Raw genomic sequence first — 144,179 nt, 5'->3', positions numbered from 1 at the left:
TTTTGGCCATATCCCAGTCTAATTCTGTCACTAAATCCATACCGGTCACCCAGCGCCTAAATACTAGGCCTCAAATTTATATCCCGCTAAATCTCTCGTTACCGCTGTCCTGTTGTAGCTGGGAAAGTTATTTAGTGTCCGTCAAAGCACATTTTTTGTTCTGGGTTGAAGTACAATTCCCAATTTAGCAATTTCATAATTTAGTGGTTTCTGCTATATCAGAGCTATTTGAAATCTATCCCTAAAAGGGTATATAATATTCAAGGTGCACATTGGGTCATTCAGAATAACTTCACACACACCCGCTACTGTGTATTTCCAAGTCTAATTCTGTCACTAAACCCATACCTGTCACCCAGCGCCTAAATACTAGGCCTCAAATTTATATCCTGCTAAATCTCTCGTTACCGCTGTACTGTTGTTGCTTGGAAAGATATTTAGTGTCCGTCAAAGCACATTTTTTGTTCTGGGTTGAAGTACAATTCCCAATTTAGCAATTTCATAATTTAGTGGTTTCTGCTATATCAGAGCTATTTGAAATCTATCCCTAAAAGGGTAGATCATATTGAAGGTGCACATAGGGTCATTCAGAATAACTTCACACACACGCTTCTGTGCATTTCCAAGTCTAATTCTGTCACTAAATCCATACCGGTCACCCAGCGCCTAAATACTAGGCCTCAAATTTATATCCCGCTGAATTTGAATACAATACATTGGGCCAAATAATATATTTGTTGTTGTGGTGAACCATAACAATGAGAAAAACATCTAGTAAGGGACGCGGACGTGGACATGGTCGTGGTGGTGTTAGTGGACCCTCTGGTGCTGGGAGAGGACGTGGCCGTTCTGCCACATCCACACGTCCTAGTGTACCAACTACCTCAGGTCCCAGTAGCCGCCAGAATTTACAGCGATATATGGTGGGGCCCAATGCCGTTCTAAGGATGGTAAGGCCTGAGCAGGTACAGGCATTAGTCAATTGGGTGGCCGACAGTGGATCCAGCACGTTCACATTATCTCCCACCCAGTCTTCTGCAGAAAGCGCACAGATGGCGCCTGAAAACCAACCCCATCAGTCTGTCACATCACCCCCATGCATACCAGGGAAACTGTCTCAGCCTCAAGTTATGCAGCAGTCTCTTATGCTGTTTGAAGACTCCGCTGGCAGGGTTTCCCAAGGGCATCCACCTAGCCCTTCCCCAGCGGTGAAAGACATAGAATGCACTGACGCACAACCACTTATGTTTCCTGATGATGAGGACATGGGAATACCACCTCAGCATGTCTCTGATGATGACGAAACACAGGTGCCAACTGCTGCGTCTTTCTGCAGTGTGCAGACTGAACAGGAGGTCAGGGATCAAGACTGGGTGGAAGACGATGCAGGGGACGATGAGGTCCTAGACCCCACATGGAATGAAGGTCGTGCCACTGACTTTCACAGTTCGGAGGAAGAGGCAGTGGTGAGACCGAGCCAACAGCGTAGCAAAAGAGGGAGCAGTGGGCAAAAGCAGAACACCCGCCGCCAAGAGACTCCGCCTGCTACTGACCGCCGCCATCTGGGACCGAGCACCCCAAAGGCAGCTTCAAGGAGTTCCCTGGCATGGCACTTCTTCAAACAATGTGCTGACGACAAGACCCGAGTGGTTTGCACGCTGTGCCATCAGAGCCTGAAGCGAGGCATTAACGTTCTGAACCTGAGCACAACCTGCATGACCAGGCACCTGCATGCAAAGCATGAACTGCAGTGGAGTAAACACCTTAAAACCAAGGAAGTCACTCAGGCTCCCCCTGCTACCTCTTCTGCTGCTGCCGCCTCGGCCTATTCTGCTGCTGCCGCCTCGGCCTCTTCCTCCGCCTCTGGAGGAACGTTGGCACCTGCCGCCCAGCAAACAGGGGATGTACCACCAACACCACCACCACCACCTCCGTCACCAAGCGTCTCAACCATGTCACACGCCAGCGTTCAGCTCTCCATCTCACAAACATTTGATAGAAAGCGTAAATTCCCACCTAGCCACCCTCGATCCCTGGCCCTGAATGCCAGCATTTCTAAACTACTGGCCTATGAAATGCTGTCATTTAGGCTGGTGGACACAGACAGCTTCAAACAGCTCATGTCGCTTGCTGTCCCACAGTATGTTGTTCCCAGCCGGCACTACTTCTCCAAGAGAGCCGTGCCTTCCCTGCACAACCAAGTATCCGATAAAATCAAGTGTGCACTGCGCAACGCCATCTGTAGCAAGGTCCACCTAACCACAGATACGTGGACCAGTAAGCACGGCCAGGGACGCTATATCTCCCTAACTGCACACTGGGTAAATGTAGTGGCAGCTGGGCCCCAGGCGGAGAGCTGTTTGGCGCACGTCCTTCCGCCGCCAAGGATCGCAGGGCAACATTCTTTGCCTCCTGTTGCCACCTCCTCCTTCTCGGCTTCCTCCTCCTCTTCTTCCACCTGCTCATCCAGTCAGCCACACACCTTCACCACCAACTTCAGCACAGCCCGGGGTAAACGTCAGCAGGCCATTCTGAAACTCATATGTTTGGGGGACAGGCCCCACACCGCACAGGAGTTGTGGCGGGGTATTGAACAACAGACCGACGAGTGGTTGCTGCCGGTGAGCCTCAAGCCCGGCCTGGTGGTGTGTGATAATGGGCGAAATCTCGTTGCAGCTCTGGGACTAGCCAATTTGACGCACATCCCTTGCTTGGCGCATGTGCTGAATTTGGTGGTGCAGAAGTTCATTCACAACTACCCCGACATGTCAGAGCTGCTGCATAAAGTGCGGGCCGTCTGTTCGCGCTTCCGGCGTTCACATCCTGCCGCTGCTCGCCTGTCTGCGCTACAGCGTAACTTCGGCCTTCCCGCTCACCGCCTCATATGCGACGTGCCCACCAGGTGGAACTCCACCTTGCACATGCTGGACAGACTGTGCGAGCAGCAGCAGGCCATAGTGGAGTTTCAGCTGCAGCACGCACGGGTCAGTCGCACTACAGAACAGCACCACTTCACCACCAATGACTGGGCCTCCATGCGAGACCTGTGTGCCCTGTTGCGCTGTTTCGAGTACTCCACCAACATGGCCAGTGGCGATGACACCGTTATCAGCGTTACAATACCACTTCTATGTCTCCTTGAGAAAACACTTAGGGCGATGATGGAACAGGAGGTGGCCCAGGAGGAGGAGGAGGAGGATGAGGAAGAGGGGTCATTTTTAGCACTTTCAGGCCAGTCTCTTCGAAGTGACTCAGAGGGAGGTTTTTTGCAACAGCAGAGGCCAGGTACAAATGTGGCCAGCCAGGGCCCACTACTGGAGGACGAGGAGGACGAGGATGAGGAGGAGGTGGAGGAGGATGAGGATGAAGCATGGTCACAGCGGGGTGGCACCCAACGCAGCTCGGGTCCATCACTGGTGCGTGGCTGGGGGGAAAGGCAGGACGATGACGATACGCCTCCCACAGAGGACAGCTTGTCCTTACCCCTGGGCAGCCTGGCACACATGAGCGACTACATGCTGCAGTGCCTGCGCAACGACAGCAGAGTTGCCCACATTTTAACCTGTGCGGACTACTGGGTTGCCACCCTGCTGGATCCACGCTACAAAGACAATGTGCCCACCTTACTTCCTGCACTGGAGCGTGATAGGAAGATGCGCGAGTACAAGCGCACGTTGGTAGACGCGCTACTGAGAGCATTCCCAAATGTCACAGGGGAACAAGTGGAAGCCCAAGGCCAAGGCAGAGGAGGAGCAAGAGGTCGCCAAGGCAGCTGTGTCACGGCCAGCTCCTCTGAGGGCAGGGTTAGCATGGCAGAGATGTGGAAAACTTTTGTCAACACGCCACAGCTAACTGCACCACCACCTGATACGCAACGTGTTAGCAGGAGGCAACATTTCACTAACATGGTGGAACAGTACGTGTGCACACCCCTCCACGTACTGACTGATGGTTCGGCCCCATTCAACTTCTGGGTCTCTAAATTGTCCACGTGGCCAGAGCTAGCCTTTTATGCCTTGGAGGTGCTGGCCTGCCCGGCAGCCAGCGTTTTGTCTGAACGTGTATTCAGCACGGCAGGGGGCGTCATTACAGACAAACGCAGCCGCCTGTCTACAGCCAATGTGGACAAGCTGACGTTCATAAAAATGAACCAGGCATGGATCCCACAGGACCTGTCCGTCCCTTGTCCAGATTAGACATTAACTACCTCCCCATAACCATATATTATTGGACTCCAGGGCACTTCCTCATTCAATCCTATTTTTATTTTCATTTTACCATTATATTGCGATGCTACCCAAAGTTGAATGAACCTCTCCTCTGCCTGTGTGCTAGGCCTAAATATATGCCAATGGACTGTTGCAGTGGTGGCTGACATGAAGCCTGATTCTCTGCTATGACATGCAGACTAATTCTCTGCTGACATGAAGCCAGATTGTCTGTTACGGGACCTCTCTCCTCTGCCTGGGTGCTGGGCCTAAATTTATGACAATGGACTGTTGCAGTGGTGGCTGACGTGAAGCCTGATTCTCTGCTATGACATGCAGACTGATTCTCTGCTGACATGAAGCCAGATCGTCTGTTACGGGACCTCTCTGCTCTGCCTGTGTGCTAGGCCTAAATATATGCCAATGGACTGTTGCAGTGGTGGGTGACGTGAAGCCTCATTCTCTGCTATGACATGCAGACTGATTCTCTGCTGACATGAAGCCAGATTGTCTGTTACGGGACCTCTCTGCTCTGCCTGTGTGCTAGGCCTAAATATATGCCAATGGACTGTTGCAGTGGTGGGTGACGTGAAGCCTCATTCTCTGCTATGACATGCAGACTGATTCTCTGCTGTCATGAAGCCAGATTGTCTGTTACGGGACCTCTCTGCTCTGCCTGTGTGCTAGGCCTAAATATATGCCAATGGACTGTTGCAGTGGTGGGTGACGTGAAGCCTCATTCTCTGCTATGACATGCAGACTGATTCTCTGCTGACATGAAGCCAGATTGTCTGTTACGGGACCTCTCTGCTCTGCCTGTGTGCTAGGCCTAAATATATGCCAATGGACTGTTGCAGTGGTGGGTGACGTGAAGCCTCATTCTCTGCTATGACATGCAGACTGATTCTCTGCTGTCATGAAGCCAGATTGTCTGTTACGGGACCTCTCTGCTCTGCCTGTGTGCTAGGCCTAAATATATGCCAATGGACTGTTGCAGTGGTGGGTGACGTGAAGCCTCATTCTCTGCTATGACATGCAGACTAATTCTCTGCTGACATGAAGACAGATTCTCTGTTACGGGACCTCTCTCCTCTGCCTGTGTGTGTGCTGGGCCTAAATATATGCCAATGGACTGTTGCAGTGGTGGCTGACGTGAAGCCTCATTCTCTGCTATGACATGCAGACTGATTCTCTGCTGACATGAAGCCAGATTCTCTGTTACGGGACCTCTCTCCTCTGCCTGTGTGTGTGCTGGGCCTAAATATATGCCAATGGACTGTTGCAGTGGTGGCTGACGTGAAGCCTCATTCTCTGCTATGACATGCAGACTGATTCTCTGCTGACATGAAGCCAGATTCTCTGTTACGGGACCTCTCTCCTCTGCCTGTGTGCTAGGCCTAAATATATGCCAATGGACTGTTGCAGTGGTGGCTGACGTGAAGCCTCATTCTCTGCTATGACATGCAGACTAATTCTCTGCTGACATGAAGACAGATTCTCTGTTACGGGACCTCTCTCCTCTGCCTGGGTGCCGGGGCCTAAATATCTGAGAATGGACTGTTCCAGTGGTGGGTGACGGGAAGCCAGATTCTCTGCTATGGAACCTCTCTCCAATTGATTTTGGTTAATTTTTATTTATTTAATTTTTATTTTAATTAATTTCCCTATCCACATTTGTTTGCAGGGGATTTACCTACATGTTGCTGCCTTTTGCAGCCCTCTAGCCCTTTCCTGGGCTGTTTTACAGCCGTTTTAGTGCCGAAAAGTTCGGGTCCCCATTGACTTCAATGGGGTTCGGGTTCGGGACGAAGTTCGGATCGGGTTCGGATCCCGAACCCGAACATTTCCGGGATGTTCGGCCGAACTTCTCGAACCCGAACATCCAGGTGTTCGCTCAACTCTAGTTACCAGTTGCCAGGAATCTGTGGAAATAAAAAAAATTCGATCAGAACTCTTTTAAAAAGTAAATGCATTATGAACATAATACCTAGTGTTAAAAACTAGTGTTAAAAACACGTGTTAAAAACATTAATAATCATTAATAATAAACAATAATTCAAACATTAAACTACGAACATAACTTCAGACCACCCCACAACCCAAAAAAAAGGGCCACTACTACAACAAGCTCAGTTACACATACTGCATTCACTTCATTTCCATGCTGAAAGTCAGAGCAACGCAGTTAGGGAACTACTCGATTAATGCATGATTATGGCAAACACAAAAGTACAGTTCAGTTATGAGTGTTATTTGAAAAAAGATTATCAATAAAATAACAAAAAAGGAAAGTTCATCATACATTTGCACGTCTAACAACACCCATGTTAATCATGACAGAAGCACTATACATTAAAGTTTCACAAATAACACATTGCTTACCTCAGCGTGACGATTAGCCTTTCCTCTGGAGAAATGCAGCGCCTCATGGTCGTGTCCTGAAAGGTGAGGACACCACGGAGAGACGACAGCAGGATATCAAATGTCGACATGGACATCCGACAGTAGGCAAAGAACATTTCAGGGTGCAGACGAAGATCATTGTACAGGATATGAAAGTGTCCTTTCGTGCACCGTTGAGAGACAATGGGATGGACCCAAAATATTCTTCTTCTCCTCGGCTCCTCGTACAACGGAATGGACTGATGTCCCCATCGCCGAGCAATAAGCCAGTGCAGTAGACCCTCATCAGAGTCTTCTTCCATGTTGAAAGCACAAAATTTGCTGGTAGCAAAGCCGATCAAACCAACCACAACCAAAATACTGGAAAGACTGGAGAAAATGGCCACCAAACACTCAGATTACCAGCATATATACCTGTATCCTGGGAGGAGATTGCAAAAATGACACAATTTCCTGCTTCCGTGTTTTTTTGCGGTCCGCAAAACAACGGAAGACATAAGGACACCCAACGGACACAATTTGCGGCAAGATGGAACGGATGCGGAAGCACAACGGAAACCAACTAGGAAACAACGGATCCGCAATTTGCGGACCGCAAAAAACAAACGGTCGTGTGCATGTAGCCTTATCCTCCTCATACGAAGCTGGGGGTGGTGAAGAGGGTTGGTGTGAGGCTCCGGCCTCCTCAGCCTCCATCACTTGACCCACATCAGGTGGGGTAGAAGCAATTTTGTCGCGGATCTCTCTGATCCTATCAGAATTCCACCTTTTCAGATCGGACCATTTCTTCAGGATGGCCAACCTCTTGTGCTGGCCATCATAATTCCTCCACAACTCATACCCAATGCTCCTAACTATGCGTCGCTTGTCAGTGTGGGACCGGAAATCAGGCAGATCTGTTATGCTTACCCTCAGGCTTCTATTATGACAGTCCATTTTGCATGCAATCTACGAATTCCATTATATTCAGTTTTAAACAGAACCTATAACAGAATACCCTAATGCAAGTGCGAACCCACCCTTACTCAGAAACCATGTGTTACCTATATGTAACAGAGTTATGTGTGTATAAAAAACATTATCCTCCATTATCCTCCATAAGGGACATTTGCTGTCATTTAGTTAAATTCCTTTTTTTGGCGGGGTGGGAGAAAAAAGTAAAAAAAAAAAAAAAAGAAGAGTTATAGGAGACCTCAGTGTGTCATACAGGTCAATGTATGCACTTTTGATTTGAGTAAAATGAATTCGAGCCTAAATCAAATTTTTTGATCAACATTTTTTGAGCCAGAACGATTTTCAAGAAGCTTGCTCATTCTTCGATGATATCCATTTACATTTCTAGAATTCATGACTAGGCATGACTGAATCAACTTCGGATGAAACATCTGAAGTCAATTCGCATAAAACTTTGTTCTAATACTGTACAGCAGCTCCGTACAGTATTAAAATGTATTGGCTTTGATGACTTTCATAATAACTTCAGAAATTCATTTATACTGAAAAAAAAACATTTCCCGGATGGGTTCAGTTCAAAATGGTACCTTGGAACCGAACCCGAGTTCGGGAAAAGTTTTTTTCCAGTATAAATCAATCTCTGAAGTTATTATGCGAAGTCTCGCAAGACTCTGTGAAGTAAAAACTTCGGCTCACCAGATAACATTCTAGAACTGTACAGTATTAAAACAAAGGTTTATGCGAATCGACTTCGGATGTTTGATCCGAAGTTGATTCGCTCATCCCTATTCATGACAATAAATGATAATGTAGGTTTATATAGGAACAATCTCAGCAATGACAAATGATGCAATAATTGATTATTGCTTGATAATTACATTTGATTACACTTCTCTATATGTGATCGCTTTTGCTTGATTTTACAATTTTAGCACATTATCTACTCGACGGGCTTTAACTTTTTTTTTTTTCACTTCACTGCTAGATTCACATCTAAACTGCTTTCTTTCTTCTTTACTAAGGGCTCATGCACACAAATGTATTTTCTCTCCGCTTACATTCCTTTTTTTTCGAGGATTGTATGCAGAACCATTCCCTTCAATGGGTCTGCAAAAAACAACAGAAGGTACTCCGTGTGCATTGCGTTTCCGTATTTCCATTCCACAAAAAAATAGTGCATGTCCTATTATTATCCACAAATCACGGTCCGAGGCCCCATTCAAGTCAATGGGTCCACAAAAAATATGGAACGCGCAAGGAACACATCCGTATGTCATCCGTATTTAATCCATATTTTGCGGATCTATACTGTAGAAATTCTATGCCCAACCCATATTGCTCATGTGTTTGGTGATTAATAAGTTACTGTTTCTGTTTCCAATCCGCAAAAAATGGATTGCAAATTTAAACCATACGGATATGTTTTGTGGAATAACGGAATGGAAGAGGACTTAAATCGGAGGAAAAAAACTCAGATACGGCGCAACGGATACATGAAAAACGGACCGCAAAACAACAACGGTCGTGTGCATGAGCCCTTATTCTTATTAAGGTGTGCTACAGAGGATACTGTAGGAGAGCTAATGTTTTTTCAGCACAGAGTCAATTAAGAAATAAATCTAAATGCAGAGCGGAAAACTCCTAAAAATGTCACCTGCAAGACATATGTATAAAGACACAGAGACACATTTATTAATACTAGCGGTTTAGACCCCGGTCTTAATAAAGCCCCATAGCTGGCGGATGATCTTCCAAAGTTATGAAGAGGTGCAAGCCTGTCCATAACTTTGGCGCATCCAGCAGGATTTCTAAATGTAAGACAGATTCCTAGCTTCCTTACTTTTAAACCATTTTCTAAACCTAAAACAGGCATAGAAAATGATGAATGAGACGGGCATGCTGGCCCATCCCCATCCCCACCCACACCACTCCCACAATTTTAGACCTGGTGTTGCATTGACTGTTGCACTGCCATCTGCATCTGAAATGCGCCAAATATTGTGGGAGTGGCATATGACATCATAGTAGGTAAGTCACTTGTCGCATTATGAAGCACTATTATGTCATGGTGATTGGGCGGGCACCTCTCCGATGCAATCCCTTTCACTGCAGGGGCCTGGGAGTCCCTGATAGCCGGCCCCCTGATGTATCCTCCGGTTTGGCTTTAAAGCCGATGACAGCGTATTAACCCCTTCTATTCTGTGGTCAGCGCTGACCGCGGCATAGAAGGGGTTTGCGGCTGGTGAGGGAGCCCATTGGGTCCTTGGGCTGCTGTGGTGGGGACCCGATGGGTAACAAGGCAGCCCGATTCCAAGCACAGGCTCCCCAATGCCTTGCATGGCATCGGGACCTGCCTTCTACGGGGGAAGGCTGGGTCTCCTAGGCAACCTGTTAGTGTATTGCTCTGTGTAACACATTAACAGGCAATGCATTACAATAGAGATGTTTTGTAATGCATTGCATAGGGGATCAGACCCTTAAAAGTTGAAGTCCCAGAGTGGGACAGAAATAAAGTTTTTTTTTTAAAAAGCAAAAAAAAAATTTATTTTTAATAAATAAATAAAAAGTTTCAAGTAACATAGTAACATAGTACATAAGGCCGAAAAAAGACATTTGTCCATCTAGTTCGGCCTGTCATCCTGCCAGTTGATCCAGAGGAAGATAAAAAAAAGACTGTGAGGTAGAAGTCAATTTTCCTCACTTTAGGGGAATAAAAAATTATTTCCCGACTACAATCAGGCAATCAGAATAACTCCCTAAGTAAAAAAAGAAAAAAAAAAAAGAAAACGCACCTTTACCCTGATTTTATAATAACAAATTGAAAAAAGGAAAAAACACACATATTAGGTATCACCGAGTCCGCAGTGACCAGCTCTATAAATATATCACATGATCCACCCTGTCCGATAAACACTGTAAAAAAATAAATTAAAAAAAGCCATTTTTGTCACCTTACATCACAAAAAGTGCAACACCAAGCGATCAAAAATGGTACCAATAAAATCGTCACCTTATCCCGAACAAAAATGAGCCCCTACATAAGAAATCGCTCAATAAATAAATAAACTATAGCTCTCAGTACATGGAGATAATAAAACATATTTTTTTTGTTTCAAATATGATATTATTGTGTTAAAGTGAAATAAATAAAAAAGTAGACATATTAGTAATTTCCACATCCGTAACAATCTGCTCTATAAAAATATAACATGACCAGTAGGCCCTCGCCCCTAATGTTTTAGAGGGTCAGCTCAGCAGCAGGCCCTTGCATATAATGTTTTAGAGCATCAGCTCACCAGCAGGCACTCGCATATAACGATTTAGAGCATCAGCTCACCAGCAGGCCCTCACCCCTAATGTTTTAGAGGGTCAGCTTATCAGCAGGCCCTTGCATATAATGTTTTACAGGGTCAGATCACAAGGAGGCCCGCAACTAAAATATTTTACTGGGTCAGCTCACCTGCAGGACGGCAACTCAAATCTTTTACAAGGCCAGCTCACCTGCAACTCATGCTGCCTTGCTTTGAAGTAGTAGCTGTAGCCGTTTATCAGGCTCCCTCTCTGGCATGAAAACCTGATTCCCCATTACCCATGATCACCATGGTAGGTGCAGAAAAGAACATCGAAAGTTGATAGGGAAGACATCCAACTGGATCGTCGCAGTCACGGGGTCGCCCAGAGGTTATCTAGAGTCACCAATGCTGCAGCAGGGCCTCTCCTGTATATTGTTTCCTCATCCAAAATACCACAGTGACATTCCCTGTAATTTTTTATTACTCATTCCAATAACAGGGCATCTTAAGAGTCCTTTATTTTTATTTATCTTTCTTGGAATTTTGTGCTTTAATAACTTGACCCACCCTCTCTGGGTGGTTCACAATTATGGAAAAAAGTGGCAAGGCAACAACAGCCAATAAGATTTCAGCCATTGACCTCCCTTGGATGTGGTATCCCTTTCTCAAGCTCCCTCTCCGGGATCAAACCCTGATTTCCCGTTACCCGTGATCACCATGGTAGGCGCAGAAAAGAACATCAAAAGCTGATAGGGCAGACATCGAAATAGATCGCCACCATCACGGGGATGTGCAATCGCCCAGAGGTTATCTAGAGTCACCAATGCAGAGGCAGGCCCTCGCCCCTATTGTTTTAGATGGTCAGATCAGCAGGTCCTTGCTCCAAATGTTTTTGAGGGTCACCAGCAGGCCATCAATCATAATTTTTCAAGGGTGTGTATGATGCCCTCCTTTATGTGTAACAAAGGGTGTTTTGGAGTGCCAGTTCCTTGTAATTTTTGGCACCTCTTTCACTTAGTGCACAGGCATTATGAGTGTAGGAGTCCCACTACCTGAACAATTGTACCACAATGTGAATGAGGCCCTCCTTTATGTGACATACAGGTTATATCGGAGTGCTTTTTGCTTGTAATTTTATGAAGCACTTGCACTTTATATACAATTGAATATACTGGAAAAATTGTTTCTGTTTTTCCTGTAAAATTGATTTTATGTTTTTTTTTGTGTATTTTTGTCAGTAAAAGTGGTGTACAACTCAGACAACATGGTTCCCAGCAGCGACCTAGGAATCCAAGATGCATCCATCGTCCCCATGGTGTTCCCGATCCATTTCGGTGGTGTTTCTGTCACTTTACGACCTTTTCCAATGGACTAAGCACCCTCCCCTCTTCAGAGCAGGGGGTGCCTGGTTGTCTCCCATTGACTTCCATTATACTCGGGTGCTCGGCTGAGCACACGAATATAGCAATGTGTTCGAGCCGAACACCCAAATACTTTGGTGCTCGACCATCACTACTAAGGATCTTTGAGCCACAATCTGTGTCAGAAATACGTCTAACATAGACATATTTCTATATAATAAACACCTAATTGTATTATTATTTGGGGGTAGGGCTAATATCTTTATATTATATAGATTCCAGTAGAAAATGATCCTTGGGAAACACAGTCCTCATCCTTGACCACCAGGACCAGGTAGAGCTCTGTCAGTACATAGCGGCCTCCCCTCTCTGCCACTCTGCTCCACTGTGTACTGGTGCTTATTCTGACATTAGGGCTGGGTTCACATTCTATTTTTGCCATCCATTTAATGCATAGAAGAAATGTATGCGTTAACAGATGTCTCAGACAGTTCAATGGTAGAAAAAAAGTTTACTTTAACATATGCATTTTTTTATGGACTCTGCAGGATACAAAAAGGTAGAGTGCTGCAGATTTGTATACACAAAACCGATAGGAAATAAAAAAAATTCTAGGCTCCAGCAGGGCACATTTTTTGAGAGTTTGCCTTTAAGACACATAAAAATGGCCCCTGATTAAAATATATATTTTTGTGGGAATTTTTGCCAATGATCCCCCTCTGTTATGTCACTGTCATTGTTGTGGGACTATTTGTGTACTTCTAGTAAGTGTTTGCTGGCTGCAAATATGACCTGAATGTTTTTCAGGTTCGCCTGCCATTTAAGTGAATGAAGCCCGCCGCAAACGCGGGGGTTCGTGACCATTTTATCGCGAACGCACGTTCGCAAATCATCCTGGCCGATGTTCGTCCATCACTATTAATAACCCCTGGACTGGTGTTGCATCCGCTGAAGTTATATAGAGGCTTCGGCATCTACATAATGCCAGTTTCCTTGCTGGTGTAGATTTAGAAAATTTTCTATGCCTGAATCAGGTGTAAAAAATTATAAATAAGATGGGCCTGCCTGCCAGCCTCCTTTTTTTGACCTGATGTGAGCGGGGAAAAGTCGCAGATTGTGGCACAGAAAACTGGCATATATCAGTTGTGTATCAAATAACCCTCAATATTTTTAACATTCAATGTGTCATTGTAACTTGAAACCAGACTCAACAAACTGCTACATGACTGAAATGTGACTGAAAAATCCAGCAAATTAACACAGCCATTTCACTGGTAACACCTATATAAGCGGCCTATTAGCTCCTCTCCACAGTACAGTGGTTGTACTACATGTTCTTTACAGCTCTTTACCTATACCAGCTACTCCTTTGGACACCAGGTGAAGGCAGCTCTAATTTATTTTTCTGGTATTCTATGGGCTGTTTTACACGAGCGGATGCCGTGCGTGACATCCGCTCCGTGAAAGAGTGCCAAGACCCGATGCGGACTGCAGAGGCACGGAGCATTAACATGACTGATAATGCTCCGTGCCTCTCTGTGATCTCTTTACTACGAAATCACAGTGACAACTGTGATTTTGTAGTAAAAAGATCACAGAGTGATCTAATATCATATCATTAAGGACCACTGTATATGCCATCATACATTTACACTCACTCTCAGTGCCCCAAAACCCACTACCCCTAAAGAGGGAGTCTAGTTCATTTTAACAGTGATTCTCTGCTTAAAGGGGTTATCCCATGACTAATGTGAAAATGAAAATCAGACATCATATAGTACATAGTACATATGGTACAAAGCTAGAACCAGCCCTGTGCTTTACATGGATCCAGAGATCTCCCCATTTATAGCTCTGCTAGATTTATTACAAGCTAACAGTTCGAGGGGAGTGTCTTTTCTGACTCACCTCAGAGGGTGTGTCCTCTCCTTATCACTGAGCATGTGCGGTCTTCTCAGTGAGCAGGACAAAGAAATAAGACAAAGCACAAAAAGCAGGTGATGCTATACAGATACATTTTATTGAAAACCTCAATACTTATGCAACAATTTTAATGACATGCAAATACAAAAGTATTCAGATCCAGGTGCTGGTTCGAAAACTATAGAATATTTTTTTGAGACAACTCCAATATCAAAATCAAAGTCACGGAGAGACTAGAATACGGATACGGATACTGTTAACCAAACCGGATACTGTCAACCCATCATTAAGCCAGACATCATCTTCAACTTTTAATACCCCTTATTTTGAGTTCCCCTTTTCTTGTGCAACCCTTGAGCCACCAAACATAATAAAGTTTTAAACTTGCATTCTCTTGATCTTTGTTTCTTCTTGTTTTTCTTTTTGCAATACATTTATTCTTTGATATCTGCAAATTTATTTTCAATCTTCTTTAGTTGTTTCAGAGACTACAGTGCTTGCTACTTCAATTTGTCTAAGAAACACATTTTAATTTGCTGTTCACAGCTACTGAAAGTATAAAGATTCTTCACTTAAATCCAGGCACATATGACCTAGAATTAAAAGTGTGAACAGTAACATTGTCACTTTGTTTAGTGCTTACAGGAAATTACCTTTTACAGTGTTACAGATTTTGTGCAAATGTTCTATTTTCCAGTAAACATGCTTTAACCACTTCAGCCCCCCTAGCTTAAACACCCTTAATGACCAGACCACTTTTTACAATTCTGCGCTACACTACTTTCACGGTTTATTGCTCGGTCATACAACTTGCCGACCAAATTTTGCCTCCTTTTCTTCTCACTAATAGAGTTTTCATTTGGTTGTATTTCATTGCTGCTGACATTTTTACTTTTTTTTATATTAATCAAAATTGACCGAAATTTTTGAAAAAAAAGACATTTTTCACTTTCTGTTGTAACATTTTTCAATTAAAACTGCATTTCTATATAATGTTTTCTCTAAATGTATTGTTCTACATGTCTTTGATAAAAAAAATGCAATAAGTGTACATTTATTGGTTTGGGTAAAAGTTATAGCGTTTACAAACTATGGTGCAAAAATGTGAATTTACGCACTTTCTGAGCACCTGTCATGTTTCATGAGGTTCTACAATGCCCAGACAGTAGAAACACCCCACAAATGACCCTATTTCGGAAAGTAGACACCCTAAGGTATTCGCTGATGGGCATAGTGAGTTCATGGAAGTTTTTATATTTATTTTCTTACAAAGTCTCATATTCCACTAACTTGTGACTAACTTGTGACAAAAAATTTAATTTTACATTAACTCACTATACCCCTCACGGAATACCTTGGGGTGTCTTCTTTCTAAAATGTGGTCACTTGTGGGGTATTTATGCTGCCCGGGCATTTTAGGGGCCCTAAAGCGTGAGAAGTAGTTTGGAATCCAAATGCGTAAAAATGCCCTGTGAAATCCTGAAAGTACTCAATATATTTATTAATAATCTTGTAGAAGGCTTGCATAGTAAAATATCAATTTTCGCAGATGATACAAAACTGTGTAAAGTAATTTACACTGATAATGACAGTATACTACTACAGAGGGATCTGGATAGATTGGAGGTTTGGGCAGATAAGTGGCAGATGAGGTTTAACACTGATAAATGTAAAGTTATGCACATGGGAAGGAATAATGCAAGTCACCCGTACATAATAAATGGTAAAACACTCAGTAACACTGACATGGAAAAGGATCTAGGAATTTTAATAAACAGCAAACTAAGCTGCAAAAAACAGTGTCAAGCAGCTGCTGTCAAGGCAAATAAGATAATGGGTTGCATCAGAAGGGGCATAGATTCCCGTGATAGGAACATAGTCCTACCACTTTACAAATCGCTAGTCAGACCACACATGGAGTACTGTGTACAGTTCTGGGCTCCTGTAAACAAGGCAGACATAGCAGAGCTGGAGAAGGTCCAGAGAAGGGCATCTAAAGTAATAACTGGAATGGGGCAACTACAGTACCCTGAAAGATTATTAAAATTAGGGCTATTCACTTTAGAAAAAAAGACGACTGAGGGGAGATCTAATTAAAATGTATAAATATATCAGGAGTCAGTACAGAGATCTATCCCATCAGCTATTTATCCCCAGGACTGTGACTCTGACAAGGGGACATCTTCTGCATCTGGAGGAAAGAAGGTTTATACACAAACATAGAAAAGGATTCTTTACAGTAAGAGCAGTGAGACTATGGAACTCTCTGTCTGAGGAGGTGGTGATGGTGAGTACAATAAAGAAATTCAAGAGGGGCCTGGATGTATTTCTGGAGTGTAATAATATTACAGGCTATAGCTACTAGAGAGAGGTCGTTGATCCAGGGAGTTATTCTGATTGCCTGATTGGAGTCGGTAAGGAATTTTTTATTCCCCTAAAGTGGGGAAAATTGTCTTCTACCTCACAGGTTTATTTTTATTTTTTGCCTTCCTCTGAATCAACTTGCAGGATAACAGGCCGAACTGGATGGACAAATGTCTTTTTTCGGCCTTATGTACTATGTTACTATGTTACTCATTGGAATTTGGGCCCCTTTGCGCATCTTGGCTGCAAAAAAGTGTCACACATGTGGTATCGCCGTACTCATGAGAAGTAGGGCAATGTGTTTTGGGGTGTATTTTTACATATACTCATGCTGGGTGAGAGCAATATCTCTGTAAATTGACAACTTTGTATAAAACAAATTAAAAAGTTGTCATTTACAGAGATATTTCTCACACACAATATGGGTATATGTAAAAATACACCCCAAAACACATTGCCCTACTTAAACTGAATAAGGCAATACCATATGTCTGACACTTTTTTGCAGCCTAGGTGCGCAAAGGGGCCCAAATTCCAATGAGTACCTTTTAGGAGGGCATTTTTAGGCATTTGGATTCCAGACTTCTTCTCACACTTTAGGGCCCCTAAAATGCCAGGGCAGTATAAATACCCCACATTTGACCCTATTTTGGAAAGAAGACACCCCAAGGTATTCCGTGAGGGGCATGGCGAGTTCCTAGAATTTTTTATTTTTTTTGGCACAATTCTGTCACTGCGGTGGGGCGAACTGAACTCAAGTGTGTGCAGAAGATCAGGCCTGATAGGGCGAACACTGCATTTTTTGTAGAGCCTATAGAACATGTCCTATTCTTGTCCGCAATTGCGGTGCTTGGTGCTACTTATTACAGAGCTGCCTGTGTCCTCTGGTGGTCGATCCAAGCAAAAGGGACCACCAGAGGACCAGGTAGCAAAATAGCGTCTGATATACCCTTCAGGGGTTAAAAAAAATCGCATCTACATCCTGCCAGCGAACGATCACCGCTGGCAGGCTGTAGATTTACTCGTTTACCTTCACTTCCTGTGAACGCGCACTCCTGTGTGCGCGCGTTCATAGGAAATCTCACCTATCGCGAGAGGATGCATCCGCGCATCCAGGAGGAACAACAGGGCTGCCGCCAGGACGCAATCCTGTGTGCGACGGTCCTGAGAAGGTTAAGGTGAGCATTTATTTATATGCAAATCAAAATGAACCTGGTATTTTATTTATAAATTTCTAACGTTTAAGAAAACACCAATTAATTAATTAATACTGCAAACAGTACAGTGATTGTGTTAAAGGGAACCTGTCACCAGTTTTATGGTGTCCTAACTAAGGGCAACATAAATAAGTAACTGATTCTCTTAGCAAAATGCTGGGTCACTTTCTTTTATTGACCCAGTCAATCTGCCAACATCTTATATTGAAAAGCTCCAGCTGATAATGATGAGTCATGAATATTTGTTAGCTTCTGACTCTCCCCGTCTACCTGCTGATTGACAGTTATTTTCCATATGAATCAGTAGCAGGTTGGCAGGGAGTGGCTATAGCTGTTAATTAAATATACGCTGGACTCACTGACATCACGCTGGACTCAAATCAGCTCATTAGCATGTGGCATCTTTGTGTGTATATTATGAGATAACCATCTGTAACACCAGTAAGTGAATACATCTAAGGCAATTATTAGTAGTTAATGATTGTATATAATTAGTTAGATTATAATCAAATATCCACATGACAGGTTCCCTTTAAGGCTAAAGTCACACTGTTCATTCTTCCTTTTGGAAAGTTCCAAGTTTTTGTCTTGTGAACATTAACAGCAGTCAAACACACAAGCACACAAAAAGCAGATCTGTTGTTTAACAGGACATTAAAATGAAAGTACCTTTTTGTAAAAAAAAAAAGATCCTGGTGAAAACTTGTCAAACTGTTACTTTTAACCATGACAGAAGTCCATTGATAATTGTTTGATAGCATTTATATTAATTGCATTATTTCTTGCACTCTATTATGATTAATTCAAATGGTGTGGTTGTGCCAAGCTTTCTGCTGTGCAGCCAAGGACTACTATGATAAGGATTACTTTAACAAGTCTAATCTTTGATTCCTTTACATTGACAACCGCCTAAGGCCGCTTTCACATGTCAGTATTTGGTCAGTATTTTGCTTCAATATTAATAAGCCAACATATAGTGTACCAAAAGAGGCCACGGCAGCATCTTCAGTGAATTCATTATTGGACAAGCGTCACAGAATGTGTGCCATAAAACCAGACAGCAACTTTTCGGCTATGTGGTAGCCTTTATCAAGTTTTAATAAAGGCTACCATGTAGCCAAAACATTGCTGTCTGGTTTTATGGCACACATTCTGTGAAGCTTGTCCAATAAAGAATTCACTGAAGATGTTGCCATGGCCTCTTTTTGTACACTATAGAGTGGAGAGGGTGTCAGCAGTAAGTTTGTGTTGACGTTAGGGGTGGGCGGTATAGGCGATATAGGCGATATGAATTTGGGCCACGATATGGATTTTCGCCATATCGCCTATATCGCCGGACCGCGATATGATCGCACGCACCATGTTCTCCTGAGCCGGCCGGCACAGCGGAGGGAGGAGGAGGAGGAGGGAATCCCTCCCCACTGTGCGGGCTGCCGCTGAACACCAATGAGGACAGAGTAGGAGGAGGAGGGGAGGGACTGTGGCCACTGCGCTACCAATGAATGTGCCGGCCATATCCCACAGGGTCCCCCTCCTCCCCCCCATCATTGGTGGCAGTTTGCAGTTCTGATCGGAGCCCCAGCAGTGTAATGCTGGGGCTCCGATCGGTTACCATGGCAGCCAGGAGTCACGCTGCTGAATTCCTGGCTGCCATGGTATGTTAGTGAGCAGAGAGCAGCGCATTATACTCACGTGCGCTGTGGCCGCCGGTCGCTCCTTCTTCTGTCTGTGCGGCGGATAGCTAATGCTTACAGCATTAGCAATGCGCCGCACAGACCTATGAGAAGAAGGAGCGACCGGTGGCCACAGCGCACGTGAGTATAATGCGCTGCTCTCTGCTCACTAACATACCATGGCAGCCAGGACTTCAGCAACGTGACTCCTGGCTGCCATGGTAACCGATCGGAGCCCCAGCATTACACTGCTGGGGCTCCGATCGGAACTGCAAACTGCCACCAATGATGGGGGGGGGGAGGGGGACCCTGTGGCCACTGCCACCAATGATTAATACTGGGGAGGGTGGTTTGCGTTACCAGAAGGGACATATCAGAGGGTGGGGGAGAAAATCAGAGGCTGGGGAAGGGGGGCAGCTCAGAGGCTGGGGAAGGGGGGCAGCTCAGAGGCTGGGGAAGGGGGGCAGCTCAGAGGCTGGGGAAGGGGGGCAGATCAGAGGCTGGGGAAGGGGGGCAGATCAGAGGCTGGGGAAGGGGGGCAGATCAGAGGCTGGGGAGAAGATCAGAGGCTGGGGAAGGGGGGCAGATCAGAGGCTGGGGAGAAGATCAGAGGCTGGGGAAGGGGGCAGATCAGAGGCTGGGGAGAAGATCAGAGGCTGGGGAAGGGGGGCAGATCAGAGGCTGGGGAGAAGATCAGAGGCTGGGGAAGGGGGGTCAGATCAGAGGCTGGGGGGGCAGATCAGAGGCTGGGGGGGCAGATCAGAGGCTGGGGGGGCAGATCAGAGGCTGGGGGGGCAGATAAGAGGCTGGGGGAGCACATGAGAGGCTGGCGCCATGGTCAGCTCCCTGCTGTTGTGTGCACTATGCACAGGGCAGCAGGGAGAGTGTAAAGTCCTATTCACCCTAATAGAGCTCTAGAGTTCTACCCCTTAAGGAGGCCAATAGTTAATAAATAAAAAGTAAAAAAAAAAAAAAATTTAACACCCCCCCCCAATATAGAAAACAATATATCACAATATATATCGCATATCGCACATGCTTAAAATTATATCGCAATATAGATTTTAGGCCATATCGCCCACCCCTAGTTGACGTCACTGATTATTTTGCCCTTCCTCTGATCCTTCAGAACAATAACCCCCCAAAAAACGGATCCTATCTCTTAACCATCTGCCTTCACTCAGTCAGCATTTGGTCAGTAATCCATCAGTATTTCTAAAGCCCCAAAAAAACTGGAGTGGATCAAAAACAGAGATGACACGTGAAAGGAATATTTGCATGTCTTCTGTGTTTTGTACCTACTCCTGCTGTTGGCTACCGAATCATAAGCCAATTCTGATAGGACCATGCAGGCCTTACAGCTGCCACATAGAAAGTATCTGTTGTGCATCAAATTTTTCCTTCCTTCTGACAGATCAGAAGAAGGGTCAAATAAATGGTGATGTCAACCAGGCCAAAAATAGTGGCCCAGTCATGAAGTAGGGAGGGTGGGAACAGCATGAGAAGTCCACAAAGTAGAACAATAATATAGTGGTGAGGTGGCGGCAGCATAAGGAGACCACAGAGTGGTAGTGACTAGAGTTGAGCGAACACCTGGATGTTCGGGTTCGAGAAGTTCGGCCGAACATCCCGGAAATGTTCGGGTTCGGGATCCGAACCCGATCCGAACTTCGTCCCGAACCCGAACCCCATTGAAGTCAATGGGGACCCGAACTTTTCGGCACTAAAACGGCTGTAAAACAGCCCAGGAAAGGGCTAGAGGGCTGCAAAAGGCAGCAACATGTAGGTAAATCCCCTGCAAACAAATGTGGATAGGGAAATTAATTAAAATAAAAATTAAATAAATAAAAATTAACCAAAATCAATTGGAGAGAGGTTCCATAGCAGAGAATCTGGCTTCCCGTCACCCACCACTGGAACAGTCCATTCTCAGATATTTAGGCCCCGGCACCCAGGCAGAGGAGAGAGGTCCCGTAACAGAGAATCTGTCTTCATGTCAGCAGAGAATTAGTCTGCATGTCATAGCAGAGAATGAGGCTTCACGTCAGCCACCACTGCAACAGTCCATTGGCATATATTTAGGCCCAGCACACACACAGGCAGAGGAGAGAGGTCCCGTAACAGAGGATCTGGCTTCATGTCAGCAGAGAATCAGTCTGCATGTCATAGCAGAGAATCAGGCTTCACGTCAGCCACCACTGCAACAGTCCATTGGCATATATTTAGGCCCAGCACACACACAGGCAGAGGAGAGAGGTCCCGTAACAGAGAATCTGTCTTCATGTCAGCAGAGAATTAGTCTGCATGTCATAGCAGAGAATGAGGCTTCACGTCACCCACCACTGCAACAGTCCATTGGCATATATTTAGGCCTAGCACACAGGCAGAGCAGAGAGGTCCCGTAACAGACAATCTGGCTTCATGACAGCAGAGAATCAGTCTGCATGTCATAGCAGAGAATGAGGCTTCACGTCACCCACCACTGCAACAGTCCATTGGCATATATTTAGGCCTAGCACACAGGCAGAGGAGAGAGGTCCCGTAACAGAGAATCTGTCTTCATGTCAGCAGAGAATCAGTCTGCATGTCATAGCAGAGAATGAGGCTTCACGTCAGCCACCACTGCAACAGTCCATTGGCATATATTTAGGCCCAGCACCCAGGCAGAGGAGGGAGGTCCCGTAACAGAGAATCTGTCTTCATGTCAGCAGAGAATTAGTCTGCATGTCATAGCAGAGAATGAGGCTTCACGTCAGCCACCACTGCAACAGTCCATTGGCATATATTTAGGCCCAGCACACACACAGGCAGAGGAGAGAGGTCCCGTAACAGAGAATCTGGCTTCATGTCAGCAGAGAATCAGTCTGCATGTCATAGCAGAGAATGAGGCTTCACGTCAGCCACCACTGCAACAGTCCATTGGCATATATTTAGGCCCAGCACACACACAGGCAGAGGAGAGAGGTCCCGTAACAGAGAATCTGTCTTCATGTCAGCAGAGAATTAGTCTGCATGTCATAGCAGAGAATGAGGCTTCACGTCACCCACCACTGCAACAGTCCATTGGCATATATTTAGGCCTAGCACACAGGCAGAGCAGAGAGGTCCCGTAACAGACAATCTGGCTTCATGACAGCAGAGAATCAGTCTGCATGTCATAGCAGAGAATGAGGCTTCACGTCACCCACCACTGCAACAGTCCATTGGCATATATTTAGGCCTAGCACACAGGCAGAGCAGAGAGGTCCCGTAACAGACAATCTGGCTTCATGTCAGCAGAGAATCAGTCTGCATGTCATAGCAGAGAATGAGGCTTCACGTCACCCACCACTGCAACAGTCCATTGGCATATATTTAGGCCTAGCACACAGGCAGAGCAGAGAGGTCCCGTAACAGACAATCTGGCTTCATGACAGCAGAGAATCAGTCTGCATGTCATAGCAGAGAATGAGGCTTCACGTCACCCACCACTGCAACAGTCCATTGGCATATATTTAGGCCTAGCACACAGGCAGAGCAGAGAGGTCCCGTAACAGACAATCTGGCTTCATGTCAGCAGAGAATCAGTCTGCATGTCATAGCAGAGAATGAGGCTTCACGTCACCCACCACTGCAACAGTCCATTGGCATATATTTAGGCCTAGCACACAGGCAGAGCAGAGAGGTCCCGTAACAGACGATCTGGCTTCATGTCAGCAGAGAATCAGTCTGCATGTCATAGCAGAGAATCAGGCTTCACGTCAGCCACCACTGCAACAGTCCATTGTCATAAATTTAGGCCCAGCACCCAGGCAGAGGAGAGAGGTCCCGTAACAGACAATCTGGCTTCATGTCAGCAGAGAATTAGTCTGCATGTCATAGCAGAGAATCAGGCTTCATGTCAGCCACCACTGCAACAGTCCATTGGCATATATTTAGGCCTAGCACACAGGCAGAGGAGAGGTTCATTCAACTTTGGGTAGCCTCGCAATATAATGGTAAAATGAAAATAAAAATAGGATTGAATGAGGAAGTGCCCTGGAGTCCAATAATATATGGTTATGGGGAGGTAGTTAATGTCTAATCTGGACAAGGGACGGACAGGTCCTGTGGGATCCATGCCTGGTTCATTTTTATGAACGTCAGCTTGTCCACATTGGCTGTAGACAGGCGGCTGCGTTTGTCTGTAATGACGCCCCCTGCCGTGCTGAATACACGTTCAGACAAAACGCTGGCTGCCGGGCAGGCCAGCACCTCCAAGGCATAAAAGGCTAGCTCTGGCCACGTGGACAATTTAGAGACCCAGAAGTTGAATGGGGCCGAACCATCAGTCAGTACGTGGAGGGGTGTGCACACGTACTGTTCCACCATGTTAGTGAAATGTTGCCTCCTGCTAACACGTTGCGTATCAGGTGGTGGTGCAGTTAGCTGTGGCGTGTTGACAAAAGTTTTCCACATCTCTGCCATGCTAACCCTGCCCTCAGAGGAGCTGGCCGTGACACAGCTGCCTTGGCGACCTCTTGCTCCTCCTCTGCCTTGGCCTTGGGCTTCCACTTGTTCCCCTGTGACATTTGGGAATGCTCTCAGTAGCGCGTCTACCAACGTGCGCTTGTACTCGCGCATCTTCCTATCACGCTCCAGTGCAGGAAGTAAGGTGGGCACATTGTCTTTGTAGCGTGGATCCAGCAGGGTGGCAACCCAGTAGTCCGCACAGGTTAAAATGTGGGCAACTCTGCTGTCGTTGCGCAGGCACTGCAGCATGTAGTCGCTCATGTGTGCCAGGCTGCCCAGGGGTAAGGACAAGCTGTCCTCTGTGGGAGGCGTATCGTCATCGTCCTGCCTTTCCCCCCAGCCACGCACCAGTGATGGACCCGAGCTGCGTTGGGTGCCACCCCGCTGTGACCATGCTTCATCCTCATCCTCCTCCACCTCCTCCTCATCCTCGTCCTCCTCGTCCTCCAGTAGTGGGCCCTGGCTGGCCACATTTGTACCTGGCCTCTGCTGTTGCAAAAAACCTCCCTCTGAGTCACTTCGAAGAGACTGGCCTGAAAGTGCTAAAAATGACCCCTCTTCCTCATCCTCCTCCTCCTCCTCCTGGGCCACCTCCTGTTCCATCATCGCCCTAAGTGTTTTCTCAAGGAGACATAGAAGTGGTATTGTAACGCTGATAACGGTGTCATCGCCACTGGCCATGTTGGTGGAGTACTCGAAACAGCGCAACAGGGCACACAGGTCTCGCATGGAGGCCCAGTCATTGGTGGTGAAGTGGTGCTGTTCTGTAGTGCGACTGACCCGTGCGTGCTGCAGCTGAAACTCCACTATGGCCTGCTGCTGCTCGCACAGTCTGTCCAGCATGTGCAAGGTGGAGTTCCACCTGGTGGGCACGTCGCATATGAGGCGGTGAGCGGGAAGGCCGAAGTTACGCTGTAGCGCAGACAGGCGAGCAGCGGCAGGATGTGAACGCCGGAAGCGCGAACAGACGGCCCGCACTTTATGCAGCAGCTCTGACATGTCGGGGTAGTTGTGAATGAACTTCTGCACCACCAAATTCAGCACATGCGCCAAGCAAGGGATGTGCGTCAAATTGGCTAGTCCCAGAGCTGCAACGAGATTTCGCCCATTATCACACACCACCAGGCCGGGCTTGAGGCTCACCGGCAGCAACCACTCGTCGGTCTGTTGTTCAATACCCCGCCACAACTCCTGTGCGGTGTGGGGCCTGTCCCCCAAACATATGAGTTTCAGAATGGCCTGCTGACGTTTACCCCGGGCTGTGCTGAAGTTGGTGGTGAAGGTGTGTGGCTGACTGGATGAGCAGGTGGAAGAAGAGGAGGAGGAAGCCGAGAAGGAGGAGGTGGCAACAGGAGGCAAAGAATGTTGCCCTGCGATCCTTGGCGGCGGCAGGACGTGCGCCAAACAGCTCTCCGCCTGGGGCCCAGCTGCCACTACATTTACCCAGTGTGCAGTTAGGGAGATATAGCGTCCCTGGCCGTGCTTACTGGTCCACGTATCTGTGGTTAGGTGGACCTTGCTACAGATGGCGTTGCGCAGTGCACACTTGATTTTATCGGATACTTGGTTGTGCAGGGAAGGCACGGCTCTCTTGGAGAAGTAGTGCCGGCTGGGAACAACATACTGTGGGACAGCAAGCGACATGAGCTGTTTGAAGCTGTCTGTGTCCACCAGCCTAAATGACAGCATTTCATAGGCCAGTAGTTTAGAAATGCTGGCATTCAGGGCCAGGGATCGAGGGTGGCTAGGTGGGAATTTACGCTTTCTATCAAATGTTTGTGAGATGGAGAGCTGAACGCTGGCGTGTGACATGGTTGAGACGCTTGGTGACGGAGGTGGTGGTGGTGGTGTTGGTGGTACATCCCCTGTTTGCTGGGCGGCAGGTGCCAACGTTCCTCCAGAGGCGGAGGAAGAGGCCGAGGCGGCAGCAGCAGAATAGGCCGAGGCGGCAGCAGCAGAAGAGGTAGCAGGGGGAGCCTGAGTGACTTCCTTGGTTTTAAGGTGTTTACTCCACTGCAGTTCATGCTTTGCATGCAGATGCCTGGTCATGCAGGTTGTGCTCAGGTTCAGAACGTTAATGCCTCGCTTCAGGCTCTGATGGCACAGCGTGCAAACCACTCGGGTCTTGTCGTCAGCACATTGTTTGAAGAAGTGCCATGCCAGGGAACTCCTTGAAGCTGCCTTTGGGGTGCTCGGTCCCAGATGGCGGCGGTCAGTAGCAGGCGGAGTCTCTTGGCGGCGGGTGTTCTGCTTTTGCCCACTGCTCCCTCTTTTGCTACGCTGTTGGCTCGGTCTCACCACTGCCTCTTCCTCCGAACTGTGAAAGTCAGTGGCACGACCTTCATTCCATGTGGGGTCTAGGACCTCATCGTCCCCTGCATCGTCTTCCACCCAGTCTTGATCCCTGACCTCCTGTTCAGTCTGCACACTGCAGAAAGACGCAGCAGTTGGCACCTGTGTTTCGTCATCATCAGAGACATGCTGAGGTGGTATTCCCATGTCCTCATCATCAGGAAACATAAGTGGTTGTGCGTCAGTGCATTCTATGTCTTTCACCGCTGGGGAAGGGCTAGGTGGATGCCCTTGGGAAACCCTGCCAGCGGAGTCTTCAAACAGCATAAGAGACTGCTGCATAACTTGAGGCTGAGACAGTTTCCCTGGTATGCATGGGGGTGATGTGACAGACTGATGGGGTTGGTTTTCAGGCGCCATCTGTGCGCTTTCTGCAGAAGACTGGGTGGGAGATAATGTGAACGTGCTGGATCCACTGTCGGCCACCCAATTGACTAATGCCTGTACCTGCTCAGGCCTTACCATCCTTAGAACGGCATTGGGCCCCACCATATATCGCTGTAAATTCTGGCGGCTACTGGGACCTGAGGTAGTTGGTACACTAGGACGTGTGGATGTGGCAGAACGGCCACGTCCTCTCCCAGCACCAGAGGGTCCACTAACACCACCACGACCATGTCCACGTCCGCGTCCCTTACTAGATGTTTTTCTCATTGTTATGGTTCACCACAACAACAAATATATTATTTGGCCCAATGTATTGTATTCAAATTCAGCGGGATATAAATTTGAGGCCTAGTATTTAGGCGCTGGGTGACCGGTATGGATTTAGTGACAGAATTAGACTTGGAAATGCACAGAAGCGTGTGTGTGAAGTTATTCTGAATGACCCAATGTGCACCTTGAATATTATATACCCTTTTTGGGATAGATTTCAAATAGCTCTGATATAGCAGGAACCACTAAATTATGAAATTGCTAAATTGGGAATTGTACTTCAACCCAGAACAAAAAATGTGCTTTGACGGGCACTAAATAACTTTCCCAGCTACAACAGTACAGCGGTAACGAGAGATTTAGAGGGATTTAAATTTGAGGCCTAGTATTTAGGCGCTGGGTGACAGGTATGGGTTTAGTGACAGAATTAGACTTGGAAATACACAGTAGCGGGTGTGTGTGAAGTTATTCTGAATGACCCAATGTGCACCTTGAATATTATATACCCTTTTTGGGATAGATTTCAAATAGCTCTGATATAGCAGGAACCACTAAATTATGAAATTGCTAAATTGAGAATTGTACTTCAACCCAGAACAAAAAATGTGCTTTGACGGACACTAAATATCTTGCCCAGCAACAACAGTACAGCGGTGGGTAACGAGAGATTTAGAGGGATTTAAATTTGAGGCCTAGTATTTAGGCGCTGGGTCACCGGTATGGATTTAGTGACAGAATTAGACTTGGAAATGCACAGAAGCGTGTGTGTGAAGTTATTCTGAATGACCCTATGTGCACCTTCAATATTATATACCCTTTTAGGGATAGATTTCAAATAGCTCTGATATAGCAGAAACCACTAAATTATGAAATTGCTAAATTGGGAATTGTACTTCAACCCAGAACAAAAAATGTGCTTTGACGGACACTAAATATCTTGCCCAGCAACAACAGTACAGCGGTGGGTAACGAGAGATTTAGAGGGATTTAAATTTGAGGCCTAGTATTTAGGCGCTGGGTCACCGGTATGGATTTAGTGACAGAATTAGACTTGGAAATGCACAGAAGCGTGTGTGTGAAGTTATTCTGAATGACCCTATGTGCACCTTCAATATTATATACCCTTTTAGGGATAGATTTCAAATAGCTCTGATATAGCAGAAACCACTAAATTATGAAATTGCTAAATTGGGAATTGTACTTCAACCCAGAACAAAAAATGTGCTTTGACGGACACTAAATATCTTGCCCAGCAACAACAGTACAGCGGTGGGTAACGAGAGATTTAGAGGGATTTAAATTTGAGGCCTAGTATTTAGGCGCTGGGTGACAGGTATGGGTTTAGTGACAGAATTAGACTTGGAAATACACAGTAGCGGGTGTGTGTGAAGTTATTCTGAATGACCCAATGTGCACCTTCAATATTATATACCCTTTTAGGGATAGATTTCAAATAGCTCTGATATAGCAGGAACCACTAAATTATGAAATTGCTAAATTGGGAATTGTACTTCAACCCAGAACAAAAAATGTGCTTTGACGGACACTAAATATCTTGCCCAGCAACAACAGTACAGTGGTGGGTAACGAGAGATTTAGAGGGATTTAAATTTGAGGCCTAGTATTTAGGCGCTGGGTCACCGGTATGGATTTAGTGACAGAATTAGACTTGGAAATGCACAGAAGCGTGTGTGTGAAGTTATTCTGAATGACCCTATGTGCACCTTCAATATTATATACCCTTTTAGGGATAGATTTCAAATAGCTCTGATATAGCAGAAACCACTAAATTATGAAATTGCTAAATTGGGAATTGTACTTCAACCCAGAACAAAAAATGTGCTTTGACGGACACTAAATATCTTGCCCAGCAACAACAGTACAGCGGTGGGTAACGAGAGATTTAGAGGGATTTAAATTTGAGGCCTAGTATTTAGGCGCTGGGTCACCGGTATGGATTTAGTGACAGAATTAGACTTGGAAATGCACAGAAGCGTGTGTGTGAAGTTATTCTGAATGACCCAATGTGCACCTTCAATATTATATACCCTTTTTGGGATAGATTTCAAATAGCTCTGATATAGCAGGAACCACTAAATTATGAAATTGCTAAATTGGGAATTGTACTTCAACCCAGAACAAAAAATGTGCTTTGACGGACACTAAATATCTTGCCCAGCAACAACAGTACAGCGGTGGGTAACGAGAGATTTAGAGGGATTTAAATTTGAGGCCTAGTATTTAGGCGCTGGGTCACCGGTATGGATTTAGTGACAGAATTAGACTTGGAAATGCACAGAAGCGTGTGTGTGAAGTTATTCTGAATGACCCTATGTGCACCTTCAATATTATATACCCTTTTAGGGATAGATTTCAAATAGCTCTGATATAGCAGAAACCACTAAATTATGAAATTGCTAAATTGGGAATTGTACTTCAACCCAGAACAAAAAATGTGCTTTGACGGACACTAAATATCTTGCCCAGCAACAACAGTACAGCGGTGGGTAACGAGAGATTTAGAGGGATTTAAATTTGAGGCCTAGTATTTAGGCGCTGGGTGACAGGTATGGGTTTAGTGACAGAATTAGACTTGGAAATACACAGTAGCGGGTGTGTGTGAAGTTATTCTGAATGACCCAATGTGCACCTTCAATATTATATACCCTTTTTGGGATAGATTTCAAATAGCTCTGATATAGCAGGAACCACTAAATTATGAAATTGCTAAATTGGGAATTGTACTTCAACCCAGAACAAAAAATGTGCTTTGACGGACACTAAATATCTTGCCCAGCAACAACAGTACAGCGGTGGGTAACGAGAGATTTAGAGGGATTTAAATTTGAGGCCTAGTATTTAGGCGCTGGGTCACCGGTATGGATTTAGTGACAGAATTAGACTTGGAAATGCACAGAAGCGTGTGTGTGAAGTTATTCTGAATGACCCTATGTGCACCTTCAATATTATATACCCTTTTAGGGATAGATTTCAAATAGCTCTGATATAGCAGAAACCACTAAATTATGAAATTGCTAAATTGGGAATTGTACTTCAACCCAGAACAAAAAATGTGCTTTGACGGACACTAAATATCTTGCCCAGCAACAACAGTACAGCGGTGGGTAACGAGAGATTTAGAGGGATTTAAATTTGAGGCCTAGTATTTAGGCGCTGGGTGACAGGTATGGGTTTAGTGACAGAATTAGACTTGGAAATACACAGTAGCGGGTGTGTGTGAAGTTATTCTGAATGACCCAATGTGCACCTTCAATATTATATACCCTTTTTGGGATAGATTTCAAATAGCTCTGATATAGCAGGAACCACTAAATTATGAAATTGCTAAATTGGGAATTGTACTTCAACCCAGAACAAAAAATGTGCTTTGACGGACACTAAATATCTTGCCCAGCAACAACAGTACAGCGGTGGGTAACGAGAGATTTAGAGGGATTTAAATTTGAGGCCTAGTATTTAGGCGCTGGGTCACCGGTATGGATTTAGTGACAGAATTAGACTTGGAAATGCACAGAAGCGTGTGTGTGAAGTTATTCTGAATGACCCTATGTGCACCTTCAATATTATATACCCTTTTAGGGATAGATTTCAAATAGCTCTGATATAGCAGAAACCACTAAATTATGAAATTGCTAAATTGGGAATTGTACTTCAACCCAGAACAAAAAATGTGCTTTGACGGACACTAAATATCTTGCCCAGCAACAACAGTACAGCGGTGGGTAACGAGAGATTTAGAGGGATTTAAATTTGAGGCCTAGTATTTAGGCGCTGGGTCACCGGTATGGATTTAGTGACAGAATTAGACTTGGAAATGCACAGAAGCGTGTGTGTGAAGTTATTCTGAATGACCCTATGTGCACCTTCAATATTATATACCCTTTTAGGGATAGATTTCAAATAGCTCTGATATAGCAGAAACCACTAAATTATGAAATTGCTAAATTGGGAATTGTACTTCAACCCAGAACAAAAAATGTGCTTTGACGGACACTAAATATCTTGCCCAGCAACAACAGTACAGTGGTGGGTAACGAGAGATTTAGAGGGATTTAAATTTGAGGCCTAGTATTTAGGCGCTGGGTCACCGGTATGGATTTAGTGACAGAATTAGACTTGGAAATGCACAGAAGCGTGTGTGTGAAGTTATTCTGAATGACCCTATGTGCACCTTCAATATTATATACCCTTTTAGGGATAGATTTCAAATAGCTCTGATATAGCAGAAACCACTAAATTATGAAATTGCTAAATTGGGAATTGTACTTCAACCCAGAACAAAAAATGTGCTTTGACGGACACTAAATATCTTGCCCAGCAACAACAGTACAGCGGTGGGTAACGAGAGATTTAGAGGGATTTAAATTTGAGGCCTAGTATTTAGGCGCTGGGTGACAGGTATGGGTTTAGTGACAGAATTAGACTTGGAAATACACAGTAGCGGGTGTGTGTGAAGTTATTCTGAATGACCCAATGTGCACCTTCAATATTATATACCCTTTTTGGGATAGATTTCAAATAGCTCTGATATAGCAGGAACCACTAAATTATGAAATTGCTAAATTGGGAATTGTATTTCAACCCAGAACAAGAAATGTGCTTGAACGGACACTAAATAACTCGCCCAGCTACAGCACTAGGGACAGATTTAGCTGGATATAAATTTGAGGCCTAGTATTTAGGCGCTGGGTGACCGGTATGGATTTAGTGACAGAATTAGACTGGGATATGGCCAAAAAATGAACAGACTATTGCTGGTTAAATGCACTTGGTGTGACAGCTTCACCCTGATGTAGGCTTTAGCCAAAAAACAACCACACCATTGAGGGTTAAATGCACTTGGTGACAGGCGCAGCTTGCCCCTGATTTTGTATATGGCCAAAAAATGAACAGACTATTGCTGGTTAAATGCACTTGGTGTGACAGCTTCACCCTGATGTAGGCTTTAGCCAAAAAACAACCACACCATTGAGGGTTAAATGCACTTGGTGACAGGCGCAGCTTGCCCCTGATTTTGTATATGGCCAAAAAATGAACAGACTATTGCTGGTTAAATGCACTTGGTGTGACAGCTTCACCCTGATGTAGGCTTTAGCCAAAAAACAACCACACCATTGAGGGTTAAATGCACTTGGTGACAGGCGCAGCTTGCCCCTGATTTTGTATATGGCCAAAAAATGAACAGACTATTGCTGGTTAAATGCACTTGGTGTGACAGCTTCACCCTGATGTAGGCTTTAGCCAAAAAACAACCACACCATTGAGGGTTAAATGCACTTGGTCGCAGCTTGTGCTGGCGCACCACAAGACACAAAATGGCCGCCGATCACCCCAGAAAAATGAGACTGACAAACGGTCTGTGCAGCCTAAAAACAGTGAGCAATTGAGGATCAGCAGCTCAATGATCCACAGCTGCAGATCGATCAGTTAATCAAGTCCTTTGGAGGAGTTAATCTGCCTAATCTCGCCCTACTGTCGCAGCCGCAACCTCTCCCTACGCTAATCAGAGCAGAGTGACGGGCGGCGCTATGTGACTCCAGCTTAAATAGAGGCTGGGTCACATGGTGCTCTGGCCAATCACAGCCATGCCAATAGTAGGCATGGCTGTGATGGCCTCTTGGGGCAAGTAGTATGACGCTTGTTGATTGGCTGCTTTGCAGCCTTTCAAAAAGCGCCAAGAAAGCGTCACAAAAGCGCGAAGAAAGCGACGAACACCGAACCCGAACCCGGACTTTTACGAAAATGTCCGGGTTCGGGTCCGTGTCACGGACACCCCAAAATTCGGTACGAACCCGAACTATACAGTTCGAGTTCGCTCATCCCTAGTAGTGACATAATGTTGAGGTGGCAGCAGCATGAGCAGACCACAGAGTGGCCTAGTGACATAATGTTGAGGTGGCAGCATCATGAGGAGACCACAGAGTGGCCCATTGACATAGTGACATACTGTTAGATAAAATAATGAAATTAAAAGGAAATTAATACACCCCAGAAAAAGCTGTAGCTTTTGAAAATAAAACGCCAAATAAAACATACCTTTTTTTCTACTAATACACCCCAAAAAAGGCTGTAGTACAATGTAACTACACTGTAGAACAGCAAATAATGCGTACTTTTTATACTATTAAAACACTCAAAACAAGTGTGTAGTGCAAAATAACTGCACTGCAGAATGGCAAATAAGACGTACTTTTTATACGTTTACAGCACCCCAAACAAAGTGTGTAGTACAATGTAACTGAACTGCAGAACGGCAAATAAGCAATACTTTTTTTTTACACTTATACACCCCCCAAAAAAAGCTGTAGAACAAGGTAACTGCACAACAAAATGGTTAATGACTTATGTATATTTCCTATAAATATGCCCTGCAACACATCACCTCCACCCCAATAACAAACAAGGTTTGCTGAAATTACAGAGTTATCATCTAGAGTAAACCTAAAAGGAGGTATAATAGCAATTTGGATCCCCAATAAGTGCAGCAAGGTGTAATAGAATTACTCCTATTACCCAGGCTGTACACTCTCCTAACATCTCTCCCTGCACTAAGTACACTGGAAAATGGCAGATTTCAAAATGGCTGATGGTATTTAAAGGGCTTTGATATCGCAGGGGCTGCTGATTGACTGCATGCATGGCATTGTGGGTCATCCCTCGTTCCCAGAGTTCTTTGCTCCATGTCCTAACATGTGTAGCAGCCATTTTAGGAAAAAATTCGATTCGTTACCATTAAACGTTAGGAAATTTGGATTCGGTGTGAATCAAATTTTTCCTGAAATTCTGATCGAATTCCACTTTGTCAACTTCTATTCACTCATCTCTAATAGCTATATAATATCAGGTAACCAGAAAAAAAGACATCACTAAGGTCATAAAACAATAAATAAAAAGAAAATAATAATAATAATAATAATAATAATAATAATAATTTTACACTAATGTATATATTATGTTAAGAAAATATTGATAAGGACAGCTCTCCGGCCACAGCAGTGCAATCTGTATTAGGGGCTGTAAAACACATCACATGCCAGTGCTGTCATTATCATACACATTGGCCTGTCATGGGTGAGTGCCTCAGCCCATCTCAGCCCCCTTTATTGACGAATAACATTCCCCTCCTACACCGTGTACTGCAGAGAAATGATCCAAAGACAGCCACACTTCCTGCTCTTGCTCTCCACACAGGCAGGGGGCTTTGTTCCACACAGGGCACAGAGCTTTGTTATTTCAGAAAAAGGAGTGGGAGCAGAGCTTTGCTGATGCATGTGAAATCAACAGACAGGGAAGACGCCATGTGACCTGAGCAAAAGGAACACCCAAACAGCCTCAGAGGAGATCAGAAGAGTGAGTAAAAATCATATAAGAGCATTTCTGAGTGCATGTGAAGCAAAGCTGATACCAATAAACAATTTTAGTATGTGCTGCATTACAGTAAGATATTGGTTTATTGATTTTTAATGCACAAATGTGTCCATAGCCTTTAAATACAAATTGAAAAAACATTGCAGAGGCAATACTGTATATGTAAAATTCTGCAGGAAAAAGTAGATAGATCTGACACTCAAATAAAAACAAATTTCTTTCATTGACTCACAACCTAGTAGAAAAATATTGACACCACTGTCGCTTACGCATTTTGGGCATACAAGCCCTGTAAAATTCAACATCTGTAACACCCCAGAGTGGTGTTACCACTCCTGCACCCAGCTACTGTCTTTATTGGGCTAACACAATGTCATCTATGTATTCTGTTCCAGGTTCACCACAATGTGCATCTATAATATTATGTAAACTGTTATAAATGTAATTAACCTGCTGGTGGCAGGTGGCAGCAAATATTGCAGATCTGACCTTAGACAGAATGGAACTCACTATTCCATTTTCCCCCCTTTTAGGCAACAGTGGGCGAGTCCTGCCTGCTACCAGAAGGAGGTGGGGCAGTTCTAGATGATTCCGGTTCAGACTCCATGTTGGAGCTGACAGGAGACTAATCTATTTCTTGGTTAAAACTAAGTCAGATTAAAGAGTGGAGCACGGCATAAAGAAGTAATCAAAGTTAATAAGCTAGCTTGTCAGTACAGCAGAGAGAAAGAGATAAAGCAGAGTTGAGTTTGCCTGCCAGTTTATCCTAAAGCCTGCTGGAACCAAGACAAAGCCTGAAAACTGTTTGGAGAAACGTTTATTAAAGTAAAGCTGCCATTGACCTTAATCTCAAGGTCTAGACTCAAGTTATTCTTTCAAATCCCTCAATTATTCCTACTATTTATTGCTTCAGAGCCAAAGCCTGGGGTCCAGCAGTTTCCAGGTAGGAGCACCGTGACACACATAAAGAGAAATTTAGGCCGCACTACACCACACGGCATCCCTACTACATCTGGGACGCGATATAATGGGCCCTGGGGGGAGACGGCCCGTTGCACATGTATCGAGTGGAAAAGGCAAATATTGTTGTAGATACAATGGTATATTTTAAACCATTATTTTATATATATATTATATATATTTTTATTTTTTGTGAGCTAGTGACAGATCTCATAGAAGTGACAGGCAAGGAAGAGGTGGATAGTGCCGTCCACACCCCTATTCCACCATAGGTGAGACCAGCTGGAGGTGCTTGGGCTGGCATAAAGCACCTCCCAGGGTGTCAGTCTAGGGGAAGGAGATTCATTGTGCAACAGGGTTCTGCTGGAGGCTCTGTATTAGTAGTCTCAGCCGGGCTGGCTGAGGGACCACGGGGCTAGGTGCTAGCCGGAGCATTGGGGGACGCTGTGACGCCTGGGCACAAGGATCACGAGGCTGGAGTCTACTATTGGGCCACACTCCCCCATAAAAGTACTGGATGTGAGACCGTGTGTGAACAGGGCTCGGTATGGTGGTCACTAGTAGCGACCAGATGATAGGCATACCTGACGTGACGAGAGCTGAGTGGGGAGACAGCAGCCTAGTGTCTGAGACCCATACCCAGGCAGGGGTAGATGACCTGACACGTCAGTACAGTTGCAATCCTGAAGATTTTTCTCTCTCCACATGGTCCCTAGATATGATAGAGAAGGGACTAGCTGTCTTCACAGAGTCCCCGAAGAAGACTGCAGTAGACACAAAGTGCTTAAAGGGACCCTGGGTGGAACCCCCACAGGGTGGCCAAAAGAGAATGGTGATACTCCTACATCGGCTGCAACATAGCAGAGTGAAGAGCATCTGGAACAGGAGGTCCTCTCCTTGGCTCGATCCCTTGAAGAAGCGCTTGAGGAGCGAGATGAATGTGAGAGGCTTAGCAAGCAACTCAGAGTAGGGATGGAAAATTGTTGAAGAAGTCTAAGCCAGAGCCTGTAAAGAATGGTTTGGGAGATGGTGGCGCCGTGGTGCCAACCGAGGCAGAGAAGACAGAAGATCTTTCTGCTGTTGATGGGGCTGATATGAATGCAGAGGCTAAGAGACTTGTGGCAATTAGTAGCCAGGACCTGGTCATGTAAGATGTTCCCTCTGCCGTCAGTGCCTTACAGAAAGCCAGCGGACTGCTGGCGAACAAATACCGGGAGACAGATGACCAGCATGCAGATGGTGTCTACTACTGTGAGATAGATCTCTTAGAGCCTAAACGATTGGGGAACAATATCCAGAGTGAACCTCTGGAAGGTTTTCCAAAAGGCAACGAGTCTGGTGAAGATCCTGGTGTCACTAGTGCCTCCAACCTTGATGAGAAGGAGGAGTTAAGAAGGCAAGGATATGATGCCATGTCCATGAAGGATGAAAAGGTTAATAAAGTAAATGGAGAGTCCAATAAAATAGAGGCCGATGAAGCTAAGACCGAGGTCTTGAAATGGGAGAAATCCTTGGATTTTCCAGAGACCAAGGTTAGAGCGGAAGGAGCTGTAAGCCGTGTACCAGGGTGGGCTCCCCAGGATAGAGCAAAATCACAGACAAGGAAAGCAACACTGACACCAGATTTATATGCAGGAACAGAAACTTTACTTTAACAATAGTAATAACGCAACAATATAAGTATACACAGACCAAGTTATATCCCAGGCCCCCAGTCACTGTCCCTGTAAGAGGGACAGGCCTAGCCCGGTGGCGCACACAGCAGAGCCTGCAAGTCATGCTGTGCCGCTGAAGAAGACACACCTAGCCGGTGCCAGACACAGCAGAGCCTGCAAGTCAAATTTTGCGCCACAGAACAGTTCTGTACGGCCTAGCAAAACATATAACCCTAACTAGCTAACTACTTTAGGCCTAGGCTTAGTCTCTGTTACTTCAGGCGCCACTCAATATGTTAATGAATAACCAGGTGTACTGACCTGCGTCCATTCTGAGCCCGAGGATGCCGCTTACTCCGGATGGCCACCACCCTCTCAGCAACCTTGCGGCCTTGTTTGGTAGTCAGACTTCTGCCCACACACTGTAAATGGTCTTCCTGGAACAATCTCCCTTTCAAAGTGCTGGATACAAGTAAGAGACAACAATTAGTCTCCTTCCTCTGCATGCCGTTCACTTCTGGACACCCGGAAGCCAAGATGGAATCGGATTCAGTCTCTCACAGAACATTGCTTCCACCATGTCAGAGCATCTCACACACTTCCTGGTTCACTCAGAAAACAGCCTGCATGAGTCACCACCTGCTTTACAGATGCAAATCCCAGAGTGTGCTGGTTGTAGCTTTAAAACATTGGCCTCTAGTGCCCGGAATGCCAAATGACAGTTTCAATACAATTTAGGCACAGACATTATACAGGAAGAGCTGTTTCACAATCTCACAGAGCGACTGCCGAAGAAGGAAAAGCCAATGAAGACTCAGAAGACTCTGAAGATGGCCCCAAACCAGTAGAAACCACTGCTGAGAATAATGGGAAAGTGGTCCAGATGCGTGTAAAGGAGCGAGTCATAAGAAACCTGCTCTGCTGAAGGAGCCCCACAAGGCAAAAGAGAAAGGGTTGGGGCGCGACCACACTGGGACCAGTTCAGTCAAGAGTTGCTGCAGTCCAAGAATGGACATAAGGGGCCTGTGCAGAAGCCAGGAAATATAAAAAGAGGGTACCTGCTCATGAGATGGGCAAGAAAATCCCAGAGGCCTTGTCAGCTCTGTAATAAACTTGTGAGGGTGAAAAACTAAGCAGTGTTGTCCGGGGTCTGGCAGAATAAGGGCTACACTGTAGGCCAGGTCGATGCCCGGTCACGAGCATCTGGACTTGATGTTTGTGTTCACCCCTACGGGCTTGAACAATGTTATATGTGAGATACACTAACCATGCTACATCCGTAGTGACAGATATCACAGAGGTGAGAGGCAAGGAAGGGGTGGATAGTGCCGTCCACACTCCTATTCCACCACAGGTGAGACCAGCTGGAGGTGCTCGGGCTGGCATTTAGCAGGGTCCTGCTGGCAGGGTCCTGCTGGAGGCTCTGTATTAGTAGTCTTAGCTGGGCTGGCTGGGGGACCACGGGGCTAGGTGCTAGCCGGAGCATTGGGGGATGCCGTGACGCCTGGGCGCAAGGATCATGAGGCTGGAGTCGGAGAGACTACTGGGCCACACTCCCCCATAAAGATACTGGATGTGAGACCGTGTGTGAACAGGGTTCTGTACAGCTTGGCAGCTGTGTTACACTGGGCTGGGAAGGCTGATTGTAATTACCGTGTACAAACGGTGCTTTAACCACCTCAGCCCCCCTAGCTTAAACACCCTTAATGACCAGACCACTTTTTACAATTCTGCACTACACTACATTCACCGTTTATTTTACCTCCTTTTCTTCTCACTAATAGAGCTTTCATTTGGTGGTATTTCATTGCTGCTGACATTTTAACTTTTTTTATTATTAATCAAAATTTAACAAAATGTTTGCAAAAAAATTCAATTTTTCACTTTCAGTTGTAATTATTTTTTTTTTAAACGACATCTATATATAAATTTTTCTCTAAATTTATTGTTCTACATGTCTTTGATAAAAAAATGTTTGGGTAAAAAAATGGTTTGGGTAAAAGTTATAGCGTTTACAAACTATGGTACAACAATGTGAATTTCCGCTTTTTGAAGCAGCTCTGACTTTCTGAGCTCCTGTCTTGTTTCCTGAGGTTCTACAATGCTCAGACAGTAGAAAACCCCCACAAATTACCCCATTTCGGAAAGTAGACACCCTAAGGTATTCGCTGATGGGCAAATAGAACTTTTTATTTTTTGTCACAAGTTAGCAGAAAATTATGATTTTTTTTTTCCTTACAAAGTCTCATATTCCACTAACTTGTGACAAAAATTAAAAACTTCCATGAACTCACTATCCCCATCACTAAATACCTTGGGTGTCTTCTTTCCAAAATGGGGTCACTTGTGGGGTAGTTATACTGCCCTGGCTTTTTAGGGGCCCTAATGTGTGAGAAGTAGTTTGAAATCAGAATGTGTAAAAAATGCCCTGTGAAATTCTAAAGGTGCTTTATTTTTTGTCAAAAGTTAGTGGAATATAAGACTTTGTAAAAAAAAAAAAAAAAAAAATCATCATTTTCCGCTAACTTGTGACAAAAAAAAATAAAATCTAGGAACTCGCCATGCCCCTCACAGAATACCCTGGGGTGTCTTCTTTCCAAAATGGGGTCACTTGTGGGGTAGTTATACTGCCCTGGCTTTTTAGGGGCCCTAGTGCGTGAGAAGTAGTTTGAAATCAAAATGTGTAGAAAAATGCCCTGTGAAATCCTAAAGGTGCTCTTTGGAATGTGGGCCCCTTTGCCCACCTAGGCTGCAAAAAAGTGTCACACATGTGGTATCGCCGTACTCAGGAGAAGTTGGGCAATGTGTTTTGGGGTGTCATTTTACATATACCCATGCTGGGTGAGAGAAAGGACCTGCTGAGATCATTTCAGTAATTGTCTTGTTAACGAGCACAAGACTGGAGATCATTATGGCAGGCTGATTGGGTTAAAATAGCAGACTTGACCTGTTAAAAGGAGGGTGATGCTTGAAATCATTGTTCTTCCATTTTTAACCATGGTGACCTGCAAAGAAACACGTGCAGCCATCATTGCGTTGCATAGAAATCGTCTCCTAAAGAGAATTCAGCTGCGGGATCGGAGTGCCACCAGTGCAGAGCTTGCTCGGGAATGGCAGCAGGCAGGTGTGAGCGCATCTGCACGCACAGTAAGGCGAAGACTTTTGGAAGATGGCCTGGTGTCAAGAAGGGCAGCAAAGAAGCCACTTCTCTCCAAAAAAAACATCAAGGGCAGATTAATCTTCTGCAGAAAATATGGTGAATGAACTGCTGAGGACTGGGGCAAAGTCATATTCTCCGATGAAGCCTCTTTCCGATTGTTTGGGGCATCAGGAAAAAGGCTTGTCCGGAGAAGAAAAGGTGATCGCTACCATCAGTCCTGTGTCATGCCAACAGTAAAGCATCCTGAGACCATTCATGTGTGGGGTTGCTTCTCATCCAAGGGAGTGGGCTCACTCACAATTTTGCCCAAAAACACAGCCATGAATAAAGAATGGTACCAAAACACCCTCCAACAGCAACTTCTTCCAACAATCCAACAACAGTTTGGTGAAGAACAATGCATTTTCCAGCACTATGGAGCAAAAGTGATAACTAAGTGGCTCGGGGACCAAAACGTTGACATTTTGGATTCATGGCCTGGAAACTCCCCAGATCTTAATCCCATTGAGAACTTGTGGTCAATCCTCAAGAGGTGGGTGGACAAACAAAAACCCACTAATTCTGACAAACTCGAAGAAGTGATTATGAAAAATGGGTTGCTATCAGTCAGGAATTGGCCCAGAAGTTGATTGAGAGCATGCCCAGTTGAATTGCAGAGGTCCTGAAAAAGAAGGGCCAACACTGCAAATACTGACTCTTTGCATAAATGTCATGTAATTGTCGATAAAAGCCTTTGAAACGTATGAAGTATGTGTAATTATATTTCACTACATCACAGAAACAACTGAAACAAAGATCTAAAAGCAGTTTAGCAGCAAACTTTGTGAAAACTAATATTTGTGTAATTCTCAAAACTTTTGTCCACGACTGTACATTAAGAGGTGGCAGCCTGGTGGTTCCCCTGCAGTGGAGTTTAGAAGCTTGTGGTAAAAGAAGAAGGTGGGGGGCATGATTTAGATAACATCCTTAGGAGAAGCCCTAAAGCAAATCTCTATAATGAGCCAGTGGGTCTATACCCTCTCTTGTAATATCAATACACTAACTGAACTTTGTTATGGGCGCTGCCTGAACTGTTACAGAGAAGGGAGAAGTGCTTCATGGGTTTGGTTGGATACATCAGAATAAATTGCTACATACAAGATGTAAAGCAACTAGTGTGATTAGTTTGTATGGTGAAAGTAGGTCAGGAGAGTCCAAGATGAAGAAAAAAATATATAAAAAATGGCAAAGATGTACATAAGGTAAACAACTACATACTCGAGCATATCTGTTAAAAAACACAGTAATCTCGAAAAACCCATTTAACCTTTGCAATCCATTAAAAGAATGTTGTTCTGTTTAGGCCTGAATAATGGCTAGGTTATCAATTCTGAAAAAAAGCATCTTGAAAATGTATTGAAGAGTGAGTTACGTAAAATGGAAACTATGGTGAAAACTTATTTTTCAAATATCTGCTTATTTGTTGAAACATGCTGTTGGAAAAACAAATTTGCACAAATGACAGATAGGGCAATCTTCTTCTCATCCAGAAAGAGCATAGGAAAGAGGAGATGGTTTGTTTGTAACCGCTAATGCTTGGAGGAGGAGCTCACCATGACTCAATATTTACAGCTAGAAAACTTTTCATCTGAGACCAAGGCAATTGAGATGAAGAAACAATAAAGTAGAGAGTACACAATGATGCTATCCTGTCCTCTAGCACTCTTATTAGACTGTTTCTTCACCTTTAGCAACCTTTTCTACAGACCCCACTGTGTGGCCAGATCTATGGTATTTTCATACTTAACTGATCCCTGTCACTGGGTTTGGGCTCTTTTTCTGCCCTGCCAGCTCTGCAATGCCCTGGTCTCCTTATGTCAACATCCAGTTTACACTAGTTACACAGTTACTGGCCGTAGCGGTGATGTATTACCAATATGTCACAGGAAATTATGTAAAATGAACCACTGCCTGCTCATCAGAGGAGATGAGAGTTGCATTTATACGTAGCAATCATCCCCTCTGTATGGGGACTAGTGATCACTGCTAAGAATCATTGTTTCTGGTCAGCAGAACCCTAGTTTCACAGGATGATCTGCTGCCCAGAAATGATGATTTTGGTCACAATAGCAATAATGCTTTTACCTGATGAGTGTTTTCTCGTTCATTGGGTGATCACTCTTACCTTTACACAAGCTACTTATCAGGAACAAGTGTTCCTAAGATTTCCCCTTCCCAATAATTGTTTTTCCGTTTAAAAGGACATCCTAAAACATTTTATGTGAAAATGGCTTAATGTAGATTAATGTACCATAATGTGCCTAAACCGCAATCAATTGCCTTGAAACTCTGCACAACTTTAGTTCCCAGCTTCCCAAACCTATCCTGGAAGTTTCATGGATTTTAGCTACCCACAAGGCAAATGAGTGACATTAAGCTTGTTTTTTGGGGAGCTTAATGTGGCTTAATGTACAAAAGACAACTCAGATGTTAACCAGTTTCCCCCAAACTTCTCATCCTACTAGACTCTCTCTCTATGCCAACATGTTCTGAAGATTTAGGGTCATTTGAAAAAAACATACCAAAAGTTATTCACATTAAAATAGTTTATTCCTTTTTGAAAACATTTAGCTTAATGTAAAATGAGCTTAAAGGGACACTGACAGGGCCAATAAGCATATTGAGGTATATATATGGCACTACAGGTCTTATAATGGGTATTACAATCATATAAGTATCCCCCCTGTCCACATTATACATACAGTAAACTTTAAGTTTTATAACCTGCTCCAACGGTCTTCAATCTGCCCAAGGGGCGGCGTTTCACCTCTCTTGCGCCCAGCCAGCCTCCCCCAACTGCCGCTTTGAAGCGCCGCCCAGCTCATGAATATTCAGTTTGCTGGGCGGCTTCTGCGGTCCCCACTCTGAAGCGCTTCGCTTAACAGTGCCCGGCGCATGCGCCGGATCTTGTGAAGTCCGGTACAGTAAGCGCCGCCCAGCTCATCAATATTCACTTCGCTGGGCGGCGCTTACTGTCCCCGACGTCACAAGATCCGGCGCATGCGCAGGGCACTGTTCAGCGCAGCGCTTCAGAGCGGGGACCGCAGAAGCCGCCCAGCAAACTGAATATTCATGAGCTGTGCGGCGCTTCAAAGCGGCAGTTGGGGAGGCTGGCTGGGCGCAAGAGAGGTGAAACGCCGCCCCTTGGGCAGATTGAAGACCGTTGGAGCAGGTTATAAAACTTAAAGTTTACTGTATGTATAATGTGGACAGGGGGGACACTTATATGATTGTAATACCCATTATAAGACCTGTAGTGCCATATATATACCTCAATATGCTTATTGGCCCTGTCAGTGTCCCTTTAATGTAACTTAATGTGCCTAAACCTCAATCAATTGCCTTGAAACTCTGCACAACCTAAGTTCCCAGCTTCCCAAACCTATCCTGGAAGTTTCATGGATTTTGGCTACCCACAATGCAAATGAGTGACATTAAGCTTGTTTTTTGGTGAGCTTAATGTGGCTTAACGTACATAAAACAACTTAGATGTTAACCGATTTCTCCCAAACTTCACATAATATAATCTATTAAACTTCCAGGATAGGTGTGGGAAGCTGGGAACTTAGGTTGTGCAAAGTTTCAAGGCAATTGATTTAGGTTTAGGCACATTATGGTACATTAAGCAACATTAAGTCATTTTCACATTAAATGTTTTTGGATGTCCCGTTTAAAGCAGCCATAAGGGTGTGTTCACACACACCGACATCTCTGTAGAAAATGCTTCTCATTGTTTTGTCAGTGTGACTTGTGGAAACTGAAGTGAGTGTACAAATGCTGCAAGCAAACTGCAAAACCTGATCAAAAATCCTAGGAACAGCCTGAGATTTCTCCTGTGGATTCTGTGGCAAATACACATAGATTTCTGTGGTGTATTTTAACAGTGTAAACATACCTTTAACAACTTTTATCTTTAAAAAAACACATGTATACTGTGCACCGAAGAAATAAATGATTTATTCACAAATGCAACATGTCAGGCCCCTAAATCAAGGACAAGTTCATTGGCAATCGGAAATAATGTGTTTGTCTAACCTATACTTATCGCTGTGGGCACGGTCCATACCTATGGATCACCGAACAATATGTAATGGAGGAATGATTCCCCTTGCAGCCATGCAAATCATCACACTTCACCAGAATTTCAGCTAATTTTTAGCCTGGGATTAAACCTTTTTTGTATTTTTTTATTTATTTTTTATGTTATCTAGCCTCTGTCCACAGTAGTAGACTGAATTTCCATCCACTACCACTCTGCAGTGCAGCTGTAGCTGGCAGGAAAGTTTTGATATGCCTATATCTATCTATGCTTATTTAGTATAATAGCCAAAAGTAGATGTTTATGAAATGTTATATTTACTGTTTTTATCAATACCACACAACATATGGATGATCTTTCTCCCTGTGACAGTATATTTAAATTAGTCGAAATGCACATATATTTAAAAGTACGGAAAAAAAAGCTATTGAATATTTTATTTTTATGTCGCTGAATTATCAAAGGCAAATTTCCATTTATTCCTTTGCACTTTAAGCATTCAGTTTATAAGGACAGCATTTTCCTCCTCTCCACATAGCCTAAAGGAGCAGAGCCATCATGCTTGATACATGTTGACTATTTTCATTGCAATCAGCCAGAGCTATTTCATGTTGGCTTTAGGGTAATGAATTTATTGTTTGTATTGATTTGTTTTATTATGAAATAATGAATCTTAATATATAAAACTGGTTCTTTGGGGCACTGTGAAATTAGGTTTTTCATCTTTACTTGTTTTGCACCAATCTGCTGAGCCTCTACTAAATAACCTACTTATCCTCTGTTCTGCTCTACCAGGACTATACATACTTAAGAATCCTCTTCTAAAGCTCTCAGGTTTGGAAAACTTAACTGCAATGTATAAAAGAACAGATTTTGTAAGTTTGATGTAGAGTATGTTGAAGTGACTTTTTCTTAAATAATGAAGCCAGGAGGATCTGAGCCTAAATATTTAAAACACTAGGGTTGAGCAAACCGTACTAGGAGAGCGTTCGTACCGAACTTTAGGATTTTTGGGCCCCGGACCCGAACCCAAACATTTGAGTAAAAGTTTGGGTTTGGTGTTCGGTTAATTAATGGCGCTTTTTGAAAAGCTGCAAAGCAGCCAATCAACAAGCGTTTAACTCGTGTGTCCTTAAAAACCATCACAGCCATTCCGACTAAAGTCATGGCTGTGATTGGCCAGTGCAGCATGTGACCTAGCCTCTATATAAGCTGGAGTCACGTAGCGCTGCATGTCACTCTGCTCTGATTAGTGTAGGGATAGGATGCTGCTGCTGTGAGGGAGAGAATAGGACAGAATCTTTATTCGGAAGTGCTTGTTAACTCAGCGATCTACCTAGATTTTGTTTTCTGGGTGCAGTGCACAATCTTTTTACCCCTCCCTAAGCCCAGTGATCCAGAAAAATAACTTTTATGCGTCTGTTAGTTAGGTGGGCAGCGGAGGCCATTTTATGCAAGTTCTGTGCACCAGCACAGCATATGTGCATTTGCAATTATATTCTGGGATAAAAAAAAAAAATCACCCATTGTTGGCAAGACCCTACATCTGTGGCATTTGCAGCATTTGTCTGTGTGCAATTTAAGCTTGAAATACTGCAATCATTTTCTGGGTTTTAAAAAACAAATTTTTTGGGCAATACCCTCCATCTGGGGCCTATGCCGCATTAGTCAGTGTGCAATTTAAGCTAGAAATACAGCAATAATTTTCTGGGTTTAAAAAAAAACACCCTTTTTGGGAAAAATACTTAATGGTACAGCCCTTGCTGCATCTGTCAGTGTGAAATTCAAGCGTTATATACTACTGTCATATTCTGTTATAAAAAAAACACCCATTTTTGGCAATACCCTCCATCTGGGGCCTATGCCGGATTCGTCAGCTAGAAATACAGCAGTAATTTTCTGGGTTTAAAAAACACCCTTTTTGGTCAAAATACTAAATTTTACAGCCCTTGCTGCATCTGTCAGTGTAAAAAATCAAGCGTTATATACTGCTGTCATATTTAGTTATTAAAAAAACCTTCCTTTTCATGCAAAATACAAAATTTGCAGCCTTGTCTGCAACTGTCATTGTGAGATACAAGCTTGAAATACTACAATAATTTTCTGGGTTTTAAAAAACACCTATTTTTGGCAATACCCTACATCTGGGGCCTATGCCGCATTAGTCAGTGTGCAATTTAAGCTAGAAATACAATAATTTTCTGGGTCTGAAAAAACACCCATTTTGGGCAAAATACTCAATTTTACAGCCCTTGCTGCATCTGTCAATGTGAAATTCAAGCATTATATACTGCTGTCATATTCTGTTATTAAAAAAACACCCTTTTTGGGCAAAATACTACATTTGTGGCCTTGTCTGCATCTGTCAGTGTTAAATTTAAGCGTTTTTTGGCAATACCCTGCATCTTGGCCCTTTGCCGCATTAGTCAGTGTGCATTTTAAGCTAGAAATACAAAAACTTTTTGGGCAAAATACAAAACTTGCGGCCTTGTCTGCATCTGTCATTGTGGGATACAAGCTTGAAATACTTCAATAATTTTTGGGGTTTTAAAAAACACCTATTTTTGGCAATACCCTGCATCTGGGGCCTATGCCACATTAGTCAGTGTGCAATATAAGCTAGAAATACAGCAATAATTTTGGGGATTTAAAAAAACACCCTTTTTAGTCAAAATACTCAATTTTACAGCCCTTGCTGGATCTGTCAGTGTGAAATTTAAGCGTTATATACTGCTGTCATATTTTGTTATTAAAAGAACACCCTTTTTGGGCAAAATACTATATTTGTGGCCTTGTCTGCATCTGTCAGTGTTAAATTTAAGCGTTTTTTGGCAATACCCTGCATCTTGGGCCTTTGCCGCATTAGTCAGTGTGCATTTTAAGCTAGAAATACAGCAATAATTTTCTGGGTTGAAAAAAAAACACCCATTTTGGGCAAAGTACCTAATATTGCAGCCTTTGCTGCATATGTTATTGTGAGATACACGCGTTAGATACTGGTGTCTCTCTGTTATAAAAAAAAAAAACACACAACAAGATCCTAAATTTGAGAAATATGAGGAGAGCGTCAAATAAGGGACGTGGCCCCGGTCCTGGTGCTGCTGGTGGGGCTCCTGTTGCAGGGAGAGGACGTGGTCGATCTGTGCCAGTTACACACACAAGTCAAACACCTTCCTCAGGTGCGAGTACGCAACAGAATCTTCAGCGGTATTTGGTCGGGTCTAATGCGGCTCTACGAATGGTGAGTCCACAACAAGTACACGCAATAGTAGATTGGGTTGCTGACAGTGCCTCCAGTTCCTTTGCATTGTCTCCCACCCAGTCCCCTGCTGAAAGATTAGAGTTGGCACCTACAGCCCATGGCCATCTGTCTCACCCCCTTGCAAATCAGCCAAGCAGTCTGAGCCCCAAGTCATGCAGCAGTCTGTTATGCTTTTGGATGACTCTGCTTGCAGGGTTTCCGTGGGCCATCCACATGGCCCTGCACCAGAAGTGGAAGAGATTGAGTGCACTGATGCCCAACCACTTATGTTTCAGGATGAGGACATTGGAAGACCACCGCAGCAAGTCTCGGATGATGACAAAACACAGGTGCCAACTGCTGCGGCTTTCTGCAGTCTGCAGACCAACTTGAAGGGCAGGGGTAAAGAGTGAATGGAACATGATGTGGAGGATGATGAGATACTAGACCCCACATGGAATCAAGGTCATGCGAGTGACCTGTCTAGTTTGGAGGAAGAGGCGGTGGTCGCACAGAGGCACCAGCACTGCAAAAGAGGGAGCAGGGTGCAAAAGCATCTGTTACATTCTTGGGTGACATTTTACCATTTTTGCAGTGAATAAACTCCTGCTCTGTATAGGTAACAGAAACATAAATTTCAAAAAAAGTCTATTACATCGTCAGGTGTCATTTTACCAATTTTGCCGTATACAAACCCCTGCTCTGCATAGGTGACAGGGACCTAATTTTTGTAAAATCGTCAGTTCAATTGTTGGGTGACATTAACTCATTTTTGCCAATGAAAAACACCTGCTCTGCATAGGTGACAGGGACCAAAATTTCTAAAATTCGTCTTTAATTGATGCGCACCACCTCCTTTCATTCGATCCTTCCGCTTTAACAACTTGTCCCACAATTCTGCTCGATCACAATGCAGCCATTGACCTCCCTTGGATGTGGTATCCCTTTATCATACTCCCTCTCCGGCGTGGAACCCTGATTCATCGCTAACCGTGATCAACATGGTAGGTGAAGAAAAGAATATTGAAAGTTGATAGAGAAGATATCCAATTGGATCGTGGACGTCACAGGGACGTGTGATGAGGCAGAAGTTATCTAGAGTCAAAAAGCAACAGCAGGGCCTCTCCTGTCTAATGTTTCTAAATACAAAATACCCCAGTGACATACCCTATAATTTTTTATTAATCATTCCAATAACAGGGCATCTTAAGAGTCCTGTATTGTTATTTATAGTGACTACCTCCCCGAGTCGGGAGTGGGCAATTTCCGCGCACCCCCTCCTTTACTTGGAAGCTTCGGCTTTAATAATTTGTCCCACATTTCCGCTCAATCACATTTAATTTCATCCATTGACCTCCCTTGGATGTGGTATCCCTTTCTCAGGCTCCCTCTCCATCCTGGAACCCTGATTCCCTTCTACCCGTGATCACCATAGTAGGCGCAGAAAAGAACATCGAAAGTTGATAGAGAAGCTATCCAATTGTGCAGTATGTGTGCACACAGCTACATGTACTGACTGATGGGTCTACCTCCTTCAACTTCTGGGTCTCCAAATTGGGCACATGGCCTGAGCTTGCCCTTTACGCTCTGCAGTTGCTGGCCTGCCCTGCAGCCAGTGTATTTTCTGAACGTTTGTTTAGCACGGCTGGAGGGGGTTATCACAGGTTATATTTCCCAATGTTTTGGGGTTGTGAGACAGTGACAGGTCTCACTCAGGTTAGAGGCAAGGAAGGGGTGGATAGTTCGGTCCACACCCCTGTTCCACCACAGGTGAGAGAAGCTGGAGGTAATCAGCCTAGCACAAAGCACCTCCCAGAGTGTCAGAAAGGGGGGAGTGTGGTACCTGTGGACAGAGGCCTGGAGGCTCTGTCAGTGTGGTCCAAGCCGGTAGGGGTGAGTGACCATGATTCCCCAAGAGACACTGGACTGGAGACAGTGGGCGTACTGTGCTCTGTACAGCCAGGAGGCTGTGGGACTTTGGCTCAGAAAGCCGCAGGTGTTCACAGGGTGTGAACAGGGACTTAGGTGAGTCAGGCATCTATTTGTTTAGTTAGAGCCTAGCCGGGCAAGTGTTTGTTATTTTGTATTATTGTTTATGTTTATGCAAGTGGAGTTTGTGCTTTTTATATGGAAGTGGAGTTTTTATGGAAGTGAAGTTTGTGCTTGGCAAAGACTTCCCATTATTTTGGCAGCTGTGGAGCGGCTACAAATTGTGTACCTGGAGAGTCTGATGAACAGCAAAGATATGCCGTTGCCAAGGGCAATCGTCGGGAAGACAAGGAGGTGGAGAGCAGTGCGGTTCTCAGGAGTGCATATCTTCCCTGCGACTGTGTCCTGAGTCCTAGAGAGGAAGTGCGGAGGTGCAGTAAAGCTGTTGCTAGGAGCAACCACAAACTTGATGAGTTCACGGGAGAGGATGTCACTGCTTTACCAGACTGGTTGATTACAAAGGGTAAGACTGTTCCTGTTATTAACTATGTGGCAGACCCAGTGACAGTGAGCCGGCGGCAGGGGATATCTGCTGGGCCGGTAGGTAATAAGTCACACAGAGAAAAAACTGTGTCTGGACAGGCGGATAAGCCTGCTGTGATGGCTCCCTCGCAGAAACCCGCAGGGGAAAAGGTTTCTGGGTTTCCTCAGTTGCCCATGACCAAAGCTAGTTTTGGGATGACAAGGATCCGGGATCCCAGGCTAGCCCGGGTAAGGGGTAGCACAATATTGAAACCAGAGACTGATAAAATATTAAAGGTGCTGGACAGTCGTGCGGATAAGGACTATCCACTGATTTTCACTGAGCGTGAGACTCCAATGAGAACAGAGACTGATGAACTTGATGTTACAGATACGCTCATGCATGAGGGAGTGTTGGGCCATGATATCGGTTTGTTGCTGTGGGGTAAGGTAGACACTTCTGCAGATAGTGACGAAACTCCTGCAGAACCTGTACCTGTCCCTTTAAGTGAGGATCTAAGGGAGCTGCACTTTGACCTGCATGGGGAAAGAATATTAACCATTGGAAACAATGGTGCTGGTCAAGTGCAAGGTGATGGTGACAAAAGTGCGGAAATGCATAAGGAAAATATGATGTCATATGAAATATGTGGTGACAGTGATATAACTTTTCCGTTGCAGGTTGTGGTCAGGGGAGAAGCGCCCCCTGGTGGTAAAAATGTAAATGATGATGAAACTTTATTTTCTGCATCTGCTATGTTTCATGAAGCGCGATATGACATAATCAAGAGGTTTGAAGACATGCATATAAGTAGTGTGGAGCAAAGCCCAGCTCCAGCTCAGTGTTTGAAGGTGCAGGAAAATATGATCGGGTTAGAGGGTGTACCGCACGTACCAGAGGTGCAAATGCAGTCTCCACAATGTTGGTCGGTTACTAAGGAAGTGTCCCAGGTGGGGATTAGCTCATCGGTGCCCCTAGAGGTCAGAATTAATAATGACACGAGCGGTATAGGTGACGTATGTGCTGTGACCGACTCAGAGAGTGAAGCTACCATGTCAAGGTCCTGCAAAACAAAGGTGGTTACTAGTAGCGACCAGACAGTTATATCTGACGAGATGGGAATTGAGTCGGGTGACATCAGCCTAGGTTCTGAAGCCCATATCCAGACAGTTGTAGGTGACCTGACACGACAGTACAGCTGCAAACAGGAGGATGATCTCTCTCTCTCCTCACGCTCCCTAGAAACGTTAGAGACGGGACTAGCTGTCTTCACAGAGCAACTGTAGAAAATTTCAGAAAGGGCAAAGAAAGAGAATGGTGATACTCCTACATCTGCTGCAGCAGAGCCGAGCAAGGAGCAGCTGGAACCGGAGGCCAAAAAGCGGGGCACTTCCCACAAGCTTGTGCAAAAAGCTAAAAAGAAACTGCTGAAAAACATGGAGTTGGTGGTTCAGCGCCTGGAGAAACAGGGTGTGACTTACAAAAAGGTGGAGAAAACAAAGAACAAACTTCAGCGAGGATTGGATGATCTGATGGTGGACCTGGACCACCAGAAGCAAGTTATGTCTAATCCAGCAAAGAAACAGGAGAAGTGTGACTGGCTCCTAGCTGAAGAGAAATGCATCTCTGCTCGATATGGTGAAAAAAGTGACCAAACAGAGACTGATGCTTAGGAAAAGGAGACCAAGGCCCTCTCCTTGGCTAAAGCCCTGGAAGAAGCGCTTGAGGAGCATGCTGAATTGAAGAGGCTGAACAAGCAACTCAGAGCAGAGACTGAAAATCTCATAAGCTTAAAAGATGAGTTGGAGAAATCTAAGTGTGCTCTTGAGCAGCAGGTAGAAGATGAGAAACCTGAAGAGGAGAGTTCTCTGGAAGACGTCAAGAAGCCAGAGCCTGTTAAAAATGGGACTGGAGAGGGTGGCACTGTGGTGCTGGCTGTGGCAGAGAAGATGGAAGATGTTTCTGCTAAACCAGTTGATGGGGCTGATGTGGATGCCGAAGACCACAGACCTGTGGTAGCGTGTAGCCTTGGCCTGAAAGATGTCCCCTCTGCATACAAGGCCTTCCAAATAGCCAGCAGGCTGCTGGGGAAGAAGTACAAGGAGGTGAACGATCAGTTTTCGGATCCGGGCTATTACAATGGCCTGTATCTCCTGACTCCTCCACAAAATGAGAACAGGGTCCTGGGTGAGCCTCTGGAGAAAATAAAAGACGAGGAGTCTGCTGAAGACCCTGGTGCCTCCTGCCTCAATGAGAAAGAGGGGGAGGGGTTAACAGGGCAAGTGTATGGTGCCATGTCCGAGAAGGATGAGAAGGCGGTCAAAGAGACTGGAGACTTCAAGAAGACAAAGACTGAAAAAGTTAAGGCCAATATGTTGGTTGACATGAAGTCCCCAGGTTCTACAGAGGCCAAAGTTAAGCCAAAGGGAGCCGCGGCCGAAGTGGAAAAAGCTGCTAAAGAAGCAGAGGTCTCTAAAACTGCCATAGTAGCTGGGGTAACTACTGTTGGAAAGAAGGAAGAAGTGACCCAGATGCACTTAAAAGAAGCGAGTAGGGGCAAGCATGCTCTGCTGAAGGAGCCCTGCAAAGCAAAGGAGAAAGTCTCGGGATATGACCATGACTGGGAACAGTTCAGGCAAGAGCTGCAGCAGTCCAAGAAAGGACGTGAGGCGCATGTACAGGAGCCAGAGGATCTAAAAAGAGAGAGAGATCAAAATATACGACAGCGCATCATCACTCGGGCAAGAGTAAGAAAAGAGTATCTGGCCATGAGATGGGCACATGAGGCCTTTAGGCAGTTTCGGTTAGGCAAGATGTTGGTTTTGGTGATAAACCAAGCTCTGATGGCGTGGGTCTGGCAGAACAAAGGGAAGGTACGTGTCACCGAGGTTCCTGGCCTCGGTGAAATAAGAACCGGTAATTTTCTGTGTCAGCGGCAGCTAGTGCTCGCTGACACTGGGTTACTTAGTGTGGCTGTAAAGCCAATCTGGGCCGGTTCTTATTGGGAGCAGCCAAAGAGCAGGGTGGGTGGCTGTTCCCCACGTCCAGGCCAGGTCGATACCCTCTCACCAGCCTCCCGTGGTTATGCAGGTGTTCACCCTCACGGGCTTGAACAAAGGGGGGGGATATGTGAGACAGTGACAGGTCTCACTCAGGTTAGAGGCAAGGAAGGGGTGGATAGTTCGGTCCACACCCCTGTTCCACCACAGGTGAGAGAAGCTGGAGGTAATCAGCCTAGCACAAAGCACCTCCCAGAGTGTCAGAAAGGGGGGAGTGTGGTACCTGTGGACAGAGGCCTGGAGGCTCTGTCAGTGTGGTCCAAGCCGGGAGGGCTGAGTGACCACGATTCCCCAAGAGACACTGGACTGGAGACAGTGGGCGTACTGTGCTCTGTACAGCCAGGAGGCTGTGGGACTTTGGCTCAGAAAGCCGCACGTGTTCACAGGGTGTGAACAGGGACTTAGGTGAGTCAGGCATCTATTTGTTTAGTTAGAGCCTAGCCGAGCAAGTGTTTGTTATTTAGTATTATTGTTTATGTTTATGCGGATGTGCCACAATAAAGCACAGTGTTTGGATCTTAAACTTGGTGTCCTGAAGATATCTGTGCGAATGACCCCCAAATAAGAGGCGATCCCTTACAGGGTCTACCCAAATAAAAAATAAATAAAAAAGTGTTGGCTACCTCCTCCTCCACCGTCGATTCCACCTACACTGCCACATTCACTGCCTCCTCAACCTCCTATTCCATATGGACCTCCTCCTCCTAGATCAAGATTTTTACGTATTTTTTGTTATTTGAAGTCATTTCCCTAACCACATTTGTTTGCACAGCACTTGCCATGCTCTTAACCACATTTTGCTGCAATTTGCAGCCCTCTAGCCCCTTCCATTACTTTTTTACAGCCATTTTAGTGCTCAAAAGTTCGGGTCCCCCTTGACTTCAATGGGGTTTGGGTTCAGGGTCAAGTTCAAGTCCCGAACTCAAACTTTTTTGTAAAGTTCGGCCGAACCAGTCGAACCTGAACTTCCAGGTGTCCGCTCAACTCTACTGACTACTCTTTAGACTCCTACTGACTTGTCTCAGATGGAGTAGCCCCTCCTGGAAATTTATTCATCATTGCGACTTCCCCTCGTCTTCCTGCTCCTTGATGGCTTGATCAATGATACAGCGTAATGCACGCTCCAGAAAGAAGGCGTAAGGTACGATGTCACTTATGGCATGGCGCCCTTGCTGCGACTGACCAGTTTGTTGATCTCATTAAATGGCTGCAGAAGTCTGCATGCGTCGCGCATAAGCAGCCACTGGCATGGTGAAAAAAAAAAAGGTCCCCAGAACCTGTCCTGCCGCAGAGTTCATACAGGTATTCGTTAATGGCACATTTCTGCAGGAGCCGCCTATCAAGCTTATAAAAGGTGGAGTTTCAGCGTGTCGGGCAGTCACAAATCACACGTCTGACGGGCAAGCGGTGTTGCCGCTGAATGTCCGCAAGGTAAGCCATGGCCATGTAAGATCTTCTAAAATGGCCGGAGATTTTCCTGGCTTGCCGCAAGATGTTCTGGACGCCGGGGTATATGGCAACAAATCGACGCACGACTAAGTACAGGATGTGTGCCATGCACGGCACATGTGTCATTTTGCCCTGTTTAAGCACGCTCAGAAGATTGGCACCGTTGTCGCACACCGCTTTACCAACTATCAAATTGAGCAGGGTTAGCCACTGATCGTCCTGTAACTGCATTGCTAAAAGGAGTGCAGGTCCGGGGTGGCTCTTGGATTCCAGGCATAACAGCCGCAGCACAGAATGGCAACGTCTTACCTGGCACCTCAAATAGGTTCTGGGGGGCTGGGGGGGTGCAGCGGAAGAGGCAGTAGCAGTGGAAAAGGAGGAGTCACCCGAAGAGGAGACGGCGGATGGGGTAGGAGGAGGAGAAGAAGAGGCAGGCCTGCATGCAATCTGTGATGGTAACATCAAATCCACACAGGTGCCAGGGGTTGAATCCTTGACAGCCATCAGAAGGTTCACCCAGTGGGCAGTAAAAGTTATGTACCTTCCCTGCCCGTGTTTACTAGACCACATGTCTGTAGTCAGATGTATCTTGGCACCGACACTGTGTGCCAGAGATATTGCCACTGAACATGGCCATATAGCTCTGGGATGCCCTTCTGGGAGAAATATTTCCTTCCGGGACCTTCCATTGCAGTGTGCCAACGGCCACAAATTTTCTAAAGGCCTCCGAGTCCACCAGTTTATATGGCAGTAGTTGGCGGGCTAGAATTTCCGACAAGCCGGCGTTCAGTCATTGTGCAATAGGGTTATCCGGCATCATCAACTTTTTTGCGTTCGAACATTTGGGCCACGGAAGCCTTCCTTTTGCCAGATAAATGCGACGACGGCACAGTAGAAGGTGGAGTGGAGGACAAATGGAAGGAGAGAGGAGAAGAAGAAGGAGAAGAGACAGGACGTGGAGCGCCGGGAGTGTGGCTTTGTGGGTTCTGACGGTGTTGCTTTCACTGGGCTAAGTGATGGGAGGCCAGGTGCCTTCTTAAGGCGGTCGTCCCTAGATGAGTGTTGGGCTTACTGCGACTTATGCGTTAACAGCACAGGCTGTAGATGGTAACACTATTGTCAGCAGCAGACACGTTAAAAAAAGCCCACCCAGCGGAGCCATGTGCCGGCGTCCTGGGAGCACCAGATGTGACTGTGCATGGTGGATGGCTCGCTCCAGATACATTTGCAGTCTGCTTTTTGTCTCCTGTGCACTGCGAGTTCTGCCTGCTTCTCCTCCTTCTCCTTCCTATCTGCTGCTCCATCTCTCCCTCTGAACTCTCCTCCTCTTCCTCTCTTGTGGGCACCAGCATAACGTCCATCGACACGTCATCATCGTTGCCTACACCACCACTCTGAGATCTCAGAGTAGGTAGCAACAGCGGGGACCACCCTCCTTTCGCTGATCTGGGTACTGTCCTCAGACCGCTGGGTGGCAGCCGTTGCTACCTCCTCTTCCTCATCCGATGCCAAGAATGGCTGCGCATCAGAAAGGCCTGGGAATGGATGGGAAAATAATTCCTCTGACTCGAGTAGAGGGGCTATGGTGGTGTCTTTAGGGGTGCACACAGCAGAGAGTGAGGAGGGTGCTGATGCAGAGGATGAGGAGGGTGCAGAAGCGGAAGGCTAAGTAAGTCAATCACCTAACTCTGGTGTGTCATTTGACATAATCACACACACCATCTCCAACTTCCCACTTAGGCTCCGGCTTGGTGAACCTGCCCAACCCCTACCCCAACAGTGGAATGGCCTGCCTCTTCCTCTACCTGTCATTTTCAAAATGACCCTATGACAAAGTCCCTATAGAAGAGCAGTATTTGTTGAAGCAGGTATATCGCAGGCCTCAATCAATATTTTGTGGAAGCTGGTATATCAATCCCCTCTATCAGTATTTTATGGAAACAGGTATATAGAACCCAATAATGAGTATTTGCTGGAAGCCGCTAAATCAACCCCCTTAATCAATATTTTGTGGAAGCTAGTGTATCGCAGGCCTCAATCAATATTTTGTGGAAGATGGTATATCAATACCCTCTATCAGTATTTTGTGGAAACGGGTATATAGAACCCAATAATGAGTATTTTCTGGAATCCGGTAAATCAAACCCTTTAATCAATATTTGGTGGAAGCTGGTGTATCACACCCCTCAATCAGTAATTTGTGGAAGCAGGTATATCACATCTCTTAATCAGTTTTTTTGGGGGCAACAGGTATATCACACCAGTTGCAGATACTTATTCCAATAGTGTTTGTCCCTCTATCTAGCTACGGTATCTTAGCAGAACCGCACACAAATGCTGCACAATAGAAATGCACTGTAATATACTTTCTATGTTAGAAGGTATATTATAGGTGTATCACACCTCTCTATTAGTTTTTTTTTGTGGGGCAACATGTATATCACACCTGTTGCAATTACTTATTTCAATAGCAGTTTGTCCCTCTATCTAGTTGCAGTATCTCAGCAGCACCGCACACAACTGCTGCACAATAAAAATGCACTATGATATACTTTCTATGTTAGGCTACTTTCACACTTGCGCTTGATCGGATCCGTTCTGAACGGATCCGATCATATTTATGCAGACGTAGGCTCCGTTCAGTACGGATCCGTCTGCATTAATAACTTAGAAAAATTTCTAAGTCTGAAAGTAGCCTGAGCGGATCCGTTCAGACTTTCAATGTAAAGTCAATGGGGGACGGATCCGCTTGAAGATTGAGCCATATGGTGTCATCTTCAAGCGGATCCGTTCCCATTGACTTACATTGTAAGTCTGAACGGATCCGCTCGCCTCCGCACGGCCAGGCGGACAGCTGAACGCTGCAAGCAGCGTTCAGCTGTCCGCCTGTCCGTGCGGAGGCGAGCGGAGCGGAGGCTGAACGCCGCCAGACTGATGCAGTCTGAGCGGATCTGCTCCATTCAGACTGCATCAGGGCTGGACGGAGGCGTTCGGGTCCGCTCGTGAGCTCCTTCAAACGGAGCTCACGAGCGGACCGACGAACGCAAGTGTGAAAGTAGCCTTAGAAGGTATATTATAGGTATATCTCACCCCTCAATCAGAATTTTTTTGGGGACCAAACAGGTATATAACACCAGTTGCAATTACTTATTCCAATAGTGTTTGTTCCTATATCTAGCTACGGTATCTTAGCAGAACCGCACACAAAGACTGCACAATATAAATGCACTATAATATACTTTCTATGTAAGAAGGTATATTATAGGTATTTCACACCCCTCAATCAGTTTTTTTTTTGGGGGGTAACAGGTATATCACACCAGTTGCAATTAGTTATTCCAATAGAGTTTGTCCCTATATCTAGCTGCAGTATCGCAGCAGAACCGCACACAACTGCTGCACAATACAAATGCACTATAATATACTTTCTATGCTAAAAAGTATATTATACTTATATCACACCCCTCTGTATGTCACACCTATCGATAGCACACCTATACCAGTCCTTAAAAGGACTTGTGTGGCCCTATTAGCTAGCATTTGGTGTCACAGTCTGTCCCTGCTCCAAACAGCTACCTCTTTCTACACTGGCAAAAACAGAATGTAAAATGCCTGCCAGATATGGTTTATTTATAGGGTAGGAGATATGTCCATGTGCTGAAACGTCTCAATTAGCTGTCCTGTCCCACCTGATGGATGTGTCATGGGTCAAATTTTGGTGCTAATATGCGTGTGAATATAGCCATATGTTTGCATGTTCAGCAAACGAGCAAAGTTATCCGCAAAACGACCGCCGGTCGAACTGCAAGGCCATCTCTAACCAGGAAAGCTTTGGAGTGGGCTTGGCATGCATTTTGGTACCTGCATTCCCTGGATTTAATGTAGACCAAAGATGACAAAAATTAAGGTGGAACATACACTCTCTGAATCTTATGGTAGCCATCATGGCACAAAATAGTTAGAATTTAGTGTTAGGTTCCCGTCTTACAGAGATCGCCTTGACATGTGGCAGACGGGCCAAAATAATTTTGTACAAAATGTATTTGCCAAGCATCTCTAATTTACATAATAAGCATATCATTAGCATTAGAATACTTTTTTGTACTTTATTTTGTTTTGCAGAGAGCTGTTGCATTGTATTTTTTACTTTGAGTTTTCAGCCACAGCAATGTGTACCTGCGCATTGGGATGTGCTGACTGATCTCTTTTATTTACTTTTCAGTTTGCATCTGGGTAACATAATCAATGACACTTTTATGTGGAGTGGGTTGTTGCTCCCACACCTCTTTGGCCACGTCCAAGAGACCGCAAGGGTGTCTGCCATATAGCAGTTCAAAGTGCGAGAACTCAGTAGAGGCCTGGGGTACCTCTCACACTGCGAACATGAGATAGGGCAGAAGAATATCCCAGTCCTTCCCATCTTTAGACACTACCTTTTTCAACATATTGTTAAATGTTCGGTTAAATCGTTCTACCAGACCGTCCGTTTGTGGATGGTAAACGGATGTCCGTAGTTGTTTTATGTGCAGCAACTTACAGAGTTCCCTCATCACCTTGGACATAAAAGGGGTTCCTTGGTCGGTCAGAACCTCTTTAGATGGTCCTACTCAGGAAAACTTCTCTATTTACTCCTTAGCTATGAGTTTGGCCGAGGTATGTCACAGTGGCACCACCTCCGGATACCGAGTGGCGTAGTCTAGAATGACTAAAATGTGTTGATGCCCTCTGGCAGACTTTGGTACTGGGCCTATGAGGTCCATAGCTATTTGGTCAAACAGTACTTTGATAATCGGGATAGGTCCTAGGGGACTACGGAAATGTGGATGGGGGCTAGTTATCTGGCAGGTCAGGGAAGAATTACAAAACTCTTGCACTTATTTGAATATTCTGGGCCAGTAAAACCACTGTAGAATACGATCCGAGTTTTCTGCAGCCCCAGTTGACCCCCTAGAACGTGTTGGTGGGCTAGATCTAACACAAGCTTGTGATAAGCCTTGGGGACCACCAACTGTTCAATAGGCTCACCCCGTAGTTGGTTTAACCGATACAACATATCCTGATGAATCACAAAACGGGGAAACACTGACTCTGCCCCAGGTTGCTGTGGTTCGCCATCTACTATTAACACATTTTCACAGACGTGGGATAGGGTTGGGTCCTGACGTTGGTCGGTACCAAAATTATCCCAGGAGACATTGAGGTCTGCCAATTCAAAACCCGGCTGCAAGTACTCCACGTCTCCCACCATCACACTTAGCGAGGTTGTCTCCCCCTCTTCCACCAAAGTTGTAGTCACCCCTACGACTGGCCCTTCGGTCTCAGGTTCCCAGGGTTCTGGTCTCCCCACTGAGCTGGGCCACTCTGCTAGGGTTGCCCCTGTATCATGGGTATCAGTCACTCTCATAGCAGGCCACAGTGCCAGGAAGCCTGGGAAGTCTCTCCCTATTATAAGTTCGTAGTGCAGATTTGGGCAACTGCCACTTTGTGAGACCATCTGCCAGCCCCTATGGTTAGAGACACCAGGGCGGTGGGATAGTCTTTTAAGTCTCCATGGATGCACATGGACCCGACTTTCTGGCCAGTATACTCCACTGACCATACCAGGGGAGCCCTTACTAGGGACACCAGACTCCCTGAGTCCAGCAGAGCCTCCGCTGGAGTGTCTCCTACCTCCACCTTGCACTGCTGGTTTAGATTCTATGGGGTACCTGCTGCACACCTGCTGCACACAGATTTCTGGCTTATAGTGACTGACAGTAGCCATAGTTAGTATCCATGGGTTCCACCTGATTGGGACAGTCAGCTCTTACATGGCCCGACTTCTGACACCACCAGCAGACTATCGGAGCCAGGTCCGTAGAGGTAACATCCTAGGTGGGTTTGGTTGGTACAAGTCACCGAGTCTCAGATGGATATTTACGGGGTTTGACTGCCCCCCTCCCAAAAGAACCGCCTGTAACAGTCTTAGTAGCCTCGTAGTGCTCCACAGGTCCACCATTTCTAGGGCATTTCCAGGAGACACCTGGCCGATCCAGTGCTGTAAAGTGGGTGGCAGAGCCCTCCAGAACATATCAGCCAATAGTCTATCCAACATAGCCGTGGGACTCAGCACATCAGGCTGTATCCACAATAGGCATTTTCTGTGACACAATTAACAAAAAAACAGTAATGAATCCAGGGGGTTTATACAAAGTTACAGTCTGTGGTCCAGGCAATAATAGGGGTTCTGTTACAGTCTTAATACTGGGTCCTCGCAGGCTCAGCCGGCTTAAACCCCCACTGATGTACTCGCTGGGCCCGGACCGACACATTCACCCCCAGTCTTGCCAAAATCTCACCCTTTACTTTTTGGCAGTCGGCTGCTTGATCGTCCGGCAAGTCGAAATACACCCACTTGGAATCAGATGCCAGAAGTGGAGCGACGACCTCCGCCCACTGGTCACGGGGTAGCTTTTCCATGATGGACACTTTCTCGTACATCGCCAGGTAGGTTTCAATGTCGTCTGCGGGGGTCATTTTTGGAATTGCGGCACTGACTGCTTTGCGGGCATTGTGGATGCTCGGGGTTGCTCCTGCTGTTTACAAAGCCATCATGTGTTGTAGCAGCAACTGGTTAGTCTCCTGCTGCTGCTTATTAGCCTCGCGTTGCTGCAGGTTTGTCTCTCACTTCTGCAGATTAGCCTCCATGAGGGCCTTCACAACAGCCTCTATTTTGTCTTGGGGCATTGGTTGCAATACAGCTGGTTTAATGTACGACATACAACCGTGCCTGAAAAATGCAGAAACCAAAAATATTGTAATGACTCTGCAGACAGTGACCACACGGACCGTGTCCGTCCATTGCAGACCGCTATTTTTTGTCCACAGCATGGGCATTGATGGTCTATGGCTGTGTACATGAAGCCTTATATTGATGTTGTTGAGCTTGGAGATAATGGCATTACAGGTTTAAAACGTATGTTTTGTACAGTAAAGAAAGGTATTTTTTGAAACTGCATTTTTAATCGCAAATAACATAGTAGACAAATCTTACCAGATCCAATACAGCAGCATTCCCGAAGTAAATAATTGAAGTATTCACAATTTTTTTTAGAAGGGGAAGGACATTTAATTGTGTCTCTGTCTTTAAGTTACAGAAAACAGGCTTGCAACTTTGCTATAAATGTCCTGTGCCTCAAACACATTATATTATGCCTCATAATAAAATATCTGGATAACAGACGGGTTAAAAATGAAATACTCAGGTCTTCTCCTCTCAGAGCCAGAATGTGGGTAGCAGCAGCAGTCATCCAGTTGAGTGAATTGAAGCATCTGAAGTTTAGGAAAAATTTGACTCAAAACAAATTTCATTGCACTTTGTGGTAACAAATAGTTTTTCTTCTAAAATAATGGCTATGCATGTTACAAAGTAGGAAGCCCAGGAACACAAGATCCATAATGATGTTCAGATAGCCAATCAGCAGCTAGCCAGCTCCTGTGTCATAGCCCTTAAAAAGCTTTATCCGACCCGGTCTTCACCATTTCACTGTGAGCTGAGCATAAGGAGAGACGTGACAAGTGCTAGGGACAGTGTTACTAATAGCTTTTAATTGAGGTATATTGGAAAGGGAGAGTGTAGGAACAGTGCAGGGATAGTGCAGGGAGACCACGGGAGAGTTTTTACACACTGTAGGAAAAGTATAGGGAGAGCATAGGGAGACTGCACGGACAGTGCAGGGACTTCTGAAGCTGAAAGGATCCATAAGAGACAGCACAGTTTCCATCAATCCCTGTGTAGGGCACAGAGCTATTTAATTGAAAAATGTCATCCTAATAAACAATTCCATTAGACCTTGATTCTATTGTGGTGTCCACCTTGTTTAATAGATAAGCAATTATATTATGCGTTAAATCTCAAATTTGGGTAATTAACCTGTCTTGTTCTACTGTTATTGGAGTATCCACCTTGTATAATAGATATGCAATTCTATTAGGCCTTGATTCTCAAATGCTGGTGAATAAGCTGTCTAGTTCTACTGTTATTGAGGTGTCCATCTTGTTTATTACATAAGCAATGCTATTAGGCCTTGATTCTCAAATTTGGGTGAATAACCTGTCTTGTTCTACTGTTATTGGAGTGTCCACCTTGTTTGATAGATACACAATTCTTTTAGACCTTGATTCTTAAATTGTGGTAATTAAGCTTTCAAATGTTGCTGTTATTGAAGTGTCCACCTTGTTTAATAGATAAATATTCTATTATACCTTGATTCTCAAATTGAGGTTAATAACTAGAGTTGAGCGAACACCTGGATGTTCGGGTTCGAGAAGTTCGGCCGAACTTCCCGAAAATGTTCGGGTTCGGGATCCGAACCCGATCCTGAACTTTGTCCCGAACCCGAACTCCATTGAAGTCAATGGGGACCCGAACTTTTCGGCACTAAAACGGCTGTAAAACAGCCCAGGAAAGGGCTAGAGGGCTGCAAAAGGCAGCAACATGTAGGTAAATCCCCTGCAAACAAATGTGGATAGGGAAATGAATAAAAATAAACATTTAATAAATAAAAATTAACCAAAATCAATTGGAGAGAGGTCCCATAGCAGAGAATCTGGCTTCCCGTCACCCACCACTGGAACAGTCCATTCTCAGATATTTAGGCCCCGGCACCCAGGCAGAGGAGAGAGGTCCTGTAACAGACAATCTGGCTTCATGTCAGCAGAGAATCAGTCTTCATGTCATAGCAGAGAATCAGGCTTCACGTCACCCACCACTGCAACAGTCAATTTTCATAAATTTAGGCCCAGCACCCAGGCAGAGGAGAGAGGTCCCGTAACAGACAATCTGGCTTCATGTCAGCAGAGAATTAGTCTGCATGTCATAGCAGAGAATGAGGCTTCACGTCAGCCACCACTGCAACAGTCCATTGGCATATATTTAGGCCCAGCACACAGGCAGAGGAGAGACGTCCCGTAACAGAGGATCTGGCTTCATGTCAGCAGAGAATTAGTCTGCATGTCATAGCAGAAAATCAGGCTTCACGTCACCCAGCACTGCAACAGTCCATTTTCATAAATTTAGGCCCAGCACCCAGGCAGAGGAGAGAGGTCCCGTAACAGACAATCTGGCTTCATGTCAGCAGAGAATTAGTCTGCATGTCATAGCAGAGAATCAGGCTTCACGTCAGCCACAAATGCAACAGTCCATTGTCAGATATTTAGGCCCAGCACCTAGGCAGAGGAGAGAGGTCCCGTAACAGAGGATCTGGCTTCATGTCAGCAGAGAATCAGTCTTCATATCATAACAGAGAATCAGGCTTCACGTCACCCACCACTGCAACAGTCCATTTTCATAAATTTAGGCCCAGCACCCAGGCAGAGGAGAGAGGTCCCGTAACAGACAATCTGGCTTCATGTCAGCAGAGAATTAGTCTGCATGTCATAGCAGATAATGAGGCTTCACGTCAGCCACCACTGCAACAGTCCTTTAGCATATATTTAGGCCCAGCACACAGGCAGAGGAGAGAGGTCCCGTAACAGAGGATCTGGCTTCATGTCAGCAGAGAATTAGTCTGCATGTCATAGCAGAGAATCAGGCTTCACGTCACCCAACATTGGAACAGTCCATTGGCATATATTTAGGCCCCGGCACCCAGACAGAGGAGAGGTTCATTCAACTTTGGGTAGCCTCGCAATATAATGGTAAAATGAAAATAAAAATAGAATTGAATGAGGAAGTGCCCTGGAGTACAATAATATATGGTTAAGGGGAGGTAGTTAATGTCTAATCTGGACAAGGGACGGACAGGTCCTGTGGGATCCATGCCTGGTTCATTTTTATGAACGTCAGCTTGTCCACATTGGCTGTAGACAGGCGGCTGCGTTTGTCTGTAATGACGCCCTCTGCCGTGCTGAATACACGTTCAGACAAAACGCTGGCCGCCGGGCAGGCCAGCACCTCCAAGGCATAAAAGGCTAGCTCTGGCCACGTGGACAATTTAGAGACCCAGAAGTTGAATGGGGCCGAACCATCAGTCAGTACGTGGAGGGGTGTGCACACGTACTGTTCCACCATGTTAGTGAAATGTTGCCTCCTGCTAACACGATGCGTATCAGGTGGTGGTGCAGTTAGCTGTGGCGTGTTGACAAAAGTTTTCCACATCTCTGCCATGCTAACCCTGCCCTCAGAGGAGCTGGCCGTGACACAGCTGCCTTGGCGACCTCTTGCTCCTCCTCTGCCTTGGCCTTGGGCTTCCACTTGTTCCCCTGTGACATTTGGGAATGCTCTCAGTAGAGCGTCTACCAACGTGCGCTTGTACTCGCACATCTTCCTATCACACTCCAGTGCAGGAAGTAAGGTGGGCACATTGTCTTTGTAGCGTGGATCCAGCAGGGTGGCAACCCAGTAGTCCGCACAGGTTAAAATGTGGGCAACTCTGCTGTCGTTGCGCAGGCACTGCAGCATGTAGTCGCTCATGTGTGCCAGGCTGCCCAGGGGTAAGGACAAGCTGTCCTCTGTGGGAGGCGTATCGTCATCGTCCTGCCTTTCCCCCCAGCCACGTACCAGTGATGGTCCCGAGCTGCGTTGGGTGCCACCCCGCTGTGACCATGCTTCATCCTCATCCTCCTCCACCTCCTCCTCATCCTCGTCCTCCTCGTCTTCCAGTAGTGGGCCCTGTCTGGCCACATTTGTACCTGGCCTCTGCTGTTGCCAAAAACCTCCCTCTGAGTCACTTCGAAGAGACTGGCCTGAAAGTGCTAAAAATGACCCCTCTTCCTCCTCCTCCTGGGCCACCTCCTCTTCCATCATCGCCCTAAGTGTTTTCTCAAGGAGACATAGAAGTGGTATTGTAACGCTGATAACGGCGTCATCGCCACTGGCCATGTTGGTGGAGTACTCGAAACAGCGCAACAGGGCACACAGGTCTCGCATGGAGGCCCAGTCATTGGTGGTGAAGTGGTGCTGTTCTGTAGTGCGACTGACCCGTGCGTGCTGCAGCTGAAACTCCACTATGGCCTGCTGCTGCTCGCACAGTCTGTCCAGCATGTGCAAGGTGGAGTTCCACCTGGTGGGCACGTCGCATATGAGGCGGTGAGCGGGAAGGCCGAAGTTACGCTGTAGCTCAGACAGGCGAGCAGCAGCAGGATGTGAACGCCGGAAGCGCGAACAGACGGCCCGCACTTTATGAAGCAGCTCTGACATGTCGGGGTAGTTGTGAATGAACTTCTGCACCACCAAATTCAGCACATGCGCCAAGCAAGGGATGTGCGTCAAATTGGCTAGTCCCAGAGCTGCAACGAGATTTCGCCCATTATCACACACCACCAGGCCGGGCTTGAGGCTCACCGGCAGCAACCACTCGTTGGTCTGTTGTTCTATACCCCGCCACAACTCCTGTGCGGTGTGGGGCCTGTCCCCCAAACATATGAGTTTCAGAATGGCCTGCTGACGTTTACCCCGGGCTGTGCTGAAGTTGTTGGTGAAGGTGTGTGGCTGACTGGATGAGCAGGTGGAAGAAGAGGAGGAGGAAGCCGAGAAGGTGGAGGTGGCAACAGGAGGTAAAGAATGTTGCCCTGCGATCCTTGGCGGCGGAAGGACGTGCGCTAAACAGCTCTCCGCCTGGGGCCCAGCTGCCACTACATTTACCCAGTGTGCAGTTAGGGAGATATAGCGTCCCTGGCCGTGCTTACTGGTCCACGTATCTGTGGTTAGGTGGACCTTGCTACAGATGGCGTTGCGCAGTGCACACTTGATTTTATCGGATACTTGGTTGTGCAGGGAAGGCACGGCTCTCTTGGAGAAGTAGTGGCGGCTGGGAACAACATACTGTGGGACAGCAAGCGACATGAGCTGTTTGAAGCTGTCTGTGTCCACCAGCCTAAATGACAGCATTTCATAGGCCAGTAGTTTAGAAATGCTGGCATTCAGGGCCAGGGATCGAGGGTGGCTAGGTGGGAATTTAAGCTTTCTCTCAAATGTTTGTGAGATAGAGAGCTGAACGCTGCCGTGTGACATGGTTGAGACGCTTGGTAACGGAGGTGGTGGTGGTGTTGGTGGTACATCCCCTGTTTGCTGGGCGGCAGGTGCCAACGTTCCTCCAGAGGCAGAGGAAGAGGCCGAGGCGGCAGCAGCAGAAGAGGTAGCAGGGGGAGCCTGAGTGACTTCCTTGGTTTTAAGGTGTTTACTCCACTGCAGTTCATGCTTTGCATGCAGGTGCCTGGTCATGCAGGTTGTGCTCAGGTTCAGAACGTTAATGCCTCGCTTCAGGCTCTGATGGCACAGCGTGCAAACCACTCGGGTCTTGTCGTCAGCACATTGTTTGAAGAAGTGCCATGCCAGGGAACTCCTTGAAGCTGCCTTTGGGGTGCTCGGTCCCTAGATGGCGGCGGTCAGTAGCAGGACGGAGTCTCTTGGCGGCGGGTGTTCTGCTTTTGCCCACTGCTCCCTCTTTTGCTACGCTGTTGGCTCGGTCTCACCACTGCCTCTTCCTCCGAACTGTGAAAGTCAGTGGCACGACCTTCATTCCATGTGGGGTCTAGGACCTCATCGTCCCCTGCATCGTCTTCCACCCAGTCTTGATCCCTGACCTCCTGTTCAGTCTGCACACTGCAGAAAGACGCAGCAGTTGGCACCTGTGTTTCGTCATCATCAGAGACATGCTGAGGTGGTATTCCCATGTCCTCATCATCAGGAAACATAAGTGGTTGTGCGTCAGTGCAGTCTATGTCTTCCACTGCTGGGGAAGGGCTAGGTGGATGCCCTTGGGAAACCCTGCCAGCGGAGTCTTCAAACAGCATAAGAGACTGCTGCATAACTTGAGGCTGAGACAGTTTCCCTGGTATGCATGGGGGTGATGTGACAGACTGATGGGGTTGGTTTTCAGGCGCCATCTGTGCGCTGTCTGCAGAAGACTGGGTGGGAGATAATATGAACGTGCTGGATCCACTGTCGGCCACCCAATTGACTAATGCCTGTACCTGCTCAGGCCTTACCATCCTTAGAATGGCATTGGGCCCCACCATATATCGCTGTAAATTCTGGCGGCTACTGGGACCTGAGGTAGTTGGTACACTAGGACGTGTGGATGTGGCAGAACGGCCACGTCCTCTCCCAGCACCAGAGGGTCCACTAACACCACCACGACCATGTCCACGTCTGTGTGCCTTACTAGATGTTTTCCTCATTGTTATGGTTCACCACAACAACAAAAATATTATTTGGCCCAATGTATTGTATTCAAATTCAGCGGGATATAAATTTGAGGCCTAGTATTTAGGCGCTGGGTGACCGGTATGGATTTAGTGACAGAATTAGACTTGGAAATGCACAGTAGCGTGTGTGTGAAGTTATTCTGAATGACCCTATGTGCACCTTGAATATTATATACCCTTTTAGGGATAGATTTCAAATAGCTCTGATATAGCAGAAACCACTAAATTATGAAATTGCTAAATTGGGAATTGTATTTCAACCCAGAACAAAAAATGTGCTTTGACGGACACTAAATAACTTGCCCATCCACAACAGGACAGCGGTAACGACAGATTTAGCGGGATATAAATTTGAGGCCTAGTATTTAGGCGCTAGGTGACCGGTATGGATTTAGTGACAGAATTAGACTTGGAAATGCACAGTAGCGTGTGTGTGAAGTTATTCTGAATGACCCTATGTGCACCTTGAATATTATATACCCTTTTAGGGATAGATTTCAAATAGCTCTGATATAGCAGAAACCACTAAATTATGAAATTGCTAAATTGGGAATTGTATTTCAACCCAGAACAAAAAATGTGCTTTGGCGGACACTAAATAACTTGCCCATCCACAACAGGACAGCGGTAACGACAGATTTAGCGGGATATAAATTTGAGGCCTAGTATTTAGGCGCTGGGTGACCGGTATGGATTTAGTGACAGAATTAGGCTTGGAAATGCACAGTAGCGTGTGTGTGAAGTTATTCTGAATGACCCTATGTGCACCTTGAATATTATATACCCTTTTAGGGATAGATTTCAAATAGCTCTGATATAGCAGAAACCACTAAATTAAGAAATTGCTAAATTGGGAATTGTATTTCAACCCTGAACAAAAAATGTGCTTTGACGGACACTAAATAACTTGCCCAGCCACAACAGTACAGCGGTAACGACAGATTTAGCGGGATATAAATTTGAGGCCTAGTATTTAGGCGCTGGGTGACCGGTATGGATTTAGTGACAGAATTAGACTGGGATATGGCCAAAAAATAACCACACTATTGCTGGTTAAATGCACTTGGTGTGACAGCTTGACCAACCACACTACTGAGGGTTAAATGCACTTGGTGACGGGCGCAGCTTGCCCCTGATGTAGTATATGGCCAAAAAATGAACAGACTATTGCTGGTTAAATGCACTTGGTGTGACAGCTTGACCAACCACACTACTGAGGGTTAAATGCACTTGGTGACGGGCGCAGCTTGCCCCTGATGTAGTATATGGCCAAAAAATGAACAGACTATTGCTGGTTAAATGCACTTGGTGACGGGCGCAGCTTGCCCCTGATTTAGTATATGGCCAAAAAATAAACAGACTATTGCTGGTTAAATGCACTTGGTGTGACAGCTTCACCCTGATGTAGGCTTTAGCCAAAAAACAACCACACCATTGAGGGTTAAATGCACTTGGTGACAGGCGCAGCTTGCCCCTGATGTAGTATATGGCCAAAAAATAAACAGACTATTGCTGGTTAAATGCACTTGGAGTGACAGCTTCACCCTGATGTAGGCTTTAGCCAAAAAACAACCACATCATTGAGGGTTAAATGCACTTGGTCGCAGCTTCTGCTGGCGCACCACAAGACACAAAATGGCCGCCGATCACCCCAGAAAAAAGTGACTGACAAACGGTCTGGGCAGCCTAAACACAGTGAGCAATTGAATTTCAGCAGCTCAATGATGCACAGCTGCAGATCAATCGATTAATCAAGTCCTTTGGAGGAGTTAATCTGCCTAATCTCGCCCTACTGTCGCAGCCGCAACCTCTCCCAACGCTAATCAGAGCAGAGTGACGGGCGGCGCTATGTGACTCCAGCTTAAAAAGAGGCTGGGTCACATGGTGCTCTGGCCAATCACAGCCATGCCAATAGTAGGCATGGCTGTGACGGCCTCTTGGGGCAAGTAGTATGACGCTTGTTGATTGGCTGCTTTGCAGCCTTTCAAAAAGCGCCAAGAAAGCGTCACAAACGCGCCAAGAAAGCGACGAACACCGAACCCGAACCCGGACTTTTACGAAAATGTCCGGGTTCGGGTCCGTGTCACGGACACCCCAAAATTCGGTACGAACCCGAACTATACAGTTCGAGTTCGCTCATCCCTATTAATAACCTGTCTTGTTCTACTGTTAGTGGGGTGTCCATATTGACATTTAATAACTTATTTTACATATACAGTTAGTGTGACAGTACAGTATGTCCAACAGAAAGTTGCCAGGGCCCTCCAAAGGAATGAGCAGTGGCAAAAGTGTTGCTGGAGCCGGCAGAATTAGCAGCAGAAGAAGTCGTGGTGGTAGCAGTGCAGTGGGCTATTGCCAGCATCTGGGGCATCCGTTGCCCCTGAGGTTCCTACAAAATATGTTCATCTTATAGAGTAAGTAATCATGATGCCAGTTGCGGTTAGGCAACAAGGACATGGAGTCCCCTTTGTAGATGGTAGTGTTGGTACCCAGGGTAGACTTTAATCCTAGGAACTTCTTCCTGGCATCAAGCTCTCTCAGCTTGAGGTTAAGGCAATGCAAGCCCAGAATGGGACAATCAACCATGTAGACTTCAGAGGCAGGGCCTCTGGGTCTAGCAGAGCAGACAGTGCTCTGCTAGCCAACACACAACCTTTCCCGAGGAGGGAGTAGGCTAGAATGACTGAACACTAACTAACTCCTCACTCTCTATAGAGGGCTGGACTGGAACAAACAGGTTCCTCTTCAGAGAAAATAGCTCTGCACAGATTGCCGCCATCTGCTGGTGAACTATATGAGATGACACTTTCTGCACCAACCAAGATAGTAGGGGTATAAAAGAGGTGGTAATGTCACTCTGGGGTATTACAGCAGCATCTGCAGCAACAGGCGAGAGCTGCCACTGTCATCCAGCGGTTGTGTTTTGACGATCAATCCTGCTGTCCTAAAATGTTTGACTCGGTCTTTAACATCATCTCAACTGACATCACACACACACATCCAGGAGTCTGTTGGTTCCTCTGACACCACACTCAATTGGCATGACCCAAGAATGAACTCTGTGCCCTCATCTGCTCTGAATCTGCCTCTTTCCTTTGCTGCTCCTTCTGCCAGGCAAGTAATGTATGCTGCCGGCTCTGCTCCGCTTTTCAGCAAGGAAAATTTTATTGAGGACAGTCAGCAGATACTGGCCAGCCCAGATTTGTAGAAGAGGTCTGCTACGTCCTCCTGTAGGCATGCAAGTAGCAAAAATAACACTTGCATGGGAGAAGGTGTTGTGAGCTGTCAGGTATGCGGCCATGAGACTGGTGAGGGTGACATCAGCGATGAGCAGACAGTAGTGGATGATGATGTAGTCGATCTCACATGGGAGCTGGGTGAAGAAGGGGCTTCATCATCATCATCATCATCATCAAGGGGTGAAAGTGGTACCTTGCCAGTGAGACAGGGACAGGGTGGCAGTGTGCAGCTGAGACAGCCAGGTGCAAGTGTGGCCATGAGCCAGCACGGTGGCAGCATTGTGACATCTGGAGCCAAAAGTGCCCGGGGTAGACCGTCTGCTACTCAGGAGCCTACCTGTCCAGATACAACTAACGATGGGTGCATGGATTCATAGAGGGAGTAGCAGTCAGCATGGATTGGTGGGGGTAAAATGCCATACTCGCCGGTGAGGGAATTTTTCCTCAAGTCTCTTGAGGATATAAACGTGACCATATGTAGCATATGTGGGCAGAAAATTAAGCGAAGTGAGGTTAGGGTGCCAATGTTGGAGCATCACATGTTGGTACAGCCTGATGCATCTCCCAGCAGCCGACACCCCTTTTCCAGCAGTCAAGGCTCCTCCACCTCAGCATAAGGAAGCTGTGTTTACTTCCCATTGTCTACTGGTCCTGATGTTCCTACTCCTCATCATGCGTTTTGCCAGCAGTTAATCACTGAGGTGATTGCAAAGAAACAACAGTATGTGTGAACTCATCCAATAGCGCAGAAGCTGAACGTGCGCTTGCCAAGTGGCTGGTACTGCAGACCCTCCCTTTCCATGTGGTTGACTCTGCACACTTCTGAGAACTGATGGCTTGTGCCAAGCCAAGGTGGAGAGTCCCAAGGGATCACTAATACTCTAAAAAAGCTGTACCAGCAGAAGGTGAGCCACTCCTTAAGCCTGTCTGTGCCTGGTACAATTCATAGCAGTGCCGACATATAGAGCTATAACCATGGTCCAGGACAATATATGTCCTGTATGGCCCACTGGGTAAATGTGGTTCCTGCTCAGGCACACCAGCAACTTGGCAAGGTGATGGCAATGCCGTCTCCGCATTCTCATGCTGTGATTCCGGTGCCAATGTCCTTCTCTGCCTTCTTATCCTGCACCATGTCCTCAGCCTACATTGTAGGCACAGTTCTGAATGATCCTCCAGCATACCACATATGCAGAACATGGTGGTGTCATGCTGTTTTGCACCACAGGGGAGGAACTGCTATGTGTCCTTCATCAGGAAATTAAATATCCTCACTGACTGAATTGGAACCATGGTCACCAATAACAGGAAGACCATTCTGTCGGCACTGCGTCAAGGAGGGCTGACCCATGCACCCTGCATGGCGCACCTCTTTATTCTGGTTGTAAACCGGTTCCTGAAGTCTTCCACCCAACTGCAAGATGTTTTGAAAATGGCCAGGAAACTATGCATGCACTTCAGCCACTCTGACACTAAAACATTCCTTCTTTGAGCTGAAAAGGCAGAATGGTGTTCCCCAACATTGCCTCATGTGTGACATTTCCACATGTTGGAACTCGTGAGCAGAGGAAGGCAGTGAATTATTTCTTGATGATGCAGGTGGACAGGAGTACTCCCTTGTGTAACTTTGACATTAGCCAGTAGGAGCTCTTGTGTGACACCTGCCATTTACGCCAGGACTATGGGATGAATATTGTCATTCCACTGCTTTATGTCCTCAAGCTGAACTGGCTAAGGCTACTTTCACACTAGCGTTCGTCGGTCCGCTCGTGAGCTCCGTTTGAAGGAGCTCACGAGCGGACCCGAACGCCTCCGTCCAGCCCTGATGCAGTCTGAATGGATGCGGATCCGCTCAGACTGCATCAGTCTGGCGGCGTTCAGCCTCCGCTCCGCTCGCCTCCGCACGGACAGGCGGACAGCTGAACGCTGCTTGCAGCGTTCGGGTGTCCGCCTGGCCGTGCGGAGGCGTGCGGATCCGTTCAGACTTACAATGTAAGTCAATGGGAACGGATCCGCTTGAAGATGTCACCATATGGCTCAATCTTCAAGCGGATCCGTCCCCCATTGACTTTACATTGAAAGTCTGAACGGATCCGCGCAGGCTACTTGCGCACTTGCAAAAATTTTTTAAGTTATTAATGCAGACGGATCCGTACTGAACGGAGCCTCCGTCTGCATTAATATGATCGGATCCGTTCAGAACGGATCCGATTAAGCGCAAGTGTGAAAGTAGCCTAAGGGGGAGGATGGGGATGCGGAGGAGGACATTAACGCTCAGGAATGGCATACAAAAATAGGTGGATTATGTGCCCAATCAAAAAGAGAGGAGCAGGAGGAGATGAGGAAGACCATGTAGATGACCCCGACAGGCCGTGGTTGTATGCAGTGAATATGGAGGCAGGGGTCCCTCTGATTCCCTTTCGCAAATGGCAGAGGGATGAGTACTGGCTCTCCATAATGTCAGACCCATGCTACCGGGCCAAAATGGTGGCCTTTTTTCTCCTCCTTAGAGGGATGATAAACTCAACTACTATCAAAACATAGTATGTAGTTAGTTGGTCACTGCCTATGTGCACCAACGCCCATCCTCTCGAAGGTCTGACCGAGGGGGACACTTTGCTCTTACACTCCACTGTCATGACTGCTAAAGGAGGGGTGGGGGGCAGTAGCATCAGTAGCAACTTGAGTCTTGAGTCTTTGATGAGCACCTTTCTTTACCTGTCTACTGATGAAACCAAACAGCAGGAGCAGTAGCATGTGGAGCAGATCCTGAAACAGCAGGTGGTAGCATACTTGGAGTGCACTCTGTCACCCCAGATCCAATATCCCCAGGACCACTGGGCAGCTACACTTGAATTGTGGCCATAACTGGCCAATTTTGCCCTGGACAAGCTTTGCTGCCCGGCCATTAGTGTGGCATCAGAGCGGGTGTTTGGTATGGCAGGGGACATAATTATCCCAAAGAGGTTTCACACAAAATGTTGAGAGAACCTTTATAAAGATGAATCAGGCATGGATCAACCAGGATTTCCATATACTAGCACCTGATGCATCAAGTTAGATCATTCTGGCAGTAATGTTCTGAGTGCAGTGTGGTACCACACCAAAACATTGTGAAATATAGCCCATTACTTCTAGCCAGGTGGAAGCCAGCTATAGCATTACATTTCATCCTTCTCATGGTCTCCTTTTTGGCAGCCAGGCAGCATCCACATGAACTACAGTTTCCTTGCCATCATCATTTTCATAAGTTTACTTCTTCTTCCTCTCTGGACCTGCTCCTCAGCTTCGTAATTAGCCAACGATAACGGAAAGCGTGGCCATTGGTCCAATGGTATGCAAGCTTCTTTTCCACTAAGACAAATTCCTGGTGGTGCAGTCACTGCTATGCCATTTAGTGGAGTCTGCTGCCTTCAGGGATCTGATGGTGTGCACTTTACCTCACTGAAACAAACCTATACAGTATTATCTGTCCGCAAAAAATATCTCTGCCTTGTACTCTGTTATCTTGGAGAACATGGACCACTCCTTGCAACTGTTGCAGCACCCCAGCAGCAAGTCCAGGTCCTTTTGACACTTCAACATTTTTGTCAGCCTGGGTTCCAAACCAGGTACTTAACGTATTTGGCCCCCCGCCTCCTCCTCTATGGACATCCCCCTGTCCCCAATAGCAGCAGGGAAGATGATTGCTCCCACTCACTCTCCTTTGTATCACATGTGTCAAGTGCTGCCATGCTATGCTGAAACTGATAATCCTGGGTGTGACTAGCTACACAGTCAATTATTTGCTAAAGTGCATCAAGCTGTAAACATCCCACTGGCTGTCTCTTCGCCAACTCCAACTGGACAAAGTGTTCAGAGATAATGGCCGTAACATAGTGGCCATGCTGAACCTGGGGGACATAACACATGCTCTCTGCATCACACTTGTGATTAACTCCTTCCCGACCAGCACTGTAATAGTACAGTGCTGGCCGGATTTTTTAAGATGGCGCTCGCTCCTGGTACTGCTCCGGCTCCCCCGTGTGGCGATTGGAGGAGTTGGAGCTTGTATGCAGCAACCCCTGTCTTTGTGAATGACAGGAGGCTGCTGCATTGTATTTCCTAAGGAGCCCTTGCCTGTAATAGGGCTCCATAGGAAAGTAGTAAAATCATCATAGATTCCAATACAAGTGCATTGAAGTCTATGATAATAGCCATCAGATGATTTATTGTTATAGTACCCTATGGGAACTATAAAAAAGTGTAAAAAGAAATATATAAAGAAAAAAAGAAAAATTCAAATCACCCCTCTTTTCCCAAATAAAAATAAAAGAACCAAAAAAATAAAAAAAATACACATCATGTTGCGAATGTGCGGAAACGCCCTTAGTATAAAAAAATAAAATATATATTCCCCATACAGCAAACTGCAAAACTGAAACAAGCGCAAAAATGGCCGATTCACTGTTTTTGGACTTTATGCCTGCCAACATGTACAATATGGCTGTTGCTTCTACTGCAGCTGCTGCTCCATGGTGCTAATAACCTACTGCTACCTGTCACCACCAGACATCTGAGAAGCTCTGACAGTTGTTCTTCAGAACCTGCTGCTTGAGGTTCTTTTGTTTTGCTTTGGTTTTGTCATCTCGTTAGCCTCTCTCAGCTGTCATGTAGTTGCACTGATTTCATCCCTTTAAATCCCTTCCCATACTGCATCACTTTGCGGTTTATACAACTTCCTGGAGTGTGTGCATGCTGGATGCTACTACTGAGTCTTCTACAGATAAGTTTTGTTCATTCATTTGTGTTTTACTGTTTGCTGGATCCCAGGTGACCCTGACTCCCTCCGTATCAAGTGTAGGGAGCCGGTGGTCATGTCACCTCACTATTATAGGGTGTTCAGGTGTTATACAGTCGAGGAACGAGGATATGCGATCATCTACCATTGAGATTTTTGCATAGGCTGAGCAGTTAGGGAGAGAGCCAGGTCTGTTGCAGGGCTTTCCCTTTGGTTCCTTAGTTTTGGATCCAGTCAGTCGGATCTTCATTTTTAGTCTTCTAGTTTTCTGTACACCTTCCGTGACATTATAAACCGCCCAAAACCGTCTCAAGCATGGATCCGGTTTCACTTTTGACTGAACACATGCAGGGTCTTTCATTGGAGGTAGCAGATCTCCGTAAAACTGTTTCTCAGTTTCAGGTGACCGGTTCAGCTTGCATTCATGGAGTTCGTTCTGAGCCTAAGATCTCGCTCCCGGATACGTTCTCCGGGGGTAGTGAGAATTTTGTTCGTTTTAGAGAGGCTTGCAAACTCCATTTTCGCCTACTTCCCCATTCCTCTGGTGATGAGGAGCAGAGGGTGGGGATCATCATCACGCTGCTCAGGGATAACGCTCAGTCTTTGGCTTTTTCGCTGCCGGTGGGGGCACGGCCCCTCCGTTCAGTGGATGAATTTATTTTAGCCCTGGGCCAGATATATGATCATCAGGATCGTATTGCTGAGTCTAGACTACGTCTTTTATGCCAGGGTAAACTGTCCGCAGAGATATACTGTTCAGAATTTCGGAGATGGGCAGCTGATACTGGTTGGAATGATGCTGCACTCCAAAGTCAATTTTGCCATGGTCTTTCCGAGGGATTGAAAGATGCATTTGCCTTTCATGAGAGACCTACCTCCTTGGACACTGCCATGTCTTGGGCCGTTCGTATTGACAGGCGTCTTAGAGAGAGAGGAGAGATCACTCCTTCCTGTCATACTCAGTCCAAGGACAGTGCGGCGGTCTCATTCAGTGTGCAGGGGTCTCAGTCTCTCTCAATCCCCTCTGAGCAGGAGCCCATGCAGCTGGGTTTGCTTGCCTCTGACAATAGAAGATTCAGCTCTCAGAGGAGGGTTTGTTTCTGTTGTGGAGGTATAAATCATTTGGCAAATGTTTGTCCCTCTAGGAGATTCAGGCAGTTTTTTGAGAGTAATAAAGAAACAAAAAGAAAAAAATCCTCTAAAAACGTTCCATCTGTTACTATTGGCCAGGTTGATGCGGAAATTGAAGGTTTTCCGTTTGCTTGTAGTTCCCGTTTTGTTCTACCTGCCAGGGTGGCGCTAGAGAGAAAGAACATTTTTTGTGAGATTTTTGTAGATAGTGGAGCAGCTGTCAATCTCATTGATAATCAATTTGCTATAACACATGGTTTCCAGGTATGCACTTTGGGAAAGGATATACCTGTTTTTGCTATTGATTCCGTTCCACTTTCTCAGAAATCGTTAAAGGGCATAGTTCACAATATCCGTTTGATTGTGAGTGATACTCATGTTGAGGATGTGTCATGTTTCGTTCTAAGCGGGTTGCCCACTCTTCTAGTGTTGGGGCTACCCTAGCTCACTAAACATAACCCCACCATTGATTGGCAAGCGAGGCAAATAAATGGTTGGAGTGACTTTTGCAGAGAGAATTGCCTCACGACATCTGTTTCAGAGGTTTCTACTAAGACTGTACCATCTTTTCTCTCTGAATTTTCGGATGTGTTTTCCGAGAGTGGTGTTCAGGAGTTGCCCCCTCACAGGGAGTACGATTGTCCTATTAGTCTCATCCCAGGTGCCAAGCTGCCTAAATCTCGTTTATACAATCTCTCCCAACCTGAAAGGGTCGCTATGCGTGCTTATATCTCTGAGAGTCTGAGAAAAGGGACACATACGACCCTCGAAGTCACCTGTTGCCGCAGTTTTTTTTTTGTTAAGAAAAAAGATGGTTCTTTAAGACCATGTCTGGATTTCAGGGAGCTGAACAGTATCACAATTCGTGACCCTTATCCGCTTCCTCTGATCCCAGACCTGTTTAACCAGATTGTTGGGGCTAAAGTGTTTTCCAAGTTGGATCTAAGAGGGGCATACAACCTGGTCAGGGTCAGAGAAGGAGACGAATGGAAGACGGCCTTCAATACCCCTGAGGGCCATTTTGAGAATTCGGTTATGCCTTTTGGTTTGATGAATGCTCCAGCCGTCTTTCTGCATTTTGTGAACAGCATTTATTATCATTTAATGGGGAAATTTGTATTAGTGTATCTAGATGACATTTTGATTTTTTCTCCCGATTTCAAAACTCATAAGGACCACCTACGTCAGGTCTTGCTCATCTTGCGGGAGAATAAATTGTACGCTAAACTGGAAAAATGTGTGTTTGCGGTTCCAGAAATTCAATTTCTGGGGTTTCTTCTCTCCGCTTCTGGTTTTCGCATGGACCCCGAGGAGGTCCGTGCTATGCTTGAGTGGGAGCTTCCTGAGAATCAGAAGGCGCTGATGCGTTTTTTGGGTTTTGCCAATTATTACAGGAAGTTTATTTAGAATTATTCCTCTGTTGTTAAACCACTCACTGATATAACTAGAAAGGGGGTAGATTTTTCCTCCTGGTCGGTAGAGGCACGTAAGGCCTTTTCTAGTATTAAGGAGAGTTTTGCTTCCGCTCCCATCTTGGTACAACCTGATATCTCTCTGCCCTTCATAGTTGAGGTGGACGCTTCTGAGGTGGGTGTGGGTGCGGTCTTGTCTCAGGGTCCCTCTCCTGCCAAATGGAAACCGTGTGCCTATTTCTCGAAGAAACTCTCCTCCGCAGAGAGAAATTACGATGTGGGAGATAGGGAGTTGTTGGCCATCAAGTTAGCTTTTGAGGAATGGCGCCATTGGCTAGAGGGAGCCAGACACCCTATTACCGTGTTTACCGACCATAAGAATCTGGCCTACTTGGAGTCAGCCAAGCATCTGAACCCGAGACAGGTCAGATGGTCTTTGTTCTTTTCAAGGTTTAATTTTGTTGTCACGTTCCGCCCTGGGGTTAAGAATGTGAAGGCGGATGCCCTGTCACATTGTTTTCCGGGAGGTGGGAATTTTGAAGATCCGGGTCCCATTTTGGCTGAAGGTGTGGTGGCCTCTGCTCTTTATCCTGAATTGGAGGCAGAGGTTCAGGCAGCCCAGGCAGAGGCTCCTGATCTTTGCACTCCTCGGAGGTTATTTGTGCCTCTCGCTTTAAGACACAAGGTTTTTAAGGAGCACCTCGATACTGTCCTTGCTGGGCACCCGGGGGGTAGAGCCACAGTGGATCTCATAGTTCGGAGATTCTGGTGGCCGGCGCTTCGTAAGTCGGTTAAGGGTTTTTTGGCAGCCTGCGAGACCTGCGCTCGTGCCAAAGTCCCTCATTCACGGCCATCAGGTCCTCTCCTTCCATTACCCATTCCTTTCCGTCCTTGGACACATCTGTCCATGGACTTCATTACGGACCTGCCTCGTTCCTCTGGAAAGACTGTGATTCTGGTGGTGGTGGACCGTTTTAGCAAAATGGTGCATTTCATTCCTTTTCCTGGCTTGCCCAATGCTAAGACGCTGGCGTAGGCATTTATTGATCACATTAACAAATTGCATGGTATTCCTTCTGACGTGGTCTTTGATAGGGGCACACAGTTTGTTTCCAGATTCTGGAAGGCTTTCTGTTCTCGCTTGGGGGGTTCGGTTTTTCATTCTCTTCTGCTTTCAACCCACAGTCGAATGGCCAGACGGAGCGCGTCAATCAGAATCTGGAGACATATCTGCACTGTTTTGTGGCGGAGAATCAGGAGGATTGGTGTTCTTTTTTGTTCCTTGCTGAGTTTGCTTTAAATAACCGTCGTCAGGAGTCCTCTGATAAGTCACCATTTTTTAGTGCATATGGGTTTCATCCGCAGTTTGGGACATTCTCTGGAGAGGGGTCTTCTGGTTTACCTGATGAGGACAGATTCTCCTCGTCTTTGTCATCCGCGTGTGGCGGATAAGAGACGTATGCATGGTCCGGACCTGAATGTTGGTGATCTGGTGTGGTTGTCTACTAAGAATATCAAATTGAACGTTCCCTCCTTGAAGTTGGGTCCTAAGTTTATTGGGCCTTACAAAATCTTGTCCGTCATCAATCCTGTTGCCTACCGTCTTGATCTTCCTCAGACTTGGAAGATCCATAATGTTTTTCATAAGTCCTTATTAAAACCTTATGTCCAACCCATTGTACCCTCCTCTTTGCCTCCTCCTCTGATTGTGGTTGATGGTAATCTTGAATTTCAGGTCTCTAGGATTGTGGATTCTCGTGTTGTCCGCGGTTCTCTCCAGTACCTCGTTCATTGGGAGGGTTATGGTCCTGAGGAGAGGATGCGGATCCCAGTGACGGACATTAAGGCCACTCGTCTTATCAGGGCTTTTCATAAGTCCCATCCTGAGAAGGTGGGCTCTGAGTGTCCGGAGTCTACTCGTAGAAGGAGGGGTACTGTCACCACCAGACATCTGAGAAGCTCTGACAGACGTTCTTCAGAACCTGCTGCTTGAGGTTCTTTTGTTTTGCTTTGGTTTTGTCATCTCGTTAGCCTCTCTCAGCTGTCATGTAGTTGCACTGATTTCATCCCTTTAAATCCCTTCCCATACTGCATCACTTTGCGGTTTATACAACTTCCTGGAGTGTGTGTGCATGCTGGATACTACTTCTGAGTCTTCTACAGATAAGTTTTGTTCATTCATTTGTGTTTTCCTGTTTGCTGGATCCCAGGTGACTCTGACTCCCTCCGTATCAAGTGTAGGGAGCCGGTGGTCATGTCCCCTCACTATTATAGGGTGTTCAGGTGTTATACAGTCGAGGAACAATGATATGCGATCATCTACCATTGAGATTTTTGCATAGGCTGAGCAGTTAGGGAGAGAGCCAGGTCTGTTGCAGGGCTTTCCCTTTGGTTCCTTAGTTTTGGATCCAGTCAGTCGCATCTTTATTTTGTGTCTTCTAGTTTTCTGTACACCTTCCGTGACACTACCACAATTAACATTACATATCCCCCACTAATAAAACTATCCAACAGGCAATCTACTTCCTTGTACGTTCCATACTATGCTGCTACTGATGCCACTACTGCTGGGGCCACATGCCACTGTTGTGTACCTTACAATTACAACACTGTACTCCTACTGCTCTCAATGAAAAGGGAAAATTTTTCTAGGTTTATTCAGAAGAGTCACTTTTTCTTCTGACACGTATCACTTGTGTGTGTCATATGGGCAGGCATAGGTAAGGCATAATTGTTATACTCTAGGTCCCCAATCATGCCACTATTTTGTTTCCCATAACAACGTGTGTGTTTAAACATCATCTACCCCAATAAGGGAAAACTTTTAGAAGCTTTGGAATAGGAAAAATCATATCAGATAAGACAGCAAGGTGTGTTTTTAAACATACTGTTTGTTAGCACCATCAAGTATGCATTTACCTATTCCTATATATGTTAGTGTAACTTTGACATTATTTTCTATTGCTGACATTATATTCAAGAGCTTAGGGAGGGGTAAGGGGGACAGAAAATTAAAAAAGTGCATGATTTTGGTTCGGGTAGAATCGATTCTGGTCCAAACCAAAACATTTAAAAAATTTGCTGAACCTAAAACAAACCAACTTTTATCCGAATCTAAGTTTTTGGTAATTCAATTTTGGGGAAGAGAGACAGAGACAAAGAGAGCTCGAGAGAGAGAGAGAGAGAAAATTATAAAAAAATAAATAATAAAGTGAGAATCTAAAGCTCCTAGGAGACCATAGAGTGTCATGCACAAATTTCCGGCCAATTGCAGTACTTTCGATTTGGGAAGAATCGATTTGGGTCCGAATCTGTCAACCAACTACTCAATATTTTGAATGATTTTTAATGATTTGCTTATGTCTTGTCAGTGTCTATTGCTTTGATTTTATCTGTCACTATTGTTTAGATTATCCAAAAGGCCATCATATTTGATTATGGACTGCAGAAAGTTAGATTGTTAGAGATTAAGAATCACAAATTCTGCAAATTTGTTTTTACTCTAAAACACAAAGTTGCACCATATAGCTTCTAATCATTGCTGGAAAATAAATCCTTATGGAGTAAGACCTCTCAGTTGTAATTATAAAAGTAATTTATTTTGTTCTATGACTACAACCTAATTTTCAAGTTCAATGATTTGAAGAAACGGTTGCAAATTGGCTTAAAAAATATGCACCTTGTATTTTACATCTTAAGTGCTGGAGACTAGTATATTAAAAGAGTAATTAAAAATCAATTCAATAAATCGAAATAGCCAAGTATGATATTTCTAGCATTTTTACAGCTTGTTTCACAATATTTGTCCCTGGTGAGAGTTGTAATATTGTAAATGACAAGGAAAAAAACATGAAGTCCACAGCACAAATTATAATGACTTCATGTGCAAAATGGAATAGTAGCAAACATATAAAGCATGGAGGAGGAAATGTAAGAAAGGATTTGTGCCAGAAAATAATTTTTTCTCCGTTTTTTTTCTGTGGAGTAGGTAATGTGACAAATTTAAGTGACATTTTTTATGTGTTTTGGGCTATTGCTGTCACTCTCTATTTAATATAGGGTGTACAGATGTTTTTTGTGTGGAGTTAAATAGAGTTGAGCGGACACCTGGATGTTCGGGTTCGACGGGTTCGGCTGAACTTCACAAAAAAGTTCGAGTTTGAGACCCGAACTCGACCCGAACTTGACCCCGAACCCGAACCCCATTGAAGTCAATGGGGACCCGAACTTTTGAGCACTAAAATGGCTCTAAAAATGTCATGGAAAGGGCTAGAGGGCTGCAAATGACATCAACATGTAGTTAAGAGTATGGCAAGTGCTCTGCAAACAAATGTGGATAGGGAAATTACTTTAATTTATAAAAACAAAAAATTTGAAGGAAAGGAGGGGGCGCGTGGCAATTACAAGCTCTGGACTTGTGGAGGTAGTGGCAATAAACAACAATACAGGACTGTTAAGATGCCCTGTTATTGGAATGATTAATAAAAAAATTATAGGGAATGTCACTGGGGTATTTAGGAATTGGAAACGTTAGACAGGAGAGGCCCTGCTGCCACTTTGTTGACTCTTGATAACTTCTGCCTGATTGCACGTCACCGTGACATCCACCATCCATTTGAATATCTTCTCTATCAACTTTCAATGTTCTTTTCTGAGCCTACCATGTTGATCATGGTTATTGTTGAATCAGGGTTCCACGCCGGAGAAGGAGAGTGAGAAAGAAAGGCCACATCCAAGGGAGGTTAGTTTTTTTAATTAAATATGATAGAGCGGAAAAGTGGACAAATTATTGAAGTGCAAATGTGGGACAAGTTGTTAAAGTTTAAGCATTGCATGAAAGGAGGGGGCGCGCATCAATTAAAGAATAATTTTTGAAATGTAATTCCCTTTCACCTATGCAGAGCAGGGGTTTAATCACGGCAAAAATGGTCAAATGTCACACAATAATGTAACAGACAAATTAGTGAAATGTTTTTACCTGTCTACTAGGTATAGCAGGGGTATAATCACCATCATAAATTGGTGAATTTTACTGGAAAATGTAACAGGCAAATTAGTGAAATGACATAAAATAAAATAAGTACAAATACAATTTTTAAAAACTTGATTTATGAGGTGGAGGTCCATATGGAGTAGAAGTTTGAGAAGGCAGTGGACGTAGCGGTGTAGGTTAAAGTGGAGATGGAGGAGGACAAGGTAGCCAACACTGTTTTTTGGTTGAATTTTTTTTTTTTAATAGTGTACACTCCAAAAGAGTGTGAAATATCCAAAATTCAACAATAAGCAATTGCTCTGTAGTATAACAATGGCTGGTTAAGGCCAGTATACATGTCTATTCTGCACAAGGTACGGACAAGTCCTGTGGGATTCATTTTAATGAACGTGAGCTTGTCCACATTGGCTGTGGACAGGCGGCTGTGTTTGTCTGTGATAATGCCCCCTGCTGTGCTAAACACACGTTCAGACAATACACTGGCTGCAGGGCAGGCAAGCATCTCCAAGGGGTAAAGCGCAAGCTCAGGCCATGTGCCCAATTTGGAGACCCAGAAGTTGAAGAGGGGAGACCCGTTATTCAGTACATGTAGGTGTGTGCACACATACTGCTCCACCATGTTGGTGAAATGCTGCCTCCTGCTAAGACGTTCCATATCAGCTTTTCCACATTTCGGCCATGCTAACTCTCTTCTGAGCTAACAACCCTTCTGAGGTGCTGTGTTGGCGACCTCTTCCTCCTCCTCTGCCTTCACCTTGTGCTTCCACTGTGCCCCCGCTGTCAGGTGAGAATGCCACCAGCACTGCGTCTACCAGCGTGGACTTGTACTTGTGCATCTTACGATCACGCTCCAGTGACGGAATTAAGGATGTTACGTTGTCCTTGTAACGATGATCCAGCAGCGTGGCCACCCAGTAATCAGCACAAGTTAGAATATGGGCGACTCAGCGATCGTTGCGGAGACACTGCAGCATATAATCACTCATGTGTGCCAGGCTGCTCAGAGGGAATGAAAAGCTGTCCTCTGTGGGAGGTGTATCGTCTGTGTCCTCTGTATCCCCCCAGCCATGCTCCAGTGATGGCCATGAGCTGGTTTGGGTGCCACCCTGCTGTGAACACGGTTCGTCCTCCTTCATCTCCTCCTCCTCATCATCATCCTCCAGAACTGTACCCTCGCTGGGCAATTGTGTACCTGGCGTTTGTGGGTGCCAGAACCCACCCTCGGAGCCAATTGTGAATGACTGGTCGGAAACCCTTGGAAATTATCCCTCTTCCTCCTCCTGTGCCACATCCTCTTCCATCATCACCAGCACTGTTTTTTTTCAAGGAGGCATAGAAGAAGGATAGTAACGCTGAAAATGGTGTTATCGGCATTGGCCCTGTTGGGGGAGTACTCGAAACAGCACAACAAGGAACACAGGTCTCGCATGGAGGCCCAGTCATTGGTGGTGAAGTGGTGCTGTTCCACAGAGCGACACACTATCGCCTGCTGCTGCTCACACAGTCTGGCCAGCATGTGCAACGTGGAGTTACACCTTGTCGGCACGTAGCATATGAGGCGGTGAGTGGGAAGGGCGAAGTTACGCTGCAGCGCTGACAGGCGAGCAGCAGCAAGGTGAGAAGGCCGAAAGTGCGCACAGAAGGCCCGCACTTTATGCAGCAGCTCTGACATATCGGGGTAATTTTTCAGGAACCTCTGGACCACCAAGTTCAGCACATGCGCCAGGCAAGAGATGTGCATCAAACCGGATAGTCCCAGAACTGCTACAAGATTTCGCCCATTATCGCACACCACCAGGCCGGACTTGAGGCTCACTGGCACCAACCACTTATCGGTCTGTTTTTCAAGGCCCGTCCACAGCTCCTGCATGGTGTGGGTTTTGTCCCCCAAACAGATAAGTTTTAAAACTGCCTGCTGTTGTTTACCCCTGGCTGTGCTAAAGTTGGTGGTGAAGGTGTTACGCTGACTGGATGAGGAGCCTGTAGAGGATAAGGGAGCAGAGTAGAGGAGGAAGCAACAGGAGGCAAACTGAAATGGCCTGCAATCCTCGGTGGTGGAAGGACATGCACAAAACTGCTATCCGCCTCAGGCCCAGCCGCCACTGCATTTTCCCAGTGTGCTGTTCTGGAGATATAATGTTTCTGAACGTGCTTACTGGTCCACGTATCCGTAGTTAGGTGGACCTTGCCACACATGTGCACACATGATTTTGTCCCCCACTTGGTTGTGCAGGGAAGGGATGGCACGCCTGGAAAAGTAGTGGCGGCTGGGCACAACGTACTGTGTGACAGCCACCGCCATAAGGCTTTTAAAACCCTCCATCTCCACTAGACAGAATGACAGCATTTCAAATGACAGTAATTTTGAAATGCTGTCATTCAGGGTCAGGGATTGCAGGTGGGTAGGGGGTTACTTCCTCTTCCGCTCCAGTGTTTGGGAGGTGGAGAGCTGAACGCTTCTATGGGACATTGTGGAGATGCTTGGTGACAGTGTAAAACACTGTGCATTGCAGTAACACTTTGCCCAGTGACATAGTGGTGATGTAGCAGCAGCATGAGGAGACCACAGAGTAGTAATGTGGCAGAAGCATGAGGAGACCACAAATTGGTGAAGTGGCAGCAGCATAAGTAGACCACAGAGTGGCTCAGAGACATATTGTTGAGGACTCAGCAGCATGAGGAGACCACAGAGTAGTGATGTGGCAGCAGCATGAGGATACCACAGAGTGGTGAGGTGGCAACAGCATGAGGAGACCACATAGTGACCCAGTGACATAGTGGTGATGTGGCAATAGTATGAGGAGACCACACAGTGGCCCATAGACATAGTATTGAGGTGGCAGCAGCATGAGGAGACCACAGAGTGATGAAGTGGCAGCAGCATGATGAGACCACAGAATGGCCCAGTGACATAGTGGTGAGGTGGCAGCAGCATGAGGAGACCACAGAGTGGTAATGCTCAAGCAGCATAAGGATACCACAGAGTGGCCCAGTGACATAGTGGTGAGGTGGCAGCAGAATAAGAAGAGCACAGAGTAATGATGTGGCAGCAGCATAAGGAGACCACAGAGTGGCTCAGTGACATAGTGGTGAGGTGGCAGCAGCATAAGGAGACCACAGAGTGGCCCAGTAACAGAGTGGGTAGGTGGGGGGCAATGCCAGTATGAGATGAAGATGGTGGATGACAGTAGAAGCACTTGGCAGCAGGTGTGGCCCCAGGTGGTGGCAGCATCAGAATAGTAGCTGAAGCAGGTAGTCAGAAGAAACAGGTCTCTTTTGTCAAAGTGTTGGTGTGGCACCATGGATGATGTAGTCTGATGCATCAGGAGTTGGTGTTTGAAAATCCTGGATGATCCACGCCTGATTCATTTTTTTTCAAAGGTCAGTTTCTCTACATTTTGGGTGGACAGGCGATTTCCCCTCAGATTAACTATGGCCCCTGTCTCACTAAACATCCACTCTGATGCCACACTGCTGGCTGGGCAGGCAAGCTTGTCCAGGGCAAACTTGGGCGGTTGGAGCCACAAATCGAGTTTGGCTGCCCAGTAGTCCAGGGGATCTTCAATGTGGGCTGACAGGGTGCACTCCAAGTATGCCACAACCTGCTGGTTCAGGTTCTGCTCTATGTCTAGCTGCTGCTGCTGTTGAGTAGTTTCTTCAGTAGGCGGATGAAGAAAACTGCTCATCAGCTCCTCTAGACTTAAGTTGCTGCTGATGGAGCTGGTACTGCTCTTGCCCCCCCCAGCAGCCATGGCAGTGGTACATGAGAGCAGAGGCCTCAGACCTGCGTGAGGATGGGCGATGGCGCACATAGACCAACTGACTATATAGGATGTCTTGATAGTAGTTCAGTTTGTATTCACTCACCAGCGGCAGGGGTGTATCTATCACAAGGCAAACAAGGCATTTGCCTAGGGCAGCACTTGAAAAGGGGGAGGCAAAATGCCTTGTTTGCTTAGTGATAGTTACACAATATGCTAAATATATTTTTTGCCCCTTGTCCGATCCTTCATTATGCGAGCGGCATCGCCGGCGCCGCATAGTGAAGGAGTTGAAAAACTTACTTCCTCCCCCTCCTGACTTCCTCCCGACCTCCCCTGCCTTTTGCGTCCTCACGTTGCCGTTGTGACGTCACACGGAGGTGGAGTCACGGGCCGGCAACGCTAGGGTGAGCCTTATCTCCAAGTGCAGAGCAGATCCTGCACACGGTCACCGTGAACACTGAGGCCAGGCCCCGGCCAACAATGCACTGATCCCTGAGCCTGCTGTCTTCAAAAACTGTAAGTACTTAAATTACAGTAATTCACAAAAAATCAATTACTTAGTTGTTTTATGGGGTAAGGGGGTTGGGGACCCGTTGGGTGGTTAAAGGGGGGAGAATTAGGGAGGGATTAATACTGTACTAACTCTAGCTGCACATTGTTTTTTAACTAGGAAGGGGTGGGTCAAATTTATATTAGGGGGGTGCCCAAGTTTAGTCTCGCCTAGAGCAGCACAAAACCAAGATACACCACTGAGTCCAGCGGGAGTGGAAAAAGGCCCCCATTTTGGACCAGTAGAGAGGGTCTAACATGGTGTAGAGCCAGTAGTCACTCCTATGGTGAATGGTGACAATTCGGCCGTCACTACGCAGGCAAGTGAGCATGCATAGGGCCATTTGCGCAAGTGACTCGGAGGGACTCCCTGCCTCCATCTCCACTGCATACTGTCACCGTGTGTCTGGGTCCTCTACCTCGTTTTCCTCATCGCCCTGTAGCTCCTCTGGCTGCTCCTGCTTCTCCTGTTCTTCCTCTCCTGTTACCTGTGTAGAAAAACCACACATTTCTCTATTTATTGCTTGTGCTTCAATGTCCTCCTCCTTCTCCTCTTCCAGTTCAGCCCCCACAGGGCTCATGTGGCCATGAGATGTAGTCTCCACGTCTCCGGTCCCCTGGCCTGCCAGATTTAGCAGCATCTGTTCCAGGACATGAATCAATGGAATGACTTTGTTCATCCCGTAGTCATGTCGACTGACAAATAAAGTGGTCTCCTCAAAGGGCCCGAGCAAACGGCAAGTGTCACCCATGAGCTGCCACTGGCTAACATCGTTTCACAGGGGAGTACCTCTGTCCACCTATATTATGAAAATATTGTTTATGGCCTGTCTCTGTTCATATAGTCGGTCCACTATATGGAGAGTGGCATTCCAACGGGTAAAAATGTTGCATATCAGCCTATGTTGAGGGATGCCATTCTGCTGTTGCAGCTCAAGGAGGGTGTGCTTTGCGCTGTACAAGAGGCTGAAGTGCATGCAAAGTTTCCTGGCCATTTTCAGGATGTCTTGCAGATGGGCAGAAGACTTCAGGGACTGCTTTTCAACCAGATTGAAGACATATGCCATGCAGGGCGCATGGCTCAGCCCCAATGTTCCGATTTTGAGATTTCGAGGAGAAAGACAGGATTCAATTTCTTGATGAAGGACGCAGAGCAGTTTCTCTCCTGTGTGACTCCGTTCGCCCAGGCAAACAAGGTGCAGAACAGGGTGACACCGCCGTGCCTTGCACATGTGGTATGCTGGTGGGGAACTGTGAATTGTCCCTTGTCACGGCTGAGGATGGGGAAAACCCTCAGCCGTGCGGTGCCAGGTGATGGTAAGGTTGCTACTTGGCCAGAACCACAGAATTAGGGAGCAGGTCACCTCCTAGCACTTCCCTAATCTGACCCTGACTCCTAGCTGCATGAGCCGCCCTTAAAGGTAGGAGGGCCCATGCTCAGGAACCTCGGATCCCTACTGACCCTCCGTCGTTCCCTGAACTTGGAGCTGGGTAGACAGCCCGTTCCTCCTGGACACGGAGAAACAGGAGTCTAAAGTGGCCAAGCTACAAGGGGAACAGAAACAACTTATGGCAGTGACAGGCAAATGCAACCAACACAACACTCACCTGCCACAGACAACAAAACCTGGAACCCATGTGCAAGTGCTGCTGTTCAGAACACAAACGAACACAGCATACACCACACATCACACAGGAACCCAGGACCATAAGCTGCAATAATAAGGAAACCCCACACACACCTTCATAACACCGTGTAACATAATTTTATGACCAGAAGGGTGGCTCTCACTGGCAGATGGTAAATAACCAGGAGGATGTCTCCAGCAAGCATGGCTGAAGCACCCTCTCTGACTACTGCCTTCCACTGAGGCTTTATAGGGCCAAGAAGCCACACCCAACAGTCAGACACACCCAGTGCTCACACAGAAAGAAGGGAGTTAACCCTTCCAACACCAGGCAGGGTAGTGAAGCAACACAAAGGGAAAAGCACACAAACACACTCACCTGTTACCGCCGGCAACGGCATGCGTGGCAACCATGTCCTGAGGAACAGCCAGCAGGCCGAGACACTGGTACCACATGCACACAACACCAGACGTTGCGGTGGACAACCGCAGGTGAAGGGAGGTGTCTAAGTGCATACAAAACATAACCTCGTGCACAACCAACAGACAAAGTGCATACATACACACACGAGCCAAGTGCAACCACATGCACAACATATCAAGCTGCCACGATACAGCTAAGGCTGCTATGCTGCCACAAAAATACTGTTGCCAGCGGCAACCACAGGTGAGGCAAATACTACAGCCCTCACCTGTGATTGACAACTAGACCAAACCGCTGACAACCGCATGCGACCACAAGAGTCACGACCAAACCATGGGTCGTGACATCCCTGCAGTGAAGGCTGAGGAAATTGTCGCAAGACCAATGGCGTGAGAACATGGAGGCCGAAGCGACGTCACCTGGCCAAGTTGCTGTTGTGGTTGGGCAAGAACCACATTTATCCAGTGGGCCGTAAAGGACATATATTGTCCTTGACCGTAGTTAAAGCTCCACTTTGGCGCTGCCGTGCACTTTGGCAGATACCGACAGGCTGAAGTACTGGCCCACCTTCTGTTCTACATATGTGTGCAGGACTGGTACTGCCTTTTTCACAAAGAAATGACGGCTTGGGACTCTTCGCCTCGGCTCGGCACAAGCCTTCAGTACTCTGAAATGTGCAGAGTCCACCACTTGGAAAGGAAGGGACTGCAGCACCAGCAACTTGGCCAGGAGCACGTTCAGCTTATGCGCCGTTGGATGAGTGCACGCATACTGTTGTCTCTTGGCAGTCACTTCGATAATCGATTGCTGACAGAATGAATGACGAGGAGCATGAGCATCAGGTCCAGAAGATGATGGGAAGGGCATACAGCTCCCTTCGGCTGAGGTGATGGAGCCTTGACTGCAAAAACTTGCCACACCACCAAGTATGGCATTTTCCCATCAACACTCCACACTGACTGCCTGCTACCGCTGCCTCCGTGAACCCCTGCCCTGCTACTTTCCTGGCCAGTAGGCTCCTGCGAAAGGAGAATTTAATAGATTTTTTGAACGTGGAGATAGTTAAAAAAACGCTGGCTCCCTCCCCTTTGTTTGAATCCACGTATTTTCTGTAGTACTATTCTCATCAGTTTAATCCCTGTTACATCCCCTATCCGGGGACATGTGTCGAATTGATTAATCATTGTTGAATTAACGACATCCTGAAATAATTTTGTTCTGAGCTCTGTACTTGCTTTGTATTGGAATTGATGGGGATTTTTTTAATTGTCTGCATTATTTAAAAAAAAAAAAAATCATAGTTTATTTTATGTATTAAAAACCCATACAACTTAAAAAAATAAAAAAATAAAAAAAAAAATTTTTTCTATGAAAAATTATCCAGCCGATCGCTTTTAGTCTGATCATAATAAAGCGAAGGCCTTATCTGGGGTGTGGCAACATTGCCAACACACTCATAGAGGTGATGATCGCTTCATTGTGATACGCAAGCTCCTTTACCACAACAAGGTACCGATCACGAAGGGGAATTGACACATGTATGTGCCTTTTTTTTTGTTTTTGCAGCCACAGTGCCAGAAAAATTAGGCATGTACACATGCCTGAAAAATTAGGTATTGTTGCAGCCACTGCTGTAGCAGCTGCCAGAAAAATTTATGTTTTCCAGGCAGAAAGGTGACTAAAACATTGCGGCTTGTACCCTAGTTGGTGGCGGAGAATTCACGAAAGTCATCCGGTATGCAGACATTAAATACAGCAGAGTGGGGACCATTTTGAGGCCAAGGCATGTCATCAGGCCTTTTGTTAGTCAAACGTATCCCCCACTGTCAGTCCCTTCGGGATCCATGCCTCATTCATCTTAATGAAGGTGAGGTAATCAACACTTTTTTGACCGAGGCAACTTCTTTTGTCAGTGACAATGCCTCCTGCTGCACTGAAGGTCCTTTCTGACAGGACACTTGAAGCGGGGCAGGCCAGAAGTTCTATCGCAAACTGGGATAGTTCAGGCCACAGGTCAAGCCTACACACCCAGTAGTCAAGGGGTTCATCTGTTGTGCCTTTTCATAGGTAAATGCATTGATATCTAATTATTTTAGTCAAGATGAATGTTCATTCCCTTTAAGAGCCATGCTCGACTATAGTTACAATTTTGTATGTCTTGAGAAGGCCAAAGTAAGGTCACACGAAGGTTTCTACTTTTTAGTGTTATTCTTCTCATGAATGTACCAGTCTGAAAAGAGGCCTCCTTATCTACTTTTAAATTTATGACGGATGATAAAGATAAGCTCTATGCAGCTGGTGATAATTACCTATACAATTAGGCATTTATCAATGAAGCAAATATATCATATTCATGTATTCCTTTAATGAGCCTTAGTCCTTAGCATAAGACAATCAGTAGGACATATATATATATATATATATATATATATATATATATATTATATATTATATTGTTATATGTTATGAAGACAACATGTATCCAGTATATTATATATATTTCTCATTAGGAGAATCTTTGTCTCTAAAAGAGTGTCTGTGAAGATGTATGTTTTGTAACAATTATTCACCTCTTTGGTATGAGAGGAGGTACTGATATCTCTGAGAAAACAAAGCCATTGAAGTTATTTAAAATGCATAAAATAAACAGTGTGAGAAACATTCAGAGAGACGCCTAGAGATCTGTCTCTAATTGCTACAAGTGTCAGAATTAATCCCTATAGCTTTGAATTAAAGCTTTTAAGGTCAAAATGTATATTATACATTTATTCAGACTTACAGAAGTTAACCCTTTATACTATGATGCAAATAGCTTACACAGCAGTGCCACCTAGGTATGAGTAGGTGACATTACAACAGTAGCAAAAGTGCATTCTGGGTAAGGTTATGATGTCACATTTTTTATCAACGATCACGCCCTTCCGACTATGATTGGAAACTTTCAAACTAGGAAGGTGTGTCTAACTGATAAGTTTGTGATCATAAACCATACAGAGGGGGAACACAGAGACAAGAAAGAGGAGACAAGAAAGAGAGGAAAGAGAAGTTAAGCTCTTTAGAGGGGTCTATCAAGATGAAAGCCATGGTGAGATGTGCTATGATGGACCACCCAGCTTTCCTAGGAGCAGAAGTAAGATTTCTACTAGGATTTGGTAAGAGACACAGAAAATGATATTTCATTTTATTAAGACTAATTTGATAGTGTGGGTGAAATTATACCATCTAGATTGGCGAATAAATACATGAATTAATTGATCATCTCCATATTGAGATGTAGTCTTAGGATATTGTGAGGCTTCATTCTACCTGAAGAAGAATTAAGACTCATAATCTAGCAAAGCATTAAATAATTGCTTAGATATATATATTGATAGAACATTCTTCGCCAAGCTAATTGATGGATTCCCACAGGAAAGACATATTTCAAAGTCCTTCCCATTTAAGATATGATCTAGCAATGATCCTAGATCCCTGTTATTTGTCTTAATAGTCTTACCAAAGTCATATGTGTGAAAATAGTCCAGGATGGGGTGGAAGGATACAGTTATCTCTTCTAAGTTATATCCTTGAATGGATTTACCCATGCCTGAAGTCATGTGATGTGTAGTTGGTTAGAGGGGGGCGGAATGTATTTAGCATACCATATTGATGTCTAGGACTAGACATGCCCATCCTGATATCATGACGTTTTCTCTGAACAGAGGTAATGTATATAAATTATGTTTATACTTTGATATCCTAACCTAATAATAGCTTGGTTATAATGTGACAAGTTATTTCCACTCACATGTATTGTTAAGCTTGTAATGCTTTATATTAACGCTATATATATATTCATTTGCATGTTTCATGGTGTTTATTTACTTATATATGTGTATAACCTTGTGACCAATAAACCTGTGTATTATTGTATTATGCAGAACTACATGTTTTATCATTAACGTCATCTCACGTCAAAAAGAACTTATTTATCTGAGGAAATAGTCGGACTCAGATGTGAATTGTATCAATTAGGTTGTCTACAATTCACCAGGTCATGATTTTAAGAATTTTTTATGGTTAATTATTTTTATGACCATAATTAATAATTCTTAATTGAATTATTACCACCCGACACATCGCTCCTCAGAGTATCGATATCTGCAGTTAAGGCGAGGCAGTCTGCTACCTGTCGGTCGAATCGTTCTCTAAGGCTGGATACCGAAGGACTGTGGTGATGTGTAGGACTGAAAAAGCTCTGCATGTCCTCCATCAACAACACATCTGTAAAGCGTCCTGTCCTTGCCGTCGTGGTCGTGGTAGGAGGAGGATTACTTTCACCTCTTCCCCTGTTAGATTCCCATTGCGCTGTGACATCTGCATTATAAGCTGTGTAAAGCATATTTTTTAGTTTGGTTTTGAACTGCTGCATCCTTTCTGACTTCCGGTAATTTGGTAACATTTCCACCACTTTCTGCCTATACCGGGGGTCTAGTAGCGTGGCCACCCAGTACAGGTCGTTCTCCTTCATCCTTTTTATACGAGGGTCCCTCAACAGACATGACAGCATGAAAGACCCCATTTGCACAAGGTTGGATGCCGAACTACTCATTTCCCGTTCCTCCTCCTCACTGATGTCATTGACGGTCTGCTCTTCCCCCCAGCCACGTACACCACCACGGGTCCCAGATAGGTGACAACAACGAGCACCCTGGGATGCCTGCTGTGGTTGGTCTTCCTCCTCCTCAAAGCCACATTCCTCCTCTGACTCCTCTTCCTCATAGTCCTCTTGCAGCGTTGCCGCAGGTCCGGCAAGCGATGATGACAAGGCTGTTTCTGGTGTTGATGGTGACCACAACTCTTCCTTTTCCTCTTCACGCTCATCTACAGCCTGATCCAGCACTCTTCGCAGGGCATGCTCCAGGAAGAAAACAAATGGGATAAGGTAGCTGATGGTGTCATCGGTGCGACTGACTAGGTTTGTCACCTCCTCAAAAGGACGCATGAGCCTACAGGCATTGCGCATGAGCATCCAGTAACGTGGCAAAAAAAATTCCCAGCTCCACAGAGGCTGTCCTAGCACCCCTGTCACACAAATACTCGTTGACGGATTTTTCTTGTTGAAGCAGGCAGTCGAACATTAGGAGTGTTGAATTCCAACGTGTCGGGCTGTCGCAAATCAAGCGCCTCACTGGCATGTTGTTTCGGCGCTGAATGGCTGAAAAGTGCGCCATGGCTGTGTAGGAACGTCTGAAATGGCCACACACCTTCCTGACCTGCTGGAGGACGTCCTGTAAGCCTGGGTACTTAGACACAAAACGTTGTATGATGAGATTCAACACATGTGCCATGCACGGCACATGTGACAACTTGCCCAAATTCAATGCCGCCAACAAATTGCTTCCATTGTCACACACTACTTTGCCGATCTCCAGTTGGTGCAGGGTCAGTCACTGATCCACCTGTGCGTTCAGGGTGGACAGGAGTGCTGGTCAGGTGTGGCTTTCTGGCAAGTCAACCCCAAAACAACGTGACACTGTCGTATCCGGGATGTGGAATAGCCCCTGGGGAGCTGGGGGGATTCAGTTGATGTGCAGCCAGACGTCGCAGCAGTAGAGGACTCAGCCGAGGAGGTTATGGAAGAGGATAGAGTAGGAGGAGTAGAAGAGGTGGCAGTAGGCCTGCCTGCAAGTCGTGGCGGTGTCACCAACTGCGCTGCAGAGCCACGCATTCCATGCTTGGCAGCCGTCAGCAGGTTGACCCAATGCGCAGTGTAGGTGATATACCTGCCCTGACCGTGCTTTGCAGACCAGGTATCAGTGGTCAGATGGACCCTTGCCCCAACACTGTATGCCAGAGATGCCATGACTTCCTTTTCAATCACTGAGTAGAGGTTTGGGATCGCCTTATTTGGAAAAAAAAAATTGTCCGGGTACCTTCCACTGTGATGTCCCAATAGCAACACATTTTTTGAAGGCCTCAGACTCCACCAGCTGGTATGGTAAAAGCTGGCGGGCTAAGAGTTCCGTCAAGCCATCTGTCATACGCCAGGCAAGGGGGTGAATCTGTGACATTGGCTTATTACGCTCAAACATTTCCTTTACAGACACCTGACTGTGGGCAGATGAGATGGAACTTCTGAAGGTGAGAGGCGGAGTGTTGGGTGGTTGAGAGGGGGCAAGGAGGACAGCAGTGGTTGACGTGGCTGAAGATGCTGGACCAGGAGGAGGATGGTGGGTTAGAGCTTGTGTGCTGCTTCTACTCGTCATCATGTGATGATCCCATAGGCGTTTGTGATGTGCGATCATGTGCCTTCGCAAAGCAGTTGCACCTAGGTGGGTGTTGGATTTCCTATGACATAGTTTCTTTTGGCACAGGTTGCAAATGGCGTAGCTGTTGTCAGAGGCAGACACACAAAAAAAATGCCACACTGCTGAGCTTTGCAATGACGGCATTCTGGTGGTGGCAACAGCATGCGTTGATTGGCATGCTGTCTGGATGACCCCGGGTGCCGATACATGCTGTCTGACTGTGCCACTAGCTCCTTGCGACGACCTCCCCCTGCTTCCAACTCGTCTCCTCCTTCTCTCTGTCTCCCCTTCTGAATTTCCCCCTCTTCTTCTTCTCTTCGAGCAGGCATCCACGTGGCATCCACGGACACATCGTCATCATCAACCACTTCACTTGTATCTGACACCTCAGCAAAGGAAGCAGCAGCGGGTACAACATCATCATCATCATCACACTGTACATCCATGTGTGTAATGCTGCCTGACTGAGACATATCCCTGTTATCTACATCCCCTGGCAATAATGGTTGTGCATCACTAATTTTATCCAATAAATAACTCCTCTGAGGGATAAAGTAAAGTGGCTGTGGTGGCTGTGGTGGTAGTAGTGGTGGTGGCGGCGGGCAGGAGAGTGGTAACTTGAGAGCAGGTGACCAAAGCTGAGCTGGAGGAGGATGGTGCGTCAAGGTTCTTAGCGGAAGCTGTTGAAGATTGGGTGTCCTGTGTAAGCCAGTTAACTATTTTCTCAATTTTTTTGGGTTCAGGGTACGTGGCCTCTGAACACTGGGCACTATTCCAGGGCCAGTGGAAATCACAGCACCACGACTGTGATGGCCCCTGCGGGTGGCCTGCCTCTGCCTGTCATTTTTTTTTAGATAAGTGGTACTATGCGTGCAAGGTACTGTGCCACCCTATATACCCTATATAAGTGGTGGGCAGTGGGCACAGTACAGTCTGTATGGGCCTGACACACAAATGTGAATATATCACAGAAAAATTTTAAATAAAATTTTCTTTATTTGCAAGGTATTTGAGTGAATGACACCCTGTAACGGTATGAGTGGAGGCCTAGCCGCTAGCCGGTAGCCACAATACAGTCTGTGTGGGCCTGACACACACGGGCTTGCAATTTGCAAATGTGATTATATCACAGAAACATTTTAAATATAATTTTTTTATCTGCAGGGTATTTGAGTGAATGACACCCTGTAACGGTATGAGTGGAGGCCTAGCCAGTGGTGACAATACAGTCTGTGTGGGTCTGACACACACGGGCTGGCAAATGTGATTATGAAAAATATTAAATATAATTTTTTTTATCTGCGAGGTATTTTCTGTCACACCCTGTATGAATGGTGTGCACATGCTGTCTGTGACTGAGCCTGCAGTCTCTCACACACGGGCAGCCAGGCAACTGCAATATATATATATATATATATATATATATAAAAAAGCACACTGATGTTCCAGCCCTGAAAAGGGCTTTTTGGGGTGCTGTCAGGACGCTGTCCTTACAGCAGATGAGTCTGTGGACACAGAACAATGCCTTAGCTAATGCTTTCCCTATTGAATCAGCAGCAGCACTGTCCCTCCTCTTACTGTGAATGCAGCTTCCGAATGAATCTAAAATGGATGCTGTCTCTCAGGTGCCCTAGAGATACGCAAAAGTTGAGTCAGATTTTACTGGCAGCTTCCAGAATACTCATTGCAGTTTACTGGAAAAAGACGGAGATACCCCCATTAAAGCAGTGGATCAATAGATGCGATCAATTGTACCGCCTTGAGCAGATAGCTCACTGGGAAGCCCAAACACCACACAGATTTGAGGCAATATGGAAACCTTGGAAAGACTATAGAGGTTTTTTGATCTGACTTGCACAGCTTTAGGGATCTCGTGAACATCAAGGGTATCATGGCATTAATTATTTGGATCTAGTCCTACCTTTTGGCAACATTAGGGATGTTCTCTCCCCCCCCCCCATCCCTTTCCTTCCCTCAGACCTTCCTACGTTTTTACCTTCCTCTTTTTATTTGTTATTATGTGATCTGCATTTTCTCAAACAACTTTACTACTTCAGATGCATTCTTGTATTGGCGCCCATGTAGGGCAAGTAAAGATTGTACGTCCTACTGCTGTAAAACCAATAAAAACAATTTTAAAACAATAAAATGGATGCTGTCCAGGAGGTGGGAGGGTCTGCTGCTGATTGGCTGGAATGTGTCTGCTGACTGTGAGGTACAGGGTCAAAGTTTACTCAATGATGATGTTTAGGGGGCGGACCGAACATCGCATATGTTCGCCCGCCGCGGCGAACGCGAACAAGCTATGTTCGCCGGGAACTATTCGCCGGAGAATAGTTCGGGACATCACTATTAGCTGGAAGTGTCTGATTTCACTTGAAGTCGCAGACCGAGTCAACCATTCAAGCAACGCTGGGTTGCTATTCAAGACACGACAGCTAGATGACATCTGCAGCTCAGGCCTCTCGCTGCGATTCCTGCTCCCCCTTCTTCTGCTGCCTGCGACAGAAACATTTTGGCCAATATCCATTCCCTTTGAAGGGCCTGTCACCTGTCTGTCTGACATACTGTATGATAAAAGAATTAAATTACAATTAAAATAATACCCCTCAAAAACGGCTTTAGTACAGTGTTATAAATACATATATATTTCTCTGATTAATAAACTCCCCCCCAAATTTTTTCTTTATCACAGAACAGCGATTAAGACGTATTCTTTTTCCTATTTTTACACCCCCAAAACCCCCCGATAACAATCACAATTCACAGCAGAACTGCTAATGGGACGTAAGTATCTTTCCTATTAATACACCACGAAAATGGCTGTATTACAATGTAACTTCACCGCTGAATGCCAGTTATGACATTATTTTTCCTATTTCTAAACCACAAAAAAAAAAAATATATATATATAACAATCACAATTCACCTCAGAATGGGTAATGGGATGTACGTATAAATCCTTTTTCTACACAACATAAATGGCTGTAGTACAATGTAACTTCACAGCTGAACAGCATGTACCGTATTTTTCGCTTTATAAGATGCACTTTTTTCCTCCAAAAGTGTGTGTGTGTGTGTGTGGGGGGGGGGGGGGGGGGGGGGAATGGCAGTGCATCTCCAAACAGACGTCCAATACATCAGACGTCGGGAGATGTATTGGATATTTAAACTCAATAGCCTCAATCCGTACGGGCTCAACGAGGCCTTTGAAATTAATCTCTAAAAAGAAAGGATATAAACAAACAATAATCTTTTGATAAAATTTATAAAATTGTTTACATCTATTTATACATTTTCATACATCTTATATATTTATATGTACATTTATCACTATTTTTTACTGTCTGTACTACAGATATATATGGAGTTAACCCCCCCCCCCTCTTTTTTTTATTATATATCTATCAAATGTGTCTTTTTTACTATTACAATTTTATATGAGTCATTTGAATTTTATGAAATATTGTATGATCTTTTGGCTGCTATATACACTCTTCCTTTTGCTATATATTTTTCTATATATTATATATTATATACATAGTGCTCAAAATAGGTTGGAAATTAGCCTTATACCTATAGAAAATATGGTATGAATTATAAAATAGGTTGCCTTATATATACTTTTCCCTTTCTTTATATGAGCACCATATACATAGATAATAAGGATCGTTCTAAATAGGTTTAAAACGAACCCTGTGTCTATGGAAAACATACAGATCTACAGTGCCGTGTTGAAAGATGACAGGTCACATGACCGCATAATTGCGATCATGTGATACCCCCTGCTATGGACTCCAGCCGCCGGCTCAGACCGTTTGTGTGAGCATGCGCTGCCAGGATGATCCTAGCATTGCTGCTTCTGCCCGCCCTCCGGTTAGCTAGATGAGAGCGGCACTGAGGCATCAAACACTTCTGGACTCCCGAGTCATGTGACGCTTGTACTAGCGATCACATGACCGGGAATTATATGCTATCTCTGATTTTACAATCGGCTGCAAATTTTAACTAAATAAAGATGCGATTCTAGTCATAATACTGTACAAAGCTAACTACTTCCACCTAATGCTATGTATGTTAGGAGGGCCTGCATGTTTTGGATGACACCTGGGGATGGCTCCTCCCACAAGGGGCGTCACCCAGGTGCATCCTTTGGCGTTTTAAAAAAAATAATTTACCTATAAATATTATCTTGCTACAATACCTGTTATATGTTTGTGAAACCTGATGAAGGGGAGTCTTTGATCCCCGAAACGCGTTGTTTCTGATTAAAAGAAGAATACATTTATAAGACCGCTTCCACTAGTGATTTCGCGCTGATGCAGAACCTCTTTTCTCTACCATTTTTACATGGCTGACACTGATGTATTGCGGGCCGGTATGTTGCACAGCGCGGCCGGCGATACATCAGTAACAGTTATGCGGGGTGGGAGGAGGGGCTGGAGGCTGGCAACTCGGGGGGGGGGGGGGGGACGGACCGATGCTGTCACTGTATTACACCAGGCCACGCGCACAGTAGTCTCTTTGTATGTCAAGTCTATTTCTTTAATGCTGAAGCAATTGCTCTCCTTTGATAAACTAGCCTAATCGCCTGAAACAGTACTCACTCTATGAATGCAGGTGTCCGGCCAGCATGTGATGTCAGTCGGTCAGTCGCGCTCCTGCTCCTGCTCCTGCTTCATTAATGAAGTGGGGAGAGAGTGACTGACTGAGTTATGTCACGTGCCGGCCGGACTGCTGCATTCATAGAGTGAGTACTGTTTCAGGCGATTAGGCTAGTTTATCAAAGGAAAGCGATTGCTTCAGCATTAAATAAATAGACTTTACATACAAATAGACTGCTGTGCGCAGAGTGTAATGGGACATATATTAACCACCTCAGCTCCCCTAGCTTAAACCCCCTTAATGACCAGACCACTTTTTACAATTCTGCACTACACTACTTTCATGACCGGTTTATTGCTCGGTCATACAACTTACCACCCAAATTAATTTTACCTCCTTTTCTTCTCACTAATAGAGCTTTCATTTGGTGGTATTTCATTGCTGCTGACATTTTAACTTTTTTTGTTATTAATAGAAATTTACAGATTTTTGTGCAAAAAAATGACATTTTTCACTTTCAGTTGTAAAATTTTTCAAATAGAACTACATTTCTATATAACTTTTTCTCTAAATTTATTGTTCTACATGACTTTGATTAAAGAAAATGCAATAAGTGTATATATATTGGTTTACAAACTATGGTACAAAAATGTGAATTTCCGCATTTTGAAGCAGCTCTGACTTTCTGAGCACCTGTCATGTTTCCTGAGGTTCTACAATGCCCAGACAGTAAATACACCCCACAAATGACGCCATTTCGGAAAGTAGACCCCCTAAGGTATTCGCTGATGGACATAGTGAGTTCATAGAAGTTTTTATTTTTTGTCACAAGTTAGCGGAAAATGATGATTTTTTTTTCTTAGAAAGTCTCATATTCCACTAACTTGTGTATTTTTACATACGGTATACCCATGCTGGGTGAGAGAAATATCTCTCTAAAAGTCAACTTTTCCCTTTTTTTATACAAAGCTGTCATTTTAGAGAGATATTTCTCTCACCCAGCATGGGTATTTGTAAAAAGACACACCTAAACAGATTGTCCAACTTCTCCTGAGTACGGCGATGCCACATGTGTGACACTTTTTTGCAGCCAAGATGCGCAAAGGGGCACAAATTCTAAAGAGTACTTTCAGGATTTCACAGGGCATTTTTACGCATTTGGATTCCAAATTACTTCTCACGCTTTAGGTCCCCTAAAATGCCAGGGCAGTATAAATACCCCACATGTGACCCAATTTTGGAAAGAAGACACCCTAAGGTATTCGCTGATGGGCATAGTGAGTTCATGGAAGTTTTTATTTTTTGTCACAAGTTAGTGGAATATGAGACTTTGTAAGAAAAAAAAAAAACATCATTTTCCGCTAACTTTTTTTATAATAACATTTGAACAGAACATTAACTTTTATAAACTTTATTCAACTTTTGGAACAGAACATTAACTTTTTTGCTTACCGATTTTTTCTTTTGTTTTGATTTTTCTTACCTTTTTATAGGACAAACCTCTTCTTCCCCCTGGGACAATGTGCAAAGCGAAAATCATCCAGAGATGTGGCGAAGTACATTATGCACTTTGTCCCAGGTGAAAGGAGAGGTTTGCAGCAGCTGTGAGTGAAATGGCCCTAAGAGCCCTGTGTGCCTGTCCTGTGTGACGCAATCCCTATGCTAAGTGTACCTGTGTGTGGTACTTCCGGAAACACTCCCCTAAGCATAGGGCAGGGTGGTCAGGGCAGTCAGGACAGAAATAGCGGATGTCACGCCTTATTCCACTCCTGCTACAGACACAAAAAAAAATTCGGGGTGGCGGTTGGTTTGAGGTACCTGCATCAACACTGGGGAAATGTCGCTCGTGTAGACGGCTCACTACACTGGTGGTTGGGGCCACGGAACCTCCTGGATACAGGACGTTCTCGATGATCTCTTCCTGAAATTTAAGGAGGGATCTTGTTCTCCCAGCCTTACTTTAGAGAACAAAACTATTATACAGAGCCAATTGAATTAAATATACAGACACCTTCTTATACCAGCGTCTGGTTCTGCGGGAAAGTAAATAGGGAGCCAACATCTGGTCATTGAAGTCCACCCCTCCCATGAGCAAATTATAGTTGTGGACCAATGACTCCGGTTGCTCGTTCAATTTGGATTGTCGTGTCTGCGTGAATGGAGGAGAGCATGTAAACGTCACGCTTGTCTCTCCATTTGACCGCGAGCAGTTCTTTGTTACACAAGGCAGCCCTCTCCCCCCTAGCAAGATGGGTGGTAACGAGCCGTTGGGGGAAGCCCCGGCGACTAGGTCGCGCGGTGCCACAGCAGCCAATCAGTTCTAAAAACAAATGCCTGAAGAGGGGCACACTTGTGTAAAAATTGTCCACATAAGATGGTACCCCTTGCCAAATAAGGGTGACACCAAGTCCCAGACTGTCTTCCCACTGCTCCCCAGGTATTTAGGGCAACCGACTGGCTCCAGGGTGTGATCCTTACCCTCATAGACAAAAAATGTGTGTGTATAGCCTTTGGCCCTTTCACAAAGCTTATACAATTTGACCCCACACCGGGCGCGCTTGCTTGGGATGTATTGTTTGAAGCCAAGGCGCCCGGTAAAATGTATAAGGGACTCGTCTATGCAGATGTTTTGCTCAGGGGTATACAAATCAGCAAATTTGGTGTTAAAGTGGTCTATGAGGGGACAAATTTTGTGGAGCTGCTCAAAAGCTGGGTGGCCTCTGGGACGAGAGGTGCTGTTGTCACTAAAGTGCAGGAAACACAGGATGGTCTCAAATCGTGTCCTGGACATGGCAGCAGAGAACATGGGTATGTGATGAATTGGGTTTGTGGACCAATATGACCGCAATTCATGCTTTTTTGTTAGGCCCATGTTGAGGAGAAGGCCCAGAAAAGTTTTAATTTCGGAAACTTGGACGGGTTTCCACCGGAAAGACTGGGCATAAAAGCTTCCCGGGTTGGCGGCTATAAATTGAGTGGCATACCGGTTTGTTTCTGCCACGACTAAGTCCAACAGCTCCGCAGTCAAGAACAGCTAAAAAAAAAAACTGTGCCGATCCGATCTGAGCTGTCTCAACCCGAACTCCAGATGCGTCTTATAAAGCGAAAAATACGGTATAAATTTTTTATGATTAATAGACTCCTCCCCCCAAAAAATGCACAATTTACTGCAGATCGGCAATTAAGACATATTCTTTTTCCTATTTCTACACCCCAAAATAAGAAATATGACAATCACAATTCACCGCAGAACGGGTGATGGGATGTACGTATATTTTCTTTTTCTACACAACGTAAATGGCTGTAGTACAATGTAACTTCACCGCCAAACAGCACTTATGACATATATATACTGTAGAAGCCCAGAGGGGCGAATCGTGCATGGTCGGTACGTTTCACTGAGAATGTATGCCTCAGTGATATAATTCCCAGAAATAAGTATACCAGTAACATTCATTAAAGTGGATTTTGGGTCCGGGTTTTATTAGTGACCAGAGAGATTGGGTGGGACAGGTCACTCCCGTACTCCATCCAGGGTTTTCCTACTGTGTGGTTAAAAAGGATGTGGGAATCTCAAGTGGGGAGATCAAGTGTGCACAGGCTAACTAAAGCTGAACAAGCTAAGAGGGAGGATTTGGTCTCTGAAAGACCCCAGAGAGTTGTGAGATCATATTGTTTTGTTACCTGATTTGGACTGAACACAAAATGTGGGACTTTATGTTATGCAATATTTATGGGCTGAAGAAAGGTTAAAGCTAAAGTTTGGACATGTTTACTTTTGTTTGCTGAAATAAACACTGCCTGTGGTGAAGACTGAACTGACACGTGTGTATGTGTGCACAGTGACAGAGTTAAACCCCCACAATATATATATATATATATATATATATATATATATACCTGAATGGCCAGAACTAACTATTTAAATGGCTAGTGGTGTGCCCTTAGCCATGAGCATGGGTAGGCCTATAAGGGGTCATACCCTAGGTGAGATGCTGAAAGAAGGAAGGGAGGGGCACCGGAAGTGCACGTAAGAGGTGAACGCACTCTGGGGTGTGTATAGAGCCCTACGCCCATCCCACATATGCAAGCTGAATTCTCAGCCTGCTGGATTTGTGGTCATGGCTGCGGAGATACCGACCTGACCTGAACAGGGGAGAAGATTTCAGAGCTTCTCTGTCCAAAGATATTTCTGGTGGCCATGAACCCGCAACCATTGTTTGCGGAAAATCGCAGCAAACCCACCTGAGGCGGCGGCATCAGAAAAACAACATGGGTGATGGGGGGGGGGGGCGGCTCCATTGAGGAATGAATATAGAAATACCATTCCACTCAGATAATAACACCTTCCACATCGCAAGGTCAGCAATGGCCTGGGAATCCAAGTGGATGGGAGAATCCTGTTCGGGAGCCGCGGGAAGTAGCTGGAGCAATCTGTAAATGAAGGCCCGGCCCTGAAGCATGACCTGATGGCAAAATTTAGCATACCTAGTAGGGAGTGGAGCTCTACCTTGGTGATTATATTGGAAGACACAGACTTGGAGATGGTCTCTTTGATCCTTGACAATTTCTCTTCTGGAAGTCTGGCTTCCATACTGACAGAATCCAATACTATACCCCAAAAAGTGACCGTGGTTGAAGAGCCTTCTATTTTTACAGATGTGACAGGGATGTTGAGCGCTGCAAACGTTGCAAGGAGAGTTCCAAGTTTTTTGGGTTTACAACCTGGTTCTTCTACTAAGAGGAAGTCATGCAGATAATGAATGACCCTCGGACAGTCACAATGGTTGACCAAGATCCAATGTAGTGCCGGGGCAAATTGATCAAACAGCCAGGGACTGCTTTTAGATCCGAAAGTTAGTCTATTCGCGAAATAATACACATCCCTCCATTTGATCCTGTAGAATTTCCAAAGCTGTGCCTGAACCGGCAACAGTTCAGGCACAGCTTTGGCCAACAATGCCCCTGTTCCTGCCCCAAGGATGAGCTTAATAGCATCACCTATCGAAGTATAGTGCATGGAAAACTCTTCGGAGGGAATTAAGGAGTTTAAACATGAACCATGAGGAGCTGAAAGATCATACATTACAAGTTTTTTATTTGAGAATTTTTCAGACCCCACTCCAAATGGGGCTAACTGGCCAGAAATCAAAGTGAACTGTGGAAAAAGGCCCAATTAAAAAACCCTTATGACACTCAGACGAGATCAGAGCATTGACAGAATCAGGATCCCTGAGGGTTGAAAGGAGATTTTTGCCCTCCCAGGTGGACTGTGACAGGGCAACTAGACCTGTATGGAGACCATGGAAACCCTCTGTAAACGCGGAGATCAGAAACTGGATGAACTGGGGTTGGTGATGATCTTGGAAGAGGGTAGCCAGTAGATCAACGTTGACCTGACTAGTCAGGAGTGTTTTGTCGACCTTTGAGGGCAAATGGATTGATGGTGGGCTCCGACGAGCAGATGTCAAGAGCTCTACACTTATTGTAATTGCAAACGGACATGTTATAGTTATTGCAAACTTGGCTCTTGCCCAAGAGAACTATGGGCCTGCCTAATTTATCTACCATCGGAATATGTTTTTTTATGCCGGATGGGCCAGGAAGATACCTGTTGTGGGGAATGGGAGCTGAGTTAGGGCACCATTCAGAGGAGTGAAGAATGGATTGGCAGGAAGCACAGGTTGGAGCCTTAAGCCCTGCACAGTGATGGCAAAAAAGCTCTGTGTCTAGCACAGCCCTATTTGTGACATACTGGAACTGAGCCAGGGCAGCAGCTGCTTTTGCTGAAAAGGAACGATGATAATCGTAGAATGTTAAACCATCGTATTTGTGCCCCAGTTCGGTAACCTTGTAGAGTTACGTGTCTAATTCCTCACGTCTCCCTGGCTGATCAGAGACTATAATGTCCCTGAATAGGCTAAAAGCCAGGATAAACTCTGGGATAGATAACTTCTTATTGAGGCGGGCATCTTTAGATTTTAAGAGGATGGCAACGTCTCTGCAGGCGATTGCCTTTTTTTCATGTGTGCCAATGAGGATGTAGGCCAGATTGACATCCTTCCCAGCCAAGATGTCCTTGTTGATGTTTTCGGGAACAAACTGAGAAGGCGCAATGTCGGGAGTACTTAAAGCCCTACCTGGTGATGGGCAACGAGAAGTGGAGGGAACTGACACCTGTGGGCCTGGTTGGCTGGTCGTGGAAGCCCAAGCTTCCACCGCAAGCAGCCTAGACTGCATATCAGACACTGTGGTGGAGATGTTATTTATCGCGGCATGCAATTGCGTCATGGCGAGCTGGATGGTGGACATTGACGCATGTTCCCCAGCTGAAGCTGTAGACTCAGTGAATAACATTCTATATAGTTTGGCCTTCCAGGCGGAGGCCGGGTGAGGAATCCCCCGACGATTTAACTCTGCAATTAGTTTGGGAACCTTCCAATTTGTTAGCAATATAGAAACATAGAATGTGTCGGCATATAAGAACCATTTGGCCCATCTAGTCTGCCCAATATACTGAATACTATGAATAGCCCCTGGCCCTATCTTATATGAAGGATGGCCTTATGCCTATCCCATGCATGCTTAAACTCCTTCACTGTATTTGCAGCTATCACTTCTGCAGGAAGTCTATTCCATTCATCCACTACTCTCTCAGTAAAGTAATACTTCCTGATATTACTTATAAACCTTTGCCCCTCTAATTTAAAAAATATGTCCTCTTGTAGCAGTTTTTCTTCATTTAAATATTCTCTCCTTTTTTACCTTGTTGATTCCCTTTATGTATTTAAAAGTTTCATATCTCCACTGTCTCATCTTTCTTCCAAGCTATACATGTTAAGGTCCTTTAATCTTTCCTGGTAAGTTTTATCTTGCAATCCATGAAACAGTTTAGTAGCTCTTTTCTGAACTCTCTCCAAAGTATCAATATCCTTCTGGAGATATGGTCTCCAGTACTGAGCACAATACTCCAAATGAGTTCTCACTAGTGCTCTGTAGAGCGGCATGAGCACCTCCCTCTTTCTACTGGTAATGCCTCTCCCTATACACCCAAGCATTCTGTTAGTATTTCCTGCTGCTCTATGACATTGTCTGCCTACCTTTAAGTCTTCTGAAATAATGACCCCCTAAATCCCTTTCCTCAGATACTGAGGTTAGGACTGTTTCACTGATTTTATATTCTGCTCTTGGGTTTTTACGCCCCAGCTGCATTATCTTGCACTTATCAACATTAAATTGTAGTTGCCAGGTTTTTGACCATTCCTCTAGTTTTCCTAAATCCTTTTCCATTTGGTGTACCCCTCCAGGAACATCAACCCTGTTAAAAATCTTTGTGTCATCAGCAAAAAGAAAGACCTTACCATCGAGGCCTTCTGCAATTTTGCTGATAAAGATATTAAACAATATGGGTCCCAGAACAGATCCCTGAGGTACCCCACTGGTAACAATACCATGGTCTGAATATACTCCATTGACTACAACCCTCTGTTGTCTGTCCCTCAGCCACTGCCTAATCCATTCAACAATATGGGAGTCCAAGCCCAAAGACTCTAATTTATTGATAAGCCTTCTATGTGGGACAGTATCAAAAACATTACTAAAGTCTAGATAAGCAATGTCTACTGCACCTCCGCCATCTATTATTTTAGTCACCCAATCAAAAAAATCAATAAGTTTAGTTTGACATGATCTCCCTGAAGTAAAGCCATGCTTTTTTTCCTCTTTCAATCCATGGGATTATAGATGTTCCACAATCCTCTCCTTAAGCATGGTTTCCATTAATTTCCACACAATTGATGTCAGGCTTACTGGCCTATAGTTGCCCGATTCCTCCCTACTACCTTTCTTGTGAATGGGCACATTTGCTAATTTCCAATCTTCTGGGACGACTCCTGTTGCCAGTGATTGGTTAAATAAATCTGTTAATGGTTTTGCTAGTTCACTGCTGAGCTCTTTTAATAGCTTTTGGTGTATCCCATCAGGCCCCCTGTGACTTATTTGTATTAATTTTAGACAGCTGACTTAGAACCTCTTCCTCTGTAAAGACACATGCATCAAAAGATTCATTAGTCTTCTTTCCTAACTGAGGTCCTTTTCCTTCATTTTCCAATGTAAAAACTGATTAAGTAGTCCCATTTCTCCTGGACTCCAATGAAACTGTTCCAATCTGATAGGGACTCGTAAACCACTAACCTAATTTTAGAAAAGTCAGTTTTTCTAAAATCTAAAACTTTTTTTTTTTTGTGTGGTGTGACTCAGTCACTGTATGTATATTAAACCACACTGACTGGTGATCACTAGTTCCCATGCTTTCCCCTACAGTAATATCAGATACCAAATTCCCATTTGTGAATACTAAATCTAAAATGGCCTCCTTCCAGGTTGGCTCCTCAACTACTTGCTGTAGAGATAATCCCAGTAAGGAATTTAGAATATCTGTACTCCTGGCAGAACTAGCTATTTTGGTTTTCCAGTTTATATCAGGAAAATTGAAGTCTCCCATAATGATAACTTCCCCCTTCAAGGTCATTTTAGCTATTTCCTCAACTAGTAGGTCATCTAATTATTTGACTTGGCTAGAGGGTCTATATATCACACCTACACAAGTTACCTTATGATTATTAAGCTGCAAGGTAACCTAAAATAACTCTAAATTGTTCTCGCTAACTTGTATCAAATTAGATTTTATGCTATCTTTCACATACAGGGCCACCCCCCCCCCTTCTTGCCTTCTCTGTCTTTCCTGTATAGAGAGAACCCTGGTATTGTTATATCCCAGTCATTACTCCCATTGAACCACTTCTCAGTAACAGATGCCATCTCAGATGCCATTATGGCCTCAAGTTCATTGATCTTATTCCCTAAACTGCGAGCATTTGTAGACAAGACTCTGAGCTTGTTATTTCTTAACCTTTGTGCTACTGGCATCTATTGGCATTGTTCCGGGGGGCAGTTGGACTGCTGGATTATCACTCTTTTGCCCCCCCCCCTTTCCTAGTTTAAATGCTCCTTAGCAAATACTTGGAACTGTTCACTGAGGACATTCGTTCCCTTGAGAGAAAGATGCAAACCATCTTTCTTGTACAGTTCTTTTCCATTCCAACAAGAGCTAACATGAGCCACAAAGCCAAACCCTTGGTTCAGACACCATTCACCAAGCCATACATTGAATTCCTTAATGCACATCTTCCTGTCATGCTGAAGGTTATGCACAAGCAAAACTGCAGAGAATGAAACAGTTGATGCAACCTCCCGTATATCCTTTCCAAGTGTGTGAAAAGCTTCTTTCACCTTTGAAACCTCATTGCAAGCCAGATCAATTGTCCCAAGATGGACAATAACATCCACCTGCTTTGCTTGCCTAATAACATTTCCTGCTTTGCTTGCCTAACAATATTAGTGATCCGTTGTCTATCCCTGCTAGCGGTAGAACCAGGAAGACATCTCACAACACCATTCTCAAACTTCACACCTCTTATGATGGAATCGCCCACCAACAGCTGCTTACTATCAGTCCTCACCTTCTCCTTTTTGTCTTTGGCTGCAGTCTTGCATACTTTAGGCATGGGAGATGATTGTTTCTCACCCACTGTGCTTGAGCCATCCTCCATGTTGCTCTTGCACTCTGAAAGTGCTGCAAATGAATCGTGGAGAGCCACAGACTGTGGGACATGTCTTCTATTCACAACTCTCAGTCTACCAGAACCTGCAGTAACCCATATTCCATTTCTAGGGGGCCTCTGTGGCAGTGGCATTGCAATGTTCTCAGGCTGAGTTTGTTTAACGGTTAATTTACAAATCTCATATTTCAAAAAGGCGATTTCCTGCTGCATTATGGAGAGCTGTCTACAGATCAGACAGTATCCAAACTTTTGAAGAGTGGAACCTGAAATAAAAGCACAACAATTCCTGCACAGAACAAGGTCTGCCATTGTAAAGAGAGGAAAGATTTTAGACAAACAGACACCTGGGTTTCCGGAACCGATAGAGCATCTTCTATGTCCGATACATGTGACATATCTGCAGCTACGAGGCAAAACAACAATAACTTAAATGAACCAGGGTGGGGCTCCCTCCCCCTGTGAATGTATAACCCTATGAATGTACAAAGAAATTAAGTTGAGCTGGTGACCAGATAATAAAGAAATGAGAACGATGAGCATACGATCGATCAAAAGGAAGGAACAATAGTGAGTGAGATATGAGATTAAAATAACGTGAACGAGAGAGGGTCGAATAGAAAATGATTAAGACGTGAAAAACTACGTGACTGGGAGGACCGGCAATATGATTAACAACATAACCTGACCGACGTGGCAGGTGACCCTGAAGAGTTTGCTACGTGACCTGAGACAGGTGATTTTTTTTTAAAAACGCAACCTGAACGACGTGCCAGGTGACCCTGAAGAGCTTGCTATGTGGCCTGAACAACGTGACAGGCGATTTACATAAAACAAAACCTGACTGGTGTGGCAGGTGACCCTAATGTGAAACTAAGTTGCCTGAAGACGTGGCAGGAGATAAAATCATGAAACGAAAAACTGACTGAAGAAGCCGGTAGACCTTGATCTGTCTACGCCTCGTGCAGAACGGATAAAAAGAACAAAAGCCAACAGACATAACTGACATGAATTACAACAGTAAATTGACAACGTACGTGAACATACATACTAGGCTGAAGAAAACATACTCGTAACTAAAAGACAAAGCTAGTCAAACCCATACCTTGGACCTAAAAAAAGTTGGACACTGTGAGGCTGACGAAGCCTGGACGCAACGAATGATAGACAAAAAATGAAGACCTATTTTTTTTTTAGCAGATCTTAGATCTCTTTATGAGGCAGAAGTAAATGTGTTATAAGTTATACATTTTCCTGCACACCGACACGGGGCATGCTGATGCGACCTGGGCACCTCCCGTGTTACTACCGTAGCTAAAATAAAAAGACTGATCTTTTCATAATTGCCAACCCCTGGACAGCTGTGGCAAAAGTGACCTGACACTGCAATAGAAATGAAGGAAACGCTGATACTCAGTATCACATTGCCTCTTTAACAGAAATTGAAGTGTAAGCGTGTTTGAAAAGACTAAATATAGAACTCTCTTTTTTTTTTTTTATAGCCTAGCACTGTGGCCCTGCATTTTAAAGAACAGCTGTACCAGAAATTACCGACATTACAAAATACCTCTGTGCCGAAAAGTTTGAGTGGCACAGCACACCACCCCACCGCTGGTAAAGGCAGCTTATCGTCTGAGAATGTGCCCAAACCTGGCGACCAGTCTCGCGAGTCTTCAAGCGCTGGCCACCAGGGAAGATCCAGTGTCCCACGAGGGCAGCGGTTGCTTTGAACATGAACATAGAGCAGATGGCGGGAACCTGGAGCAGACGGGGGAAGCAGGACTTACCCCTTCAGCCGGTGAGTGCAGTCACGATTGCGTACCACTGCATCGCTGTACCTACTTACCTGCAGACCGGCTTCCAGATGTGTGACGTGCTAGTCCACTGAAAGAATGTCGCTTCAGCACCGGAATTTTTTATTTTTCCATTAATACACCCCCCAAAAAAAGTTAAATAATGGGAAATCAATGCAGGACGGCTAATAGGACGTATGTAGCTATCCTATTAATACACCCCATAAATAGCTATAGTACAATGTAACGTCACAGCTGAACAGCAATTATGACATATATTTTTCCCTTTTTTTCCTACTAATGACCCCACCCAAAAAAATGTTAAACAATGTAAAATAAATGCAGAAATGCTAATAGGATATACGTATCTTTTCTATTAATACACCCCGTAAATGGCTGTTTCACAGAACTTGCACCTCAATCACAAGCAATGTTTGCTGGAATTAGTGATGTATCATATAGTGCAAACAAACTAAAAGCAATTTAGATCCCCAATAAGTGCAGCAAGGTGTAATATAATTGCTCCTATCTCTGGAATAAGTGATGTATCATATAGTGCAAACAACCTAAAATTAATTTGGATACCCAAAAAGTGCAGCAAGGTGTAATAGAATCTCTCCCATTGCACCCTGTTCTCCTTTTAGAGCATAGATGATGCTTCCCTATCCTTTCCCTACACCTTGACTAATCTTTCCCTGAACTTGCAAATTGTTTTTTTAGCACAATGAAGTCTTTCCTAGCACTGTCCCTAGCTTCTGCTGCTGAGTACACTGGAAAATGGCTGAATCCTTGATGGCTGAGGGCATTTATAGGGCTGTGCAGGGCCGTCTTTACCAAGGGGCAAAAGGGGCAGCTGCCCCGGGCCCAGTTGCTCCTGGGGGGCCCAAGGCAGCTGCCTCTTGAGCCCTGCTAGCTATTGCCCCGGGTGTCAAGCTGTCAGCTACACAGGCATCGTACTGTGTTAAAGTTGTGATCTAGGACCTTAATGACATCATCACCATGTGACCAGTAACCTAGCAATTACTGGTCACATGGCTATGAGGTCATCACAGGTCCTAGCAGGAGTGTTGCACAAGTTAACTGTGGAGCTTTTTAGTGTGAAGATGACATCAGAAAAAGGTGACAGGGACTGTTATGTTATATACCATAATATACTGTAAACTACTGTATAGTGGGGTGCTGTATACTGTGTGGGGGCCTGTATACTGTGGGGGGCCCTGTATACTGTGGGGGGCCTTATACTGTGTGGTGGGCTGTATACTGTGTGGGGGGGCTGTATACTGTGTGGGGGCCTGTATACTGTGGGGGACTGTATACTGTGGGGGCCTGTATAGTGTGGGGGGGCCTATATAGTGTGGGGGGGCCTTTATAGTATAGGGGGCCTGTATAGTGTGGAGTGCTATACTGCTGTACTGTATACTGTGGGGGTCTGTATACTGTGGGTGCGGTATAGTGTGGAGTGCTATACTGCTGTACTGTATAGTGTGGGGGGCTGTATCGTGTATAGTTTGGGGTGCTGTATACTGTGAAGTGCTGTATACTGTGGGGTGCTGTATACTGTGGGCTGCTATACTGCTCTACTATATACTGTGGGGTACTGTATAGTGTGGGGTGCTATACTGCATACTGTGTGGTGCTGTATACTATAGGGTGCTATACTGCTTACTGTGGCGTGCTGGGGTGCACTGTAACACTAGGGTGAGCCGAGCCCTGGTCTCCTTCCTGCAGAGTGGTGCCCACTTCCAGCCTGAGCCCAGAGCACTGATCCTGAGCCGCTGGAGTCTTCAGAACTGGAAGTATTTACAGTCACTGTACTCTACCAGATGTGTGGATTTTTTGTGTGTGTGTTGTGGTGGAGGGCGTGATTGCCTGCTAAGGTGTGGGAAGGCGGGATCCAGGGGGCCCAAGTAAATTTTTGCCCAGGGTCCAATCAATATTAAAGACGGCCCTGGGGCTGTGAAATCACAGGGGCTCGCTGGCTGCTGATTGGCTGCATGCATGGCATTGTGGGTGATCGCTTGTTCCCAGAGTTCTTTGTTCCATATCATTGTGCAGCAGCCATTTTATGAAAAACTATGAATCGTTACCACGAAGCGCGAGGGAATTTGAATTTGGTACGAATCAAATTTTTCCTTAAATTTGGATCGAATTCCACTTCATCAACTTCAATTCGCTCATCTCTAGTTACATTGATTGTATAATTCATCACTCTATTATCATGTGTATTAACCAGCTCAGCTCCCCTAGCTTAAACCCCCTTAATGACCAGACCACGGTTTATTGCTCAGTCATACAACTGACCACCCAAATGAATTTTACCTCCTTTTTTCCTCACTAATAGAGCTTTCATTTGGTGGTATTTCATTGCTGCAGACATTTTTACTTTTTGGATATTAAACCAAATTGCCCGAAATTGTAGCAAAAAAACAAAATTTTTCACTTTCTGTTGTAAATGGGCATTACTTTTTTTATTTTTTTTATTACAAAGTCTCATATTCCACTAACTTGTGACAAAAAATAAAATTTTACATGAAATTACCATACCCCTCACGGAATATCTTGGGGTGTCTTCTTTCTTAAAATGGGGTCACTTGTGGGGTATTTATACTACCCTGGCATTTTAGGGGACCTAAAGCGTGAGTAGTAGTTTGGAATCCAAATGCGTAAAAAATGCCCTGTGAAATCCTAAAGGTGCTCTTAAGAATTTGGCCCCTTTGCGCACCTAGGCAGCAAAAAAGTGTCACACATGTGGTATCGCCGAAGAAGTAGGGCAATGTGTTTTGGGGTGTATTTTTACATATACCCATGCTGGGTGAGATAAATATCTCTGTAAAAGACAACTTTTCCCAAAACACATTGCCCTACTTCTCCTGAGTACGGCGATACCACATGTGTGACACTTTTTTTGCAGCCTAGGTGCGTAAAGGGGCCCAAATTCCAATGAGTACCTTTTAGGAGGGCATTTTTAGGCATTTGGATTCCAGACTTCTTCTCACGCTTTAAGGCCCCTAAAATACCATGGCAGTATAAATACCCCACATGCAACCCCATTTTGGAAAGAAGACACCCCAAGGTATTCCGTGAGGGGCATGACAAGTTCCTTGAAAAAAAATTTGGCCACAAGTTAGCTTAAAATGATATAACATTTTCCGCTAACTTGTGCCAAAAAAAAAAATATTCTAGGAACTCACCATGCCCCTCATGGAATACCTTGGGGTGTCTTCTTTCCAAAATGGGGTCACTTATGGGGTATTTATACTGCCCTGGCATTTTAGGGGCCCTAAAGCGTGAGAGGAAGTCTGGAATATAAATGTCAAAATTTTTTGAGGGGTATGGTGAGTTCATGTGAGATTTTATTTTTTGTCACAAGTTAGTGGAATATGAGACTTTGTGAGAAAAAAACAAAATAATAAAAAATAAAAAATCCGCTAACTTGTGCCAATAAAATTAAAAATCTTCTATGAACTCGCCATGCACCTCAAAAGTGATCTTTATAGTGCCGCAGCGATTTTACAGTGTTTTTGCAGTGATCAGAAAAAAAATTCTGTCACTGCGGTGGGGCGGACTGAACGCAAGTGTGCGCACAAGATCAGGCCTGATCGGACGAACACTGCGTTTTTTGTAGAGCCTATAGAACATTTTCTATATAGTTCTGGCAATGTGCGGATCCGCAAAATGCGGAAAGCACATTGCCGGTATCCGCGTTTTGCAGATCCGCGGTGTCCGTGTTTTGCGGATCCGTGGATCCACGGATCCGCAAAACACATACGGACGTCTGAATGGAGCCTTACAGCGGGGTGATCAATTACAGTGGGGTGATCATGGGTTAATAAGGGGTTAATAAGTAACGGGGGGGTGAAGTGTAGTGTGGTGCTTGGTGCTACTTATTACAGAGCTGCCTGTGTCCTCTGGTGGTCGATCCAAGCAAAAGGGACCACCAGAGGACCAGGTAGCAGGTATATGAGACGCTGTTAACAAAACAGCGTCTGATATACCTTTCAAGGGTTAAAAAAATCGCATCTACAGCCTGCCAGCAAATGATCGCCGCTGGCAGGCTGTAGATCCACTGGTTTATCATCCAATCCTGTGAACGTGCGCTCCTGTTTGCGCGCGTTCACAGGAAATCTCGCCTCTCGTGAGATGACGCACCGGCGCGTCCAAGAGGAATAACCCGGCCGCCCGCAGGACGCAATCCTGCGTTAGGCAGTCGGGTAGTGGTTAACTGCACTTAGTTCTGGTGCTGACTCGGTTTTGAGTTTAGTTCTGATGCCATATTACTTTACTGAGCTTTTTTCTCATAGAGCATATCATTGGTACTGTATTTATTTACTGAGCTAAGTTGTGATACAGAAAAAATGTACTGTAGGCATGTTTTCCCATCTCCTCCCTTTTCCCACTGCATAGGTAGGTAGGTATGACATGATAAGTAATGCACTGCAGAATTTATACTAAATGTAAACAGTATTTTTTGTAAATCATATACACAGGTTTACTAATTAATGGGATAGCTCATGCATAGATTTATATAATAAAATTGAACAACGGAGTTCATTTATTTTTTGGAATTGATGCTTTCTCAATCATTAGCAAACATACCTGTACAAAAATCCCATTTTCCATCACGGTTAAGAATTATTTATAGAGTATTTGCAATTTCCTGTCTGCAAATAATTCTGCAATTCACTTTTGTTTCCAAGATATGCAGAGTAGAATTGCATATGGAAGGTTATATCCTATTCAATTTACATTTTATTATGCAGCTATTTGTTCTCTATAAAATAAAGTAGAAGCAAAATAGCCTTCCTTGCTAGCTTTAAAATTGCAATGTATAGTTTATATAAGGATGGATGGAATTCATTTAACATAGAATCTGCCCAGAGACTTTGTACAATCATTCTTGTCGGAGTCTGTGATTAAGTATTTCACTGGAAATGCACTCTTGCTTATTTGCACTTGGTCTGTCAATGCAGAAATCTAGTTTTGTACTAAATGTGCCTATCTGAACCCAGCATATCATAGCTGTCTGGCGTGAACCAGACAGACTGTTTATCTGCAGGATGGACATTGTTTTATTCTGATAAGAAACATACAGCAGAAATGCTTAACTGTATTGACCTAGTCTGCAGCAGTTGTTAAAAAGATACAAAAAAATTGTTGATATGTAAAGATCAAAACTTAAAATGTTTTATTTTATTTTATTTTTTTACATAAAATACTGAAAGAATTATGATAAAAATTTGTGTTGAGCAAATCGCAATTTCAGGAAAAATTTAGTTTGTCACGAATCTGAATTTCCTCGCACTGCATGTAAAGAAATTAGATTTATTTCTAAAATGGCTGCTGCACGTGTTACAAAGTGAAAGTAAGAAGGCCGTGAATGAGAGATCACCCATAATGTTGTGCACCCAGCCATTCAGCTGCTAGCCAACCCCTGTGATGTCACAGTGGAGGGTGAAGTGTTAGGGAAAGTGTTTTACAAAGGTTTTAATCGTATAATCTGGTATAGGGACAGTGAAGGGGCAGTGTAGGGAGATGGTAGGGAGAGTTTCCAGACACTGTAGGGAGAGCATAGGGAGACTTTAGCACAGTGCAGGCTTAGTAAACTGATGGGATCCTTAGGAGACAGTGCAGTTTGCATCAATCCACAGTGTAGGGCAGAGAGCTATCTAATTGAATAGTGCCCACCTTGTTTAAAAGATAAGCAATTCTATTAGGCCTTTATTATAAAATTGGGCTAAATAAACTGTGTAATATAGATGTTATTGTGGTGCCCATCTTGTTTAACCTCTTCATCCATTATCACGTACATGTACGTCATAATGCATGAGGCTTATGTATGGAGTGGGCCTCTGCAGGTGCCAGCTATATCATTAGTGTTGATTGTGAATATTCTAATAGCACATTTTTATCGCGAATATTGGCACTTCGAGAATTTGCGAAGATGTAGAATATAGTGCAATATATTCATAATCTTGAATATTCTACATTTTTTTTTTTTCATCAGTAACCTCCCTTCTTGCTTGTAGGCCAATGAGAAGGCTGCAATATCTTTGTCAGAGCCTAGCAACATCCCTAGCAACCAATAGGAAAGTTGCCTACCCCTTTACTATATAAGAAACTCCCCAGCAGCCATTTCCTGCTGCTCTATTGCAGTTCTGAGAGAGACAGCAGTGACATTGCTGTGCTCTGTGCTTTCATGTGGATCCTATTCCTTATCCAATTACATTAGATAGTTAGATAGCTTATATATATAATACAGATAGTTAGTGGGAGATAGTCAGTGTAGGTTAGATAGTGATATAGTGTAGCTGAGTGCAGAGTGTTAGGTACTGTGATAGGAATTACTGTTTCTCTGCTGTCCATACATACATGCTACAGACATAGTGCTGTGATGTCACAACAATACTTAGTGCACCAATTAGTAATATCTACTCAGAACCGATAAAATGTGAAGTTGCATGTATTGCGCAAAAACATATGCACATCATTAGTGCCGATTTGTGCAACAAATGCAATGAGTGTCCACCTTATACCTCTCCTGGTACCAAATGGCGTCCAGTGAATGAGGGAGAGCAGGCCAAGCTATATACTCACACTAATTAAAATCAGCCTATGGGGCAGACAGGCTGGTCAGGAGTGCACGACTGAAGTGTCAGCTATACCTCCAGTACAAATTCAAAGAAAAAAATGGGGTCAGTCAGCACATCCCAATGCGCAGGTGCACGTTGCTATGGCTGAAAACACAGCATAGAACAAAACATACAAAGCAACAGCTCTCTGAAAACCAAATAAAGTACAAAAATGAATTACATATATTGCTTATGCTATGCTTATAAATTAGAGATGCTTGGCAAATCATTTTGTACAAAATATTTGAGCTCGTCTGCCGCATGTCAAGGCAATCTCTGTAAGACCGGAACCTAACACAAAATTCTACCTGTTATGTGCCATGATGGCTACCATACAATTCAGGGAGTGTAGGTTTCACATGCATGCTGGGCACACTTTAATTTTTAGCATCTTTGGTGCCAAAATGGCCTCCATTATATCCAGGGAATGCAGGTACCAACATGCATGCCGGGCCCACTCCACAATTCTCCTGGTGCCAAATGGCCACCAACACATGCAATGAGAGTCCACCCTATACCTCTCCTGGTGCCAAATGGCTTCCAGTGAATGAGGGAGAGCAGGCTAAGCTTTATACTCACACTAATTAAAACTAATTAAAATCAGCCTATGGGGCAGACAGGCTGGTCAGGAGGACCCACCCGCACTGAATCATTTAACCCCCCAGGTGACGCAATCAACGATGATCGTGGCACCTGTGAGTGAAGGCAGAGTGATACGGCTCCATCTGCTTTACAAAATTGCAGGTCTCCTATCAGTTACCATGGCAGCCTGGGTGTTGCTGGAGCAATACAGGCCAATCTCCATACTGGGTTATACACGAGGTATAGCTCAGAATGGAGAGTGTAAAAATCCTATTCACCCTAGTAGATCTCTATTAAAGTGAAAAGGAGAAGGGATCAATAAAACGTCAATATATTAAGTTTAAATCACACCCTTTCCCAATTTTACAAATACAAATATATAAACAATAAAAAATATTAGGTATCACAGCTTCCAAAAATGTGTGAAAAACGGTGAATGCTGTAATAGAAAGATAAGTAAAAAAAAAAACACGCAATTCAACATTTTTAGTCATCTTTTTCCCCCAAAAAAATAAATAACAGTGATAAAAAAGACATCCATACCACAAAAATGGTACCAATAAAAAATACAGACCAAAATATAAAAAAGTTGTAGATGTCAGAATATGTCAATGCAAATAAAATAAAAATTCCAAAGGTTTTTACTTTTTAAAAGTAGTAAAACGAAAAAACTGTACAAGTTTAGTATTGCCACATTTGTATAGAGCTGCAGAATAAGGACATCAGGTCATTTTTAGTGCACAGTGAATGCTGAGATGTCAACATCCCAAAAACCTTGGTGGATTTTTTTTTTTTTTATATTGTCACACAAATAAATAAAAAAAAATCCCATTTTCCAATACAAGACATGGTCAAATAAATGGTGGCATTAAAAAAATGCATTATGTGATTGGAAAAATAAAAAAGTTATGATTATTGGAACATGGGGAGTAAAAATCCAAAATGTAAAAGTGAAAATTGGCCTAGTCTTTAAGGGGTTAATAGATAGGCAATTATATTACGCCTTCATTCTCATATTGGGGTGAATAACCTGTGTAATATAACTGTTAGGCCTCTTGCACACGACCGTATGCCCTTGGAGACATACTGTCCGTGAGCGGGCCATATGTCCTGGAACGGCATTGATCGTGCGCACGGGAGCACACAGCATCATAGATTACAATGATGCTGTGGATGTTGGGCCCTCGTGGGGCTATAATCCCACACTCATATGATCTTATGAGTGTGGGACAATAATCCTGCGGGCGGCCCAACGTCCACTGCAGCATTGTAATCTATGATGCTGTGTGCTCCCATGCACACGATCAATACTGCTTGACAAATGAGTCATTAACCCACAAGCAACTTAAGCAGGGTGGAATCATGACTTCAGATGGAAAAAAATATGACGAATATTCTAAAAAAAACTAATATATAGCACTATATTGAATATAGTGCTATATATTTCATTTTGGGCCATTTGAATATAGTGCTATATATTCGTTTTTTAGAATATTTGTCATTTTTTTCCATCTGAAGTCATGATTCCTCCCTGCTTAAGTTTCTTGTGGGCCAATGACTCATTGGCCCACAAGCAAGAAGCAGGGAGAAATCATGTGTCCAGATGGAAAAAATTATGAATATTCTAAAAACAAATATTGAAAAATGAATGTTGAATATAACAAATATTCAAATTCGCTAATATTCGACGAATTCGCGAAATATAAAAAATTTGAATATGACCTCTGCCGCTCATTACTAATGAATAACCTGTGCAATATAACCGCTAATGTGGTATTCACCTGATTTCATAGATAAGCAATTCCATAAAGCCTTAATTCTCATATTGTGGTGAATAACCTGTATAATATAGCCGTTAGTGGAGTTTCCACATTGATATTGAATACATTATTTTACATATACAGTTACTGTATGTCCAACAAAAGGAATGAGCAGTGGCAAAAATGCAGAACTAGCAGCAGAAGAAAGGGTGGTAGTAGTCAGGGCTACACCACCTCAGCAGAAGGGATTTGGCATGGCCCAGGAACAAGCTCTGTGCACTTACTTCTCCTGAACCTGCCTCTTTTCTTTTCTGCTGCTTCATCCAGGCAAGTGATGTATGCTTCCGACTCTGCTCCACTTTTCAGCGAGGAAGATATTATTATTGAGAACAGTAAGCAGTTACTGCCCAAAATACAGTCGTGGCCAAAAGTTTTGCAAATATTAGTTTTCACAAAGTTTGCTGCTAAACTGCTTTTAGATCTTTGTTTCAGTTGTTTCTGTGATGTAGTGAAATATAATTACACGCACTTCATACGTTTCAAAGGCTTTTATCGATAATTACATGACATTTATGCAAAGAGTCTGTGAAGGTTCTCATTTATCCAGGTCATGGTATATATCTGTAAAGAATAAATCAAGGCAACTGGACGTACTGTAGATTTCTTGAAAACGTTTCACTCGTTCTTCCAACAAGCTTTCTCAATTCTGAGTGATTGTACAAAAATTCTGGGAATAAATATGTAACTGAATCCACATCTGGTAATTATCCACATCTGGGAAGTCTTTATCACCTACTGACTCCAATTAGGATAATGGAATCAACACCTTTGACCCAATGCTGGGTATAATTACCAGATGTGGATTCAGTTACATATTTATTCCCAGAATTTTTGTACAATCACTCAGAATTGAGAAAGCTCGTTGGAAGAACGAGTGAAACGTTTTTAAGAAATCTACAGTACGTCCAGTTGCCTTGATTTATTCTTTACAGATATTTATGCAAAGAGTCAGTATTTGCAGTGTTGGCCCTTCTTTTTCAGGACCTCTGCAATTCGACTGGGCATGCTCTCAATCAACTTCTGGGCCAATTCCTGACTGATAGCAACCCATTCTTTCATAATCACTTCTTGGAGTTTGTCAGAATTAGCAGGTTTTTGTTTGTCCACCCGCCTCTTGAGGATTGACCACAAGTTCTCAATGGGATTAAGATCTGGGAAGTTTCCAGGCCAAGGACCCAAAGTGTCAACGTTTTGGTCCCCGAGCCACTTAGTTATCACTTTTGCCTTATGGCACGGTGCTCCATCGTGCTGGAAAATGCATTGTTCTTCACCAAACTGTTGTTGGATTGTTGGAAGAAGTTGCTGTTGGAGGGTGTTTTGGTACCATTCTTTATTCACGGCTGTGTTTTTGGGCAAAATTGTGAGTGAGCCCACTCCCTTGGATGAGAAGCAACGCCACACATGAATGGTCTCAGGATGCTTTACTGTTGGCATAACACAGGACTGATGGTAGCGCTCACCTTTTCTTCTCCGGACAAGCCTTTTTCCTGATGCCCCAAACAATCGTAAAGAGGCTTCTTCAGAGAATATGACTTTGCCCCAGTCCTCAGCAGTCCATTCACCATATTTTCTGAAGATCAATCTGTCCCTGATGGCTTCTTTGCTGCCCTTCTTGACACCAGGCCATCTTCCAAAAGTCTTCGACTCACTGTCTGTGCAGATGCGCTCACACCTGCCTGCTGCCATTCCTGGTGGCACACCGATCCCGCAGCTGAATCCTCTTTAGGAGACAATCCTGGCGCTTGTTGGACTTTCTTGGATGCCATGAAGCCTTCTTAGCAAAAATTGAACCTCTTTCCTTGAAGTTCTTGATGATCCTATAAATTGTTGATTGAGGTGCAATCTTAGTAGCCACAATATCCTTGCCTGTGAAGCCATTTTTATGCAATGCAATGATGGCTGCACGCGTTTCTTTGCAGGTCACCATGGTTAACAATAGAAAAACAATGATTTCAAGCATCACCCTCCATTTAATAGGTCAAGTCTGACATTTTAACCTAATCAGCCTGACATAATGATCTCCAGCCTTGTGCTCGTCAACATTCTCACCTGAGTTAACAAGACAATTACTGAAATGATCTCAGCAGGTCCTTTAATGACAGCAATGAAATGCAGTGGAAAGGTTTTTGGGGGATTAAGTTAATTTTCATGGCAAAGAAGGACTATGCTATTCATCTGATCACTCTTCATATCATTCTGGAGTATATGCAAATTGCTATTATAAAAACTTAAGCAGCAACTTTTCCAATTTCCAATATTTATGTAATTCTCAAAACTTTTGGCCATGACTGTAGATTTGGGGGAGAGATCCGCTTATTCCTTTTGTAGGCATGCAAGTAGTGATGATGAGAGTCGATTGAGAGCAGGTGTTGCAAGCAGTTAGGGGTGCGGCCATGAGACTGGTGAGGGTGACATAAGTGACGAACAGATAGTAGTGGATTATGATATAATCGAACGCAGGTGGGAGCTGGGGGAAGAGGGGCTTCATCATTATCCTAATGGGGCTAGGGTGTCAGCTTGTTTGTGAGACATGGGAAGTGTGGCAGTGTTCCACTGAGTTAGTAGGGGGCAAGTGTGGCCGTAAGCCAGCAGGGTGGCAGCAGTGTGAGATCTGGAGCCAAAAGTGGTAGACCATCTGCTACACAGGAGCCTACCTACTTTAGCATAGTAAAAATCAGTAAACAAAGTCCGGCTCACCTGCTATATCATGCTGTTTGAATGTGTTCCTGGTGCACAGAAAAGGTAAGACCTTGAGATGCTTGGCTAATGAAATGAATCCAGCACCGAGAAAGATATAAAGCTGTGAGTTCCTTTATTGCAGTGGTAAAATTCAGGCAGCAATTCAACAACATCCAGTGACATCCATCTTAAAGTCAACGCGTTTCAAACAAAACTGTTCTTACTCATGACTTGTGGGAAATCCCTCCACAGCTGGGCTTATAAAAATTTTTGATGTTTAAGCTACTCACTTGAATGTGGGTTGGAAAAAGAGATCATGTGTGATCACTAATCCACCTGATGGGGATAAATCACAAGAGTTCTGTTGACAGCATATTCTGAAGCATACAAAAGTTATTAAACAAAAAGTATTATACAAAACCACATAAAACCATAGTGATCATGTGATTAAAATAGGAATAGAATGGAATACAGATCACACATATTTGTCTGCAAAAAGAGACCACCAATCAACCACCAAATATATCATATATGGTAGTGCTAGAGTCTGATAGCAAACTGCTTGGTCTGAATACTGGCATATGCTGGAAAACATTTTATACACAAGGCTATGCTAATCCACCAATATTACTGTTTGAAATATATACAGTGGGATGCGAAAGTTTGGGCAACCTTGTTAATCGTCATGATTTTCCTGTATAAATCGTTGGTTGTTAGGATAAAAAATGTCAGTTAAATATATCATATAGGAGACACACACAGTGATATTTGAGAAGTGAAATTAAGTTTATTGGATTTACAGAAAGTGTGCTATAATTGTTTAAACAAAATTTGGCAGGTGCATAAATTTGGGCACCACAAAAAAGAAATGAAATCAATATTTAGTATTGATCCTCATTTTGCAGAAATGACAGCCTCTAAACTCTTCCTGAAGGTATCAATGAGAGTCTGGATTCTGGTTGAAGGTATTTTGGACCATTCCTCTTTACAAAACATCTTTAGTTCATTCAGGTTTGATGGCTTCCGAGCATGGACAGCTGTCTTTAAGTCACACCACAGATTTTCAATGATATTCAGGTCTGGGGACTGAGATGGCCATTCCAGAACATTGTACTTGCACGTGTTTTTCTTGGAATGCTGTGTTCTTTTTCCTCCATGCATAACGCCCCTTGTTATGGCCAAATAACTCAATTTTAGTTTCATCAGTCCACAGCACCTTATTCCAAAATGAAGCTGGCTTGTCCAAATGTGCTTTAGCCCACCTTAAGCGTCACTTTTGTGCTGTGGGCGGAGAAAAGACTTCCTCTGCATCACTCTTGCATACAGCATCTCCTTGTGTAAAGTGTGCCGAATGGTTGAACGATGCACAGTGACTCCATCTGCAGCAAGATGATGTTGTAGGTCTTTGGTCCTGGTCTGTGGGTTGACTCTGACTGTTCTCACCATTCGTCGCTTCTGTCTATCCGAGATTTTTCTTGGCCTGCCACTTCGAGCCTTAACTTGAACTGAGCCTGTGGTCTTCCATTTCCTCAATATGTTCCTAACTGTGGAAACAGACAGCTGAAATCTCTGAGACAGCTTTCTGTATCCTTCCCCTAAACCATGATGGTGAACAATCTTTGTCTTCAGGTCATTTGAGAGTTGTTTTGAGACCCCCATTTTGCTACTCTTCAGAGAAAATCAAAAGAGGAGGGAAACTTACAATTGACCCCCTTAAAGGGCTTCTGTCACCCCACTAAAGTCATTTTTTTTTTTTTGGGGGGGGGGGGCTAGTTAAATTCCTTATACTGCGATATATAAAAATATAATGCTCTTACTTACTTTCCTTCAGCAGTTGCTTCTAAAAATGAACTGTTATAATATGTAAATGAGGTCTGTACCAGCAAGTAGGGAGTCTACTTGCTGGTAGCCGCGCAAAAAAACGCCCCCTTGTCCTGTTGATTGACAGGGCCAGCCGCAATCTCCTCCTCCGGCCGGCCCTTTCAGCATTTCATAAATTGCACACCTGTATTTATTCGGCGCAGGCGCTCTGAGATGATGAGGCTCGCCTCCTCAGCACTCCCTCAGTGCGCCTGCGCCGATGACGTCTTCTCTTTCGGTGATGTCATCGGTGCAGGCACACCGAGGGAGTGCTGATGAGGCGAGCCTCTTCATCTTAGAGCGCCTGCGCCGAATGAACACAGGCACGCAATTTTTTAAATGCTGACAGGGCAGGCCGGAGGAGGAGATCGCGGCTGGCCCTGTCAATCAACAGGACGAGGGGGCGTTTTTTTTGCGGCGGCTACCAGCAAGTAGACGTCCTACTTGCTAGTAGAGACCTCATTTAGATATTATAAAAGTTCGTTATTAGAAGAAACTGCTGAAGGAAAGTAAGTAAGAGCATTATATTTTCATATATCGCAGTATAAGGAATTTAACCTCCTCACGACCGCCGTACGCAGGATTGCGTCTTCGCGGCGGTCGTGCTGTTCTGGGTGGACGCGCCGGTGCGTCCTCTCGCGAGACGCGAGATTTCCGGGTATGCCGGCCCGCGCATGCGCATCGCGGGCCGGCAAAATTCAAAGAAGAACTTCGTCATCAACCTGCCGGCCACGATCATTGGCTGGCAGGTTGATGATTTTCAAAAAAACGAATCAGCAGCCAGATAACCCATCATATTAGTAAATATGATGGGGTTATATGGCTGCTGTGCTCCTCTGCTCCTTCTTTTGGTCGGTTGGTTCCAGGAGAGGAGCAGAGGAGCACATCATTACTGTGAGTACCCACTACAGTACACTTAGCCCCCAGATCACCTCCCAGCACCCAATTAACCCTTTGATCACCCTGTCAATCACTAGTGAAAAGGAAAAAAAGTGATCAGTGCAAACTGTCACTTTTTTTTTTTTCACTGTTATTGACCGTTAGGTTTTAGGTATAGTTTAGGTCCCTTGGTTAGGTAGTTAGCGATCAGTTAGCGCCCAGCCCACCGCACCGCAGTCCGTTATTCGCTGATTAGCGTATCGCTAATCAGCATTTGTACTTTTATAGTATCTGAAAGTGATCAAAACTGATCACGGTCAGATCTATAATAGTACTAGTGTCACTTTAGTTCGCCCTCCACCCAAAACGCAGTGTTTGCCCGATCAGGCCTGATCGGTCGCCCACACGTGCGTTTGCCCACGCCCGCCCCACCGCAGTGACAAAAAAAATTTTTTTTTTTGATCACTGCACATTCACTTTACACGCACTGCGGCGATAAAAAAAATCAGTTTTGATATTTTTTATCAACCGCAGCGGCCTCCGGTACTTCGCTAGGCTCCCCTTTGTAAGACAGGCTTGCTTTTTTTTTCTTGGGTAGTCTTAGGGAATACCCCGAAATTTAGTTGCCCACATGTCTAACAGGGGGTATTCTTCTGAAGAGGCCTACAGGCTTCTGACCCAGTCGGATGAGGAGTGGGAACCCTCATCTGATGAATCCAGCGGGTCAGAATAAGAACCTGTAGAAAGCAGTGGCTCTCTGACCCAAAGTTCGGACGAGGAGGCTGAGGTCCCTGATAGCAGCAGGCGTACCCGGCCCCGTGTCGCTAGACCGCAGGTTGCGCAGGATCCGCTTCAAGAGCAGCAGAGTGGGGCTGGTGCTGTCGGATTACGTGGTGAGGCATACACCAGCAGCCCAGCCCTTCCTGGACCTAGTACCAGCACTGCCGTACAACCTGGTGAAGTAGCGAGCACCAGAAGGGCAGTTGAAGCTGGTACGGTGGCACGTGCAGTAGTGACCCCGTCGCAGCCACCGCAAAGACGTGCCCGTAGAGCCCCTAGAATCCCAGAGGTGCTGGCAAACCCTGATTGGCAGTCCCCAACTTCCGCCGCACCCGTAGTTTTCCCTTTCACTGCCCAGTCTGGAGTTCGGGTTGAGACAGCTCAGATCGGTTCGGCCCTGGGATTTTTTGAGCTGTTCTTGACTGCGGAGCTTTTAGACTTAGTTGTGGCCGAAACAAACAGATATGCCACACAATTTATAACCGCTAACCCGGGAAGCTCTTATGCCCAGTCTTTCCGGTGGAAACCAGTCCAAGTTTCCGAAATTAAAACTTTTCTGGGCCTCCTCCTCAACATGGGCCTGACAAAAAAACATGAATTGCGGTCATATTGGTCCACGAACCCAATTCATCACATGCCCATGTTCTCTGCTGCTATGTCCAGGACACGATTTGAGACCATCCTGCGTTTCCTGCACTTTAGTGATAACAGCACCTCCCGTCCCAGAGGCCACCCTGCTTTTGACCGGCTCCACAAAATTCGGCCCCTCATAGACCATTTCAACCTGAAATTTGCAGATATTTATACCCCAGAGCAAAACATCTGCATAGACGAGTCCCTAATACATTTTACCGGGCGCCTTGGCTTCAAACAATACATCCCAAGCAAGCGCGCCCGGTATGGGGTCAAATTGTATAAGCTCTGTGAAAGGGCCACAGGCTATACCCACAAATTTCGGGTCTATGAGGGAAAAGATCAGACCCTGGAGCCGGTCGGTTGCCCTGACTACCTGGGGAGCAGTGGGAAGACAGTTTGGGACTTGGTGTCACCCTTATTCGGCAAGGGGTACCATCTTTATGTGGACAATTTTTACACAAGTGTGGCCCTCTTTAGGCATTTGTTTCTAGAACGGATTGGCGCCTGTGGTACCGCGCGAACTAGTCGCGCGGGCTTCCCCCAACGGCTCGTTACCACCCGTCTTGCAAGGGGGCAGAGGGCCGCACTGTGTAACGAAGAACTGCTCGCGGTGAAATGGAGAGACAAGCGTGACGTTTACATGCTCTCCTCCATTCACGCAGACACGACAATCCAAATTGAGCGAGCAACCCGTGTCATTGAAAAGCCCCTCTCAGTCCACGACTATAACCTCCACATGGGAGGGGTCGACTTCAATGACCAGATGTTGGCTCCGTATTTAGTTTCCCGACGCACCAGACGCTGGTATAAGAAGGTGTCTGTATATTTAATTCAATTGGCTCTGTACAATAGTTTTGTTCTCTACAGTAAGGCTGGGAGAACTGGATCCTTCCTCAAATTTCAGGAAGAGATCATCGCGAACCTCCTGTATCCAGGAGGTTCCGTGGCCCCATCCACCAGTGTAGTTAGCCGTCTACACGAGCGACACTTCCCCAGTGTCGTTGCTGGTACCTCAAACCGACCGCAACCCCGAAAAAAATGTCGTGTCTGTAGCAGGAGTGGAATAAGGCGTGACACCCGCTATTTCTGTCCTGACTGTCCCGACCACCCTGCCCTATGCTTTGGAGAGTGTTTCCGGAAGTACCACTCACAGGTACACTATTAGCATAGGGATCATCTCACCAGGATAGGCACACAGGGCTATTAGGGCCCATTCACTCACAGCTGCTGCAAACGTCTCCTTTCACATGGGACAAAGTGCATAACGCACTTCGCCACATCTTTGGGCGATTTGCGCTTTGCACATTGACCCATGGGGAAGGAGAGGTTTGTTCTATAAAGGTAAAAAAACAAAAAAAAAAAAAAAAAAAAAACAGGTAAGCAAACAGGTTAATGTTTAGTTCCAAAAGTTAAAGTTACATGTTCTGTTCCAAAGTTAATAAAATTATTGCGTTGTGGCCTGGTTTTTTCTTTTTTTTTTTTTTTTTGTCTTTTTACCTTCCAGGTGGACCAACCGATCTACTAGCTGCAGCACCGATGTGCATTCTGACAGAAGCATTGCGCTGCTGTCAGATTACACGCAAGTCGGTGTATGCGGCGCTGCAAGACGGGATTTTCTCCTCTGCAGTGACAGATACGTTTGCCGAGGCATACGAGCTGAGGAGGAGGCAGCGTTCCTATGCTTTGGCAAGCACTTTGTATGTGTATATATATATATATATATAAAAAAAAAATCCCGGCAATGATTTATTCATCCACATCGATTGATGCGAATGGAGAAATCTGGTTTGCCAGGGCATACGAGCTAAGTGGGTATGGATGTAGGGCGGAGCTCCTATATCCTGGCAGACGCCTTTCCCCTCCATTTTTTTTTTTTGGCAGAGATTTTTTCATCCACATTGATCGATGCGAATGAAGAAATCTGTGCCGTTCATTTTTTTCTTTCAGCCCAGAGGCTGAACGGAAAAAAAAATCTCATTACCTGTATGCTCAATATAAGGAGAATAGCAGAAACTCCTAATGCTGGCCATACATGTAATGATTGCGGAGACCCTCAAATGCCAGGGCAGTACAAACACCCCACAACTGACCCCATTTTGGAAAGAAGACACCCCAAGGTATTTGCTGAGGGGCATATTGAGTCCATGAAAGATTGAAATTTTTGTCCTAAGTTAGCGGAAATTGAGACTTTGTGAGAAAAAACAAAAAAAAATCAATTTCCGCTAACTTATGCGAAAAAAAAAAAAATTCTATGAACTTGCCAGGCCCCTCATTGGATACCTTGGGGTGTCTTCTTTCCAAAGTGGGGTCACATGTGGGGTATTTATACTGCCCTGGCTTTTTAGGGGCCCTAAAGCGTGAGAAGAAGTCTGGGATCCAAATGTCTAAAAATGCCCTCCTAAAAGGAATTTGGGCACCTTTGCGCATCTAGGCTGCAAAAAAGTGTGACACATCTGGTATCGCCGTACTCAGAAGAAGTTGGGGAATGTGTTTTGGGGTGTCATTTTACATATACCCATACTGGGTGAGATAAATATCTTGGTCAAATGCCAACTTTGTATAAAAAAATGGGAAAAGTTGTCGTTTGCCAAGATATTTCTCTCACCCAGCATGGGTATATGTAAAATGACACCCCAAAACACATTCCCCAACTTCTCCTGAGTACGGCGATACCAGATGTGTGACACTTTTTTGATGCCAAGGTGGGCAAAGGGGCACATATTCCAAAGTCCACCTTTCGGATTTTGCAGGCCATTTTTTACACATTTTGATTGCAAAGTACTTCTCACACATATGGGCCCCTAAATTGCCAGGGCAGTATAACTACCCCACAAGTGACCCCATTTTGGAAAGAAGACACCCCAAGGTATTCTGTGAAGGGCATGGTGAGTTCCTAGAATTTTTTATTTTTTGTCGGAAGTTAGTGGAATATGAGACTTTGTAAGAAAAAAAAAAAAAAAAAAAACATCATCATTTTCCGCTAACTTGTGACAAAAAAAAAAAAATTCTAGGAACTCGCAGTGCCCCTCACGGAATACCTTGGGGTGTCTTCTTTCCAAAATGGGGTCACTTGTGGCGTAGTTATACTGCCCTGGCAATTTAGGGGCCCATATGTGTGAGAAGTACTTTGCAATCAAAATGTGTAAAAAATGGCCTGCAAAATCCGAAAGGTGCACTTTGGAATATGTGCCCCTTTGCCCACCTTGGCAGCAAAAAAGTGTGACACATCTGGTATCGCCGTACTCAGGAGAAGTTGGGGAATGTGTTTTGGGGTGTCATTTTACATATACCCATGCTGGGTGAGAAAAATATCTTGGTCAAATGCCAACTTTGTATAAAAAAATGGGAAAAGTTGTCGTTTGCCAAGATATTTCTCTCACCCAGCATGGGTATATGTAAAATGACACCCCAAAACACATTCCCCAACTTCTCCTGAGTACGGCGATACCAGATGTGTGACACTTTTTTGATGCCAAGGTGGGCAAAGGGGCGCATATTCCAAAGTGCACCTTTCGTATTTCACCGGTCATTTTTTACAGATTTTGATTGCAAAGTACTTCTCACACATATGGGCCCCTAAATTGCCAGGGCAGTATAACTACCCCACAAGTGACCCCATTTTGGAAAGAAGACACCCCAAGGTATTCTGTGAAGGGCATGGTGAGTTCCTAGAATTTTTTATTTTTTGTCGCAAGTTAGTGGAATATGAGACTTTGTAAGAAAAAAAAAAAAAAAAAAACATCATCATTTTCCGCTAACTTGTGACAAAAAATAAAAAATTCTAGGAACTCGCAGTGCCCCTCACGGAATACCTTGGGGTGTCTTCTTTCCAAAATGGGGTCACTTGTGGCGTAGTTATACTGCCCTGGCAATTTAGGGGCCCATATGTGTGAGAAGTACTTTGCAATCAAAATGTGTAAAAAATGGCCTGCAAAATCCGAAAGGTGCACTTTGGAATATGTGCCCCTTTGCCCACCTTGGCAGCAAAAAAGTGTGACACATCTGGTATCGCCGTACTCAGGAGAAGTTGGGGAATGTGTTTTGGGGTGTCATTTTACATATACCCATGCTGGGTGAGAAAAATATCTTGGTCAAATGCCAACTTTGTATAAAAAAATGGGAAAAGTTGTCGTTTGCCAAGATATTTCTCTCACCCAGCATGGGTATATGTAAAATGACACCCCAAAACACATTCCCCAACTTCTCCTGAGTACGGCGATACCACATGTGTGACACTTTTTTGCTGCCAAGGTGGGCAAAGGGTTGCATATTCCAAAGTGCACCTTTCGGATTTCACCGGTCATTTCTTACACATTTTGATTGCAAAGTTCTTCTCACACATTTGGGCCCCTAAATTGCCAGGGCAGTATAACTACCCCACAAGTGACCCCATTTTGGAAAGAAGACACCCCAAGGTATTCTGTGAGGGGCATGGTGAGTTCCTAGTATTTTTTATTTTTTGTCGCAAGTTAGTGGAATATGAGACTTTGTAAGGAAAAAAGAGAAAAAAAAAAAATCATAATTTTCCGCTAACTTGTGACAAAAAATAAAAAATTCTAGGAACTCGCAGTGCCCCTCACGGAATACCTTAGGGTGTCTTCTTTCCAAAATGGGGTCACTTGTGGCGTAGTTATACTGCCCTGGCAATTTAGGGGCCCAAATGTGTGAGAAGTACCTTGCAATCAAAATGTGTAAAAAATGCCTTGCAAAATCCGAAAGGTGCACTTTGGAATATGTGCCCCTTTGCCCACCTTGGCAGCAAAAAAGTGTGACACATCTGGTATCGCCGTACTCAGGAGAAGTTGGGGAATGTGTTTTGGGGTGTCATTTTACATATACCCATGCTGGGTGAGAAAAATATCTTGGTCAAATGCCAACTTTGTATAAAAAAATGGGAAAAGTTGTCTTTTGCCAAGATATTTCTCTCACCCAGCATGGGTATATGTAAAATGACACCCCAAAACACATTCCCCAACTTCTCCTGAGTACGGCGATACCACATGTGTGACACTTTTTTGCTGCCAAGGTGGGCAAAGGGGCGCATATTCCAAAGTGCACCTTTCGGATTTCACCGGTCATTTCTTACACATTTTGATTGCAAAGTTCTTCTCACACATTTGGGCCCCTAAATTGCCAGGGCAGTATAACTACCCCACAAGTGACCCCATTTTGGAAAGAAGACACCCCAAGGTATTCTGTGAGGGGCATGGTGAGTTCCTAGAATTTTTTATTTTTTGTCGCAAGTTAGTGGAATATGAGACTTTGTAAGAAAAAAAAAAAAAAAAATCATCATCATTTTCCGCTAACTTGTGACAAAAAATAAAAAGTTCTATGAACTCACTATGCCCATCAGCGAATACCTTAGGGTGTCTACTTTCCGAAATGGGGTCATTTGTGGGGTTTTTCTACTGTTTGGGCATTGTAGAACCTCAGGAAACATGACAGGTGCTCAGAAAATCAGAGCCGTTTCAAAAAGCGGAAATTCACATTTTTGTACTATAGTTTGTAAATGCTATAACTTTTACCCAAACCATTTTTTTTTGCCCAAACATTTTTTTTTAATCAAAGACATGTAGAACTATAAATTTAGCGAAAAATTTATATATGGATGTCGTTTTTTTTTTGCAAAATTTCACAGCTGAAAGTGAAAAATGTCATTTTTTTGCAAAAAAATCGTTACATTTTGATTAATAACAAAAAAAGTAAAAATGTCAGCAGCAATAAAATACCACCAAATGAAAGCTCTATTAGTGAGAAGAAAAGGAGGTAAAATTCATTTGGGTGGTAAGTTGCATGACCGAGCGATAAACGGTGAAAGGAGTGTAGTGCCGAAGTGTAAAAAGTGGCCTGGTCATGAAGGGGGTTTCACATAGCGGGGCTGAAGTGGTTAACTAGCCCCCCCCCCAAAAAAAAATGACTTTAGTGGGGTGACAGAAGCCCTTTAAATACTCCTTGTCATAATTGGATTCACCTGTGTATGTAGGTCAGGGGTCACTGAGCTTACCAAGCCAGTTTGAGTTCCAATAATTTGTTCTAAAGGTTTTGGAATCAATAAAATTACAACAGTGCCCAAATTTATGCACCTGCCTAATTTTGTTTAAACAATTAAAGCACACTTTCTGTAAATCCAATAAACTCCATTTCACTTCTCAAATATCACTGTGTGTGTCTCCTATATGATATATAGAGTTGAGCGAACACCTGGATGTTCGGGTTCGAGGAGTTCGGCCGAACCCGACCCGAACTTCGTCCCGAACCCGAACCCTATTGAAGTCAATAGGGACCCGAACTTTTCGGCACTAAAAAGACTTTAAAACAGCCCAGGAAATGGCTAGAGGGCTGCAAAAGGTAGCAACATGTAGGTAAATCCCCTGCAAACAAATGTGGATAGGGAAATGAATAAAAATAAAAATAAAATAAATAAAAATTAAGCAATATCAATTGGAGAGAGGTCCCATAGCAGAGAATCTGGCTTCACGTCACCCACCACTGTAACAGTCCATTGTCATATATTTAGGCCCCAGCACCCAGGCAGAGGAGAGAGGTCGCATAACAGAGAATCTGGCTTCATGTCAGCAGAGAATCAGTCTTCTTGTCATAGCAGAGAATCATGCTTCATGTCACCCAACACTGGAACAGTCCATTGTCAGATATTTAGGCCCAGGCACCCAGGCAGAGGTGAGAGGTCCCATAACAGAGAATCTGGCTTCATGTCAGCAGAGAATCAGTCTTCATGTCATAGCAGAGAATCAGGCTTCACGTCACCCAACACTGGAACAGTCCATTGACATAAATTTAGGCCCCGGCACCCAGGCAGAGGAGAGAGGTCCCGTAACAGAGAATCTGGCTTCATGTCAGCAGAGAATCAGTCTTCATGTTATAGCAGAGAATTATGCTTCACGTCACCCAACATTGGAACAGTCCATTGTCATATATTTCGGCCCCGGCACCCAGACAGAGGAGAGGTTCATTCAACTTTGGGTTGCCCCGCAATATAATGGTAAAATGAAAATAAAAATAGGATTGAATGAGGAAGTGCCCTGGAGTACAATAATATATGGTTAAGGGGAGGAAGTTAATGTCTAATCTGGACAAGGGATGGACAGGTCCTGTGGGATCCATGCCTGGTTCATTTTTATGAACGTCAGCTTGTCCACATTGGCTGTAGACAGGCGGCTGCGTTTGTCTGTAATGACGCCCCCTGCCGTGCTGAATACACGTTCAGACAAAACGCTGGCCGCCGGGCAGGCCAGCACCCCCAAGGCATAAAAGGCTAGCTCTGGCCACGTGGACAATTTAGAGACCAAGAAGTTGAATGGGGCCGAACCATCAGTCAGTACGTGGAGGGGTGTGCACACGTACTGTTCCACCATGTTAGTGAAATGTTGCCTCCTGCTAACACGTTGCGTATCAGGTGGTGGTGCAGTTAGCTGTGGCGTGTTGACAAAACTTTTCCACATCTCTGCCATGCTAACCCTGCCTTCAGTGGAGCTGGCCGAGACACAGCTGCCTTGGCGACCTCTTGCTCCTCCTTTGCCTTGGCCTTGGGCTTCCACTTGTTCCCCTGTGACATTTAGGAATGCTCTCAGTAGCGCGTCTACCAACGTGCGCTTGTACTCGCGCATCTTCCTATCACGCTCCAGTGCAGGAAGTAAGGTGGGCACATTGTCTTTGTACCATGGATCCAGCAGGGTGGCAACCCAGTAGTCCGCACACGTTAAAATGTGGGCAACTCTGCTGTCGTTGCGCAGGCACTGCAGCATATAGTCGCTCATGTGTGCCAGGCTGCCCAGAGGTAAGGACTAGCTGTCCTCTGTGGTAGGCGTATCGTCATCGTCCTGCGTTTCCCCCCAGCCACGCACCAGTGATGGGCCTGAGCTGCGTTGGGTGCCACCCCGCTGTGACCATGCTTCATCCTCATCCTCCTCCACCTCCTCCTCATCCTCGTCCTCCAGTAGTGGGCCCTGGCTGGCCACATTTGTACCTGGCCTCTGCTGTTGCAAAAAACCTCCCTCTGAGTCACTTCTAAGAGACTGGCCTGAAAGTGCTAAAAATGACCCCTCTTCCTGCTCCTCCTCCTCCTGGGCCGCCTCCTCTTCCATCATCGCCCTAAGTGTTTTCTCAAGGAGAGATAGAAGTGGTATTGTAACGCTGATAACGGCGTCATCGCCACTGGCCATGTTGGTGGAGTACTCGAAACAGTGCAACAGGGCACACAGGTCTCGCATGGAGGCCCAGTCATTGGTGGTGAAGTGGTGCTGTTCCGCAGTGCGACCTGACTCGTGCGTGCTGCAGCTTAAACTCCACTATGGCCTGCTGCTGCTCGCATAGTCTGTCCAGCATGTGCAAGGTGGAGTTCCACCTGGTGGGCACATCGCATATCAGGCTGTGAGCGGGAAGGCCGAAGTTACGCTGTAGTGCAGACAGGCGAGCAGCGGCAGGATGTGAACGCCGGAAGCGCGAACAGACGGCCCGCACTTTATGCAGCAGCTCTGACATGTCAGGGTAGTTGTGAATGAACTTCTGCACCACCAAATTCAGCACATGCGCCAGGCAAGGGATGTGCGTCAAATCGGCTAGTCCCAGAGCTGCAACGAGATTTCGCCAATTATCGCACACCACCAGGCCGGGCTTGAGGCTCACCGGCAGCAACCACTCGTCGGTCTGTTGTTCTATACCCCGCCACAACTCCTGTGCGGTGTGGGGCCTGTCCCCCAAACATATGAGTTTCAGAATGGCCTGCTGACGTTTACCCTGGGCTGTGCTGAGGTTGGTGGTGAAGGTGTGTGGCTGACTGGATGAGCAGGTGGAAGAAGAGGAGGAGGAAGCCGAGGAGGAGGCAACAGGAGGCAAAAAATGTTGCCCTGCGATCCTTGGCGGCGGAAGGACGTGCGCCAAACAGCTCTCCGCCTGGGGCCCAGCCGCCACTACATTTACCCAGTGTGCAGTTAGGGAGATATAGCGTCCCTGGCCATGCTTACTGGTCCACGCATCTGTGGTTAGGTGGACCTTGCCACAGATGGCGTTGCGCAGTGCACACTTGATTTTATCGGATACTTGGTTGTGCAGGGAAGACACGGCTCTCTTGGAGAAGTAGTGCCGGCTGGGAACAACATACTGTGGGACAGCAAGCGACATGAGCTGTTTGAAGCTGTCTGTGTCCACCAGCCTAAATGACAGCATTTCATAGGCCAGTAGTTTAGAAATGCTGGCATTCAGGGCCAGGGATCGAGGGTGGCTGGATGGGAATTTATGCTTTCTCTCAAATGTTTGTGAGATGGAGAGCTGAACGCTGCCATGTGACATGGTTGAGATGCTTGGTGACGGAGGTGGTGGTGTTGGTGGTACATCCCCTGTTTGCTGGGCGGCAGGTGCCAACGTTCCTCCAGAGACGGAGGAAGAGGCCGAGGTGGCAGCAGCAGAAGAGGCCGAGGCGGCAGCAGCAGAAGAGGCCGAGGCGGCAGCAGCAGAAGAGTTAGCAGGGGGAGCATGAGTAACTTCCTTGTTTTTAAGGTGTTTACTCCACTGCAGTTCATGCTTTGCATGCAGGTGCCTGGTCATGCAGGTTGTGCTAAGGTTCAGAACGTTAATGCTTCGCTTCAGGCTCTAATGGCACAGCGTGCAAACCACTCGGGTCTTGTTGTCAGAACATTGTTTGAAGAAGTGCCATGCCAAGGAACTCCTTGAAGCTGCCTTTGGGGTGCTCGGTCCCAGATGGCGGCGGTCAGTAGCAGGCGGAGTCTCTTGGCGGCGGGTGTTCTGCTTTTGCCCACTGCTCCCTCTTTTGCTACGCTGTTGGCTCGGTCTCACCACTGCCTCTTCCTCCGAACTGTGAAAGTCAGTGGCACGACCTTCATTCCATGTGGGGTCTAGGACCTCATCGTCCCCTGCATCGTCTTCCACCCAGTCTTGATCCCTGACCTCCTGTTCAGTCTGCACACTGCAGAAAGACGCAGCAGTTGGCACCTGTGTTTCGTCATCATCAGAGACGTGCTGAGGTGGTATTCCCATGTCCTCTTCATCAGGAAACATAAGTGGTTGTGCGTCAGTGCATTCTATGTCTTCCACCGTTGGGGAAGGGCTAGGTGGATGCCCTTGGGAAACCCTGCCAGTAGAGTCTTCAGACAGCATAAAAGACTGCTGCATAACTTGAGGCTCAGACAGTTTCCCTGGTATGCATGGGGGTGATGTGACAGACTGATGGGCTTGGTTTTCAGGCGCCATCCGTGCGCTTTCTGCAGAAGACTGGATGGGAGATAATGTGAACGTGCTGGATCCACTGTCGGCCACCCAATTGACTAATGCCTGTACCTGCTCAGGCCTTACCATCCTTAGAACGGCATTGGGCCCCACCAAATATCGCTGTAAATTATGGCGGCTACTGGGACCTGAGGTAGTTGGTACACTAGGACGTGTGGCTGTTGCAGAACGGCCACGTCCTCTCCCAGCACCAGAGGGTCCACTAACACCACCATGACCATGTCCGCATCCGCGTCCCTTACTAGATGTTTTCCTCATTGTTACCGTTCACCACAACAAGAAAAATATTATTTGGCCCAATGTATTGAATTCAAATTCAGGCCATTTTTTACAGACACCTAACACTATCTGGCTATCTATTTAGGTACCGTATTACACTAATAAAGGGACAGCAGTAACAACAGATTTTGCTGAATATAAATTTGAGGCCTAGTATTTAGGCGCTGGATGACAGGTATACGTTTACGGACAGAATTAGACTTGTAAATGCACGGTAGCGTGTGATGTTATTGTGGATGACCCTATGAGCACCTTGAATCTAATATACCTTTTTATGGATAGATTTAAAGTAGGTCTGATACAGCAGAAAACACTAATTTAGGAAATTGCTAAATTGGGAATTGTATTTAAACCCAGAACAAAAACTGTGCTTTGACGGACACTAAATAACTTGACCAGCCACAGCGATAAACACATATTTAGATGAATGCAAATTTGAGGCCTATTACTTAGGCGCTGGGTGAAAAGTATACGTTTACAGACAGAATTAGACTTGGAAATGCACAGTAGCGTGTGTGTGAAGGTATTGAGAATGACCCTATCTGCACCTTGAATCTAATATACCCTTTTAGGGATAGATTTAAAGTAGGTCTGATACAGCAGAAACCACTAAATTAGGAAATTGCTAAATTGGGAATTGTATTTCAACCCAGAACAAAAACTGTGCTTTGACGGACACTAAATAACTTGACTAGCCACAGCAATAAACACAGATTTAGATGAATGTAAATTTAAGGCCTATTATTTAGGCGCTGGGTGAAAGGTATACGTTTACAGACAGAATTAGACTTGGAAATGCACAGTAGCGTGTGTGTAGAGTTATTGAGAATGACACTATCTGCACCTTGAATCTAATATACCCCTTTACGGATAGATTTAAAGTAGCCCTGATACAGCAGAAACCACTAATTTAGGAAATTGCTAAGTTGGGAATTGTATTTCAACCCTGAACAAAAATATATCCTTTGCCAGACAGCAGACAGTATTACAATTGGCTGGCCACAGCTGAAACACCAGATTTAGGGTACTTCTATTTTGGCAATTGTATTTCACCCCTCAATAAAATAGCAAGCACAGCCAAGCCCCTGATGTAGGATATAGCCAAAAAATAACCACACTATTGATGGTTAAATGCACTTGGTGACAGCTTGCCCCTGATGTGGGATATAGCCAAAAAATAACCACACTATTGATGGTTAAATGCACTTGGTGACAGCTTGCCCCTGATGTAGGATATAGCCAAGAAATAACCACACTATTGATGGTTAAATGCACTTGGTGACAGCTTGCCCCATATGTAGGATATAGCCAAAAAAAACAACCATACTTTTGAGGGTTAAATGCACTTGGTGACAGCTTGCCCCATATGTAGTATATAGCCAAAAAATCACCACACTATTGATGGTTAAATGCACTTGGTGACAGCTTGACCCTGATGTAGTATAAAGCCAAAAAATAACCACACTATTGATGGTTAAATGCACTTGGTGACAGCTTGCCCCTGATGTAGGATATAGCCAAGAAATAACCACACTATTGATGGTTAAATGCACTTGGTGACAGCTTGCCCCATATGTAGGATATAGCCAAAAAAAACAACCATACTTTTGAGGGTTAAATGCACTTGGTGACAGCTTGCCCCATATGTAGTATATAGCCAAAAAATCACCACACTATTGATGGTTAAATGCACTTGGTGACAGCTTGACCCTGATGTAGTATAAAGCCAAAAAATAACCACACTATTGATGGTTAAATGCACTTGGTGACAGCTTGCCCCTTATGTGGGATATAGCCAAAAAATAACCACACTATTGATGGTTAAATGCACTTGGTGACAGCTTGCCCCTGATGTAGGATATAGCCAAAAAATAACCACACTATTGATGGTTAAATGCACTTGGTGACAGCTTGCCCCATATGTGGGATATAGCCAAAAAACAACCACACTATTGAGGGTTAAATGCACTTGGTGACAGCTTGCCCCATATGTAGTATATAGCCAAAAAATCACCACACTATTGATGGTTAAATGCACTTGGTGACAGCTTGACCCTGATGTAGTATAAAGCCAAAAAATAACCACACTATTGATGGTTAAATGCACTTGGTGACAGCTTGCCCCTTATGTGGGATATAGCCAAAAAATAACCACACTGTTGATGGTTAAATGCACTTGGTGACAGCTTGCCCCTGATGTAGGATATAGCCAAAAAATAACCACACTATTGATGGTTAAATGCACTTGGTGACAGCTTGCCCCATATGTGGGATATAGCCAAAAAACAACCACACTATTGAGGGTTAAATGCACTTGGTGACAGCTTGCCCCATATGTAGTATATAGCCAAAAAATAACCACACTATTGATGGTTAAATGCACTTGGTGACAGCTTGACCCTGATGTAGGATATAGCCAAAAAATAACCACACTATTGATGGTTAAATGTACTTGGTGGCAGCTTGTGCTGGCGCACCTCAAGACACAAAATGGCCGCGGATCACCCCAGAAAAAAGTAAATAAAAAACGCTCTGGGCAGCCTTAAAACAGTGAATAATTGAATAGCAGCAGTTCAATGATCCACAGCTGTAAATCGATCACTGAATTAAGTCTTTTGGAGGAGTTAATCACTGCCTAATCTCGCCCTAACGTTGCAGCTGCAACCTCTCCCTACACTGATCAGAGCAGAGTGACGTGCGGCACTACGTGACTCCAGCTTAAATAGAGGCTGGGTCACATGCTGCACTGGCCAATCACAGCCATGCCAATAGTAGGCATGGCTGTGACGGCCTCTTGGGGCAAGTAGTATGATGCTTGTTGATTGGCTGCTTTGCAGCCTTTCAAAAAGCGCCAAGAAAGCGACGAACACCGAACACCGAACCCGAACCCGGACTTTTACTAAAATGTTCGGGTTCGGGTCCATGTCACGGACACCCCAAAATTCGGTACAAACCCGAACTATACAGTTCGGGTTCACTCATCCCTAATGATATATTTAACTGACATTTTTTATCCTAACAACCAACGATTTATACAGGAAAATCATGACTATTAACAAGGTTGCCCAAACTTTTGCCTCCCATTGTATAATGCAATACAAGCTTCATGTTTGTTTTCAATAAACATGCATGAGCTCTTTCTTTAGATTAAGACCAGCAGGACTTCTGGTTTTCAAACGGAAGATCCAGAAGGCTTCTCTCTGTAAAATTAGTCTTTTCAGGTTGCCTCCGCGAAGGGGAGGGCAGACCTTCTCTATACCATAAGCACAAAAAAACTGTAAACTTCTATTGTGCTTAGTGATAAAATGTTTTGCGGCACTGGAGATGTTGGTATAGGAAGCATTTGTAATGTAGTTGAGATGTTCTATGATCCTTGTTTTAAGTTTTCTTGTTGTATTGCCCACATATAATAAATCACAATGTGTACACTTGATTACATATATGACCCCCATCGTATTACAATTTATATAAGATTTGATGGTAAAGCTTGTGCTATGATCTGAATCATTGAAGATTTTTGTGGGCACTGCATAGTTACACGTCCTACAAGGGTTGCTGCTGCATCGGCTAAATCCAACATATTTTAACCAGGTACTGTGCTTGTTTTTTGGGGCATAGACGTAAATAGAGAAGGGGAAAGAGAGGGCACTAGTGTAGGAGAACTGAGAACCACCCTATATCCATATTTTAATAGATCATACAGGGCATTATCTTCAAACAAGAATGAAATACTTTGAGAGATGGACTGTTTGATAAGGTTGAATTGTTTGCTGTAGGTGAGTACTACAGTGAGTCGGTATTCTTTTATTGTTAATATTACTATTATTAATGTTACCCTTTTTTGCTGTACTGCATACTATTTTTAAAGAGGAGGTCCTTGCTTTTTTTTTGTGAGCTATTGTTTCTGCTCTAGTAATCATCCATAATGGATATCCTCTAGTAGATAAGCGTGCAGCAATATTGCTGCATTCAGCAGTATATAAAACATTATCACTACAGTTTCTTCTTGCTCTGATGTATGAGAATTGTGCATTTATGGAAAGTGGCAGTGTGTATAATCTGGTTGGGTACACCTTTTAGGATTAAATCCCAAAAAATAATGGAAGGCTTATGATTTAAACTGACAGAACTAAGACTATAGGGATTGTAATTAAAATAATTAATGAAGGAGGGTATGGCAGGCACATTGCCGCTCCAAATAATGAGCAAATCATCGATGTACCTGCCAAACCACTCCATTTCCGTCATAAAAGGGTTATCTATGGTATACATATATAGCTCCTCCCAGTACAACATGTTTAAATTCGCCAGCGAGGGGGAAAATTTAGCCCCCATGGAAACGCCCCATGTTTGTAAAAAAAAAAAAAAAAGAGGGTTAACAAGAACTGTGTAACCTCCAGTGTATACATGATGAAATCCACATGATGTGAACTGTATTTATGCAAGTGGAACTCCATGGCTAAAAGAGCTGTCTCATGAGGGATGGATGGATATAAAGCTACCACATCAGTGGTTAGCCAGGTGAAATTGGGTGACCACTGTTTGTCAAAAAAAGCTTTTCAGGACATCCCCCGTATCTTTAAAGTAACTTGGAGCTCACTTGACCAAAGGCTGCAGAATCGCATCTAACCACTCTCCTAGACTTTCAGTAAGGAAGCCAATGCCAGACACCAGTGGTGGGGGATTTAACCCCTAATGTATTTTGGGTAGTGCATGTATGATGGGAGTAATGGATGATTCCACATTCAAATAGGTGTATTGCTTGTGGCAAAAAAAGCCTTAGTCTCTACCTTCACATAACAGATCCAAGTATTGTGTTCAATATACTGTACATCAATTAGATTTTGATCCAATTTTTTGTAAGTGGAAGTGTCCGTTATCATATCCATCATTTGTTTTCGATAGACTAATTTATCCAATATCATCACTGTGCCCCCCTTGTCTGCCATTTTAAAAATAATGTCCTCTCTGTTATTTAACTCATCCCAGGAAACTTTCTGTTTTTTTTGTTAGATTGTGTGTTTTTTGTTGTGCTATTTTCTGTGTTTGGATAGAGAGGAGATGCTTTTCTAGGACTTCCTGGAAGATATACATCCCTGGCGTTCGCGCGTTTGAAGAATAGAAGAGCAGATTCCGAATTTTGAATTGTGTTACAGAAACCATAGTTCTATGTTCAGATTCAGACTGGAGTTTACATAAATTGACCTATGACATTTGTTCAGCATAAGACAGGTTACTAAGTTAATTAATTGGAGCAGTGAAAGAAACCGCTGGGTCTGAACTGTCCTCCACACCCTGGAAATGTCTAAAGACCATGAGATCTTGGACAAATTTGTTTATATCAATCAGGGTAGACAACAGGTAAAACTCAGTAGTTGGTGCAAAATTTAAACCCAACTTCAATAAATTAGTTTGATCACAAGTTAGTGCAGTATTGGATAAATAAAAAAAAATAAAAAAATGTACATGATATGTCCTCTAAATTTATTTCCTCTGGTGTCGGGTGGCCATGGTATATGTTTTTTTTTATGTTTGCGCCCTCTGCGGCGTCTGAATAGTTTTTTGACTGTCTGTACTTTGTCTTATTTTTCTGTTTTTTATAATACAATACTTTTCCAGGAGGAGAATCATAATCCGACTGCATGTAAGATTTATGTCCCAGAGAGTCTTTGGAGTTGTCTGTTCTCTGAGGGAAATCAGACTCTGAAGAGTTAAGGCTTACTGTGGGGATCTTGGACCTGAGTTTGGTCTTTTTTTAGATTTTTTTCAAAATAGACCTTGAAGTATGCTGTACTTTCTCCATCCTGCCCCACTCATATACTTGATTATGTTTATAGTCAAAGAGATCTCGTTGAAACTTGGTATGTTTCAATTCTATTATATTCTCTTCCAGTGTTTGTACTAAAGACGTAATTTTTTGGTACATGGTTTCAAATTCTGCAGAGGATTCATGTTATTTAAGACTTACTTTGACTTCTTCAATTTGCATTTGTAATGTTGTAAGTTTTTTCAATCTTAAT

Source organism: Bufo gargarizans, chromosome 1 (genome assembly GCF_014858855.1).
Source record: "Bufo gargarizans isolate SCDJY-AF-19 chromosome 1, ASM1485885v1, whole genome shotgun sequence".
Classification (NCBI taxonomy): domain Eukaryota; kingdom Metazoa; phylum Chordata; class Amphibia; order Anura; family Bufonidae; genus Bufo; species Bufo gargarizans.
The sequence above is the reverse complement of the archived record's forward strand: the minus strand, read 5'-3'. Positions refer to the sequence as shown.